The sequence below is a fragment of the Engystomops pustulosus genome, chromosome 1, assembly GCF_040894005.1.
Source record: "Engystomops pustulosus chromosome 1, aEngPut4.maternal, whole genome shotgun sequence".
Classification (NCBI taxonomy): Eukaryota; Metazoa; Chordata; class Amphibia; order Anura; family Leptodactylidae; genus Engystomops; species Engystomops pustulosus.
The window spans coordinates 271,523,813-271,642,275 of record NC_092411.1 but is presented as its reverse complement, the minus strand read 5'-3'; the positions used below and the strand labels follow the sequence as shown (position 1 = coordinate 271,642,275).

At 44.9% G+C, this 118,463-nt stretch overlaps 1 protein-coding gene across 3 annotated transcripts; it reads left to right on the top strand.

Moving 5' to 3' along the window:
• Positions 1-11,492: 11,492 nt before the first annotated feature.
• On the top strand, positions 11,493-66,345 carry FAM193A (family with sequence similarity 193 member A). Of its 3 annotated transcripts, XM_072126191.1 has the most exons (23): positions 11,493-11,956; positions 34,661-34,726; positions 38,310-38,555; positions 40,723-40,892; positions 41,908-42,075; positions 42,668-42,890; positions 43,012-43,136; positions 45,542-45,689; positions 47,042-47,119; positions 48,068-48,180; positions 51,306-51,548; positions 52,820-52,976; positions 53,055-53,234; positions 53,414-53,662; positions 55,373-55,571; positions 55,882-56,154; positions 57,494-57,776; positions 58,075-58,261; positions 58,786-59,019; positions 59,333-59,479; positions 60,971-61,775; positions 64,409-64,490; positions 65,543-66,345. In XM_072126191.1, the coding sequence occupies exons 1-23, from the start codon at positions 11,723-11,725 to the stop codon at positions 65,634-65,636; spliced, it is 4,704 nt and encodes a 1,567-aa protein (XP_071982292.1). In that variant the 5' UTR covers positions 11,493-11,722; the 3' UTR covers positions 65,637-66,345. The 3 variants fall into 3 exon arrangements, with proteins under 3 accessions (XP_071982292.1, XP_071982294.1, XP_071982293.1); XM_072126193.1 differs by lacking the exon at positions 38,310-38,555; XM_072126192.1 differs by lacking the exon at positions 47,042-47,119.
• Positions 66,346-118,463: the final 52,118 nt, after the last annotated feature.

The following is a 118,463-nucleotide window of genomic DNA, read 5'->3' as shown; positions in this document are numbered from 1 at the left end:
ACGTCTTCTATACCTGTGCATGCCATGTAATCCCCAAAAAAGGTGCCCAGTCCGACTAAAGTGCACACCGTAAGCCTTCGTAATTGAGCCCCATTAAACTACAAATACTCACCTCTATTCCGCTTGATGTTGATCTTGGCGCTGCCTTCTGTAAGCTTGACGGGATTTATGTACTGGGAAGCTGGAAAAAAAACAAACAAAAGAACGCGTTTGCCCACAATCCTATTGTTTCATATGACTGTTGTTACTCTGTAATGTCTTATTTTATTTGTATATGTTCCCCAGAATCTGTAAAGTGCTACAGAATTTGGGGCTATATAAATAAAGATTATTATTATCATTGCACCAGGGGCGTAGCAGCTATATTAGCTGCTATGGGGCCCACAGTGTATATGCTGTATGTCTATGTATGGTTTGGTATTGTATATACACTCACCGGCCACTTTATTAGGTACACCTGTCCAACTGCTTGTTAACACTTAATTTTTAATCAGCCAATCACATGGCGGCAGCTCAGTGCATTTCATAGTTTCTACATTTAGGCATCTAGACATCGTCAAGACAATCTCCTGCAGTTCAAACCGAACATCAGTATGGGGAAGAAAGGTGATTTGTGGCCTTTGAACGTGGCATGGTTGTTGGTGCCAGAAGGGCTGGTCTGAGTATTTCAGAAACTGCTGATCTACTGGGATTTTCGCGCACAACCATCTCTAGGGTTTACAGAAAATGGTCTGAAAAAGAAAAAACATCCAGTGACAGGCAACAGTGACTCAAATCGCCACCCGTTACAACCAAGGTAGGCAGAAGAGCATCTCTGAACGCACAGTACGTCAAACTTTGAGGCAGATGGGCTACAGCAGCAGAAGACCACACCGGTTGCCACTCCTTTCAGCTAAGAACAGGAAACTGAGGCTACAATTTGCACGAGCTCATCGAAATTGGACAGTAGAAGATTGGAAAAACGTTGCCTGGTCTGATGAGTCTCGATTTCTGCTGCGACATTCGGATGGTAGGGTCAGAATTTGCCGTCAACAACATGAAAGCATGGATCCATCCTGCCTTGTATCAACGGTTCAGGCTGGTGGTGGTGGTGTCATGGTGTGGGGAATATTTTCTTGGCACTCTTTGGGCCTTTGGTACCGATTGAGCATCGTTGCAACACCACAGCCTACCTGAGTATTGTTGCTGACCATGTCCATCCCTTTATGAGCACAATGTACCCTGTAACATCTGATGGCTACTTTCAGCAGGATAATGCGCCATGTCATAAAGCTGGAATCATCTCAGACTGGTTTCTTGAACATGACAATGAGGTCACTGGACTCAAATGGCCTCCACAGTCACCAGATCTCAATCCAATAGAGCATCTTTGGGATGTGGTGGAACGGGAGATTCGCATCATGGATGTGCAGCCGACAAATCTGCGGCAACTGTGTGATGCCATCATGTTAATATGGACCAAAATCTCTGAGGAGCTTCCAGCACCTTGTTGAATCTATGCCACGAAGAATTGAGGCAGTTCTGAAGGCAAAAGGGGGTCCAACCCGTTACTAGCATGGTGGACCTAATAAAGTGGCCAGTGAGTGTATGTGATGTGTATATTCTTTTTATCTTGGTATATGCTACATTTGTGTATATGGTACTGTATTTATGTATACAGGCGGTCCCCTATTTATGGACACCCGACTTAGACGGATCTCTCTGACCTCTGGTGAAGCTCTCTGGAAGTTACTTTAAAGCTGATCATATCAACCTGGGGCTAAAGTGTCTGTAATGAAGCTTTATTGATAATCCTTGTTCTTTCTACAGCAAAAAACTTTGAAAATCCAGGGATTTAATCGTTCAACACCCACAATCCAGCGCTGATCGCAGTTGCTATCAGTAGGTGCCTAAGTTTGCACACGTGACAACTTAAAGGGATTTTTCAGTTTTTGAAAAATATTGATAACCTAGATATAGAATAGGTCATTAATAAGATATTGGTTGGGTACAACGCCCAATTACCCCCACAGTTGTTCTTGGCTGTAGATGTCTATGTATTTGTTGTAACAGGCGAGTAGTGATGTTTGTGTGCACGCTGTGTATTGATATAGACCACCCTTATGGCAGATGTGACCTTACCATCTCCTAAATAAGGTGTAATCCTCAGCATATGGCGCTCAAGCTGTTGTACAACTACAACCCCCAACATGCTCTGAAAGCCTGCAGCACTGGGACTAATAGTATAGTTACAGTAGTATACATAACTGATGGATTGTTGCAGAACATAATTCAGGAGCGATTAACCCTATATTTAATTTAAACTAACACCCATTGTGGTATTTTTAAGACACAGGGATTCCCTCCAATGTGGTGCAGATCCTTATATATTGCTTCCAAGTGAATCGCAGAAAACGGCGGAGCAGATGGCACAGAACCTCCACGCCTCTCATATTTATCTATCACTTCCTATTGAGTGTTAGTAGTGCCGGGGAGTTGTTGGATCAATAGCTTTGACTCTATCCAGCTAGTCTAGAACACACAGCTCGGGAATAATCCATGATCACGTCGCTCTGCTATGGAGGCACGCAGGGCCATTGTATGCTATGGAATTATCCAAAAAGTTTCCACTCAAGTAATTGCTGACGGCCAAAGTAAGGTTCAACCCCATCTGCAAGCCATAGGCTGCACTCATGGTAGCCTGCCAATGGGTTGGAACAGATATTCAAAGCCACTTTGACCTTAACCCCTTCGCGTCGCAGCTTTTTTTTCATTCAATTTTCGCTCCCCGCCTTAAAAAATGTATAAACTTTTTAATTTTTCAGTGTACAGAGCTGTGTGGGGACTTATTCACTGCGTAACACATTTTTACTTCTCAGTGACGTTATTCCATGCCATGTACTGGGAAGCTAGAAAGAAATTCCAAATGTGGTGAAAGTGGCGAAAAAATGCATTTGCCTTCCACTTACTTGTGAGCTCAGTTTTTACTACTTTCACTCTGCGCTCCAAATGATACGTCTACTTTATTCTTGTGCATGGTGATACCACATTTATCTAGGCTTTATTGTGTTACATTTTCAGTGTGGCTTGAAAAGCAGCAAAGGATGATTTATTTAGCTGAAAAATGTTTTGATCCATAGGCCACGTTTCCAATCATAACGCACAACTCCTCCTGCGAATACCTATTGAAGTGATTCCATTTGCATCCCAATGCAATCTTCAGTAGGTGTTAGCAGGAGGAGTCTATGAACGCCACCTATGAACGCGCCCTTTGGATTTGGATCAAAAAGTTTGGATACCCCTTTTCCAATCCTCACAGCATTGCGCTGAAGTGGCGCGATGCATAACGGAGAAGAGCCGGCACCACCACTGGTAATACTCGCCCGCTGGTGGTTATTCTGAACTCTGTAGTGGTTATGCAGAATTCCTGGATAACGGCGTCTTGTATTGATTAAATGCAAGACACTAGGTGCTGGTTACTGATTCCACAGAAACCACGATGGGGCCGTGGCACGCCCCTGCACGCTTTGATTCCACTTATAAATGTAATTAAAGTGGTACGTGGGACTGCACACTCTCTCTCGGAAGTCTGCAGAGTCGCAGCTCTCCAGCTCCGGTGGACAATGCTAGCTCTGTCCTCTGAATATTATTAGGGTACGCTCACACACTGCATTGCGACTCCAGCTAAAATAATGCAATTGTTTACTGATCGCATGCATTTCACTGAAAATGCGTCTGGGCAAAGGCATGCCCCATCGCATTAGCACTACGCTGGTAAATGCAGCGCTAGCGCAGCGTGTGCCTGCAGCCTAATGCCCGCGCCACATGCAGGGTTTTTGGGAATGTTTTTGTCAGTTTTTTCCCAATTACCATAATTATAATTGGGGAAAAATGGACAAAAACGCTTTTAAACGGACTGCTTAAAATTGGGATCAAAACGCCATGTGTGCCACTGGCCTTACAGTGGCCATTGCTGCTGCTCCTTGGCTGCCTGCTCAGCCAATTCTCCAACTGCTGCACACGTTTGTGGAGCTCGGAAATGGTCCTACGGACAGAAATATTATCTGCTAAGAGGCACAAAATTAAATATATACTTCATTGCCGACACCTAGTCGGAAACCAAACCTGCTGAAGTAACCACACTTTATGCAAATATCCCCTCACTGTGTTTTTAGGAGCAAAAAGACAATTATTCTTTGGGAAATGGGGTATTAAAGGATATTACAATAACCAGTTGTTTTGTTTGTATACTTTCAGGATGAATAATGCAGAAATAGCACCCCAAATATTTATATATTCCTCTGGAATCCATTTTTATTATTTTAATGGATGACTTTACATTGTATTTTATAGTAACATAGACGGTAAGGAGACGGTAGTGATCCGTGCTGTGGTAGACATACTATAATAACGTAGGGGGAAGGGCAATGGTTCCCAGTGGAGCAATTTACCTAAATCTCCTCATTACAGGATTTAGTGACTTGTAGATACCCCCTGGCTCTGGCAGAGTTAATGGGATAATTACTACACCTGTCGCTTACCTATAATAATACACCCCCTAGGACCCGTGCGGACCTTTGCTGGGCTTTGCTGCAGATGTTCAATATCAGACCATTATATCTAGGCTGCTGGTGACATAGCCGCAAACTCCAGCACGATAGAAAAATATCAAGCTTTTGCTTCCTACATAAAAGAACTATGACCCAGCTATCCTCGAGTCCTGAACTAACAAACTTTTAAGCTTAGGTTGTGCAGTAAAGAAAAAAAAAAAACTTTGATTTGTGTTTGTTATGAATTATTGTAAGGGTACATTCACACGCGGTATGCCCGCCGTCAGGGCCAGATTAAGGTTGGTGGGGGCCCCTGGGCGCAAAATCTGGTGGAGGCCCCCACTGAGTGTAGTGTACATACACGTCCCCCTGCTTCCTTTCCACAATCCCAGCAGTAACACAGCTACATACAGCCGCCTCGTTCCCAGTAACACAGCTACATACAGCTGCCTCACCCCTAGTAACACCGCTACATACAGCCACCTCACCCCCAGTAACACAGCTACATACAGCCGCCTCACCCCCAGTAACACAGCTACATACAGCCGCCTCACCCCTAGTAACACAGCTACATACAGCAGCCTCACCCCCAGTAACACAGCTACATACAGCCGCCTCGTTCCCAGTAACACAGCTACATACAGCCGCCTGGCCCCCAGTAACACAGCTACATACAGCCACCTTATCCCCAGTAACACAGCTACATACAGCCGCCTCATCCCCCAGTAACACAGCTACACACAGTCGCCTCGCCCCCAGTAACACAGCTACATACACCCGCCTCATCCCCAGTAACACAGCTACATACAGCCGCCTCACCCCCAGTAACACAGCTACATACAGCCGCCTCGGCCCCAGTAACACAGCTACATACAGCCGCCTCGTTCCCAGTAACACAGCTACATACAGCCGCCTCGTCCCCAGTAACACAGCTACATACAGCCGCCCCGCTCCCAGTAACACAGCTACATACAGCCGCCCCGCTCCCAGTAACACAGCTACATACAGCCGCCTCGTCCCCAGTAACACAGCTACATACAGCCCCTCACCCCCAGTAACACAGCTACATACAGCCCCTCACCCCCAGTAACACAGCTACATGTTAACGTGTGCCCGCCAAGCTAGAGCGTGGCAAGCACATGTCTGGCGTGCTGGAGAGGAAGAGAGGTGATCGCAGCTCACCCCTCCCCTCTCCATAGAGAATAGAACCGGCTCTCTCTCTTTTGCGGCCATGGCTCGAAACAGTGAGTACTCATTGTGCTCACCGTATCAAGCCCAGGCTATAGACTCCTATGAGGGAAGTATATCCAGCAGCCAGATAAACGTCCCTCATACGTTCTTATGAAAGTACCCTTACACAGACATGTTTATACAATTACACACATTTATACACTGATATATACACACCTTTATATACTTATATACACAGATAAAGTTCTAAACTCTTATACTTGCACCCATATATACACACACAAGTATACACTTATACACACACATTTATGCACTCATATACATTTATACACTAATACACAGAGTATATACAAACTCATAAAGTATATACACACATACAGCAAATACACACACACATTCAGTATATAGAGCATATACATACATACCATATACCCAGCATAATATATAAAATTTAAATGTACACGCATATATAAATATGCATCTTATGCATCTATACACAGTAGAGAGTGGGGGCGGGAGATCGAGCAGGCTTTCTTTTTCAGGCGGGCCACCGGGGGGTTGGTTGCTCAGCCATGCATGGCTGGGGATAGGCGGGCCGGGAGGCGGTAACCTGTTGCGGGAGGGGGGGGGGTGGTCCGTGAGTTGGAGGCGGTGTCACCTGTGCGAAGTGGGCAGCCTGGTAGGTGGAGGCGGTGTCACCTGTGACGGGGCGTCTCTGTCATGCGGGGAGGCGGTCACCCGTTTCTAGCGGCGGTGGGCATCTCAGGCGGGGGAACGTTGGTTGCGATCTGGTGGGGGCCCCTAGGGGGGGGGGGCAAGATGGGGGAGCCCCGCCTATAATCCGGCCCTGCCCGCCGTGCGAGCATACCGCCGTGTGCTGGAGAGGAGGAGGAGGAGGTGACCCTTCCTCCCTCCATAGAGAATAGCGGGACACGGCCGCACACACACCGAAAGATAGAGCATGATTTATTTTTTGCGGTGTGCGGTCCGGATCGGGGCCACACATGTGTGGCACCGTATCTGCGCCCTGCCACTATTGCCGTCTATGGGGACGAACATGCGGCCGCATGTACGGCCCGCAGACGGCAGTGTGAATGAGCCCTAATAATGTGTTTCAAAACCAGAAGGAACAGGGCATCGCACATGAGTTTTCTACACAAAATGCAAACAAAACGTGTGAATGCAGCCTCAGAATCGCAGGTTGAAACCAGGACTGTGAATTTGGAGTTGTGGTAAAATGGTTGACTCTGATTACACACATATGATAAACATTTAGAAATTTCCTTTAAATGTCGGTTCTATTTCTGATCTAAGGATTTAGGTCAGAAGGAAACAACATTTATAGGTCCGAGAGCTGCAGTGTCATACAGTCACACGCTGGAGGGAAGAGGGGTGCGCACCGTTTTACCCCTGCCCTCTCCATAGCGAGGCATGGTGATAGCAAAGATAGGCCGGGTACAATAGGCTATGGAGACGTATATTCCAGGGGCATATCCTCCCTGCTGACCCATTTTACCCCCTTCCCCCAACAGTGCAGCAGGCGCCGGCCTTACGACTCCCAGGCTTCCGGCCTTACGATTGTCAGCTTCCAATTCTCTCTCCGTAAGCCTCCTTGCGTCGTCCGGTCACCCTCCCCACAACTCCTATTTTCCTGATGCTACCTTGCTCACGCTGGATGTTGTTGAGACACCAGTGCCCACTGCAGACCGCAGAGACCGAGGCCAAAGGTCCCCTACCTATTCTCAGCGTCAATCCCGTAGAATGGACTCCCATTGGCCACACCGCAGTCAGACTGCCAATACTGCCTCCGAACTTCTCTTCCGCAGGTCGCAGTCATCAGCACCAACATTGAAGTCACCATAGCCGCTACTTCAGACCGCTCTCGTCTGGCTTGAGTGGCCACGAGGCAGGCACTTTTCCAAGGAAGCAGGAAGCAAGCCTTCTTGAGGACGTTTTTTATTTTGGTTTTCACATTCACCATCAACCACTCGGTCACGTTAAGATGCAAGAACCTCATTTCAGTTAGGGAGAATCCCTTGTTAACGCTTGAAAAGTTAATAAAGAAATTTAATTAGGTAGGATGACCGGCCCCTTTGCAGAACCCACCTTTCCTAAGCTCCGTATTTCCCCTCTTGGTCTAATTCCCAAGAAAGAGCCCGGTAAGTTTAGATTAATCCACCATCTGTCATTTCTGAAGGGTTGCTCCGTTAATGACTCCATCTCAAAGGAAGATGCAGCGGTTTCATATGTTTCCTTTCAATAGGACCATTAACTTAGTGAGGCAAGTGGGGCTGGGAGTGTTGCTAGCTAACTTGGATATCGAATTTGACTTTAGATTGCTCCCTGTCCACCCAAATTGCTTCCATCTTCTAGGCTGTTGTGGTCCGAGTGGATTTGCTCAAATAACAATTATAAAATTCAGGACCTTAGGAAAGCAGACTGGCTGCTGTACAAACACATTACTCAGAGCTTCCTGAACTGTCCAGACAGGACTAATCAACTGGAGCTGGATGACTCATTCACAGCAGCTAGGGGATGCTGCAGCGATTGATTACTTCAGCCTGTCAGGGACAACACAGTGAAAACAGCTTTCTTTGAAGCAGTGCATAATAAGGGTAAGAGGAGAGCTCGGGGCAGCCACAGAAACGACAGAGCCTCATTATCATTATTTTGTAATTATTTTTTTGCAAAACCACTCAGCACAGGGATTAAACAAGATATATGCCTGCATCAGCATAGCTACAGTATCCTCAAGGTATGTTTGGTTCATAATGCATGAAAGCAAATGGTAGATTCCTTTTAAGACATACATCCTCCCTGATCTTAACCCTTTGTTTTAGCACTTCACAATTATTTTTCTAGTTTTTTTCCCCCCTTCCTCTGACCTCCGTAGTTTTGCCTGTTAATCTTTCAGGGCCTCTCACACATGTGTGGATTGTCGGACAATCTTTTGTCCAATGGCTGAGTGGAGAGCGGCAGTCTCCGGGGATGGCCTGAGCGCACGTACACTGGGATGGTGTACGTGGAATGTTTTTGGATTCGGGTCCTGTCCTAAAAAGTAAAGATCAGCCTAAGGGTGAAGACACATGTGGCGTTTTTAGGCCGTTGTTGAGCCGTGTTTAGTAAGTGCGTTTTCAGATCTTAAAAAAACGCATCCTTTTTTTGAAAACGCATGCGTTTTTGTCCGTTTTTAATTGCGCTAATTCAGAAAAACTGACAAAAATGTTTTTTAACGCATGCGTTTTTTTGCGATCTGAAAACGCACTTACTAAAAAATTGCCCAAAAACGGCCTAAAAACGCCACGTGTGTCTTCACCCTTAGGCTGATCTTTACTTTTTAGGACAGGACCTGAATCCAAAAACATTCCATGTACACCATCCCAGTGTACGTGTGCTCAGGCCATCCCTGGAGACTAAAAACGGCCTAAAAATGCCACGTGTGTCTTCACCCTAAGTTTTCAGGATTGAGTAATAATTATCGTCTATTTCAGGCTGTGGTCACACGTTCTGCTAGGCATCCGTTCATAACGCGACGCTAGCGCACAGGGGGCGGTCCTCGGCCCGGACGCACATGCATTGCAAGGGAAACGCATGCGATTGATGAGCCGATCTCATGCGGTTCCCTGGAAACGCATGTGCGTTTGGGTTGAGGAACACCCCCTGTGCGCAAGCGTCGCGTTATGAACGGATGCCTAGCGGAACGTGTGACCGCAGTCTTATGAGCCAAGATTTTTCCAGGTTTCCACCTTTTTCAATTCAGTTTCCCTTGTGTGGTCTGAAATTATTCCCCACTATCATTGGAGAAATGCTAGGGACCATCATGCCATCGAAAGAGCATGCAAAATCCTGAATATCAGGAGATCCAAACATGTCACTTCACTGGGCGTAGTGGTGTTTCACCATGTAGATTTGGAAGGAGACAAGCGCATCTTTTCATTGGGGACGGAATGTATCTGAACCCCAAAGGGTTAGATATTTTTCTTCCCAGGTTGCAGGAGCTGGCCATCGCCTTGGGCAGTGTGTGTGTGGGCAAATCAAAGCCGGCGTTAACGCATGAAGAAGTACTCAAATGGCCATGATTGTTTTACAACTTGTTTGCACTTTTCTACACTTTTTTATTATTTTATGTTTCTTATAAATAAAACGCTGAAGTCTCCCCACATCACCCAAAACAATTCATATTTCATTGTCTTTTAATGAGAGGTTTTGGATAAAGGTCCAGGGTCAAGGGCCAATTTCTTGGCTTAGTTTGGATTTACTCTCATTTATGGAGACACCATAGTGCTGGCATAGAATTGACATGACATGAAGCATAGAATTATAGATGTCCCTCAAGATCAGGAGAAAGTCAGCGAATAACGCCGCACGCTCCTCTACACTTCCATACCTGAACCCCTGAGCGTTTATACACTGTGTTTTGGTTGCGTTTACATTGCATTTTGTAAACACAAATGTTAATGACGATGATGTAATTAGGCAATTTACTTCTCCTCAGCTGTTCACAAAACAAACGCAACGTGTAAACGCACCCTGAATAGTATCCTAGGCCCTTATGGGTGATGCCACACATGGCGTTTTGAAACCATTTTTGGTCCGTTTTTAAGCAATCCGTTAAACGCATGCGGTTTTTAAAAACATGTGGTTTTTGAAAACGCATCAGTTTTTGACAGGTTTTCCGAATTTGCGCATTAAAAAATGGACAAAAACGGATATATTTTCAAAAAAACGCATGCGTTTTTAAAAAAACGGATGCGGTTTTTTAACAAATATAGTTTTTTAACAGACTGCTTAAAAACATACCAAAAACGGTTTCAAAATGCCCTGTGTGGCATCACCCTAAGGCTCAATCGCCAGCATGAAAAGAAATGGCGACAGCAGGCAACCCCGCCTCGTTCCCCTCCTAAAAGCGTAGGAGTCGGTCAGATGACATTCATCCAGATCCGCGTATGTGAGGTTGCAGTGGCGTAGGAGCTGATGGGCCCCAGTGCAAAGTCTGTGCCAGGCCCCCTGACTATAATGTATGGTTTATAATACTAGGCTTCTCATATGGGAAAGTGACACCTCATGGGCCCCTAAACCTCTTGGGCCCGGTTGCAGTCGTACCCTCTGCACCCCCTCAAGTTACGCCCCTGCGAGGTTGTTATTTGAATGGGCTGCATGACCAACGCATGACGAAGTTTCTAGTCAGAAACATTTTTCACGCATCCCTCATAAACTGTAGTTTGTGAGCGTCTGTATAGAATGGATGCAAGATAAAAATCAGCCATGAAAAATAAAAACTGAAGAAAACTTTCACACCTAAATATTGGCCCATGTCTACATTTATAAAGGCGCTGGTCTGATAAAGTTGTGACCGCTCTGATACACAGTGCACATCTTATGACTCCCTACTCTGTCTCTCTATGGTCTTCTAGATGACAGTAGTACACTGAGCCAATGTGTTTAAAAAAACGCAATGTGTGAAAGCAGCCTAAAACTGTGTGAAGACAAGAAACGGGTATACACTTCTGTGGGGCTCATGTCTTTATTATTCTATTACTCTTATTAAGACGCTTCTAAAACCTTCTAATCCTTTTTTTTTACTGACACATCCCTGTAGCTTTGGAACTACAATTCCCGTCATGCCCAGGGGCGCCACGCCCCCACTGCGTCGCAGTCCTCTCTAGGTGTAGCTCCGGCGCGCGGCATTGTGGGACAGGTAGTTCGCCGAGGCGTGTACTGCGGCTTTTTTTCTATATCCCTGTAGGGGGCAGCAGAGAGCTCTCCCACAGCCTCAGCAGCAGCACGTTGACGTGGGTTTACGCGGTGACGTGTGGTGCGTGAGACGGGAATAGCTTTCCTCCTTGTAGTCCGCCATATTGGAGTCTAGCTCGGCTCCGCTGTGGTCGGTTGTTGGCTTTCTCCGCCGCCCGGTGCGCTGTAGTTGCGGATATATCCGCCTTTCCTCCCGCGTAGCTCCGGTGTGCGGCTCTCGGTAGAGCAGACGGTGATATAACGCAGATATGAGCCCGGCCGACGCCAAGAGAGGGGCGAAGCGGAGGAAGAACAAGCGGGGCGGAGGCAGCAGCGGCAGCAGTAGCGGCAGTAACAGCAGTGCGGCCGGGGACGTGAAGGCGGCGGCGGCGGCTCTGCGGGCACAGCACGGGGCGGCAGGCGGAGGAGGAGGAGGCAGCGGCGCGGGCAGCACGGCAGGAGCAGGCCTCATCCCCGGCTCTGCCACCCCGCCCGGCACGGAGGTGAGTGCCCGCACCATCAGGGGGCACCAGTGGTTATCCTGCAGGGGGCAGTGCACACAGGTGCCATGGCTGGGGATTAGTGTGTGGCATGTGACAGCCTGGCAGGGACTACTGGCACCTGAGGATGATGATGCTGTAGTTATTGCAACCTGTGCTGGCAGAGGATGTGACCAGGCACAGAGAAGACCCCTCTGGTCACTGGTGATTTGGGATTGCCCCTGCTGCAGAGTGGGCATCAGATTAACAAAACCAAGTGTGGCAGAAGCAGCGCCACACCTGTTCTCAGGTCAGCGTGGGTAGTGCATCACAGCCTTGCGCTCAGTTTTCACACTACCGTTTCCAAAAAAAAAAATTATATATATGGAGGTTTTAATGTATCAATTAAAACTCTCATGTCAATCTTATGTCACCCGTTAGGTTCCGTTAAGGCAGATATCCGTTATCCGTGTGTTTTCTGGACTAAAAAAATAACGGTGGACGCAGGACGTTCCTACGTTTGGGAAAAAAAATAAGGCATGAATAACGGATATCTGCCTAAACGGAACTTAACAGGTGACCTAAAATTGACATTGATATCAGTGTCATTTTTAACCGATACGTTAAACATTGGTTCTTTACCTTTTTTTAATGGAGGTTAGGAGTGTAGTGTGAACTGAGCCTTATTCACACTGAGACGCAATGTCAGGCGCGACCTGTTTGTGGAAGAAAACGTGCTCTGTCGAATTCTGGATAATCCTTTTAGATATGTTTGACAACATGTCTGCTCAGAATAGGAATATGTTCCGGATTGATTTGTCTTCAGCAGCAACGCTCCACAGAGTTGATCCGCAGTACCAGAGACCGGTGTATCAGATCAATGTAATACCAAACCCATCCTGTGGATAAGAGCGGCGCTATTTCAAGGCGAACGTGGTCGTAGCTAATGCTGGTTCTCCCTTTAGCTGTCAGTGATTAGAAGTGTTCATTGTTTACACTGGATCCAGTGTTCTTTATACAGCTGAGGGTTTGTTACAGTGTAGCCCAGAACAGAAGAGATGAATGTTTATATATCAGAGCACTGGATGCTTTGTAACAGCCACTTTCACCAGGTGGCTCATAGAAGATAAAACCTACCACAGTAAAGTGATATCTGCGCCAAAGACCCCCTTCTATTCTGGCTGCAGGTGGAATGACTGTGAAAGGGGGTTGTCTGGAGTCAATTATTTCTTGAACAGTGGAAGTGGCTGGTATAACAAAACCAAAGAACCTACCTCTGTCCTGACATCTGGTCGGCGCCCCCCTCTGTTAGTCTACGCAGGCTGCATTGATGCCTTGCACCCAGTGCTGTACATCAGTGGGTGTGCGATGTGGACCTATAGTCACTGTATACCAATGTAAACCAGAGGTTTTATTTTGTCAAAGTAGCCTCTGCCAGTTCTTAAAAGATTATTCATCCTCTCTAAGTTCTGACAAAATGACAGCTGCCAGCATGTTTCTGTTCACTGACGGCAAGCAGAGTGGTGAATACATCGGCAATTTGTTAAACCATCAAAACCCATCCTGATAAACTAGTCACGGTGCCTGGATCTATGAGTAATCTTCTTATATTTGTTGTCCATGGCCTCCTTCCTTTTAAAATCAACTTAAAAATTATGCTAATGAGACATAATGGCTCTGTGCTGTAGCTTTACTGGCTGTTACACTGTTTCCCTTTCCTCAGCGCTTCTGTCTGCTGTAACCTCATACAGTGGGAGGGGATAAGTGTTCCTGCGTAGTGTAACAGCAAGGAAGGGCTATGGTATTGCCCCTAGAGACTTTCTGGCTTCTCGGCATAATGTTAAAGGTTGACTTTAGAAGGAAGGAGTTCATGGATAACAAATATAATGACATGTCCCTGGTTTATTATGATGGATTTTGATGGTAGATTTCCTTTAAGTGTGCAGACAACCTCTTTAAGGGTATGTACCATGGCTGCCTGTATCTTGTGATGTGCAGTGTTGACATGGAGACGCTGTAGATCCCTTTAGGCCCTTCCTGTATAGGGACAGTTGTGAGCTATACAAAGTTACTGTAAGACGTAGCCTCAGGCTTTAGCAGTGCAGCCTTAGGATTGAGGCCTGTACATTCATGTAGTTATTTCTGGGCACTGAAGTATTATAGTTTATAGGTTGAAAAAAGACATATGTCCATTAAGTTCAACCAAGGAAGGGAAGAGATTGGATTTGGAAGGGATTTATGGGAAACAATTCTATATAACATAACCATCAATGTTATTTTGGTGTAAACAGTTAGAGTAAATCATCTCTTAAATGGTTTTTCACATTTTTTTGCTTTACACTGAACAGTCTTTTATTAATAGAGACGTGCAGAATTAGGCAGCGCACCAAAACACCCAAATCTTAAACTTTCCTATCTTTCATGCTGATGTTTCCATGGTTATAGACTATAAACAATCTCTAAGCCTTGTCTGACCCTGCAGAGGAAGTGACAGATTAGAGGGAGGTAAAACTGTAACATTTGTTTGCAACCTGTAACTATTGAGACACATGGGTCAGCAATTGAGCTGGATACTCTGACTATGTTTTGTCTGCTTGTACCCCAATGAAAACCTTAACATTTTACAGTCAGTTCCTTGGATTAGTTTTTGGTTTTCACATGTTATTCCCCCTTAGCATGTACAGTCTTGATTCCTTTTCAGTGTGTGATCCCGGGGCCGGGTGCTCTGGGTTACAGGTGTTTCAAGTCTCTTTCCATTCATGCTCTGTCACTAGGTCGGTGACACACTCGTAGCCTGACTAAAGGGCCGGGGGATCGGTTCCTGCAACGATAACAGTTCTTAAGGAGGACCTGTCAGGGCGATTTGGGACACTAAACCCCCCTTCCTTATGGACAGATGGTTTAGTATCTCAAATCGCCCTTTAGCAAGTTCCTATGTGTGCGATGTTATATTTGTTCCCGTGCTTCCCATGGGAAAATAAACCATTGGGTCCATAAGGACCTGTGAGTGGTCTCATTTTCCAAATCGCCAGGATGGGAAGCTATCAAAATCCATTGTGATAAACCTAAACCAGGGACACTTGCTCATAGATCCAGGCTCCATGACTGTGGTATTTGTTATCCATGGCCTCTTTCCTTATAGAAAGAACATTTTAAATCATTAACAGAAGGGCTCTTGGTGGTGTTATCAGAGCTCATCTGTGCTGTAGCTTTACAGGCGATCGCATAGTCCCCCCCCCCCCTCCCCTGCTCCCTCAGCATTCTCCTCGGCACTCCCCCCTCCCTCTGCCTACAGTGTTAGAGCCTGTGAAGATAAATCATTTATGGGCTTTGGTATTGCCCCTTAGTGCCCTTCTGGCCCCTCTTTGCATCATTTTAAAAGATGATTTGTAGAAGGAGGGGGGGGGGCATATATAAGAAGATTATCAGTGTCAGAATCTGAGGAATTGTCCCTGGTTTATGATAAATACTGATGGTAGATTTCCTTTCAGAATGGCATTCTAGTAAATCTTTTTTGCGCTACTTTCCGCAAAGGTTTCTCATGTTGCACTAGTTTTCTGGCATAAATGATGGACGATGCGCCTATTTTAGGTTGAACTTTGAGCCTAGTCATAAGCATGAGCATAATTCTGCTGTAGATGTTGGATAGCAAGTAGACCTGGTGCAGGTCCTAATGCTGTGTTCTTATGTACAACAAATGTGCCCTGGCTCCAAGACTGAATTCAGGTGCTGTGGATTTGCAGTGGAATCATGTGCAGGTTACTGTACAGTCCATACACTTGAGGTTTTGAAGACCGTGCCCAAACTTGTGTAGTATAAGGCCTCGTGCCCATGAGCGAGTTTGATGCATCCTTTTGATTGGGGGTATATTGTAGTGATATGCCTCCAATGTATGTACTGATGCGCCTGTCACCAGATTATACCCCATTGAGGCCCCAGCAGGTACAGGATGAAATGTCCTTTCTAAAATTCCCACATTTATGTGAAATCATGATCTGAGTCATGTGCCTGGGAGTCAAGTTTCGGGGTTATAGGAGTAGTGTTACTTCAGACACCCCTATCTCTGATTCTATAGCAGTTAGATACATGCTGCTGCTGTCATATTAACGATAAGGATCTCATCTTTCAGAACAAATCTGGTGGTTCTTGGAGGTACAGGACCACATATACAGACAGTTAAAGGCATAGATATAAGGTTGTGTTCACATCATGTTTTTTTTGTACACACTATTCGTCGGGAATGCTTAGTGACAGATGGAAGTCATAGTTGTTGCCTCCGTCTGACCACTAGCTGTTCTGTCTGCCAAAAAAAAGTAAAAGCATGTTGGGAGGACATGTTGGGATCCTCCTGACGTGTCATTACAACGTATGACACAAAACGTGATGTGAACCCAACCTAAATGTGAGATGCAGATTAAAAAAAATCCTTTTCAAACTATTTTTTTTAACATATTTACTGCCCCTATCTCTGGTTTTGTTGCTCACAGATTTGATCTGAAAGATGAGATTTTTACTTTAATGATACTGAAGACTGAACTTCTTGTGTTTCCACCATCTACTGACAGTCTATCCTGACCTCTCCATCTCGATCTGTGGGATCAATATAACCCTGAGGCAGCAGACCCGCTTTCTTGGGGTTGTTATGGACTCTCCCCCTTTGCACAGTATATTCTATCTCCTGCTGCACGCATCTCAGAAACATTTCTGGAATCCTTTCATTTCTTTCAGTTGAAACCTCTAAAAATATAACTTAATTTGCTCTCAACTAGACTACTTTAACTTCCTATTAATCAGTCTTCTACTCACTAAACTCTCTCCAAACTATTCTTAATGCAGCAGCCATTCTTGGTTTTTCTGTCTAAATGCTACACGGATGCCTCCAGCCTGTGCCGATTACTGCACTGTGTGCCAGTCTCCTTCTGAAAACCGTTTAATATAATCACCCTCATACAACATGTGATATTAGATTAATATCCTCCTTAATCCGTACCTCTCATTCATGTCTCCACTACTTCTCCCGAGCTGCACCAATTCTCTAGAATGCCCTACCCAGTCTATCAGACTAATACCCAACCTACAATGCTTCAAACATGCTCTTAAAATATCTCTTTAGGCAGCCTATCACACTCGCTAACTGCATGAAATGTCATCTCTTTATTAACCCGTCCTCGGTCCTCCTTCTGTCTGTTGCAGACCATTGACTGCAGATGGGACTGCAGTCCCATTTTAATCTGTTCCCTTCTAAAGAATGTCTGGACCATTATTCCAGCTCTTATACCTCTTTTGTGTCACCTCCTCATCCTCATAGACTGTAAGCTCTTGTGTCACCCTCTCATCCTCATAGACTGTAAGCTGTTGTGTCACCCCCTCATCCTCATAGACTGTAAGCTCTTGTGTCACCCCCTCATCCTCATAGACTGTAAGCTCTTGTGTCACCCCCTGATCCTCATAGACTGTAAGCTCTTGTGTCATCCCCTGATCCTCATAGACTGTAAGCTCTTGTGTCACCCTCTCATCCTCCTAGACTGTAAGCTCTTGTGTCACCCCTCTCATCCTCATAGACTGTAAGCTCTTGTGTCACCCTCTCATCCTCCTAGACTGTAAGCTCTTGTGTCACCCCTCTCATCCTCATAGACTGTAAGCTCTTGTGTCATCCCTCTCATTCTCATAGACTGTAAGCTCTTGTGTCATCCCCTGATCCTCATAGACTGTAAGCTCTTGTGTCATCCCCTGATCCTCATAGACTGTAAGCTCTTGTGTCATCCCCTGATCCTCATAGACTGTAAGCTCTTGTGTCACCCTCTCATCCTCCTAGACTGTAAGCTCTTGTGTCACCCCCTCATCCTCATAGACTGTAAGCTCTTGTGTCACCCCCTCATCCTCATAGACTGTAAGCTCTTGTGTCACCCCTCATCCTCCTAGACTGTAAGCTCTTGTGTCACCCCTCATCCTCCTAGACTGTAAGCTCTTGTGTCACCCCCTCATCCTCCTAGACTGTAAGCTCTTGTGTCACCACCTCATCCTCATAGACTGTAAGCTCTTGTGTCACCCCCTCATCCTCATAGACTGTAAGCTCTTGTGTCACCCCTCATCCTCCTAGACTGTAAGCTCTTGTGTCACCCCTCATCCTCCTAGACTGTAAGCTCTTGTGTCACCCCTCATCCTCCTAGACTGTAAGCTCTTGTGTCACCCCCTCATCCTCCTAGACTGTAAGCTCTTGTGTCACCACCTCATCCTCATAGACTGTAAGCTCTTGTGTCACCCCCTCATCCTCATAGACTGTAAGCTCTTGTGTCACCCCCTCATCCTCATAGACTGTAAGCTCTTATATAGAGTATAATTAATCCTTTCCTGCTCCTTGATATAACAGTATATTACACTGAACAAGTAATCAAATAATCACTTATTCATGCCCTGCCCTGGGTCAAAATAAAACAAAAGTACAAGTTAAAAAAAAAAAATGAAGGTCCCCTAATGCGCCCATCTTACAGTATGTATAAAAACACACAAACATATGTGAAAACCACCACAAAACACTAGACATTGGGTGCCACCACTCCCATAACAATCGGTACAGTTAAATCAAATTGTTACTGAATCTGCATGGTGACCGCTGTAAAAAAAAAAAAAAAAAAGGAAAAAGTTACAAAAAAAATTTTTTTTTCACATCCAACCTCATCAAAACAGGATAGAAAGTCATTGAAAAGTAACATCATACCTCGGCATAATACAAATAAAAAGTACAGCTTGTCCAGGAACAAAAAAAAAAACCAAACCCTAAAACAAGCCTTTGTAAACACACAAATAAAAATGTTATGCGCATTTATAGATGGTGATGCAAAAACAAGCAATATCTTCACCAAATGAGTTCTGTATTTTGGAAAATGAATCAACTTTCAAATGCTACATAAGTGACCCATAGAATAAAGAACCAGAATTAATGATTTTCCTAACTTGCCCCAAAAGGTGTTAATAAAATCTTGTTAGCTATGGACTCTGCCTTCTTAATGATGCACCTGAAAAGTGGATCTCATCCCACAAAAAAAGAAGCCCCAATATGTTCTCATTACAAATTAATAAACATTTTATAGCCTGTCAAATGTTGCAAAGCGAATCTGCTCTGAATGCCGCTCCCTTCCATCCTTCATACGGCCGCGTGCCCCTATTGGAGTTTACCACCACATTTCGGATGTCGCTGTACTCTAGGGAAATTGGGTATCAAGCGTTGTGAAGTGAAAACCTCTGTTTTGCTTTAACCCATGTGAAACGCCTTAAGGGTTAACAAACTTTAAAGGGGTTGTCCGAGTTTTAAAAAAAAAAAAATATGTGGCCGGTGCCCTCCGGTATCCAGCGCTGCTGTTGCTCCGGTCCGGGCGCCATGTAAACAAGCATGCAGCTTCCGGCCGGACCCGACAACCTTCCGGCCCCCATACACAATGCTGTGTATAGGGACGGGTAGGTGTACCTGGCCACGGCCGGCCAGAAGCTGAGTCCAGCGCTGCTCCAGCAGCCATGTTTGTTTACATGGCGCCCGGACCGGAGCAACAGCAGCGCTGGATACCGGAGGGCACCGGAGGTAAGTACAGCTTTATTATTTTAGGCAGCCAGCTCCTGGCCACATATATTTTATATTTTTTTTAAACTCTGACAACCCCTTTAAAGTTTTTTTTTTTTTTTTTTTTTCATACGTTGAGGAAAATTTATGGGGTCTTGCTATTATTTAGGCTTCACAGTCACTTGAAAGCTGAGCGGGTCCTTATAAATACAGGTTTTGGCAATTTTGTTCATGAAAAACAAAATTCCAAGCTTCATAGCATCCTAGAAAAATGAGGCATAAAAAAAACCTTGTTAATGTAAAGCAGACATTTGGGAAAGTGTGTGTGTACACAGTACAGGCAGTCCCCTACTTAAGGACACCTGACTTGCAGATGACCCCTAGTTACAGACGGAGCCCTCTGCCCCCTCTGACCTCTGGTGACCTCTCTAGATGTTACTATAGTCCCAGATTGCAATGATCAGCTGTAAGGTGTCTGTAATGAAGCTTTATTGATAATCCTTGGTCCATTACAGCAAAAAATTTTGAAACTTCAATTGTCACTGGGGAAAAAAATTTTTTTTTTTTTGTCTGGATCTAAAATGATAAAACATACAGTTTCGACTTGCATACAAATTCAACTTCAGAACAAACCTATGGAACCGATCTTGTATGTAACCCGGGGACCGCCTGGTAGTCGTCTTTTGCTGAGGTTGTGTTACTACATTTGGGTTTGTATGAGAGGGAGGTAAAGCATAAAGGACGGATGTTACTACTCTATGCAAAGACCTGACTGTCCATATGTATGCAGAGGAACCATATATATAAGAATCTTATGTAAATCGCTTTGTGTCTTGGGGCCTTGTCTCCAAGCAACTCCTGATGTCTCCTCCGCTACAGTGCAGGGACTTCATCAGGACCCGGCTGACAGGCTGCTCGGCTCCGCTTTCATGCAAATTGCTGTTTTGCTAATTACTGTGAAATGTGATGTGTATGTAACGTATGTGTGTTTGTGTGTGTGTGGAGAGGTGTATGAGATGGATATTGATATTCTAAGGATGGCGATTCCCCTTCCGTCTCCCTCTTATGTAACGTCCATGTAAATAAAGCTGGAGTTGTGAATGCTCAGCTGTTCCCCTGCTCTGGATCTGGAGCGACCGATAACAAAAAAAAAAAGTTAGGATTTCAGTTTCACGGCAGTGGATTTAATATTTTATCCGTTAGTGTGTTTTTGTGGTATCACTAGAGTAGATCACCTCGTTCCTGACGTTGGGTTTAGTCTTGGGGTTTTTAAGCAAATTCACTTTGCAGAACTTTTACATATTTTGTTGTTTGTGTAAATGTTTGTCAGTGTATTTTTGCACCTGTCAGTAGGAGGTGCGACTAGTTTGTTTCTTTAGTATTCAACAAAGGTGGGGGTGGGGGTGTCCAAAGATGACAATCTGATCAGTGCCCGGGACACACAGGATTGATGTAGTGATGGGTCGGGCATCTTTACTGCTGCTCCGGCGTTTGGATATCTCCAGAAAGCATGGACAGCTATTTCTGACACTCCCATGGAGACTGAAGCGGCAGGACACAAGCTCGACCTGCCGCTCCTCCCATCAGCGAGAACCGGACCCTATTCTTTGGATCGCTGGGCATCCCTAGCAGTGAGACTTCTATGATCTGATTGTTCTCCCCTAACTTTTTTTTGGATTAGACATAACAAATAAAATTGGAACAACCCCTTCAATATTCTCCACAGGAAAGGGAGTATCGTGCTGAACAATGGGGATCTTAAGTGGGGTGCGTTGCCTCAAATGAATGGGGTGGCAGGTTCTGTAGTTCATTATAATTTAGGGGGCTCAGGCAGGAGATCTGGCACCCGTGACCACCCAAACCACCCACCAAATGTTATACTCACCCATGAAGTCCTCATACATCTGTTCCTGCTGTAATACACGTGTATTTTTGTGTTGGGGGGGGGGGGGTCCTGCCGGTGACAGTCACACAGCAGGGAGTTTTCTTACTTTCAGTGGAAAGGAGGTAAAAAATAATGTAATATATAATAACAATATTAATGTCATAACTATAATATCTTGGAACAACCCCTTTAACTGGTAATGTGTCTATTGCTCTACTTTGCAAACCTTTTGAGTCTCCAGGGTTACAGACTACAAACATACACTTTGTAGTCTGATGCCGCAGTCCTATTTTATTCCCCATTCTTAGCAATAGAACTTCGGAACAATATCAGAGTTCTTATAGTTGGCCATTGTCCTCACATCTGCTTCAGTCTATTGTTGTAGAATGGATTCTCTTGTCCTTGTCCTTGCTGTTCGGGTCAAACTGATGGTGCGCTCAGATGCAGTTTTCAATGTCAAAACCAGGAGTGGACTGAAAGAGAGAAGGAGCAGCACCTTTCCGTGATGTATTCTCACCAATTATGATCCACAATTATGATGGGTTTGAAACCTGCATCTGGAAAACTGATAATGTGAACGCACCCTCAAGGGGTTCTCCAGTCACAGGCCCTATCTACAGGAATACTTGCTAAACGTTAGGGGATCTCGGTGATGAGACCGCGATGGATCTCGTGAACAGTGGTCTGTTCTATCCCTTATCAGCTTAAAATGAATAGCGCATGCGCCAGCTGCTTTGGTCATCTCTATGGCGCAGATTAATATTGCTGAGTACGGTGCTCAGCTATCTCCATTAGTGCCATAGAGATGAAAAGGGCGGCCGGCGCATGCGTGCATGACTGGCTGCTGCTGTCATCTCGGATGCAACAGGGGTACAACAGACCCCGTTCTCAAGATCATAAACTTACTATGAATGAGGTAAACCCTTTAAGGTCCTTTTCAATGACCCGTTATATAGTTGGGCTGTGAAGTGTGAGGGTAAAATAACTTTATCAGCATCACAATCGCACTACAAATAATAATCTGCTTAAAAAAACCCGCACAAAATCATATTTGCAGATTTTCTGCATTACTACCTGCATGTGTACCCTAATGTACCCAGTGTATAGTATTTACTTAATACAAGCGGTTCCCCTACTTAAGAACACCCGACTTACAGACGATTTATGTTAATGAGCCAAAAGGGCTCTGAGGGGCATAATCAGAACTCCTCAGTGTTGCACAGTGTAACAGTCTGTGAAACTACAAGAGTACTCCTCCCCTCCCACTGTTTGAGATTGCATAAGGCTGGAAGTATAGAAGGTTTGCCGATGTATACCGCAGGGTTATACACAGAACGAGCCGTCTAATTGTATATTCCCAGCCTGTGGAAATCTTCAGATGGATGGAAGTTTAGCAATGCTATTACTTAAGTAAATGCAGTTTTATTATATTGGTCCTAAGGCCCCATAATGTCATAACGCCCATCATCCGGAGCTATAAAACCTCATAAAGTGTCACATAAACAAAAGGCTATGGCCTCAGGAGGGGAACGCTACAGCACAGTACAAGGACTAGTCTTCTACTGGGAGTCTTCTATATATGTAGTATGGTGCAGAGGATGAAACTTGTCTCCTTTTTGGAGGGTGTACATTTTGGCTGAGGTTTGCGATCTTTGTAGCAGGTTAGTTTGTGCGCTGGGTTAGGTCACAGCACGTGGATGAAGTTGGTTTATATCCTATTATGTTTATTTTTATAGATTTTTCTGGAAGCCAACCAATAGCCGGGGCGGCCATGTGATTTGGCCCTTGAGTGCTGTTAAAAAACAGATTGCTGCAGATTTTGTGTAATGTTCATCTGGTCAGCAACTTCTGGAGATGCCCCTTGGGGTCTGTTCAGACATGGTGGGTTTTCTGCTACATGAGACAACTGTTACAAGTCCGCAATATGTGCTCTGGTATCTGAGTGCAACCTCATTGATTTTCTGTGTTGCATTAGTGATCTGAGTGTCTCACACTACTGGTGGCTCAATCCTAAAAATTTAAGCATAATTCAGATTGATGGCGTTTTGTAGAAAGTCAATGTTCTTGGGGGTCTTTGTTTTCTGCAGACCTATGTGTCCCCAAGGCAACAGACTACAAACCCTTCTCCCTCTGCATTGTTTTATGCTGACGTATACAGTACTTAAAGGAATTGTCCACTTTCCGCAAATAATTGATGTGGTTTGTGTAAGGAAAAGTTGTACAATTTTCCAATATACTTTCTGTATCAATTCCTCAGTATTTTCTAGATCTCTGCTTGCTGTCCTGCTATAGAAGCTTGTATGTTTACTGTAGTGGATAGAAATCTGTCTATGGTCACACAGGTGCACAGCTCGTTATAACACAGGGAGTAATCAGAGCTGTGTGATATAACGAGTGGTGCACCTGTGTGACCATGGACAGATTTCTATCCACTGGAAGTAAACATAGAAGATTTCTATAGCAGGACAGCAAGCAGAGATCTAGAAAACACTGAGGAATTGATACAGAAAGTATTTTGTATAATTGAACAACTTTTCCTTAAACAATAACAATTATAGTTACACTGAATGTGGACAACCCCTTTAAGTTACTAAGAATTAAAGAGAACCTGCCATGCATATTAACCCACAAGGAATAAATGCAACATTAAAAACTATCATAATAAAGCATTGCCCTGACCCCTAGATGGTTTCATTCCTTGGCTGAAATGTAAAAAAGTTTGTAAACTTATTTGCAACTCTCCTGATGTGAGCCCAATGTCACTATGTGAGTCCACTGAAGCCCTACATATACATGAGGTACTTGAATTTCCCTGCCTTCTTGTTCCTGACCTGACAGGCGTCACTGCTAGGACATGCTGCTGTGTGAAACATTGAGAGAGGGCTCTGTTACACCATTGGCCACTTCATGTCATGTGACCAGTGTGATGTCATCTATTGCATTTGCATCTGATCACATGTAATCACAGCAGCCTCTATGGAGAAAGGGGGAGGAGTCTAAGTCCACAGAGGCTGCTGTAATTTCATGTGATCAGATACATACATGGGGCAGACATTGTAAACTGGGTAATGGACTTTAGATGACATCACCCTGGTCACATGACATTCGGAAGAGAGACATGGGGATGAGTAGATGGGCTGGCTGAGCTGAACACGTCCCCTCTGATGCCAGATAATGTAACATAAAGTTGATTTATGTGGATGTGAGGGAACCTATTTTTTTGCAAATAGAAGGGAGTCAGTCAGTTTATAGGGCCCTATGGGAACCTGTCACTAACTGTATTTGTGAAAATGCGGTGGCCGGTACCCTTTAAATGACTGTAGTAACAGTATAGTAACGCTGTAGTAGTAACACAGGACCAGACTACACAGTGTTCTGTTGCCATTGACCTTCATAGGTTTGAGCTGTATAAACAAAATTATAATGTTCTGTCATTTTACATTTCATTTTTAGATGCATATGCTTAAAGGGATTGTCCAAGTTTGCAGCCAATCATTATATACCCGTTGGCAGTGTGGTGTAGAGAAATGCCTTGTGATTTCAATTATGCCTCCACTTCTGTAACTTGATGCCCTTTCTGAGGAACTTTCATTGTAATCCATATGCTAATTAGAACGTTGGTGTATTCTGGGTCACTCCCCTCTCCATCATATAAGCGAGAGGTTTGTCTTGGGTGACGTTGGGAGGAGAGGGAAGTGATTTAGGCAGAATTAGAAGTGCTCTGGGTGCACCAACTGCCTCATTAGCATACGGTTTAAACTGGTAGTATCTTGAAGAAGGCCTAATGCACAGAGATAATAGAGGTGAGTCACGGTGCATTTCTCTCCAACCAGCTGCCAGCAGATTACATTACATGGTGGAGGTGAAAGACCTACAAGAAGTAAAGGTGATAGAAGTGAGCAGTGATGTCACATTCCTTCTACTACCCCTTTGAAAGCTATAGAAAAAGTTTTACACGTCATTGCACCAATTGAGGTCATAGAGGGCATCATCATGGCTTGTACTAGACAAGTTCTCTCAAGTATCAGCCGGGCAGTTTACAAGTTCAGATGAGAGCGTCGCCAGTCGTGTTGTGTCCTCTTCCAGCAACATCTTCAGAAAGCTGCAGGGCAATACATGGGCCCTTTATCACACTCATTATTGGGTGATCGCATTTTTATGCAACAACTAAAAATCCCCTACGTAAATATAGCCAGCGGTCATGGAGACCAAGTCATCCCTGGAGAAGAATGACAGAGGAACACTCGCATCCATAGACATGATAGATCTTGTTTAGTCCACATCTCAGTCCACCGCTATCCTTGGCAGGTGGAATTCCTATGTCTTTGCCTAGAGCTTCACTAGAGTGTCACATGCCCAGATCCTGCCGTGCTGGATATCTTGTGAGAAGTAGCATTTATAGTTTATATATTCCTGCCAATTCTGAGCTTCAGAGTGTTATGTGTATCTACTATATGTAGTCTGCTGTCAGTCAAGTAGGATTCTCAAAGATCTACTGCTCTATAACATGCTGAGTGTAGATGGGACACTCTGCAATCTGCTCTAGTGATGGGTGGTTCATGATTGAGCCGGCTCTCTGAAGGGAATAAGATGAGTTGGCTCTGCCCTGATGGCTTAATTAGCACCGCCCTATGCAGTGACCATGCCCCCTTTTTTAACCTAAAAATGTCTGGTTAAAATTGGAGATGGAAAAGTGGGGATGGTTGGCTGGCTGCTTGAAAACAATTCCCTATGTATAGAGCCTAAAGAGCCTGCTCTTCATGTGAAGTGGAGCCTAACGATCAAGTTCACTATTAAGACTTCCCACTACTGATCTGCTCAGCTCCTCTTGCCCTATAACAGTGATGGCGAACCTTTTAGAGACAGAGTGCCCAAACTACCACAAAGACCCACTTATTTATCGCAAAGTGCCAACACAGAAATTTAATGTGTGATTTATACTCCCTTCTCTGTCACAGTTCTCATTGATACCAGCACCTGAGGACACCAATAAAGCAGAAAATAGTCCCAGGTAGTGCTGTCACTTTAAAATAGCTCTGTGCACAGCAAGTCCTGGGCTGTATGGGACTGCAGGAAGATACCTGGAGTCATCTCTGGTGATGGTCTGAGTGCCCACAGAAAGGGCTCTGAGTGCCACCTCTGGCACCAGTGCCATAGGTTAGCCATCACTGCTCTATAACATGCTGCATGCGTTATATATAGTGTTTTTTAGAATAAGAAAGCAACCATGCGGTTCAGTGTTTCGTGGTGGTGCCTGGCAAGAGCTTTTTTGATCCAAAGATTTTTTTTGTTTGTATGTATAATATATCCACTATTTTATCTGGTATTCTGCTTTTCTGTGTGCATCTGATTCCCCCCCTGTATGGCAGAGTGGTTCATTCTCATCTTACCACTGTACAGGTGAATGAAGTGTATACTACAATGACTTAAAGAAAATAAAAAGTGTGCGTTTGCAGGTCCTGGGCAGCGGTCCTACCAGGAGCGCGTGTGAGCTGTCACCGGCTGTCAGCGTCTGGATGTGGGACACGCTGCTTGTGTCAGCAGATTATATGAGCGGCCACCATGTGCTGCACTGTGTAAGGTTATAGCCCCCCCCCTCATGACTGGTTAAAAGAAACTATTGTGTTCATTGCAGGGGTATATGAAAAACCTGAAAAATCTCTGGGCGGAGGGGGGTCGTGTCCTAGTGACCTGGAAGTGCATGTGACCACTGAGGCCGGGGGTTATGCACAGCTGATTACTGCTCAGTACGGCCGTCGCCCCCTTGCTTTTACCTATGCATGGGCTATCCTGAGGAGGGGCCCTCATTGATGGTATTTCCTAGCCAGTTCCCTTAATGTAAAGGTTTAGTATATATCAGAATATTCTAAAATCTCCTTCCATGCATGGAGTTTTCATGGAAAACCTTGTTAAGTTTTGCATATTTAGATTTGGGCTTCCGCTGGGCATCATAGAGGGTCTGTCCAATGTCTGGATGCTGGTGAAGTGCCTTAGATTGTCTAACCCCTCTCTGTATCCCGGGACCTGTCATTAGGTTTATGTGTTACTGATGTATATGATGTTTCCCTGTGGATTTTGTGTTCCTCTTTGGATCCTCTCCTTTAGAAGGTGATAAGGAAATTCAGCTTTTCTGGTGTAAAACGAGGACGACTGCGCGCTCGGTGCGTCTCCCTGCGCTCTGCATGTGACACCCGTGTAGTGTCCCTTTCCCGGCTCTTTTGTAGATGTGCAGCAGGAAGCTGGATTGTGTACAGGGATGGGGAGGAGGACGCCCCGTCTGCTCATTTACATCATAATGCACAGCCGGCCCTGGCCTCATTGTCATTTAATAGGCTGTCGCCACCGCCCTGATGGGGTAGGGGTCACTTCACACTGTGTAGAAGGGATATGTACAGTGGCTCCGGTTGGAGGTCTTTCTTCTATAAACTATATGGGGCTTTGTTTTAGCACTTGCATCCTTGCATATTTTGGGGTACGAACTGTAAGATCACTGTATTGGAAGACATATGGATGATTTGTATTGTGTGTGCCTCCCATTGAAATTAATTTAAGCTGGCAGTGGCATAAAATATGTTGCAGTGTTCTTATGGAGAATATATAGGTGGCATAGCTGCCTATAGCTGGAATAGGGGTGCTTTTAGATTTCGGCCCCTTAACCTCCTAGGCCCCACTGGTAGGGTATTTCTAAAATTTACACTTTCGTTTTAAAATCTCGCTCTTTTTAACGATGTGTTTTTTTTTTTTAAATAAAAATTCAAGTCAAGTAAGATTGAGCAGAGAAAGGTCATATTTTGGCAGAGATGAGTCAAGTTGTTGAAGGTGGATGTAGGAGGAGGAGGGGGGGGGTGTTTCCCGGGCGACTTATGACACGGTATAAGCTTACAATGGAATACGTATATGTGCCATACTTTGTAGGAACATGACTGGATATGCCCGATGTGTCCTACAACTTATTTGAACAAAACGTAATGTGAACCCAGCCCTAGTGGTACTGGTGGTGTCATGTTAAAGATGAAGATCTCTTCTTTTAGATCACATCAGTCTTGTGGTTCCGTGAGCTACGTACCTGGACATAGGTTTAAGTGAGAACTGGATCTTTATCTGCTGCTTATTTGCCTGACTTTGATGTGAAAACCGAATAATTAACTTCTAAGAAATCTTCCCCAAAAGTGGAAATTCTAGAAAGTACATTTTCCTAACAAAAATATTTTGTGTTAGGAAAAGTTATCCAATTTTACAATTTACTTTTTGTCTCCATTCCTCAGTTTTGTAGAAAGTCAACGTTCTTGGGGTCTTTGTTTTCTGCAGACCTATGCGTCTCCAAAGCAACCGACTACAAACCCTTCTCCCTCTGCATTGTTTTGGGCTGACCTATATAGTACTTGAAGGGGTTGTCCACTTTCAGCAAATAATTAATTTGGAAAAGTTATCCAGTTTTCCAATATACTTTCTGTATCAATTCCTCACGACTCTCTAGATCTCTTCTATGTTTACTTCCAGTGGATAGAAATCTGTCCGTGGTCGTGTGATGGACGAGGTGCATGAGCTTGTTAGTATCACAGAAACTAATCCGAGCCGTGCGATAACCGCTCGTGCACCTGTGTGACATCACATGACCATGGACCGATTTCTATAGAAGATTTCTATAGCAGGACAGCAATCAGAGATCTAGAAAACTCTGAGAAATTGATACAGGAAGTACCGTATATTGGAAAATTGCCTACGTTTTCCTTACGTAAACGATATGTATTATTTTTTGAAAGCGAACAACCCCTTTACGGTTGCATTCAGATTCACTTTTTAGTATTTTTTTTTAAAAATGTAGTATTTTTTTTTTCTAGTAGACTACATATTGCGTGCTAAGAAAGCTTGTACCTGCAGTGTCTTGGGAGGGCTCCCTCAGAGGGCGATACTGTTCTCTCCTAGTAACTCGCCATGATACAGTAAGCACTAAGGATTTCCACTGCTTAGTCTGGGCTCATACAGCGCATGGAATATGTTTTGTGTAATCTTGTGTGATAAGGCTGAGTTCACATGAGGCCTCATTTTTCGCCTTTGCTCCATGTCCAGCAGGAAACTTTGGATTAAAAAAAGCAGCAAACTAGATTTGTCCATCCCGTCTGTCGGGATACAACCGGAACGTTGGCAGAAGCCAATCACTGGTTGCTGCTAATGTTGACTCCTCCCGCTTCCAAGGGAAATGGGGGAGGAGCAGGACAACGTATCCCAATGTATGAGCATGCGGCAGGATACCAACTGTACAGTCACTTGAGTGTTAGTTACTTGCCTATGCATCTCCATGGTGACAGACAACAAACAAACCTGTGTAGTCTGACACTCTGTATAAACCAGAGTAACCGGCTTGCCATTGGTGTTTGCTGAAAGGACGTCTTGTTAATCGTTCGCAGCCTAGTGAACACACTTACAATCTTCCTGTCTCATTTTATAAGGGAAGGACCTTTTTGTTTAATTAAATCTAATTACTAAAACCCATTAGTGTTTTGGCACTTGAAATCAGGGTTTTTTTTTCTGTGCATCATGGTAGAAGTGACAGCCACCAAGACCACACATTGTGCGGAGAATTCTGGCTGTCAGCCGGACCTTGCGGTGAGGTGGTGGGTTATAACGTTGGATTATATAACCTGCAACCCCCCCCCCCCCTCCCCACACACCACCAGGACAGCTGGGCTCCTCCGAGACACAATATGGCCATTGCGTGCCGGCTGGTTACCGGCATTGTTCTTCCTCTGCTGATCCGACTGGCTATTTTTAGATCATCGCAGCCTGGTAACAGGATCCAGAATTATTAATATTTGACTTGTGCGTCTGATTTTATACAGAGCTGCTTAGTATTCATATGTGGCAGCACCGAAGGTGCCAGCCCTTATTGTGCCCGCTCGGCCCCGTGCCTCGTCATTGGGGTGCTATGCAATTGTATTGTGCCTGCTCGGCTCCGTGCCGCGTCATTGGGGTGCTATGCAATTGTATTGTGCCTGCTCGGCTCCGTGCCGCGTTATTGGGGTGCTATGCAATTGTATTGTGCCTGCTCGGCTCAGTGCCTCAGCATTAGGGTGCTATGTAATTGTATTGTGCCCGCTCGGCTCCGTGCCTCGTCATTGGGGTGCTATGCAATTGTATTGTGCCCGCTCGGCTCCGTGCCTCGTCATTGGGGTGCTATGCAATTGTATTGTGCCCGCTCGGCTCCGTGCCTCGTTATTGGGGTGCTATGCAATTGTATTGTGCCCGCTCGGCTCCGTGCCTCGTTATTGGGGTGCTATGCAATTGTATTGTGCCCGCTCGGCTCCGTGCCTCGTTATTGGGGTGCTATGCAATTGTATTGTGCCCGCTCGGCTCCGTGCCTCGTCATTGGGGTGCTATGTAATTGTATTGTGCCCGCTCGGCTCCGTGCCTCGTTATTGGGGTGCTATGCAATTGTATTGTGCCCGCTCGGCTCCGTGCCTCGTCATTGGGGTGCTATGTAATTGTATTGTGCCCGCTCGGCTCCGTGCCTCGTCATTGGGGTGCTATGCAATTGTATTGTGCCCGCTCGGCTCCGTGCCTCGTCATTGGGGTGCTATGTAATTGTATTGTGCCCGCTCGGCTCCGTGCCTCGTTATTGGGGTGCTATGCAATTGTATTGTGCCCGCTCGTCTTCGTGCCTCGTTATTGGGGTGCTATGCAATTGTATTGTGCCCGCTCGGCTCCGTGCCTCGTTATTGGGGTGCTATGCAATTGTATTGTGCCCGCTCGGCTCCGTGCCGCGTCATTGGGGTGCTATGCAATTGTATTGTGCCTGCTCGGCTCAGTGCCTCGTCATTGGGGTGCTGTGCAATTGTATTGTGCCTGCTCGGCTCAGTGCCTCGTCATTGGGGTGCTATGCAATTGTATTGTGCCTGCTCGGCTCCGTGCCTCGTTATTGGGGTGCTATGCAATTGTATTGTGCCCGCTCGGCTCCGTGCCTCGTTATTGGGGTGCTATGCAATTGTATTGTGCCCGCTCGGCTCCGTGCCTCGTTATTGGGGTGCTATGCAATTGTATTGTGCCCGCTCGGCTCCGTGCCTCGTTATTGGGGTGCTATGCAATTGTATTGCGCCCGCTTGGCTCCGTGCCTCGTCATTGGGGTGCTATGTAATTGTATTGCGCCCGCTCGGCTCCGTGCCTCGTTATTGGGGTGCTATGCAATTGTATTGTGCCCGCTCGGCTCCGTGCCTCGTCATTGGGGTGCTATGTAATTGTATTGTGCCCGCTCGGCTCCGTGCCTCGTCATTGGGGTGCTATGCAATTGTATTGTGCCCGCTCGGCTCCGTGCCTCGTCATTGGGGTGCTATGCAATTGTATTGTGCCCGCTCGGCTCCGTGCCTCGTCATTGGGGTGCTATGTAATTGTATTGTGCCTGCTCGGCTCAGTGCCTCGTTATTGGGGTGCTATGCAATTGTATTGTGCCCGCTCGGCTCCGTGCCTCGTTATTGGGGTGCTATGCAATTGTATTGTGCCCGCTCGGCTCCGTGCCTCGTTATTGGGGTGCTATGCAATTGTATTGTGCCCGCTCGGCTCCGTGCCGCGTCATTGGGGTGCTATGCAATTGTATTGTGCCTGCTCGGCTCAGTGCCTCGTCATTGGGGTGCTGTGCAATTGTATTGTGCCTGCTCGGCTCAGTGCCTCGTCATTGGGGTGCTATGCAATTGTATTGTGCCTGCTCGGCTCCGTGCCGCGTCATTGGGGTGCTATGCAATTGTATTGTGCCTGCTCGGCTCAGTGCCTCGTCATTGGGGTGCTATGCAATTGTATTGTGCCTGCTCGGCTCAGTGCCTCGTCATTGGGGTGCTATGCAATTGTATTGTGCCTGCTCGGCTCAGTGCCGCGTCATTGGGGTGCTATGCAATTGTATTGTGCCTGCTCGGCTCAGTGCCTCGTCATTGGGGTGCTATGCAATTGTATTGTGCCTGCTCGGCTCAGTGCCGCGTCATTGGGGTGCTATGCAATTGTATTGTGCCTGCTCGGCTCAGTGCCTCGTCATTGGGGTGCTATGCAATTGTATTGTGCCCGGGATGGATACCTGCTATATGTGTAGCGGTTATCGGAGAGGAGTCATTGGACACAGAATTGCTTAGTAAAGTGGTATTATTGACCCCATATGTTATAACAGATCCCACTGTACAACTATACATTACAAACTTTTTCTTCTACATGTGTCAGATGGAGGCTGCAAATATAGTGAGAATAAGGTCTTGTCCGTGCCCTAGGGTAACTCTCATGACCTCTATGAATACATTGGAAAGTAAGCCACGGCTTGGGTTCTGGAGCCTGGGTACATATAGGGTTATATGGGACACTCCGCTTTTTTCCCCTTTGACCATCTCCCATGTTCTATGTGACGCTGCTGTAATATTTCAGCATTAGATTGCAGCCAATATATCCAAAACCTGGCCGACCAGCAGCTGCGGAAGGCAAAAAGTGTCCGGACACGGATGGATTTTGACATTATCTAATGCAATTGGTGCCATTAAACCTTTACATGTCGCAGGCAGTGTATTCCTGTATAGGGGGTCCGAGGAAGACTCTGTGTCACTATGGAAACTTTTCAATTGCTCTACCTGAAACAATTTGTGTATATTGCCTAAGGTTTCTGTATTACAGAACATTTTTTATTTATTTATTTTTTCCAACTAAGCCTCATGAACACAACTGCTTTGGCTGAAAGCGGGCCGTATGTAACCCATGGACAACACCGTGCGTTGGCCCTATTTTGAACTCCCATAGCCTTCTATGCAGAGACCATACCGGGAAAATGTTCTAATTTTTTTACATTGTGTATGGGCAGCAAGTTCATGGTGCAGTGAGAAATACATTAGCCATATTCTATATTCTAGTCAGCGGGGGACGTATTTTTTGGACACAAAAAATCCTTGCGGTGGCCGTTCTTGCGTTTTACAAAAAAACTGGTTATTTTGTATGCAGCCTAAATTTACCATCAAGATGAAGCACGAGACATTTCTTCATAGGTCCAGGCACCATGGCATCCGTTTTTGCACTTTAAGCTTATACGTAGTTTTAAAAAATGTAATTATAAGTACCGTACTTGAGTATAAGCCGAGGTACCTAATTTTAACAGACAAAACTGGAATAACCCATGGGCTCGAGTATAAGCCTAGGGTAGGAAATGCATTGGTCATAGCCTCCAGCCACACACAGCCTGCCCCTGCATCTGTCATGTCCATAGACAAGAATGTGTTTAGATTTTTTTTTTCCCAACATAAAACATGTCCGTCAGCAGCATGCAGAAAACCTGATGTGAAACCAGCTTAAAATTGTGCTAATAAGCCAGAAAGGCTCTGGGTGGGGTTACCAGAGCCCCTCCGTGTCAGGCTGTTCCTCGGTGGAACTTCTTCCTCAACACTCCCACTACCTGCTGTAATCTCACACAGTGCAAAGGGTGGGGTGGGGGTTTATTCTGTACAGTGTAACGGCATATGAAAATGCAGCACAGAGGGGCTCTGTTAACGACCTCTACCGCCAATCTGTCTTATTAGCATAATTTATTTTGAAATGGAGGCCATGGATAGCCAATATAAGAAGATTATGACAGGGTGACTGATCTATGAGTAATGTCCCTGGTTTATCAGGATGGGTTTTGAAAGTAGATTTACTTTCATACAAAAAAGGCTAAAATGTCACAGCCGATTGATCCAGGACGTGGCTGCACGTGGTGGTTTCGCTGTAGGTTTTCAGTCCGTTATTTTGCATGGTTTACAGCACTTGTGGTCACACAGATGGTATGAGCCATTTCCCAAAACGCTGCTGCCGAATGTGGTGCAGAGAGTATGGCAAGGACGTGCCCACCTCTACATACATGCATGCATGCATGCATGCATGCATGCATGCATGCATGCATACCTACCTACCTACCTACATGATCTTTTAAGCATTGCCCATTTCTTAATTTTCTCCAAATTCTACTGTTGTGTAAAGAATCCTTAGGGACCTTTCTATTTGGTCCATTTTGTGGACGTACATGTACAGAGAGGTTGCATAGTGGTTCCACATTCTCCTTCCTGTTCCACGGGTAACATGGTGGTTGCCAGACCTGGGTGTAAATTTCCACCTCAACCTTTTCTGCTGTAAAAATAGCAAGTGTGAATCCAGCCCAATAGATGAGGGCAGGAAGAGTTGGGCCCATCACTTAAGTCTCCAATTATTTTGCTGTTGTGTCAAATGTAAATTATTTAAAAAAAAATATTTTTTTTTTCTTAAAGGTTTATTCACCATTTTTTATATTTGTCCCCTCCAGATTGCATTAAACGGTACCCCCTTCACAGATGGACCACTCAGTACTGATTTCACAGGCGTCTCGCAGGTAAGGAAGAGGTTGCATGGGAAATCTTGCCTTAATTTTGGAAATGTTTGTTTAGGAAATAGATGCTCAGGTTATTCTGTGGTTATTTTGCATTTATATTATCTGCGTATGTTTGCAGTTGCTTCCTCTTGGTGTGAGTTCTGATTTAGGGATAGTCTCCTTTATTCCTTGCTTCTATCTATCTGTGCAACGTTATGCATTATTCCTCCTCCATACTGGCTGTTTGTTGCTGGTAATGCTATTGTAACAGAGGGGTCATCTGCATATCTGTGTCAAACTAACATTGCTGACCGATCCGAAAATGTCTAAATCCAGAGTGACAATGTCTCCAGTTGTTACCCCGTTAAACTACCTGCACCTCAAGTACGATGTGAAATGCCAAGATCAAATCTTGTGGTTCTGGTAGCAACCGAAGTGGTGATACTGGTAGTTAAATTGCAGGAACTGGATTTTCACAGAACCACAAACCCAATGCATTCTAAAAGATTAGATTCTTATCTTGAAAGAACTGTTAAGTATAAAATATTTGACTAGAAGCGACTCTCCCACTGCAGCCTCTAAACTTGACTAATTTCAGTCAAAATCTAAATCTTTAAATCGGCTTATTGTCCCATGACTTTGGTAGAGTTTATATATGTATGATTTCACATAAAAAAGTTAATTCTAAAAAGGACTTGTCATCCCTTACCTGCGGGGCTGGTAGTTTAAAGGGGTTGTCAGTTAAAAAAAAAAATATATATATATATGTGGCCGGGAGCGGGCTGCCTAAAACAATAAAGCTGTACTTACCTTCCGGTGCCCTCTGGTATCCAGCGCTGCTGTTGCTCTGGTCCGGGCGCCATGTAAACAAACATGGCCGCCGGAGCAGCGCTGCATTCAGCTTCCGGCCAGCTGTGGCCGGGTACACCTATCCGTCCCTATACACAGCATTGTGTATGGGGGCCGGAAGGTTGTCGGGTCCGGCCGGAAGCTGAATCCAGCGCTGCTCCAGCGGCCATGTTTGTTTACATGGCGCCCGGACCGGAGCGACAGCAGCGCTGGATACGGGAGGGCACCGGAAGGTAAGTACAGCTTTATTGTTTTAGGCAGCCCGCTCCCGGCCACATATATTTTTTTTAATGGAGTAAAAATCTGGTGATGGGCATGGTGATGTGCGGTACAGATCTTTCTCTCTCCAAGCATTCCATGGATTATACCTTTAGGAAAACCTACAGAATTCTGCGGATTGTCCCGCTGCCTGGAGCATTGAGTCCTGAGTGTTGTAGTCCAGACTGGGCCCCATGTATAGTATTGTATGTGGCTTTTACCAGTTGTATGAGGGTTTTCTCTTGATCAGACGGTCCCCTACTTAAGAACACTCGACTTACAGACGACCCCTAGTTACAAACGGACCTCTGGTTGTTGGTATCTTACTGTACTTTAGCCCCGGGCTACAATAATCAGCTGTAACAGTTATCACAGGCGTCTGCATTTAAGCTTTAGTGTTACTCCTGGTTCTTATGACAATCCAACATTTTTAAAATCCAATTGTCACAGAGACCAAAAAATATTTCACTTTGGTTACAATTATAAAGTATACAGTTCTGACTTGCATACAAATTTAACTTAAGAACAAACCTAGAGAACCGATCTTGTGTGTAACCCGGGGACTGCCTGTATTGTGTGGTGTTGTGACCTTTTCCATGTGTATAATTATTGGGAGTGCCTCCTGGTCCTCTAGGCACACCTCTGTACAATCACAGTCTATTCATAGGAAGCTTATTACAGCCATGATTTTATTACCAGTGATGTGGAGATCAGTCTCTAGTTGTAGACCATGCACTGCCCCCTCGGCCCATGACACAATAAATGGGCTTCTCCTGCAGCCATGTCTCTTATTACAGCCCCATTCACACACACAGGCTGAGGTTCAGCAGTTCCCGTGCTTGTGCTGCAGCCGGCTCATCTCTTATTCCTGTGCGGCTTCTTCTGCTTTTTCCGATTGTATTATACAACGTGTGACTTAGCACCTGCTATAAATCAGCGGCTGCACACGGTCCGAGGAACACTGCAAGGTCACATGTAGCCTGTAGACACCAAGCCGAAACATCCCGGCGGTTGTAGCCTGTTCATTATGTGCATAAACAAGGTTACTGGGGACCCTGCATGGGTTATACTGCACCGTCATGTACTTGCTCGACCACACGTCCAATGGATCATGTGTTACAGCAGGCCAAAGTGTAGGCAGTGCAAGCTGATGCTATGAAGTCACTTAAAGGGTCATTGTCAGGGTATTTTACCCCATTAAGCTACCAGTACCCTCAGGTAGGGGGATATAATGTCCTTTCTATAATTACCTCTACCATGTGATATCTCGCCCATTTACCTATTAAGACTCCACCAAAAGCATGTGATAATGAGCAGAGAAGAGTCCTATTTGCCTGAGATGAGTCAAGTTTTGAAGCTGTGGTTGGAGACACTTCAGACACCCTTGTTCTTGCTCCTAGATCACCTAGGATGATGTGTTTTGGTGTCATATTAAAGAGAATGAATCTTTTAGATCACATCAGGCTTTTGGTTCTTGGAGCTAGAGGGACACAAACGGTTAAAGATGAAATTTAAAATGTGAGTTATTCTTTATTGCCCATATAACCAGTTCTGTACATCACATAACCACAAAGTGATACTATAGAACTGATGGTGGTGGGGGGCATGTAAGTTGCTGCTGCCTCTGCAGCCTCTAAACGTGACTCCTCTCAGGCAAAATATGACTCTGCTCATTTTCACGTAACTTTAGGGAAAAAAAGATGGATTCTAGAAAAGAAATAATCATTTAATGAGGTCAAATCTTGTTACAATCTCTAAAAAAAAATAATAAAAAAAAAAGGATCACTGGAGGTGTGATCTTAAATTCTGCTCTGCATACAACCTGTAAAGGTCAGAGGGGTTGCCAAAAGTTCATTATGTGAAACCCTGGCAGGTGTGTGACATCCAGTTTCTCATTATGTTAATCCTGTGCACAGCCGGCTCGGGCGGTGTTTCCGTGTGCATGTTTTTCCGTGCAGTATTTGAAGCCATAACAAGGTGTGGGTGATGGAGGACAGGTGCTACTCCTGCCTACTTACCTGCAAGTTACCTGTGCCGATCTGTTAAGGGCATTAAATAAGCCCTGAACCTTGTGTTTTAAATTAGAAAAATTTGAAGACAAGTCATATTGCATGTGCCTTAATTGAGGATCTGTTGCACACAACTTACACTGTAGCAGAATGGGGTTTAGGCAACATTTGCATGGCCATTTTCTTGGGGGGTATATCCAGCCCCAAATTTGCACCGCCCATAGGATGCGATGGCGGCCTGGCGGCAGCATGGGCCCGTGTGGCGCTCTTCGCTATGGAGAGGGGTGAAGGATGCCCACCTGGCCGCATACGTCTGTGGGAATGTAGCCTAACTGTGACATTGTTGCAATAGAACACTCCAGACAATTATCAGAGCAATGTTGCGATCTACATGTTCCATTACACACGTGGCTGTCTGTGCACCTTGAAATTTGCTGCTAGCTCTGTAGATTTGGCATACTATTGATCTCCATCTTTTAATGTTACAGGCCCCCTTTACGTTTGGCTTGGGTCAGAGGGCGCCGTACACCACGGGAGAACATTGTCTTCTCTGTCGGAGCGAACGAAAGGACCTTGCGCTCTCCGAGTGTGGCACAAAAAACTCAAGCAAACTAGCACTTTCCACATCTCCAAAAGCCAATGCCAAGATGCACCTTCCCTTGTGGGTATGCTCAGACTGCCGACGGACGGTAGAAAGTGAGGATATCCACCCCACACAAGACCAATCATTAGTTGTAAGTCTTTCTTCAGCTGTTATCCAGGCCTACCCTGGTGGCGGCATTTAGCCTGGCGGCACCTCTTAAGGTGATGCCACAAGTGGTGCTTTTGGCCAGTTTTTAAGCATGCGTTTTCCGTCTGTTTAAAAACGCATCCTTTTTGACAGTTTTTGTCCTTTTTCCCCAAATATCTTAATAGACGAACAGGTTGTAAGCAGCCAAACACATGGTAACCAGTCAAAAACTGTCAAATACGGATGCGATTTCAAAAACGACCGAAAATGCCACGCGTGTCATCACCCTTATTCTCAGAGGAGTTGATTTCCAATTCACTTATATTGATCACTTTGTTATAGTCAATATCTGGTTGGTTGGAAGGTTTTAAACTAATCTGCTTTTGATGCCGGAATGAACCCGGGAGCTGGGGCTACTGCCCCATATTCTGTGGTGTACGGTCCCAAACACATATGGCTCACCTCTCTCCATTGAGATGTACATGAGCCTTCAGTCAAGCGCGCATCACTCAGGCCCATAGACCATAAGCTAAACCGTGGCATCTGTCATCTTACCAATGGGCAGAAGTGAGCTGGATATGTTTGACACCTGGCGGGTTTAGTCCCAGCTACCCCTTTAAGCATATTTCACCCTGCAATACTTTTGTTTGTAGGCAGAGGTTGGAGTCTGAGTTTCTTAAAAGAAATTGTGCAATAATCTTGTCTTTGCTGTTGATTTTTGTTAAAAACTTAAAGGACACCTGTCTTGGGAGACTACAACACTCACCGGTCCTGATCGACCGGTTGTTCAGTCCCAAATTGTCCCTCTGTGCCCCCTATTAACTCCTTTCCACCGAGGCCCCTTTTTTTTTGATTTTGCGGTTTCATTTTTTTTTTACTACCTACATTGAAATATAACTTTTTTTTTTTTTCTTTGGTTCCATGTGTGTTTTCAGTGTAACCAAAAACACATGGCCGCCTCCTTCAGTCCCAGGCCACACAGGACATTGAGCACTATTTTAGAGCAACACATCCTTGGCTGCCTGGGACTCCAGGAGGAGTGAGAAGATGTGGACATGGCTGGATTATAATTTGATCTGCCACGGGCCCTGCATTCTTCTTGTACAGGGGACCCTGGACGGAGGCTACATTAATAATCTGAATTTCTCCTCTTTCTACTGTATTGATGTCCTCAGGACGCCAATACGAAGAAAGCTTTTACAAAGCAGTAAGCAATAAGTTATTACTTAAATTGCCGCGTTGGCACTTTGAAATAAATAAATGGGTTTTTGCTGTCGTTTGGGCACTCGCTCTCTAAATGTTTCGCCATCACTGCCCTGTAGGGTACTTTAACCATAGGTTGTATGATTGAACCTACCATATGCTGCTATGCTACAGTGCAGTATATGGAGATTTGATACATCATCTATTACAATGTGCCACTGTCACATGGTATGTTTTCTGGCCATTTGTTACAATGACCTATGACATCACGGGGATGGATGATCCAAGCTAATTTGGCTGGGCCCCCGGACCGCTGATTTTTGTTTTACCCGCGGTGATTGAAGGGTTTACACCCGCAATCCGTGCTAGCACTGATTGGGGCAGTTACCGATGCAAGGAGGGGGCTCAGCCTGTGCGATCACTCCATACTTCGGCGGCCGAGGTGTGATGTACTAATACAAATCTTTAATAAATTAAAAACCAACCTTCGTACTTCATTGTAGATCTCCTGCGCCTGCACAGTAACACATTGAATCCTGCATTCTACACCCCGACCTCAGCGCTCATGTGCAGCTTCGGCTGCATTGAAATACTGCGCAGGTGCGTGGAAGCACTAGAGATGGGCCTCAGCGGGCCCATCTCTAGGTAAGTGTGAAGATATATATATATTTCTAAATAGGGGGCACAGAGTGACTAGCTAAAGGGCAATTTGAGTTGTTGAAGCATTGGTCCATAACAGCAAGTGGGTGGTTTACTGTCCCAAATCGCTCTGGCAGGTCCTTTTTTTTTTTTTTTTTTTAAGGCACAAGTTGCCAAATGTGCATTCATGGAAGTTGTACTCCTAGGTTATATGTTCTGAGATCCCATGACCTATAGTTATTTATTTTTTTTTACATTAAAAAAACTTTTTTGTTTCTTTATGTACCAAAATCTTTTATTTTAATTTTTTTTTTCTTTTCGCCACCTAGAGTCAAGATTTCCTTTTGCACATGCCGCCAGGCAACAGCGGATCGAAGCAGGAATCTGTGGGCGGAGGACGAATGTTAGTCGGCGCTCAGACTGTTGCACCTACCGTGGCCCTTAATAACTCCGCGCCCGCCGAGATATCGTGTGGTTGTGAAGCGTGTAATGAGCGAAGGTAAGGCACGTGTTTGCTTGATGGCCACCAGCATTGACAATTCCTTCATTGTTGGCGATCTTCTCTAGATTGGTCATTATTCTACAGGGGTACGGACTTCTACTGAGGCCAACGCATGTGCTAGAACTCTCTGGTAGTCTGTTACAGTATCCTACCAAGCACAGCGCTGTACATTGTAAAGTGTCTGTTCACTTTGCTTCAGCTCAGCTCCATTCGCTTCAATAGGACTTGGCCTGATATTGATCGCTTATCCTGTTGTCACTTTTTAGAACCTGGAATACCCCCTTTTAGTTTACATTGTTGCTTTACTGAAACACTAAAATTGAAATGTGTTGTGATGGCCTCTAACATCACAGACTTGTATTTTAGTTTTTTACTTGCCCCTTTACACTTGCTATAATGAAGGGGACATCCTTTTATATTAGGCTCGTTGTTATCATTGGTATGATGCTTGGAAGGGCACTAGGAACCTGTTAATACCAATACTCTAAGATTCACTTGTACTTGTAGTCAAGAGTCCAATACAGTCCTATTGTATTTCAAGAGTGATGTATGGGAGCGTCTCCCCTACTCACTGACAACACAAATTTGCTCAACCACGTCAAGTGTGTGTGGTAGTGTCAGGAGGAATAGATCAGCAGTCAGCAGAACAACAATTTGTGGTCTGCGTTATGACCAGGCTGGATGCTTATTATCTTTTATCTATTTCCCCCCTAAAAGTGAAACATTCCCAAAAGTTCACATGTAGCTTCAGGCAATGATCATACCGTATTGTGGTTTTACACTTGTAAGACATGGTTAATCCTACACACATAGGATGCTACTGATGGCTATGGATTTTAATATGTAGAAGGGAACCAGCAGCCGGCAGTCAAGTCTTGTCAGTATTGAGAACCAAATCATAATTGTCGGCATTCTTAACCTGCTCATACATAGTGACTTTAACCCCTGATTAAGTTTATGCAAAATGGCCACATCCGTTTTAATTTTTTTTTTTTCGCCCCTGTAATTTCAGGGAAATTTCAGCAGAGACTGAACGGGAATCCCAGCAGCTACAAAACTACTGGTCAGACGTACGTTACATGATTCGGTGCATATACCGCCAGGCTGGAACGCCACTAGCGGATGACCAGGACCAGTCGCTGGTGCCAGAGAAGGATGGGATGAAAGACTTGGTGGATAGGTAATTGCTAACTTATTATAATGCGATTACATGTACGGCACAGATGGTTGAGTCTGTTAAGATTAAAGGACTGGTCCACCAAAGTCACATAAAGTGTAAGTGCCTGTGTGCGTGCTCTTTAATGGGGTCCTGTGCAACCCCATAGAAGACACAGGTGTGATGATCATGTGCTTCATTCACTGTAATGGGACAATCCCTTCAATAACTCGCTTTGCTATTAACCTGCTAGACCAACCGCTTCGCACCTTACTTGGCAGACCCATTTTACCAAACTGCTAGGTTTTTGGTGTACGGACAAATGGCTAAAACCCTTTAAGCGCTGGTAAAAATTTTTTAATAACTTTGATAATTGAGCGGTGTTAATGGGGGCAAAAAGTTAACATCTTTGTTGACTTTTGTACACACATCTATAGTAGAAGGGTATCCCACACACACAATTATCCATATTTGTCTGGAAAATACCGTTAGTCGGAGAACAGTACTGAATTTTCACATCCAGTTGGACGCCTCAGAAGGCAATTTTTATTGCAAAGTGTTCACCAGTTTCTTAGAAAACCACTTATACCTCTTGCTGTCTCTTTGCTCCGCACAGGTTATGTGAAAGGGACCCTTACCAGTTGTATCAACGCCTCGAGCAGCAGGCGCGCGAGTACGTCCTGGAGATGAAAGTCCGCCTGCTCAAGCACTTGTCGCTGGGCTTTAAGGTGACCCAAAACAAACCTCCTCAAGCTCACCAGTTAATCTCCCTGCTCCTAGAAGAATACAGCGCCCTCTGTCAGGCGGCGTGCACAATCGGCACCTTCCTCATCACTTTGGTAGGAACAAAATGACTCTCCATGTTGTACATGTTGGACAGAGGGCACATTCGGCGGCAGACAATGTCTTTCGAGAGTTTAATTTGCAGGTTTTCCTGTTTTTCTATTTTCTGAACGGCAGGAAAATGAACATTTGAAGAAATTTCAGGTGACGTGGGAACTGCATAATAAGCATCTCTTTGAAAACTTGGTATTTTCTGAACCATTACTCCAAAACAGCTTGCCGGCACTGGTCTCGCAGCTACGGTACTTACATATTATTTTTTTCTGATTTATAGTTTCTGTGATGTTCTGTGTGACTGGTGCTGGCTTATGGGTCATTTCATTGAGTCTGGTTGTAAAGGACCATAAAAATAAAGAAACCCCACTTATTTGGGGTACAGACACTTTTGGGGTAATGCATCATTATAATTACTCCAGTTTTTCCGGACTTTGTCGCAGAATTGTTGCAATGTCAATTTGATCCTTTTCTGCGACTTGTCTACTTGCCTGCCTATTTTATTCCTACTTATATCAGATGTGCAAGTCAATTTTATGATGTGTGATCCCAAATTTGGGCGCTCATCCGCACCAGCCCCGTCCTTGTTGAGGAACTACTTTTGCCGATACATGAAGTTGTATGAGCACTGTGCTCAGCAATTTCTGAAGTAACTACAGAGAGTACACAAGAGTGGCTGTGCTTGAGCGTTTCCAACACTTCCATAGCAATTTCTATACTATCCCTATAGAGCACAGTGCACTGGAGTGCCAGATATACCTGTGCTTGGCAGGGTCACACACTTCCATAGTATTGAATGGGGAAGCAGGATACATATTTGTCCATCTTCTCCATTTTCGTGATTGGTGGGGTCCCTGCAGTCAGACACCCACACCAATCACCCTATCATATGGATATACCCTCAAAATTGTTACAACCCCATTTTAATCCACTATCTTTTATTCAGGTGTGCACTTATGTGGTGCACACTAGCAGAACAGCTACAACTGAGCACTGTTAAAGAAAATCTACCATTTGTTTTTATGTATTGTGAACCAAACTTACATTGAGAATGCTGAAGCTAACTGATAAAGAATCATATCTTGTTTAATCCTTGTGCTGCGTGGTTTTGCTAAAAAAAAACTATTATAAAATTCAGTACCTTGGGAAAGCTGGGTGCCTACATAAACACATTGCACACGGAGCTTCCTGAACTGTCAGGCAGAACTAATCAACCTCAGCTAGATGACTCTCGCAGAGAAGCTTGGGGATGGTGCAGTGATTGATTACTTCTGCCTGTCAGGGACAACACAGTGATGACGTATTCTCGTCTTATGCTGGGCAGGACAAGGCTGGAACAGTGTATAATTAGGGTAAGAGGAGAAGCGTCATTGGCAGCAGGGAGCGACAGTCTCATCACATTTTATAATTATTTTTTTTCAGCAAAAACACTCGGTACAGGGATTAAACAAGATATGTTTCTGCATCATTGTAGCGTTCTCAAGGTATGTTTGAGACTAATACTACCTCTCTTTGGATTAATTGGACCATCTGATCTTTACCCGTTTTCTACACTAAAGAACTCCCCTCTTCATATCATAGTGTGCAGTTTCTCCACAGGAGAAATGAAAGAACAGTAAAGTTTAATAACATCTGCTTAAATCTGAACGAAGCTAATATTAGCAATTCTCTAAATTTATTCCCATTGGCTATCTGCAGGTGTCTGCTGCTAGCAGGGGTTTTACCTTGTCCTCCAGGCTGCACTCTTTGTTTATAATGGTCGCCATAGGTATCTGTACTCTGAAGGTGGAGGGGTGGATCTTGTGGTGAGGGGCACTAGGAGAGGAGCACACTCCCGATAAGTAACCTGCTAGGTTCAGGAGAATATCAGTGCTCGCTATTGCTGGCAGTATGAAATCTCCCGGACCTTGAGTGACGTCACAAGCATGTGACTGATCACAGGTCATTCAATTCCAAGAAGGTAGTCTCTTTATACTGCCACAGGTAAGTGTTTTATAGTGTAGTATAGACATTTTTTCATTTATATTTTTCTTTGTGGTGTAGTAGATTATGTATTATCATTTCTTACTATGATGCAGAGCTCCAGTGCTCTGTGCTGTCAGCTCAGTCTTCCCTGTCTTACCTTGTACTAGATCTTTGTACAAGCCTTAGCTGATTCTGATTCACGATTGGCTGGGCTGATTGTGCCCTCAATTCTCTGGCCTCACTGCCCTTAGCTGATGTCACAACCAGGAAGTTCCGCCTTCTTCGTGAGAAGATGAGATGATTTTACTGATGGGGCTGATGGATATATGAGGCTATATCTCAGGATAGGAAGAAGCCAGCAGCACGATATAGGGATCATTGGAAAGGCTCCTTATAACTGTGCTAAAGCTAATTTTATTTCGTCAAGCAAGTTTATAGTTACGCTTTATACCTTAGTCTTGTTTACAAATGAGTGGACCTGACATTCTGGTTTGGCTTCCTGACCCTTACATATTGCCGGATTGGGGGCTGAACAGCTAATCTGGCAAATGGACGCCCCTTGAATGCCGAAACCAAAATTCGTTGGGTGATCTCCAGTCTTTTTCCCAATTATATGAATGGACTACTTATGTACTGGGTCTTATTACTACAATAATGACACACTTTTTACACCTGCTTTATCTCCCAGGCTGGGAACTACATCACATGACTCGTACAGCGAGGACATGTATAGTACCTTACTACAAAGGTACCTTCAGCTGGAGCAGGAGATGGGGCAGATCGCTGAGGAGTGGCTGGAGTGTCAAAAAAGAATTGACAACTATGTAGATGAGCAGGTAACCAAAGGCTTTCATTATCTCTGTGCTCACGGGACACCTATACACTTGTGTCATGCATATTCATTGACATCCACAGTTCCGTTGTCTACCTATACGTACAAGTGGAGAGGATACAACTAGTGGGGATACATTACTATAATGTATTACAGATGGTACTATAGTTGTAGGGCCTAGATGCAATTCACACAATGGTATTGTAATATTACATGGCATCAATTCAACATAAGGGATTTGGACCCCCTGACATTTTATTAGGTTCTCTGTTAGTGTTGTATGCTATGGGCCTAACTCCCCCTATATCCAGAACCCAATAATAGACTTCACGATTAAGTCCTTGCCACCACGAAGTATGAAAAGACCTTGACGAGCTCTATCTGCAGTAGTGCCACCTACCTACCTACCTATGGTTTGTAGTAACACTCGACTACTAGTTACCGTATGACGCAAAATGACGTCTGGTCATTCTAATCCATTTAGGTGTTTGATGTAAAACATAATTACTGGCAGGAGCTGCTTAATCATAGACTTATTATATTTACATATTATTTTTAGATTTCTTGAGGTTTTCTATGACTATATTGATATTAAATCTCCTGCAGCCTGCTGTTAAAAATCTTTACTATGTATCACCTAAATGAAATTTATACACAAAATTAAAAAGTACCAAGAGCTTATGATGGATCCTGTTACTTCTGCACTTCTCACCCGCTGATAGTTCTGTTGTCACCTCAAAGGGAACCTTGCACCAGGTTTTTCCGCTTAAAGCTATCAGCCCCCTCAGACATGTACCCCTCAGGGTACGAAATGTCCTTTCTAGAACTCCCTCTTTTATGTGAAATCTCACCTGTTCACCTATAAATAAAATCATTTTTGCTGTATATTCTAAATTGCCATTATAAATGAATAATAATTATTCCTTATATAGCACACACAGTTTACGCAGCGCTGCACAGAGTTTGCCAAATCGGTCCCTGTCCCCAATGGGGTTCACAATCTCTAATCAGTATGTTTTTGGGTGTGGGAGGAAACCGGAGGACCCGGGGGAAACCCACACAAACACAGAGAGGACATACAAACTCTTTGCAGATGTTGACCCTGGGACTTGAACCCAGGACACCAGCGCTGCAAGGCTTTAATGCTAACCACTGAGCCACCGTGCTGCCCTTAATATAAAAACATTCTAGAGCAATAAGGGTTATCCTAGCAATAACAAAGATTGGGTACAATAAACAGGTTCTAGGTGGCATCTGGCTAAGATATCGCCTCATTCAGGGCCTATCCCTCCTCTGAGCACAGGGTAGCCAGATGTTACAGAAAGCATGTTTACTTTGGTCTAAACTTCATTTTAGATGGCTTTGCAGTCCAAACACAGGATGCTAAAAGAAGATTGGGAATACTATAAGCAAAGGATGTTTATTGAAGATCAAGTAAGATGCCACCATTGCTTTCACTTTGCTTTGGATTTGACTTTCGTGAAGCTAAATTGGGGGAAAACTTGAATGTCTGCTAGGGCCGATTCTTTCCTCTGCGCTGTTATCTGCTTGGTTTGCTAAAGGCAATTTTGTCAGACCTTGACCACGTTGCTTGTACGACTTTGCCGGAAATACATGTTACCAAGACAAAGGGAACTAAAAATTAAAAACCGATAATATTAAATTGCTTTGCTGGTGAGACTTGCCATGTGGTAAAGATGTATTTTTTGTCTAAGGGCGTCTTCTGCTATATAGTATTATAAGTGCAGAATGTGACCAGAGATTTTAAGAAACCCTGCTAACTTTCACAGTGATTGACATAGTCCTGATTACCCCGCCCTCTTGTTGGGGTGTGTTCACACATTCAGTTTTTCAGGTAATGCCAAACCGGGAGTGGAGTGAAAAAATAAGAGAAACCGCTTCTCCTGCTTTTGGCTTCAAAAACGGCATCTGAAAAACTGAATGTATGAACGCACCCTCATAGTGAGTCCTGATTACTCCGCCCACACACTGTGATTGTCAGTCCTGATTACTCCACCCAGTTAAACAGTGGTAGTGAGTACTGATTGCCCCGCCCACGCACAGTGACTGACGATGTTACGCCTTTCACACATCAAATTCTTGTTCAATAAGCAGCTTTCAATACTTGTTAGAAATGAATCCCGTTCTAGTGAACAGAAGCTTGGGCACTATATCTAATTTAGGAGCGCAGTCATGGGTGTTGCTATGTAATGAGCCTGTCATTACTCTGCTTGTTATGTGTATTATTCCTCTGTATATCTCCATCGTCACTGTCATGTCCATAAACCAGTCATCATAGAGGACCAAATTGTTTGTTTCTTTTATGACATTTCTATCTTGAGTGTAATACACAATCATTTTCTCAATGTTTTTCTTTCCCAGTTGAACAATAAGAAGGCGTTAACTGGAGAGAACAACTTTGCAGACAAGATGAGGCACATGCTGTCAACGCGGATGTGCATGTCCGACTGTCCGAACTGCAACTACAGGAGGAGGTGAGATCATCCCATGTAATATAGACCGGTGACTATTTACTAATGTTCAGAACATTCACATTACACTCTGTTTACTCTCACTGCTATAAATACACATTAGATAAGGGCCGGATTACCCTGAAGATGCAGAGATCTTCTTCTCCAAAGGTTCTTGATATCTGCTGTCAAAAAAAAAAAGAAATCAGGAATTGACACAGCAAGATCCCAAACTACTTGGACTGTCCATCTCATATAGAGCTGATTTGATTATTTAAAGGGGCTTTCTAGGATATAGATATTGATGGATCAACTTTTTTTGAAAGATCAAAGTGATTGAGGAAGAATTATTTGCTGCTGTGCTCTATTGCAAGAGTGGATCCAAGAGTGGATCCAAGAGGGAATAAGTCATTAGTCATTCTTTGAAATTTCCCTTGGTTGTACCATTCCCAGGAATGGTAAGTATTTTTCCGAATTTGCGCAATTAAAAACGGACAAAAACGGATGCGTTTTTTACGATCTGAAAACGCACTAACTATAACGTCCCAAAAACGGCCTAAAAACGCCACGTGTGTCTTCACCTTAAGTGTCACAGACTGACCATGGATCGTAGTGATATCAGATGCTAGGAGTCCCCTCTTCTGTGAACAGCAGTGCTTGACCCATAAATGGCATTATACAGTCATGGCCATAAGTTTTGAGAATGATACAAATGTTAATTTTTACTAAGTCTCCTGCATCAGGTTTTATAATGGCAATTTGCATATACTCCAGAATGTTATAGAGGGATCAGCTTAACAGCAATTAATTGCAAAGTCAATATTTGCCTAGAAAATGAACTTTTCCCCCCAAAACGCATTGCAACTTCATTGCAGGCCTGCCTTAAAAGGAGCAGCTAACAGTGATTGCTCCATTAACACAGGTGTGGGTGCTAGTGAGGACAGGGCTGGAGATCAATCTGTCATGATTAAGTAAGAATCACACCACTGGACACTATAAAAGGAGACTGGTGCACGGCATCATTGTTTCTCTTCTGTTAACCATGGTTATCTCTAAAGAAACACGTGCAGTCATCATTGCACTGCACAAAACTGGCCTAACAGGGAAGAGTATCGCAGCTAGAAAGATTGCACCTCAGTCACCAATCTATCGCATCATCAAGGAATTCAGGGAGAGAGGTTCCATTGTTGCCAAAAAGGCTCAAAGGCGCCCAAGAAGAAGCAGCAAGCACCAGGACCGTCTCTTAAAAGTGTTTCAGCTTTGGGATTGGGCTACTAGCAGTTCAGAGCTTGTTCAGGAATGGCAGCAGGCAGGTGTGAGTGCATCTGCATGCACTGTGAGACTGCGGAGACTCTTAGAGCACGGCCTGGTGTCAGGAGGGCAGCAAAGAAGCCACTTCTCTCCAGAAAAAAACATCAGGGACAGACTGATATTCTGCAAAAGGTACAGGGAGTGGACGGCTGAGGACTGGGGGAAAGTCATTTTCTCTGAATCCCCTTTCAGATTGTTTGGAACATCTGGAAAACAGCTTGTTGGGAGAAGACAAGGTGAGCGATACCACCAGTCTTGTCTCATGCCAACTGTAAAGCCTCCTGCAACCATTCATGTGTGGGGTTGCTTCTCAGCCAAGGGAATCGGCTCTCTCACAGTCTTGTCTAAAAACACATCCATGAATAAAGAATGGCACCAGAATGTCCTCCAAGAGCAACTTCTCCCAACCGTCCAGGAGCAGTTTGGTGATGAACAATGCCTTTTCCAGCATGATGGAGCACCTTGCCATAAAGCAAAGGTGAAAACTAAATGGCTCAGGGAACAAAACATAGAGATTTTGGGTCCATGGCCTGGAAACTCCCCAGATCTTAATCCCATTAAGAACTCATCAAGAGACCGGTGGACAAACAAAAAGCAACAAATTGTGACAAAATGCAGCATTGATTGTGCAAGAATGGACGGCTATCAGTCAGGATTTGGTCCAGAAGGTGATTGAGAGCTGCCAGGGAGAATTGCAGAGGTCCTGAAGAAGGGTCAACAGTACAAATATTGACTTGCTGCAGTAACTCATTCTAACGGCCAATAAAAGCTTTTGTTAGAGGGCAACAGATCATGTGAAAATAAAATGTGTCATTCTCAAAACTTATGGTCATGACTGTAGTCCAACCCACAGAACAAGGGACCCTGTGCATCATATCACTATAAATTATGTTACGTCCCATCCTACGCGCTGGGTGCCATCTCTGAAATGGGACCATGGTGCATGAGCGTGTTCGTCTGGAACTGCCAAAAATCTAAAATTCAACAAAATTTTTGTCTGTAGCCTGAGTTTTTTTTTAATCCTGCAGAGCCAAATACTAGAATTGGTGACTCTATAAGAGGCATGGCGACATGTCAATACATACCTGTGTGTAAGGTACTGGCATAAGCTGTCTGCAATACACTGCTCCAAAACCCTCCCCTTTTTCGTCCGATTGTGTGGATTTCCTAGTTTACATTCTGGGAAGTATGCAAAAACGTTTTCCAAGGTGTTAAATGGAAAACAATGCATCCTTTTGCTACCTTACTAGTGGAGCATCTATGGCTTTAAGTTTCCACTCGCCTTTAAGGTGACTTTAATTGGCAATCTCTCCATAAGGAGAACACCTACTGTCTGACCCTAGTTTACATTGAGATTGATGCCCAAATGAGTTGAACAGAGAAGCAGTAATATAATCCACCAGGTTTTTAAAGATTTCTTGCCAGTAGAAGACCCAGAAATTTCTCAGAATATATTTCTGGGATACTACAGACTGAATCCTGTGCAGCATTCACCAGTAGATTGAAAGAGGAGAATCCAACCACTTTTTAAAAAAAAATTTTTTGTTGTGCACTTGAGAATTTAAGAAGGCTACATACTGTAAATATTCATGTAGTCCTTTCTGGTCCACTACATTTGTATTTTGCATGATAAATCCTTAGAGTCTCGGAGAACGTGTAGTAAATTTTGTAGCGTGCAATGACTTGTAAATGTCGTCGCCTGCTGGTAATTTGTATGCAGGCAAGTATTAGCGACTTCTCATTATGGAGCGTGTAGTGTCGCTGTTTCTGATTATCGCCTTCTGTCAAAAAAAAGGGATAATTTATTTCTTTGACTGTACTCTGTTCCTCCTTTTCAGATGCACCTGCGACGACTGCAGCCTGTCTCATATCCTCACGTGTGGTATCATGGATACGCCTATTACGGACGATATCCACCTCAACCCGTTGCCACTACAAGTAGACGCTACTCCAGATTATCTGTCGGAGATACATCCGCCCAGTATGTCCTCCGCCAGTTCAGGGTCTGGTCCCAGTTCTCCCATCAATATCCAGCATCATCCCAGGCTGATCCTTGCAGACGGCGGTTCTGCACCCACGTTGTGAGTTCTTATTATTTGTGTGTGCTAAATGCTGTGTATCTTTACCATTCTTTACCCTTCACAATGTTAATTTTTGGAGGCATTTACATTTTTTTATGTAATGGAGGAAAAAAAATATTAAAGGGGTTTTCCCCTAGTGATATTTACACTCAAAAGATAATTTTTAAATAATTCCCTTACTTTACAATTTTACTCAGTGTTTTTGCTGTTTTAGCTCCTATTACTCAGTGATGGTCAGTGTGCGCAGGCACTTTATGATTCCTCTAGTGCAGTGAGATGCCGCGTGCTGACAATGTGCTTAGATTATCAGAGTTTAGCTACACTTTTTATTTAGCTTCTGAACATTCTACTAGTATCTGGAAAATAGAAAAAGGGAGATGAGACAGATCAGAGATGAGTGATAATATCCGTGAGATGTATATAAAACACAATGACCTTATCAGCTCTGCTAACTGACCTCGCACACAGTCAGCTCTGCTATATGCCTCCCTCAGATAAAGACCTTACCTATCTGTAGTTTGTAGACTAAGTCTCTGCACACTGCTGCTTGCCTTCAGGAAGTGCCTGTGTCTGAGCTTGGGGGAGGGGCAGAGAGCACTGCAGTGTGCAGCCAAAAGAAGCAATTCATAGTCAGAAGATTAATGGTTTTCCAGGGATAACCAAAATAATAAAAACCAGGACTCGTAGAATAACAAAACGCATTCTCAAATTCACTGTTATTGCAAAAAAATACAGCATTTCAAGACATAATTACATCCTGAGTATATTTAAGAATCTTGTCTTTGGGAATACCCCTTTAAATATGATAGCATCATTTATGAATGGCCAGCAGGGGGAGCGTCCACTGTCACTGCACACAGAACACCGCTTATAGATAAGTAGGAACAAGACCTGTGGTGACATCATGATGGTGGAGGAGCTTTAGCCAATGCCCTGTCTCATACACAGCTTTTGTCTGTACGGTTACAGGTATCTGCACTGACCTGCAGTAACCAGAACAGTACAGTCTCCAGTTTTTAAAACTTTTTTGTCATCATCAAGGGTCCTACACCTGTTGCAGTACATAGATGATGCACCCTCTATTGACCAACCGTGATAATGTAATATCTATATTCCTAAAATAAAAGACAAAAATGAAGAATGTCATAGAAAGTAATGTAATCTAGAATTTTTTTGGTAAAATTTTGGTTACACATTCCCTTTTAGGGTTTTACTCAAACCTAGCTTGTAGGAGTGAATTTATGGTTGAGCTTTTGTCTTTTCGATTATAGCGGTAGTGATGATGATGAAGATGGCGCACCCTTATCAGCAAAATTCGCTGATATGTACCCCCTGAACAACTACGACGACGCGGATGTTGTGGCCAACATGAACGGTATTCACAGTGAGCTCAATGGCGGCGGTGAAAACATGGCTCTGAAAGACGAGGTACGGGGCTTTCCACAGCTGCTAGGTATCTATCATACCTCTTATAAATAGAGAACCTCACAGCCTCCCTTTTTACAGTCTCCTTCAGTGAGCAGCACAAGCAGCAGCTCCTCGGAGGCGGATGACGAAGAAGCGGACGGCGAGAGCGGCGGCGAGCAGCCAGACTTGTCAAAAGACGACGTTCATGTTGGGAAGAGATCACCTAGAAAGGAAGGCACAAAGATGGACAGTCCCCCTCCATCATACCTCAGCCCACAGGTGACGCTTGTCCTCATTTTTGGCCAGTCAAATGTGTTGAACTGGGGTGCCCCCTTGTGGCTGGGCTGGTGCATTACATTGGTTTTATACAAAGAGTGCAATATGTCTGATTGCAGATGACTAGTTCTGGGGTGGTGTTTGTAATAGTTTTGAAAACCTTGTTTTTTTTTCCCTTTTAGGTGGAACCTATACCAAATACTTGTGAGTGTCATGTATGTAAACAGGAAGCTTCTGGCCTTTCACCATCTGCACTGGTACCCGGACGTCTCCCATCTGGACACCAATTTGTTAATCCTGACAAACCAGCACACCCAGCGCTTCACCTCTACCCCCATATTCATGGACATTTACCCTTACATACTATCCCCCACTTGCCTAGGCCTCTAATCCATCCCACACTCTATACGTCTCCGTTTGCACACAATAAGGTAAGTTCCAAGCTGTTTGGAGACTTTTTTTATTCATGTTTTTTTTAAATAGTCGTTTGGGTTTAGATGCATACCATATTTTTGAGAATATAGGATGCGCCCTATGTTTAGTCATAAAAAAATGAAATGTTTGACACGCATCAAATATTCCTTGGTGGTCACACACAAGAATGGCTCTGCCCCTGCGCTCAGCGCTTCAACTTAATTCAGTAGTGGGTTATCATATAGATGGCCTGGGCAGTGGCCTGGGACCTATGGCCACCCAAAATTCAAAACAAATTTTATATTGAGAAGGACCTTCACCCATGAAATCCTCATCTTTTATGTGCTCAATATACATGTACAGAAGAGCCATTTCAGGACCTTTTGAAGGTCCAAATGGGCACTTTTTTCCCCTACAATATTGTTAGTTCTGTGCTGCTTTGGTCCAGACAAATGACATTCCATTGAGTAAATATTAAGTCATTACAAGGTTTCAGTGATATATTCTTACTTACGCTTGGAAAGTACCAAGGTTTTATTCTAATAACAAAAATAATAGAATATATTATGTTAGGGTGGCTCATAATACACACGTACAATGTGACACAATAAGTGAAGACCTGGCACTGACTTCTGTGGTTCAAATCTAACAAAATTGGTGTAAAATGTTTGTGCTGGTTTGTGCAGCAGAAATTTTTATTTGTGTTGCGATAGTTAATATATTAATACTTTTGCAGAGGTCATCAGAGGCCATGTTGCCCAAATAAAAAAAAAATGGTGCCAATCAACTGTGTTGCATTTGCGCTGCTCAAATCTTTGTTTGTGCTGCTTTTGTTTTGAATATATTAACAAAATTTTAAGGTCAAAAGTTCAACTAGCGCACCCCCCCCTCCACGTTAACCGAATCAAACGAAACTGGTGTCAAACATTAGTGCTACGTTTGTGCTGGTTTGTGCAGCAAACATTTTCGTTTGTGCTGCTATCATTTTTAAGGTATGTTTAGGTTTACATAGGTGTAGGCGTTTTAAAATGAACTTGCGAAAAAAGGAACCTAGTGACACTTCTCTGATTTGATCACCAGGGGGAGCTAGCAAACTTTGGAAGAAATGAACGCTGATGACCTCTGGCAAAATTATGAATGCGTTAAAAATAGCAGCACAAACTAAGTTTTGTTTGATTCAGTTCATGTGGGGGGGGGGGGGGGGGGCTGGTTGACCTGATGACCTTTAAGATTTTGTTTATCTTCAAAACAAAAGCAGCACAAACAAAAATTTTGAACAGCACAAATATAGAGTGATTGATTGGCACCAGTTTTGTTTGATTTGGATATTGTTGGGGGGGCTAAATGACCTCTGATGACCTCTGGAAACCTTTATTAATATCTTAAACGACAGCGGCACCAGCGAAAATTTCTTTTCTGCTGCACAAACCAGATTGGATGTTGGACACCAATTCACTCAGGTGTTCCAGGAACTCTGTGGCTCCTTAAAAATTGAATTGAATCTTCTTTGGTCTGGTGTAGTGGTTCAGTATTTCATGTGTGTTGCTCCTGCAGCCATGCATTTATCAGACATCTTTGCATCCTAATACAACAGGCCGATTTTACATGACTGCTGTACACTTGTTTCACACTTGCAGCCTTTTTGGTGTTGGAACGCTAGCTATGGCGCTGAATATGCTGCTTATACGCTGTGACTCTTAGACATGTATTTTATATTTCCGGCTCAGGCCTTGCCCCCAACAACCGCACAGAATCACACGAATAAGCATCAAGTGTTCAATGCTTCTTTACAAGATCACATATACCCTACATGTTTTGGCAATTCCCCTGAATGGAGCAGGTCCAAATTCATTAGTCTATGGAATTCGGAAATGATGAACGAGAAAAACTGGAATCCGACGTCATTTTTGCCTGACCCCTTGGCTGGTGAGTTACAAACTGTTTTTAAATTTGGAGTGCGCTAAACAAGAAAACAAATTTATTTAATGTAAATCTGTTCTTATTTCTTTGTTGATTAGGGCTTCTGCCACTATATGCACTTCCACCTAATGAGCGAAATATCAATCGAAGCACATGCTCAGTCACTCACCCCGCAGCCAATAGAAATGGCTACAGGGGAGCCAATAGAAATGGCTTGTTGCCCTGCTTGTCAGGATTGGAGCAAAAGTCTTTGCAGTACATGGCGGTAAAAAACAAAAATGATGAAAGATGTAATTTTTCCTTTATCATTTTCTAGGGGGGGACATATTAGGACCGGCACTCCCAGAAATTAGACCAGAAACACTTCCGACCACATCCAGCAACGAGACAACAACGGTACCGGACGTTAAGGAGAAGAAAAACACTGCCAAAAAGAAATGTCTATATAATTTCCAGGATGCCTTTATAGAAGCCAATAAGGTTGTAATGGCAACCTCATCAGCAACCTCGTCCGTGTCCTGCACAGCCACCACTGTACAGTCTAGCAGCAACCAGTTCAAAGTGTCATCCAAGAGGCCTTCTTCTATAGGTGAGAAACACACGGGATAGTTCATTGCCGTACAGAGCCACCCAGCCTTTTATGTTATCAAAATTAGACTGGAGGGAGCGCTCCCCGTCAGCTTCCCAGATTTAGTCTTTTGTTTATAGTTCGGTTCTTTTTCTAGTATATAGGAATAAGCTGCAATACCAAGCACAACCACTGTGTACTCTATCCAAATGATGCACTGTACATAGAAGAGGCTGCCTTGCCCAAACAAGTTAAGTGCCATCTGAGCAATATGTAAAATTCCCTGGTGGACAGGGCAAGAAAAAGTACCAAAAAACACATACTTATCCCACCTAAACTACTCGGTCCCTTGTACCACTGGTTTCTGGACAAATGGATATTCGGCATGATCATGGGACACTTATTGTCCAATGAGTAGCCTCCTCGGACACAGGGCTTCTTATCCACCGTTGTCGTCTGGTCCGAATGAAAGGCACTCTTGATAAAGTGGCTCGCGTACAATAGCGGATTACGATATAAGGCGGTTTGGGTGGTAACCTGAGACCCCAAGCTTTCTAGGGGGTCCATGGTGACCGAAACCACCCACCAAATTTGATACTGGGAAGGACATTCACCCATGAAGTCCTCTTACAGCTGTTCCTCCTCTTAATACACATGTAAAGAGCTATTCATTTCAGGACCTTTTGAAGGTCCTCCATAGGTCCTGAAACCGCTGTTTGAAAGCTGACAGAAGGGATACATCCTCCAATCACCAAGAAGCTTGATTCTAGTACCATATGTATGCAGTGGTTAATACAGCCCAAGGCTCTCTGGTTACAGCCCATGACCTCCAGGAACTCAGGTTGCTGAAGCCGGAAGCTTTGAGGCAAAACGAGGGAAGTATGCGTTTTCCCTCCAAGCAGTTAGGCACTAACTTGCTGATTGCTGGGGGTCTCTGTGATTAGGCCCCCCACAGATCATGAGAATGGGGGGCGTTTGACAGGGTCTGAGGTACCTCTTCCGGACCGCTCGTCCCCCAGATGAATGGAGCAGCCGAGCATCAGCAGTGATGTCCTGTTTGGAAAACTCTTAACATAGACCACATTTGTGTGGAGGTCACCATAAAATTACTGGAGTACTGACATGGAAATGGGTCGGTAGTTTTTTTTTACTCCCCTTCAGATTGCAACTGTAGGTCACGTTTTGCATTGCTTACCCTAATACAGTGACCGAAGTGCTTGCTTTTCTTAAAATGCGGGATACTGGGAGCCATTTTTTAGTAATTTTCTGTGTAACTTTTGCTGGTGGGATACAGCTAGATGATGTGTAACCCTTTCTTCCGTGAAGGCCGTCATTTCAATGTTCCTTTTGCTCATTTCAGGTGATGTATTTCACAACATCAAAGAAGAGCATAGGCATCAGTCTACACCAGTTGCACCGAGAAACAGTCCGACAAGCTTAGCCACTCTTCCCTCCCTGTCTCCTGCTACACACTCGTCAGCCTCCACTCCACACCATCCAAATATTAATCCTCAGCCCTTCCCCAAAACAGCTGCCACTGCTCCAGGTTTTGTGGAGCCTCATCTTGGTTTCTGCCCTTCTACTGCTGCTCCTCCAACATCAGCCACAGATAGCACGCTGAGTGCACCGCCCAGCGTCTGCAGGTGAGCAATTTTACCACTGTTGACCATCCAGCCCAGGTTCTGCAGGTAGTGTATATGTGGTTCTGTGCTGATCTGGTGCTGCAGGTCCGTACAGACCAGTGTATGGGACAATGCATTGACCACAGGAGGACTTCACCGTCACATCGTATTCACTGCTTCAGCATAAGCTTCGGGGTCTGCTCCTGATCCATACCTTTAGCCGAAAGAGACATTATTATTTTATATTTTTTTAATTTTTTTTTTTAGAATGAGAAACTATAAACATGCGTTCTTTAACCAAGGATGACTTGTGTTTCAGTGATCCTGATTGTGAGGGTCATCGCTGCGAAAACAACGCCTCATACGATCACCAACAGTACGACGGGGAGGAGAGTCAGGATGACGACAGCTGCTCCGAACATAGCTCCAGCACATCCACATCCACCAATCAGAAAGAGGGCAAATACTGTGACTGCTGCTACTGCGAGTTCTTCGGACATGGCGGGGTGAGTGCTTTTTATTCTACTTGCGACTACTAATCTTAAGGAATTCTTTTTTTCTTTTTTTTTTTTTTTTTTCTTTGGGGGACAGTCAAAGATAATACTTGTGAGAAAAAACTTGTGGCTCTTCCAATGATTTTGTATGGACCACCTGCAGGGAGGGATGGCCTGAAAACAAATGTTTTCTGCAGAATGCTGCAGTGTTCTTGAGCGACCTTGTCTAGTAAGCAGCACTGAGCGATATGTCCACTTGTAAGAACAGAAACTGGTGGGTGGTCATCTTCCTGAAGGAATGGTGGGAAACCTGAACTAGGTGAGAGCGTAGATTCGGTACCCCAGTCATTGACCTCTTTCCAATTATGTAATATCTTTATGTAGTTGAAAATTGGTTTTGTAACTGCGGACATATGTTTCTTGATACATGATATATCTATGCCAGCCTCCCTTTGAAGCTTTATATTATGATACCGAACTCTCTGGTCTGATTCTTTTAAGTTGGGTTTACGAAAATTTTGCTTTGCATTTTTAAGCCTCCATCAGCGCCAACCAGTAGAAATTACACAGAAATGAGGGAGAAACTCCGTTTACGGCTAACCAAGAGGAAAGAAGAACAGCCCAAAAAACCAGACCAGATCCTGGAAAGGGAGACCGGTGTGGTGGACCATCGAAAGGTAGAAGACCTAGTACAGTTCATCAACAGTTCCGAACCCAAGCCAGTCAGCAGCTCCCGGGCAGCCAAGCGTGCCAGGCACAAGCAGCGGAAGGTGAGCTCACCTTATAGGGTGACACAAGTGCATGCCGTACAATGCTATAGCTATATGCATCACCAGATGTTATATGCACGCCTGTACAGACAGTGTACATTTGTGGTGTCAGCCAGACTTGCCTGTTCTGATGGAACCTGCCCTCCATGATAGCACTGGACCGGAACTCTTCTATCTGGAGGTCAGCCTGTTCCACAGCAAGATTTATGCAATAAGTATAAATTATATACAATATACATAAGTCTGCTACTAACATACTGCATATTATTATTTTATTGATTTTAATATAATTACCCATGTTCAACCCCTATAGGAGTATGGGGCAAGCCCATCTATGAATATCGTTAGCCACGATCTTGGCGCAGAGGGGAGCATGCATGGAACCTGCACCAGCGCGACTGAGGAAAGGACTGACAAAGCAGAAGCTGAACTGGACCGAGAACAACCGGAAAAGCAGCAGGTTAGCATCTTGGCCAGCAGTGTCTGGGAGCATCCATAGGTGCAAGGTACCAAACGGCAGCACTGGTTGCCATAACCCGACCCTGCTGTGCTTTCACTTATCTGTACAGTAGCATATTCTGCCATGTACACACAATCCACCTCTGCCATACCGCAAGCTTTACTCTCCGATTATAGCCAGATATATGTATCTATAAAATCTTTCTCCGGAAGTGGGCGAGACTTTCTGGTTGTGACATCAGCTAAGGGCACTAATTAGTGTACATTGGAAAATAGCTTATTAGCTTAGTGCAGAGTTTTTATACTTTTACAGTTATATTAATAAAGCTTTACCAGAGGAACAGCTGTGCCAGAGGATTTAAATTTTTTTTTTTTTATATATATTTTGGTGAACTATACTTTGATGAGCCTCAGGGTCACCTACTCCGCATCTGCCCAGAGGTTGTGTAGGTGTTTGGACTTGTTCTTGTAGCCTGGAGATACACGAGAATATACTATATAGTTGCACATGTTGCCCCTAAATTTCTATTTTGTTTCATAGCCTTTGCAGGACTAAAATCTACACCTGTGCCCTGTACAATGAAAAACTGTTTGCCTTCCATCATTACCAGTATTACCTGTAACATATGATGAATGAAGCGGTGTGTATAGACTATGGTCCAGGTCACGTCTAATATGCAGGAAGTGTGTAGGAGTGAAGCTCCTCAGCACTGACACTGATGTGAATGCAGCACCATTGCAGTACAGCAAATAACTTGTGTACAGCTGTGGTGCTGCTGTGGGAAAATGCAGTCATATTCTTTTGATCCTAAACAGCCTCTTGCCGTAGACTTTTTTTTACAGAATTTTATTGGAATTAGATGGTGGATCTGACTTGACTATAGAATCAGGTAGATTGTTTTAGCCATACATTATTCACTTTCATGTTGTGACCGTTGTAATGATATCATCATAGCTAGAGAAAGTTATTGTGACGTTCTCTACGTGTGTCTATTGCTGTTTATCTGCACTCTTGCGCACAGCTGCAGTCTATAGGATTGTGTCTTTTAACAAAGCAAAATATAAAAAGTCTTTAATTCATAAAGCATTTGGGTCCACTCGTTGTACACTGATTGAGACTCAGACCTGTTTGTCTCTTTCTATTATAAACGTCTGGAAGTCCTGAGCCATAGAAATACATGAGAGAATGTGCTGTTGGGTTGACACGCAGTCCAAAACTGCAGTCGTGTACTTGGGCTGTAAGGTTGGAAAGGGTTTTAATCTCTAAAGTGACCCAGGGTTACTCTATGCAGACCCTGCAGCCATATTGGCCTTCTGTATTTCTGTGTATTATATGTTAGTATGTATTAAGGGGACTAGAAGGAATGATGTGTGTTTCAGCAGTACAGTCCACTGAATTTGTGGTCTCTCACCATGAAGACACTCAGGCAGGTGTAGAAGCTGTAGAAATGGTGAACTTTCTTAATTTCTCTTACTGTATCCTTTTGCACAGCTGGAAGAAAAAGAACGACACGCTGAAAACAGACAACGGGAAGACTGTCAACTCCTAGAGCAGCAGAGGCAGCGAGAGGCCGAGGAGAGGTTGAAACAGGAATTTCGGCGACACTCTGAGTGCATTGCGCTTAAGAAAAAGAAAAAGGATCGATCTAGTAAAGACGGTCACAAAGCAGAGCGACACATACACCACTCCCTCTCTAGTAAAGATCCCAGCTCAGACGTACTGCCCAATGGGACCCTAGAACAGGAAATGCTGTCCGTTCCATTACCCGCCAGACCGTGTCATAAAGCAGAACCCAGTCCGTTTCTAGAAGCCGTCAATGCGCTGCCCAACCACACAAACGGCAGAGACTTAAAGTCCTACACCGCCAAAGAGGTGAAGGCAAAACAGCAAGAGCAGCTCTCCCTCCTCCTCGACCTGGTCCAGCAGAAAGAAAACCACGTCAAGCAGAAGCCGAAATCACAAGTGGCGAAACTCAGCCCAGAACAGGTCAAAAAGTCTGAGGCGCCCAAAACTTCTGAACTACCAAAATCGAAGATCCAAAACGAAGCCAAAGTCCGAGCGTTGGAAGTCACACCTTTGGTTGAACAGAAGAAGGAAGAGAAAAAGAATGGCAACGGTAACAACAAGAAACAGCTAAATTATATCAAGGAGGAGAAACCACCAGCACCTTGTGAAGCGGCCATCATTGCTGAGCAGCAGAACAACAAGCCCCTGATCACCGCTGAATCTCCCCAGCCAAAGGGGAAGAGCAAGAGGAATAAGAAGAAGAAAGGAGAAAAAGTCAATAATTCCATTGGTAAGAGGTCTACGAAAAGTGGTTATATTCACTCAGTTGCTTGATATTTTGGTGCATTTTCTTTGGAAATTGTTATATAGGTATACATAGGTTAATTGGCTTGGAAATATGGCAACAAAGGGCGATATTTAAGCCAGAGGGGGGAATTGTGTGCTGCAGCCTGGCGTGCCGCAGCCTATTTCTCAGTATAAACTGTGATGGGAGATAAAATTGGATCAGATGAGATTTTTGTGGGAATTGCCGATGTGCAAATCCCACATATTATAGTTGAGAATAAACAGTTACTATACTCTAACTTAATGTACCACACAGTCATATATACCAGCATTTAATATGTAGCTTACATAAATATAGCAGCAATAACTGTACTGTGCAAGGATACATATGGCACAGATCACTTACTGTAGCTGCTGCCTTTTCCCTCTGTGCTGGCCTGGTCCATTCTAGTCCGTATCCTGGTGGGCCCCTCACATGTTAGTTCTCTACAGTTCACAATGACTTAAACTCAGAATTTGCATGCCAGCTGTTTTCAGCTCCTTGCTACACATCTCCAGACTGCTCCCCTAAAAATGAGTTACAGTATAGCAACTCCTGGATAGCTGCAATGCTATTAAATAACACTTATGACTCCATACACGCTGCCTCCTACATACTAAGGCTACATTCACCGTAGTATGGCGGGCGCACAGCGGTGCTGGGTGGAGGAGGGGGTGAGAGCTGCTCACCACCGCCCCTCTCCATAGTGGATGTGTCCTATCTTTTCACGGGTACGGAGCGGTAAGTGTGCTGCACCATAGGGCACCATGCGCCTATTGCAGTCTATGGGGGGGGGGGGGGGGGGGGGGGCTATATAGTATGTATGTATGTATGTATGTTTGTCCCATACGGCGTCATGAATGCAACCGAAATACACTGGGACTCCCTGAATATATCATATTATGCACTATATTACATTATATAAAATTCTCTACATAAATATATTTTACCCAACAAAAAATATTTAGGTGATACTGTATATAATTTATACATAGCACCCACAAATCTCTATACAGAACCAACCCCCACTCACTAATTTATATACTAGCATCCATTATTAATATTTTATAGTGGCATCCCCTCATTTATTTATAATAGTAGCAACCCCTTGTTTATATAACTCATTTATTGCACCTCCTCATGTATATAATTTCGTTCTAGCTCCTCCTCATGTGTATATAATTCTAGCAACCCCTGATAAATAATTCATAGCTACGAATCCCTCTCATTGGTGGCCAGTAAGAAAAAAATAATAAAATAAATACTCGTCTGTCAGCTGCCAGCGGTTCCTCGGCTTCCTCTTCTGCCCGGGCTTGTACAGAGACACAGGCATGCATGATGACTACATCACACACCAACTCTGGGTCATAGTGCGTTTCTTGTCTCTGGGTCATTGTGAGGCCACAAGTAGAGGCATCTCTGCCGATGGACCCTCTGACATTTGCTCTTGATTGAGCGGCTGTGCTGGCACTGGCTCCAGCCCCTCCGCCTCATTGGTGAGGGAACCCACACCAGTCGAGGGTATTAATCCTCTGAATGTCGCTGGCAAGTGGGCGCCACTGTCTTTTGTTTTGATTGTCGCTTCCCGCTACATCATCAGGGATCGTCAATCTTTAGCCATGACAGCCTCGGGTCTTTAAAATACCCAAGGCTCATTTCTGCAGATCTGGAAAATCCACATATACTGTAGTATGACAGTATGTGTAAGGATCAAAGCAGCCTAAGGTGGTCTCAGAAGTAAAATCAAGTAAAACCATAAACTTGTTGGGTATCACCGTGTCCCAAAATGTCAGAATACAAATATAAGAACGATTGTTATTGGCGTTGAACCCCTGTAACAGAAAATAGTTTGAAACGCCACTTTTTACTATTTTGCACCTTACTTTTTTTTTTTTACAAAAAGTGATTACGAACTTTCAAAGTCCTCAAAATTTTAGCAATGAAAACGTCATCTCATCTCGCAAAAAATGACCCCTCACACGGCTCCGTACATCAAAGTATTAAAAGGTTATTGACACAAAGTTCATTTTTTTAATAATATATTAAAACGCAATAAAACCTCTATGCATTAACTTGTCACCATGATCGCACAGACCCCCCAAAAAATAGAGGGGTTATTTGGAGCTGTAAAAACCGGGCCCACAAAAAATTGGGGCAAATGCTGTTTTTCAGAGATGGGAATTTTTTTTCCCCCGCTTCCCAGTACAACAACAAATGGTCACCAAGAACAACAATTTGTAACACAGAAAATAAGCCCTCGCGCAGCTCTCTACATGGAAAAATGAAAAGGTTTGAGATTTTTGAGGGTTCTTATGACAACCCAACATTTTTAAAATACAATTGTCGCAGGGACCCAGAAAATTCGGGCTGGGGTTACAATTAAAAAACATACAGTTCCGACCTACATACAAATTCAACTTAAGAACAAACTTACAGAATCTATGTTGCACGTAACCCAGGGGCTGCCTGTAATGGATGGTAGCAGCTCCAGCCTATGATTTGGGCTTTGTCTTAGTAGATACTGCAGTCGCTCTTCTTGATGTGCTTCGTAGAATGCCCCGATTTTACATATCTCTTTTTTTTTTTTTATCTTCCAGATGACGTTTTTCTTCCAAAAGACATTGACCTGGACAGTGTTGAAATGGATGAGACCGAAAGAGAAGTGGAGTATTTTAAAAGGTGAAAGTTTACTTGTTTACGGGAATACTTCATGTATTGCGTTACAGCAGCTTTGTGTTTACATTGCGCAGTAAGTAAAGTGTGTTCCCCCCCCCCCCCCTTCCCCAGGAATAAGAGGTGGTCTAGAGTTTAAAAACATGGCTGCTTTTTTCCTAAAATTGTGCTACAGCTGACTATGATTATTGCTGACGTCGCAACTCGGCTGCATGGACATGAATGGAGCTGAATTGCAATACTGGCGCAAACAATGGTTCGGTGAGGCGATGTTTTTAGAAGAAAGCTGCCATGTTTTTTCAACCTCCGGACAACCCCTTTAATGTCTATAGCCTATCCTAATGTTAAAGGGGTTGTTCCACTTTCAGCAAATAATTAACGTAATTTGTGTAAGGAAGTTATACCGTTCTCCAATATACTTACTATATTCCGCACAGTTCTCTAGATCTCTGCTTGCTGTCCTGCTACATAAAGCTTTTTATGTTTCCTTCCAGTGGATAGAAATCTTGTGATGGCCGAGTAATAATTATCACACCGCTCTGATTACTCTGTGATAATAATGGCTGGTGCACCTGCCTGTCCATCACATGACCCTGGGCAGATTTCTATCCACTGGAAGTAAAGATTAGACTCTTTCTATAGCAGGACAGCAAGCAGAGATCTAGAACAATGTGAGGAATTGATGCAGAAAGTAAATTGTATAACTTTTGATCAAATTATCGATATGGTTTTGTGTAAGTGGGTGACCCCTTTAAGTCATGGATGTTTTTTTTTTTTTTTTTTTCTATGAAAACCCCTTAAATTATCTAATATCTAAATCCAAGATAATGGTGTTTGTGCTTGCTGCAAGCTGATAATCTCGGTGGTTCCTCTCGTGTATGTAATAGGTGTTAAGTAAAAGGTTAAGTGAGGCATAGTTTACCTACAGGGTGTGTTTGGAGTAATAGCAAAGATTAATTACATTCATTAGGTTAAATTGGCTTGTATCTGCAGTTCCTCTAATCCTTGGGAAAGTTCAGTGAATTTCCAAGCTGAATTTTTTTTTCTCCTTTGTGCAGGTTCTGCTTAGACTCTGCCCGGCAGACAAGACAGAGGTTGTCAATCAACTGGTCCAACTTCAGCCTGAAGAAGACGACCTACGCTGCACACTGACTGTGGAAACGTATATAGTGGGAGGGGGTCGCCCTGCAGGAACCGATGCCACTGGTTTACGCCCTGCTGTTCTGACTGCTTAGCCAGTGCTGCCTTGCCTTGCCCCCCCAGTGCCGTATGGATCTGCACTGAGCCCCCTAAGCCCCTCCGACGATACTTTGCTGATCTGAAAACGAATATGCCACTCTCTACCTGAATTTGTTAGCTTGTGTGCTTGTAGTCTGTGAGTGAGACTTTTTGGTTGTAGCAATACGCTCCCTTCTAAACTGCCTCGGCGTCGGACTTGAGATTTGGAATCCTCGGGTTGAGTTGAGACATTAGCCAGTCGCGTCATCCACGATGGCTCGTGTCACTTCTGCAGTTTTCTCATAAGGACTACTGGCAAAAACACAAAAAGGAATGGACCTCATAGCGCTCATGTAATCATCACTGCTCCGATCTCACCGGGGGGGAAATTCTCCATACACGGACAAACGTTTCTCAGCTCACAAACAATCTACTGTCATACGGAAGTGTACAAGATACGCTTTATTTGTGTTTTTTTAAATTTTTTTTTTTTTCTTTTTTTCGAATCCCCTCCCCAACTCGTAGCCGGCTTGTGTAAGAATACTTGCAGAATGAGGATGTTAACAGGAGAAGAAACAAAAAAAAAGAAAAAAAAAATACTCACACTATCAATCTGTTATAGAGTGTATAATTGTATTAACACTGACGCCCCGAGTGGCTACTTTTTTAACATATTGTTAAGTAATATTAAAATCATATCTTTCTTTTTGAAAGATGGAATACATTAGTATGGCAGAAGGATGGTCTCTTCCTGTGTCCTTTATTTAATGTCACCAGTTTTTCTAGGGGGGGACTATCTGAGATGTGGTAAGTAGTCAGTTTGGTCGGCAACTGTGGGGTTGGCTTGTGTAAGGAGGTCTGGTTGCACAGCTTTGGCAGCCCAGAGAGCTGGCTTGGGGAGTATAGTTGGCAGCCAGAAGAGAGCGAGCTGTTTAGACGGACCAGGGTTAGCAATTGGGAGAGCTGGCTGGATGGACTATGGTTGGCAGCCGAGAGAGAGCGCCGTCTGTCTGGACAGACCAGGGTTGGCAGCCAAGAGAGAGAGCGCCATCTGTCTGGACAGACGAGGGTTGGCAGCCAAGAGAGAGTGCTTTCTGGGTAGACCAAGGTTTGAAGCCAAGAGAGAGCGCAGTCTGTCTGGACAGACCAGGGTTGGCAGCCAAGAGAGTGCGCGGTCTGTCTGGACAGACTCTACTTGGCAGCCGGGAGGGTTACATTCAAAGGAACACTCATGTATGTGCTTCCTGAAACAGTTCCCTTTTATTCTTTTGGCTTCTATTAGCTTAGTTTTTGAGAGTACCATTTGATTAAATTATGCAAATGAGCCTCAGGGGCTTCTGAATACATCTAAGAATCTCCTTCTGGCTATCTCATCTACTAATTATTCATGCCTCCATTCAGCATTTCTACCTGCCTCCTTCCTCCCCAACCAGAAAGCGGAGTAGAGGTGTGAATAATTAGTAGACGATGGAGCCAATAGGAGCCCCTGTGAGGCTGATTTGCATAATTTTAAAAGCAGTTTTGTAAAAAATTAAGTTTTTCAAAGCAAAATGAAAAACTGATCCTGTTTTAGCAGGCGCATACCAACGTGGGTGTACTTGGTTTAGAAGCGCTGCATCTATGCTGCAGATTAAGGTTTTTGTGTAACAATAGTATTAGGAGGGTGAGGTGAGAAGAATAAATATGCTACTGTCATCTCACATTCCTATAGGTAAAACATTTATTAACTTTTCCAGTTCTTTCTAAACTTTAGGATTCCTTCGACCTGCCAGACTATCATTGAATCGTGGAGACATTCTGCTGTGTAAAATGATTTTACATTTGCTATTTGAGAAATGTGGTAAGTGAGACAATGCTGTCCTGTAAATCAAATTGATTGTATTGGTTCTATTCACCCCCCCCCCCTCCATTCTTACAAAGATTTGCACCCAAATCGGCAACTTGTCCATTTGCTTTTTCAAAGTGTTGCGTCTGTTGTGTCTTTAGAATTCAGATGTGGACAGATAAAGTTGCAATTTTTGCAAAAGTGTGCTAAAAAGTGGGAAGGGGTTGCAGAAGAATTTTTGCGATTTTTGTTAATCTCATTAGGTGTTCATGGAAGCCGGGTGCTCGGCTATCTCCTGCAATTTCATTGAGTAGCCACTTAGCTATTTCCTGTGCTTGGATAAAGTCATGGAGTAGCAAGACCCATGCTTGACTGCTGCTTTAACAAAACCCCCTTCTCTGGAATAGTGGGGGACCCAGTAGTTGGCGCCCTATCAATAGGTCAGTCAAATCTGGAAAATTCTTTGACTGTCGCTTTGCTTCATGTTACATAATGTCTGATGTAATATCTGTATTCCACCAAAGGCTTTACAGTACAAGGTGACTATCGCTTATGAGAGAGACAAGCTAATAACTACGGACTTATTCCGTTTATTACCCCAGGGTGGCAGTATTATCTCATTACAGACTTCCCTGGCCTGTATTATGCATCCCTTGGGGGGAGATCTTTAAACTTGGACATGTGCTGCCCTCTTCAGGTCCTGTCTGGAAGTGCTGAAGATAGAACTTTTTTATTTTCTTTTAGAAAACGGGATACTGTTAACTTTTTTTTTTTTCAGTGATTGCTATCCTTGGAAGAACTTTTGAAAGCTGAGTTCTAGAGTACACCACCAAATATGGAGCCCTGCAAGGTTACAGGAAGATCTGTGATCATCTTTCCTCATGCATTAACATTACTTTCACATTTGCAGCAATTGGCTCTTTTATTCAAGTGATCTGCCTTCTCTCAATGAAAGGTCAACTCGGCAATCTGGTGTTTTAGATGTCATTTTTCAATTTTATGGGAAAGAAGATGGCTAAGATGTTCCATGCATCTAAAGTTTCTAAGACATGTACACAAATCCAGCAGAGAAGGTGGAGCAGAACTGTGCCAAAAAAGAGCTCTTAAACTCTTAATAGTCACTGTTAAAATAGAAAGGGACAGCCTGGCATTCTGATACAGATTGATATACAGTATATCCTTGTCTACAGAGACTTGGGTGCCATGCGTGTCCCTTCCTACCAAAAGTGAAGCAGACATGGGCAACTCCAAAAGACGTGATACAAGGATGCATCTGAGCCTCAGCTCCTCCAGCACACATTGCGAAGCGAAGGGTAAATTCTCAGTTGTGCAGAACCAATTTATCAAAATTTTCAGTTTTCTCCATATATAATGCAAATAGAAGTATTACAAGTCCTAGCCAATATAATCTGCCATTGTTTTTCCCAATCAGGATTCCCACTGGTTCATATAAGAATGGGTGATATTTGTTTTGTTGTTGAGCAAAGAGTAGAGGTTGGAGGTCAGGCACTCGGGAGAGGGGCCCTGAGTGCATAAGAGTTCAAAGGGGGTAGGTTTAGGAGCAGGGCTGCAACCGAAAAGAGGCTATGAAATGCTTAATCTGACAAGTGAATTCAGATCCAGCAAGGGAGCAGTTTACGTGGTAAAGGGTCCAGCAGGCCCTTAACCGGAAAAATAACCACCTGGGAACTGAGAGACTGTCTGCGAGATAAAATGTGAGTAATATTTAAGTGACCGTGGGGGGGGGGGGGGGTGAATTGGAATATAATTCTGCATTTGAGCCAGATCTCTTGGATGTACTGCATGGGGCTCGGTAAAAATGTAGGGGGATGATCAGACGGGGGACCCCAAATTAAAGGAAATGTACCACTTTGGAAAAGTTAAAAACACCTAAAAATATTCACCTCTGCTCCTCTTCATCTTAATCCCAACATTGTCCTACACTAAGTCTTGACATGCCGGGATCACCTAGAAAAAAGGCAAGATGTCTGGCAGTGCTCTAGGCTGCTAATTATGCACGCTCTTGCCACCTCCCTCTCCCATGCTGCACTGTGGCAAATCGGCCATATGTTATCCCCTACCTGCCTGTATTTTATTAAATCAACTTAAACTTTATGGATTAATTGCGGTAAATAGTCCCCAAGTCTATTAGCCAATATTCTAGTGATGATCTTCAGGTCAGAGTTAAATTGGTATTCCCCGAGGGCAAAATTCTTAAATATACTCAGGATAACAAAATAACACATTCTCTAATTCACTGTTATTAACAAATATACAGCATTTCACATATATAATTCCAACCTCTTAGTCCTGCTGTTTTTACATTTTAGTTGTCCCTGGATACGACCATGAACTACTGACTATGGTCGGGTAGGTTCCTCTGGCATGAAGAGCCAGAGAGGCAGAGAGCACTACAGACAGCAGCAGAGGAGATTGCAGCAACTCTACAGACCAGATAAGCTCTGAAGCCGAGGGGAGGGAGCATATAGTGCTGAATGTGTCTCTTATATTTGAGGTAGCAGAGCTGAGTGTGTAATTTTGTCCTCTATCCATCCCATGACTTTGATCTGTCTCATCCCTCTGTTCCATGTGCCAAATACTAGTAGAATTTACAGAAGCTAAATGAAAGTGTAGATAAACCCTGGACCCTGAAAATCTAAGCACATTGTCAGCACATATCACTTCATGATCCCTTTAGTGCTATGAGATGAGCTAAAACGCCAATAAAACTGTGTCAAATTTCAAACGAAGGGGTCAAAAATTGTTTATCGTGCAAACATCACTAGGGGATTCAAATTTGATAACTTTCTTTCATGGGCAAACACATTTAAGAGACCGATTGGGGTGTAACTGATACTGTTTCTTTCTAAGGACTTGGGCTCCTTTTCACAATGTAGGTATGGTGCTCTGACTTTTTTTTTAATTTTGTATTTGCTTCTCACAGTATTGAAAAAGAATGAGCTGAGTTTTCTGCAAAATATCGAAGGAGGGAATCAAGCAATTCATTCATCTTGATGTTGTAGGATAGGAGAGTCTTGTTCAGTCTCCAATGAATCGGGCTATGTGGGGAATAGAGGGCAATAGGGAGAATCCTATATTAACTGCATCATGATCAGGCCAAGAAATCAAAGGAGTTAGAACGGGCTGTAGGATTGTCCACTCTCTATAAATTCTTAAAAAATCAATTGTTTAGAGCCTAAAGACAACATGCGCACCAGTGGAGATGGGACCGAGAGGTGGTCTCGGCCTTTGGAGAAGGCCACTTTAAAAAGCTTTTTGCCAACCTGATAGCAGATTTTAATGTCCGCTGTGTGGTCATTCGCACTTCTGCAGAGTCATTGCAGCTGTTAGCATGTAACGCCTCTATAATTTCCATTTACTATTTACTTTCTGGTAATCCTGGATTGTTATGTAGCAGATGTTATCTTTACGGAACATATCTTAAGCAATCTGACCCGGATATCCATGATTCATCTCGCTACAGGAAGAGACCTTTGAAATTCCCTGCTGAATGTGTATTCTGATACATCATCTTTTATATATAAAACGTGTAGCCTAGGAGACTAGCTGCTATGCCGTCTCCCGTACACTGCGTATAGAAAGTAGAAGGGAACCTTCTCCCTCGGGGTTATATAGGAGACTATAGAGGGAGCAGTGACTTGTGCTGGGAATGTCATGTGAATAAAGCACTTGGGGTGAGCTAGAAACCTGTTATCTAGCTCCAGCAGCCTCTCTCTGTTCCAGATAATTTCTCTAACGTCCTTTCTTCATAAATATCCATGCAACCTAATTCTGCTGCTGCGCATCTTTCTGTAGCAAGACAGACAGACTGACCTTCTCTAGAAATTCTTAATCAATTGCTCCATTATCCTGACTACATGTTTTCATTTTAAGCCATAATCACGAGTGGAACCCAAAAACACAAAAAAGAAACATTTGTGGGTTGTGGATTTTCATCTTCTGTAGAGAATACTGATCAGAATACAGCCAAAATGTAAGGGGTTGGCCTCTTAACCTTTTGTTTTTGTAATGTGTGTGTGTGCGTGTAGGGGGCAGTACACCCCTTTTAATATGTAAAGTGAAGCCTCCTGTCTTTTGCCTCATCAGCCGAACATTCCTGTCCATAAAATGGCCGCAGATGGAGGGTCATGTGATCTCTAACTGTCCATGAACAATCCCCCTGCCTGGACTTTCTTGTATTCATGACTACTATCATAAGGTCCTGGCAGGGCGATTGCTCATGGACAGATAGAACTCGCATGACTCTGCATCTGCGGACATGAAGTAAAATGACCATCCCCTTAAATCTTGCCTGGAATGAGGAATACAGGAGATTTTACTCCATTTCCAACTGTACTGTAATCACTATAGGGACCGACCATATACAGAGCTTTGCTCCTGTTGTCTTTTAGATTTGATAAGGAAAACTTGTAAAGTTATGGAAGCCCTAACAATGTGCATGTTAATAAGTAAAAGGTAAAAATTTAATTATTCAGTACTCAATACAAGTGCCATGTAGAGATATATAGGCACTTATAGTCCTTATCTATGGTTCTCTGTGAAATGTTCATGGGCACGGTCAGGATCGACTCCAGGGTTCATTAGGCCCCAGGGCTAGAGTCTCAGTGGGCCCTTTTGCAGTGAACTCGTGTGGCGGGATTAAAAATTCAGAAACTTAACCAAAATATTCCCTAGTTTATCATTCCCATCAGTCCTGTCATGGTTTTCTGATATATAAAGCTGAGTGTGTATGTATGTCTGCTAAAGGGATCTGTACCGTCACGTTTATCATCATCAAATTTTGCACTTTCGCTCTCTGACTCGGGGAAACATCATGGACCAAGTTTTGAGCCAAAATTTTTCCTCCACGCTTTCCAAAATCCACTTATTTTTACACCATATACAGGAGCTGCTGTCTGCTACTGTGGCAGTTAGAAGCTGAGCCGTGCTTGGCTGCTATTTTGCTACAGGTCATTAATATGAGCTCTGAGCTTTGATTGGTTACCATAGGCAATAAGTATAAGACGCACATACAAAGATGGGGCAGATTTCTGAGAAATGTCTCAGGTAAAACTCTTCCAGTTGCCCATGGAACCAATCAGAGACCAGCTGTAATTTTATTAACCGCTGTGGAAAACTTAAATGCAAGCTCTGATCGGTTGCCATGTGCAACTAGAACAGTTCTTTTCTCCCATAGACAAAGTGACCGTATCGGAGGCAGACTGTCGGAGATTGAGACGGAGAAAACCAGAGACAGTCAGACAGACAAAGACACTCAGAGACAGTCGGGGAGACGGAGACGTCTATACAAAATATTAGTTGTTAACCCATTCTATTTTGTTATAGCTGAGAGCAGTTATTTATTATCCTGGGCAATGCCGGGAGCTACGACTAGACTTGTATATAGACCCTCAAAGTTTAACTATATATAGCCCTGTCATGTTTCTATTATATACAGCTCCCATGGATTCATTATATGCAGCGTACTTGTTATGAAGGTTAGATGGGTCTGGACCCCACACCATAGTCCTCGGAGTAGGACTGCAGTGATTTCATGGCATTGTGCACCAGGACAGATTGACCCCCCCGGTGACCCATCTCTAGAAGAGGATAGACCTCCACCAACCCCTTGCTCTAAATAGTCATTGGAGCGTTGGCAGTGGGTCACTGGGACACCGGTCACTGATCTGGCTCATATGGGTCGTGCAAACTCCTTCTAATGGTTTGACGCCCTAGACTTGGTATGTAATGTCCGTTTTCACTTACAGAATGGATCAATGTGGGCCGTTTTTGCACATTCCATTTTATGCAGAGATCCACCTCTGTACGACTTGAAGTTGTTCTCCCAGCCACTAGGGGACACAACATTGAAGAACCCAGATATTTTGGCCTGTGTAGGAAAAAAAAACCCCTTGGTGCGGAAAAACCAAGTTCTCTCAAATAGTGATACCTGCCACGATAATGAAGAGGAGGCATTGCCCTATTATACCACAAGACCTAATCTGATTTTTGAGGTTTCATATCGCTAAAAACATTTGCTTTCGGTTTGCCCCTCCCATATGTCACAGATTGCAGCTAGTTGCTTAAAAATTTGCTGATTTTGGCAACACCTTCAACTTCATCTAAATGTTTAACGAGGCACAAAACACGTGTCGCTCTTTACTCAACAGTAGTTTTGGGGAGTCATTTGGAAAGGCAATCCAATTGCATTGTGTGAATGCGGCCTATGACTTGTATTTCTTAGTGTTGCAATTTCAATATGTTTGGCAGATAAGTGGGAATAACCCTAGCAATGGTCCAAATTTACCAGCGGAACTAATGCAACAGGGGCTGTAAGTCTTGAGCCACCTTCTGTAGGTGCTGCTTTTGGGGAACTAATCATATAAACTGTGCCTTTCACATTGTGCAGACACTATCCAAATGCATAAAAGTGTAACCTACTTTAATGCATTTTTCGTCTTCTTGTCACCCATACAAGGAATGCATTAGGTTTTGCAATAAGATTCAAATTCTACAACCCTTTGCCATCACCCCATCCTTGTTAGGAGGCGTGGAGTGGAATTCCCACTTGGAGTCCAGGGTCTGACTCAGTCTTGACGTTGGTTTACATAACCTTAAAATGAGCTGTTATAATATATGCCGCTCATTATAAGAACAGAGAATGAGATGATTAAAGGGAGCACAGCTATCCCAGCATGCAACGTCTCCTCTACGTCATGCAGGAAACCTGAGGAACAGAACAATGTAGAGTTTTAAGTAAATATTCTACATAATTCCAGACAGAAGGATATATTGAATCTTGATCCTTTGACGACTTTACATCCTAGTGCTACTCAATTAATTAGAATATCAGCAAAAAGATATAATATATATATATTATTATAATATTCCCAGTAATTCAAGTCCAAAAGTGAAACTAAATTATTATAGTTATTACAAACGGTGAACATTTTCAAGTGTGTGTTTATGTTGACGATGCCGAGGTGTCATGGAGCCACAGGTTGGGCTATTGGCAGTCTTCAGCTTGTCTGCATTGTTGGGTCTGGTGTCTCTCTAGACTTTCTCTGGCGTTAAAGGTTTATTCCCAATTAACTATATGCCTTTTAATTGCTAAACTGTTGACATAAATTTCTTCAATTGGTTGTAATTTTTTTTTTTAAAAAGTACCTATAGGGTGATTATTTACCGTAAATGGGGCTTATATACCTTTGTTACAGCCTCCAGTTGTCCTTAGATAATGCCTCCGCTATACACCAGCAGAGGTGGCCGCGCAGACGCACACACTGAAGCTGCTGGCATTATGTGAACAAGCCTAACTAACGCATGCACCGTTCACATTGTCCCGACATTCACGCTTTTGCTTGGTCACTAGATAAGAGAGGCTGTGGAGGGGTGCGCTGTAGCTTTGTGGCTGTACTGATAGCGTCTAAGCAGGACTGCTGCATTGTGATTTGGATAGCTGTAGCTAGTTGCTGGCAGAGACTGTGCTATGTTACTATGGTACAGCAGCGATCAGGTTGGCTAGGAAGTGAAGTGAACAGCGGTCTCTGCCGAACAAGACAGCTGAGAACCTAAAGCAAAACCGCACTAACCCCCTCAGCCTCTCATCTAGTGACCAAGCAGAAGCGAGGATGTCGGGACAATGTGAATGGTGCAAAGTGTGTACACATAATTCCGGCCCGTGAAAGTCAGAAAACCCACCCTGTGCACCTGGTGTGTGGCAGAGGCATTATCCAAAGACAACTGGAGGCTGTAACTAAGGTATAGCTGGGCAGGCTGTATACTATAGGGAGCTGGCTATATACTACTGAGGGCTGGCTGGCTATATACTGGGGTGGGGGTGGGGGGTTAGTCTGTAACAAATGCATTTCCCACCCTTGGCTTATACTCGAGTCAATTGGTTTTTACCCAGATTTTGGTGGTAAAATTAGGGGTCACTGCTTATACTCGGGTCGGCTTATACTCTAGTATATACGGTAGTGAGTTGAGAATACCCCTTTAAGGTCAGGTGAATTTTCTGGCCAATCAAGCACAGTGATACTGTGCCAAAAATGCCAATACCTGGTGTAATAACCAGTGTGGGCAGGTGCCAAGGCCTGCTAGAAAATGAAAATTCCATCTCCAAAAAGCTTGTGAGCAGAGGGAAGCATGAAGTGCTCTAAAAGTAAACGGCTACATTGGCTTTTGGTGTTGATAAAACACAGTGGACCTACACCAGCAGACAACATGGCTCCCCAAACATCACTGATTGTGGAAACTTCACACTAGACCTCATGCCGCCTGGATTGGGCCACTTCTCTTCCTTCAGACTCTGGGAACTTTCATTCCAAATGCAATGCAAAATGTACTTTCATCTGAAAACACCTTGGACCTCTGGGCAACAGTCCATTTCTTTTTCTCCTTGGCCCAGGTAAGTCTATGTCTAGTGATGTCTATGAAGCGTGACACTTGTATCCCTCACTCCAGCACTGGTCCACTCTTTGTAAATATCCCTCAAATTTCTGAATGGTGTTTTTATAACAATCTTATCAAGGCTGCTGTTACCACGTTTTTTTGTGCAACTTTTTCTACAACACTTTTTCCTTCCACTCAACTTTCCATTAATCTGCTTTGATGCAGCGCTCTGTGACATCCAGCATCTTTTGTGGCTTGCCTTCCTTGGCGAGTGTCAGTGACATCTGTCAAGTCAGCAGTCCTCCCTCTGATTGTTTCTTCTACTGAACCAGACTAAGGACGGGGGCACACGTGGCATTTTGAACCCGTTTTTGTGCCGTTTTTTTAAGCAGTGCATTAAAAACGCACTTTTTTTTAACCTGTTTTAATTGGTAAAACCGGTCAAAACGGAAGCTTTTTCAAAAAACGCATGCGTTTTTAACCGGACTGCTTAAAAACGGCCCAAAAACGTGTTCAAAACGCCATATGTGCCGCCGGCCTAAGGGACTTTTTAAAATGCTTGAGAAGCTTTTGCAGGTTAATCATTCTAATTTTCTGAGATAATGGCCCACTTTTATGTGTTTGCACGTTCTTTTCAGTGCAAAGTCAGACAGAAAACTGGTGCAAACTGCTTGTACACGTTTTATAAAGTGTCGGCGCCAGTTTTGTCACAGCTGCTCTCTGTCCGACAAGTCAGAAAAAGGGGGGGGGGGGGTGTTACTGTTAAGTCAGACTGTGCACCAAAATTCTGTAGCATGAACGAACTGCACCAAAACAAGGTGCCAGATTTATGAATCTGACGAACACTGCACAGGAAAAATGCACATTGGGGCTTATTTACGAAGGGTCGCGGATCGCACTTTTGTCACGCTATTCGCGGTTTTCGGGATTGACAGGTATTTAACGGGTTTGCGCTGGGATTGTGTTGCACGCGATCGGATTTTGGCGCAGCTGCGCTGGCTTCAATGCAACTCAAATTGAGGGGGGGCCTCAGACAATCCAACTGATTTGGACTGAGCGCGGGATTTAACTTTCAAATTGTGTCGCAAGACAAGCACTTACATGCACCAGGACGAAGGTGGTGAACTCCGGCGGACCTGATCGGGGAAGCGACACATGCAGGATATTGTGCGCACTCTCTTATTGAATCACACCACAGTGCATTATCGTCGGAACAATGTACTTTCTGTGAGCTCCAAGAAAGGTTAAGTAAATAGGGGCTCATTTACTAAGGGTCCATGGAGCGCATTTTAGTCGGGTTTCCCGATGATTTCTGTTTTGTGACGAATTGCCCTGGGATTTTGGCGCACACGATCGGATTTTGCCGCATCAGCGGGGGCGGGCCGTTGGACAACCTGATGGATTTGGACAGCGCACGGGATTTAACATTTAGAAATGTGTCGTAAGACACGCACTTACAAGCACTGGGAAGAAGCAGGTGAACTCCGGCGGAACTCTGTGCAGAAGCGACAGATGCAGGAACTCGGGCGCATGAGCTACGTGAATCGCGGCAGACCCGAATCCTCGTCCCACAACGCACCATGGGATCACGACAGGACCGGGTAAGTAAATCTGCCCCATAATATTGACATAAACACTTGAAAAAGTTTTGAATTCCAGAAAAAAAAAAACTTTTTGCTGATATTCTTATTTATTGAGAAGCTGTCGTGTGTCTCCCCTTGACGTTCTAAAGTTAACTTATACATATAATATGATAAGTTCTGTACCAACAATAACATTTTCGCTAATTTCCAGCTTTTTGGTCTGAATCACAAATTTCCAAAGAAGGGAACTCTACGACTGTAGAGGGAAAAAATACGATGAACTGAACTGCATGGTAGAGAAAGGGAAGTAGGAGAGTGAGAGTTCATCATAGACTGATGATGACCTTACGTCTGGTATCAGACCTGGAATGATGCCTTAGGACCCTGCAATGGGACATTACTGTAGACGGAGAGTCCATACAAGAGGAACTGTCTAGTGGTCACAGAAACCAAGGATGTGCTGAGACTTTCCCTAAAAATAAGTGTCTATTGTCTACATACACAACCACTTGTACAGTGTTTTATTATACAAAGCTTACAAAAAGGGTAGGGATATTTTGGCTTTTCAGTGAAATTTAAGGAAAATGCTAAAAGTTCATGATACAGTGATGTATTATGAAAAGAGGACATTAAAGTGGAAACTGCAATGGTGGTCTCATCTCAAACTATTCATTGAAACACAAACCAGCACTGGGTGAACCTCCACAAACATGGCAGTCTCTTCCCTTTGTCATGTGTCCAGCATCGACTGGCCCACTGGAGGATACTCCTGTGTGACCCAACGCTGGTGTTGTGATCACTTTGCCCTTAGTTGAAGGTGACAGAGTCGGGCCCCTGCCCTGACTGAACTATGTTCCGGCATTGGCAGACGCTATATAGTCACAGCATCTGCCCATTTATAATATATATAATATAACAGGCTTGTGTAGGGTCTCCATAAATATTAGATGGTAGGTGTAGAAATGATCTGAATGTGGAGACTGATTAGACACCAGAAGTTGGGTCTGGAAGGTTATTAGAGCATAATAGCAGGGATGAGGCCATGGAATAGGACGGGAGGGAATAGGACCACCAGGAGAGAACAAGACCTCATTTGGTGTAAAATTCTTAATATTTCTGCAGTATGCCATAATCTTTTGTGGAGTCTTTTTACACTTTTATGATTTTGGAATTGCACCGATAAGCAAAATGAAACGTGATAGAAGTTGTGTCTGACATTGCTAGGGATATATGCATATTAGGGCACCATCACAAAAATAACGGAGCATGAGTTCTTTCACATAGTTTGGCCTACAGAGTCATTCAATCATGAATTCATAGATGAGGATTGTGGCTTATCCAAATGCACTGGGGGCGTGCCTTAAACTGCTTTGAAGTCCCTCCCCCTGCTCTGAGTGACTGCTGAGGGTCTGCATGAAAAAAGTGAAGCATCTACTGCTGGGTCCATGTCCTTGCAGACCCATCTATAGTTTTCGTAAAGCCAAAATTAGATCGATAATAAGTTTACAGTAAGTTGCTAATTTCCAGTTTTATATGATTCACAGATTTCTTAAGAAGGAACGGCTATAAATGTATTAAGCATCTGTTCAGATCATTTCAAAATAAAAAAAAAAAAAGAAATTAGATGAACTGAACTGGGGAAGTGCATTCTAGATAAAGGGAAGTCAGAGGTTATCATACCCCAGATTGGATAATCTGACCTGTGACCACTGTACATATGTTTGGGTTTTATTTTTTCTCTTTCATTGAGAACCTGTCACCTATAAAAAATGGCACCAGGAGCTGCTTACTAAAGAGGCAGGTGCGTAACTAGGAGAGGAAGGGCCCCATATCACAATTCTGAATGGGGCTGCCCAACTCTGTTAGAAAATATTATATTTGTATACTCACACACTTATACACTCATACACACACTGTTGTCCTGCTGTCCCCTCCCTCTCCCTGATATTACTTATCTGAGTACCTGGATCAGCTGTGTACTATGCAAGATACCCACTGTTATATACATATTATGCAGCACACTGTGCAATGTGCTGCATAATATATAATAGTGCACATCCTCCATCCTTTTGTGTTTCAGGTCGGATGACTGGGCCCCCCCTGACACTGCGGGCCCTATAGCAGCTGTTATGGTTGCTAGCGCTGTAGTTACGCCCCTAAAAAGAGGAGTTCGCAGGTCTCCAACCAATCTAAGGCAGGTTAAAAATAGCACCTTTGTTATTGCACATTTTCCACAACATGGTGACTACTTAAAAGTTTCTGGTTGGTTGTTCTATGTATTTCTACAAATTCACAGAAAGGTGTGTAACCATTAAATAGTCTTGTGGTGAGAAGACGGCGGTCCTGCGACAGGGAAGTTCTGGTATTGAGTAACGTGCGTCCTTCTGTGGGCGCTTTTAACTATTGTTTGAGCTTGTTGTTATAATTATTAGAACTTGATGAACTTAATGAAGGTCATTACATGGAACTAATGAGGTCAAAATTGTGTCAATTCAATGGAAAGTTAATACGATGAAGGGGCCGCGTCTTGTGTGGTGCATGAAGATTTCCCTATAACGTCACTGGGAGTGTTATGACTGCAAACTCAAAGAATCAAAGCAAAAGTCTGTTCTTTATATTATATTTTTTATTCTGTATATTATCAAGCTGGAGAGTTGTTGATGTACAGTCACTGGGGGTAATTTATCATGAGGCGGTTCCTCTGACAGTTCTAGGTCTGTCTTTGGATCTCCACTGCCATCAGATTCATTAAAGTGGCTTTGGCCCTTGATAAATCTGCTGGTGGTGTCTTATGCTCTGGGCGGTTGTTTGTGATCGTTGCATAAAAAGTCACAAAATACTATCCAAATTTGCAGCACATAGACCAGGGTGGGGACTAGAGTCAATGGGGTTGATTTATCCGAAGTGTTTGAGGTAAAATTGTACCAGTTGCCCGTTGAAACCAATCAGAGCTCAGCTTAAATTTTATTAACGTCTTTGGGAAAATGAAAGCTGAGCTCTGATTGGTTGCCATGAGCAACTAGTACAGTTTTACCTCAGACACTTAAGATAAATCTCCCGCAATGTGCCAAAACTTGTCTAAACAGAAAGTCCTACAAACAAACACTGCCACACACAGACATAAAAATAATCAACCCATTGCCTTGCAGTTTTGAACACTACAACTGCCAGCATCTAATGGCAGTCTGCAGCTAGAAGAATTTGATAGGAGTTGTAGTTGAGTCTCACAGGTGCTAAAATCTAATTGGTTTCCATCAACTAGTCCCAAATTAGTAATGATCTATCCATAGGCTGAAGTGTGACATGCAGGTACACTTGGTTCAGACCAAATTGTATTGTCTACTTGTATATCTAACCTTAATGGGAACCTGTCACGGGGTGCTTGTTTTTAGTCTCCCTAATGCCCCTCCATAGCCAATGCTTAGCACATTACCAAACTTTTTAAAATCAATCAGGGCTTTTTAGATTAAAGTTTACTTGTATCTCAGTCGTCCTGTGTCCCGCATCCAAGGGGGGCATGGGGGGAGACTAAAAACGAGCCCCAAGTGAGAGGTTCCCTTTAAAGGGGTTGTCCAGTGACAATTTAGCCCCCCGCGTTAAATTAATGCAAAACACCGGCGGCCCGTTCCCGATCGCAGGCGTTTCCATAGAAACCCCGATGCGATCGGGCCGAGGCCCGCCCCGGTGGGCGCGACTTTGTTTGCGTTTGCAAGCGCAGACAAAGCGCTTCATGTGGCGCCGGCCTAAGGGCTAGCTCTGTGATTGGTGGGTGTCTCAGTGATGGGACCCACAAGGATCTCTTGACTAGGGCTGTGTTGTACCCCCATTTCCTAATGGATTAATTAAGCTCTATTCTTGAGCAATTATGTTGGATGGGGTTAGTACTGCAAAATTGGGGACAGTTGACAATCGTTTACCTGGTGTATGGCTATATTTAGACATCAATAACACACTGTAAAGCGCCATGTGTGAGCACCCCCTCAAACACAATGTAACGCCCTGGGGTAAGTCCTCAGCCTGATCGCATATGCTCTTCCATGGAAATGCGATCAGCCCGTGGCCTGCCCCCGGGCGCTTGTTTTGTATTTGTAAATGCAATGCTAGTGCACCCGTGTGTGCCAACATCCAGCCTGCATGAAGTCATGCCATAGCTACTAAATTCCCGTTTTTTTTTAACCAGTGCATGGGTCATTCTAGAGAAGTTCTTACCTATACTAATGTGAATAAAGCACTTGGAGTAAAATAAAACGTACTTTTTAGCTCCAGCAGCTTCTGCAAGGCTCTGTATCACTCCTCTCTCCCTCAACTTCTCCCCTCTGAATAGACTTTTGTGTAATCAGATCCTTCTACAGGCGCAAATCCATCTTGCTTGATCAAGATGGATTCAGCAGAGGTTTCAAAGAAGTGAGAATTTAGAAAGTTATAGAAGTAAAAGGAAAAGAGCTGCTGTAGTTTTTTTTCAGAGGCCAAATAGAGCATGGGGAATAACAAATCAAAATGATTAGGGTTCTTAATGAAGGACTTTGCCAACTTTCGTAGCGGTGGGACAAAAGATGTGACTCGCTATGTGCACTGTAAATTCCCCCCTCCAAATGACATATTTTGCTCCACCCCTACACAGGTTAATCTCCCCCTTAGTGCCCAATATCACCCCCTCACGTTGTGTCCTCCCAGCTCCCTGTCACACTGTGGCCCCCTGAACTTGTGCCCCCAGCTCCCCCTTATATTAAAGCCTCCGCTCAGTGTGCCCACAGTTTCCCCAGCACCTTTCCCTTTTATTGTGCCCCCACAGTAAGTACATACATATACGCACCTTTCAGCTCCCTGTCACAATGTTGCCCCTCTGGTTTTGTGCCCCACAGCTCCCTCTCATATTAAAGCCTACTCTCATTGTAACATAAACAGTTACCCTTCTTATTTTGCCCCCGAGCACCACCTCTTCTTAGTTTGCCCCCCCCAGCATCTTTCCGTATTAGTCCCCCCCCCCCCTTATTGTGCCTCCATAGTAAAATAATACATATATATATTCACCTTTTACTGTTCCCCTGCAGCAGCTCCTTTCTCCTCTGCTTCTGCTGCATGTAGCAGGCAGATGACATAATCACATGGTGCCTTATCCCTCTGCAAGGCACAGGGATAATGCAGGGAGCTGCTGCCTTTCTGCAATATCACTTAAATCTGCTTTGTCAGGGTCCAGAGGATGCCGATACCGCTAGATAAGAGCCTTGAACCTGAACCATAAACCCTGGACCTGAGCCTGTGTATAATACTACAGTAATGGTGCTTGTGCTGCACCACGTACAATCTAGTATAGGAAGTGCAGTATTCGGGTGACGTCTGTGTGTAGAAGGGGGAGTAGCCATGGTTTCCATGGTAATACCATATATGCAGGAAACTCCCTCTTCGTACGCAAGGCCCGAGCTCGTGCGTCAGGAAGTTGAACGGTTTTGTAAACACTTCACATAGCCGGATGCGTTACACTTCATGTTTGTTCAGAGTGGAAGCTCCGAAGCTCTGTCTGCCGGGTAACCCTTACCCCATCCAGGACCATCATGTATAACATTCAGGGACATTGCATCACTGAAGGAACATAAATTTCTCAGCAATTATTTTTTTAATATTGTTTTAAAGTAAAAAAAAAAAATTCTAAAAATACAAGGGGTTAAGAAGCACTCATTCCTAGTATTTCTAGTTTCTACTAGTTTCAGATATTAGTAATATGTGTCTTCTAAATTCTCTATTATTCCTGGACGAGTTTGAGGAGAAGTCGGAGTTGACTTTTGGAGCAGCCGCCAATCGGCACAAAATAGGGATCACTTTAAGGAACTCTCCAGTCAAAGCTGTCATTGAACAATACATGGGGCAGGGCCTGAAGGGAGGAGCAGGACTTATTTGCATCATATTCCTAGAACCTGGAGTCCTGCTCCTCCCTTTAGGTACTTACTTCCCGCGGGTTTGTGCCCTATGTAAACAAACGGAGGCATGAAAGCAGCGCAGGATGCCGGGAGGTAAGTACTTGGTTATTTTATTATGCAGCCCCCTCCCGGCCACCTTTGTTTTTTTTTTTGTTTTTAAAGTCTCGGACTACCCCTTTAATAGCTCTGACTAGTGTGTTCCTTTAAATTCACATAATACCCAAAAGCTTATCCTTACAATAGTTCATAACTGTGGATTCACAGGAAACGTGTCAAATGCAAAGGTGTACGTTTAAGAAAAAGTTGACTAAATTTTCAAATAAATTTTGTAACTCATTTTGTAATTACTGCATGATTACTTTGTTGCTCAGGATTAGTACAAGATAAGTAATGTCATGTATGTACACAGTGACTGCACCAGCAGCAGAATAGTGAGTGCAGCTCTGGAGTATAATACAGGATGTAACTCAGGATCAGTACAGGATAAGTAATGTCATGTATGTACACAGTGACTGCACCAGCAGCAGAATAGTGAGTGCAGCTCTGGAGTATAATACAGGATGTAACTCAGGATCAGTACAGGATAAGTAATGTCATGTATGTACACAGTGACTGCACCAGCAGCAGAATAGTGAGTGCAGCTCTGGGGTACAATACAGGATGTAACTCAGGATTAGTACAGGATAAGTAATGTCATGTATGTACACAGTGACTGCACCAGCAGCAGAATAGTGAGTGCAGCTCTGGAGTATAATACAGGATGTAACTCAGGATCAGTACAGGATAAGTAATGTCATGTATGTACACAGTGACTGCACCAGCAGCAGAATAGTGAGTGCAGCTCTGGGGTACAAAACAGGATGTAACTCAGGATTAGTACAGGATAAGTAATGTCATGTATGTACACAGTGACTGCACCAGCAGCAGAATAGTGAGTGCAGCTCTGGAGTATAATACAGGATGTAACTCAGGATCAGTACAGGATAAGTAATGTCATGTATGTACACAGTGACTGCACCAGCAGCAGAATAGTGAGTGCAGCTCTGGGGTATAATACAGGATGTAACTCAGGATCAGTACAGGATAAGTAATGTCATGTATGTACACAGTGGTATAACCAGCAGAATAGTGAGTGCAGCTCTGGGGTATAATACAGGATGTAACTCCGGATCAGTACAGGATAAGTAATGTCATGTATGTACACAGTGACTGCACCAGCAGCAGAATAGTGAGTGCAGCTCTGGGGTATAATACTGGATGTAACTCAGGATCAGTACAGGATAAGTAATGTCATGTATGTACACAGTGACTGCACCAGCAGCAGAATAGTGAGTGCAGCTCTGGGGTATAATACAGGATGTAACTCAGGATCAGTACAGGATAAGTAATGTCATGTATGTACACAGTGACTGCACCAGCAGCAGAATAGTGAGTGCAGCTCTGGGGTATAATACAGGATGTAGCTCAGGATCAGTACAGGATAAGTAATGTCATGTATGTACACAGTGACTGCACCAGCAGCAGAATAGTGAGTGCAGCTCTGGGGTATAATACAGGATGTAATTCAGGATCAGTACAGGATAAGTAATGTCATGTATGTACACAGTGGTATAACCAGCAGAATAGTGAGTGCAGCTCTGGGGTATAATACAGGATGTAACCCAGGATTAGTACAGGGAGTCCCCAATACGATTTTTTGAACGACCCCTAGATACGCTTGCGCTGCCGAGGACCCGTTTGTATATAGGGCTGGCCTGTTATTAGGATTGCAGGTGCTGCTCTTCTGTGCCCTGAGTATAGTAAGGATACACTGCCTGTTTGCCTCGTGCTGTGTGCCGCTGGTATCAGGCGACCGCCTTTTTAGTGATACCGGTGGATGGTGGCGGTAACTAAGGACGCAGTGTCTTGTTTTTTATGCGCATGACCACGTCCTTAGTGATACCAGCAGAGGTATCAGCAGAGTTACTGTACATTTATAAAATATACCAGATCCAACTTACATGCAAATTCTACGTAAAGGGAACCTGTCACCAGATTTGCACATATACAGCTAGTGACAGGTTCCCACAGAACCCTATTAACTGACTTCTTTTAGCTAAAAATTGTTTCCTTCACCTCCCCATAAATCCATTTTATCTTGTATTACCTGGAATCAGAGGGGGTCTGGCTTGCTTGGCAGGTCCCTCCCATCTACACCTTCCCACTATTCAGCTCTTCATGTCATGTGACCAGGATGATGTCATCAAAAGTCTTGCACCCTTTACATTTGCAAATTGTACCCCATGTATCTTATGACATGAAATCGAAGCAGCCTCCATGAACTTCTACTCCTCTCCATCCTACATGGAGGCTGCTGTGATTTCATGCAATCACATACATGGTGTACAGTTTGGCATTGTTAGAAGGCTAAAGGACCTGCGATGATGTCACTCTGGTCACATGACAAGAATGTAAAGCAAGACATAGCTGTCAGTCAAAATAAGGGGACGTGGTTTACAGGCAGCCCAGGAGAGAGAAGAGTCAAAGCCAGAAGACATCAGTCAGAAAAGCTTATTTGCATATCAGAAAAATGACTGTAATTAAGGTACAGTGCTTCACTGGCATCTAATTTTAAGTGATATGGAGAGGACTTGTAACCCTTTATTAGCAGGCATTGTTACTCAGGGTGGTAAAATTCTGGTGACGAGTCCCCTTTAAGTGCAACCCTACAAGTCCCTATCTTGTACATAGCCTGAGGACTGCCTGTACAAGGTAAAGTTTTCTCCTATTAGAACTTTTATACCTAATTGATAAAGTTCTCAAATGATGTCCAACTAGATTCATAGAAAGGTTTTGCAGCAGTTCTATTTGTATAAGCCTCTTCTGTAGAGGGTAATTTTTGGCCACCTAGTCGCTCATGCAGCAGCGGGCACATGATTAGGGAGAGTACCTGGGTAATACCGCGTCCTGTCATATCAGCACTGTAGCAGTACCAGAAGCGCTGTGCTTCTACCACAACCTGAGGAACCGTGTCAGAGGTTTTATTATCTCTCTAGATATAGACTATATGTCTTACAGCAGCCACTACCAAACCAATATAATTTTTGACATCAGAATGACGCGTCATAGCAGTAGTGCCAACATATTCCAAAACATTGGGAAAGCACCCACCTCACCCTCTGTGCTTCCTAGGCTCACCCTCTAAATATAATACTTTGCCTTTACAGCATAGGGCAGTATTTTTACCTACTGCTTTAGGGGGCACAAAGACCCCTCTATTGAAAGGCAGATGTATCTGGCACATGGTAGGTTACAAATAGTAATTATGTATATATATGGCTTCACAACTGGATCTGGATCTGGTAGCCAAAAGTCAGTTACTGCCCCCCCCCCCCACCCCCCGGGTAGCCAAAAGTCACAGTGCCTGCAAAGGGGTTATCAGAGTTTAGTAAATATGTAATAATGTATTATATGTATTATATATAAATAGTAATAAACGTGTACAGTACTTACCACCTCCGGTATATACATATACTGTCTATGAAGATAAAAGGGACAAGACAGGAGGTATAAGACATTGTATTATGGTCACAAGAGCTTACAGTCTATGAGGATGAGGGGGTGACACAAGAGCTAACAGTCTATGAGGATGAGGGGGTGACACAAGAGCTTACAGTCTATGGGGATGAGGGGATGACACACGAGCTTCCAGTCTATGAGGATGAGGGGGTGACACAAGAGCTAACAGTCTATGAGGATGAGGGGGTGACACAAGAGCTTACAGTCTATGAGGATGAGTGGGTGACACAAGAGCTTACAGTCTATGAGGATGAGGGGGTGACACAAGAGCTTACAGTCTATGAAGATGAGTGGGTGACACAAGAGCTTGCAGTCTATGAGGATGAGGGGGTGACACAAGAGCTTACAGTCTATGAGGATGAGGGGGTGACACAAGAGCTTACAGTCTATGAGGATGAGGGGGTGACACAAGAGCTTACAGTCTATGAGGGGGTGACACAAGAGCTTACAGTCTGAGGATGAGGGGGTGACACAAGAGCTTACAGTCTATGAGGATGAGGGGGTGACACAAGAGCTTACAGTCTATGAGGGGGTGACACAAGAGCTTACAGTCTATGAGGATGAGTGGGTGACACAAGAGCTTACAGTCTATGAGGATGAGGGGGTGACACAAGAGCTTACAGTCTATGAGGATGAGGGGGTGACACAAGAGCTTACAGTCTATGAGGGGGTGACACAAAAGCTTACAGTCTATGAGGATGAGTGGGTGACACAAGAGCTTACAGTCTATGAGGATGAGGGGGTGACACAAGAGCTTACAGTCTGAGGGGGTGACACAAGAGCTTACAGTCTATGAGGATGAGGGGGTGACACAAGAGCTTACAGTCTCTATGAGGATGAGGGGGATGACACAAGAGCTTACAGTCTCTATGAGGATGAGGGGATGACACAAGAGCTTACAGTCTATGAGGATGAGGGGGTGACACAAGAGCTTACAGTCTATGAGGATGAGGGGGTGACACAAGAGCTTACAGTCTATGAGGATGAGGGGGTGACACAAGAGCTTACAGTCTATGAGGATGAGGGGGTGACACAAGAGCTTACAGTCTCTATGAGGATGAGGGGGATGACACAAGAGCTTACAGTCTATGAGGATGAGGGGGTGACACAAGAGCTTACAGTCTCTATGAGGATGAGGGGGATGACACAAGAGCTTACAGTCTCTATGAGGATGAGGGGGATGACACAAGAGCTTACAGTCTCTATGAGGATGAGGGGGATGACACAAGAGCTTACAGTCTCTATGAGGATGAGGGGGATGACACAAGAGCTTACAGTCTCTATGAGGATGAGGGGGATGACACAAGAGCTTACAGTCTCTATGAGGATGAGGGGGTGACACAAGAGCTTACAGTCTCTATGAGGATGAGGGGGTGACACTAGAGCTTACAGTCTCTGAGGATGAGGGGGTGACACTAGAGCTTACAGTCTATGAGGATGAGGGGGTGACACTAGAGCTAACAGTCTATGAGGATGAGGGGGTGATACAAGAGCTTACAGTCTATGAGGATGAGTGGGTGACACAAGAGCTTACAGTCTATGAGGATGAGGGGGTGACACAAGAGCTTACAGTCTATGAGGATGAGGGGGTGACACAAGAGCTTACAGTCTATGAGGATGAGGGGGATGACACAAGAGCTTACAGTCTATGAGGATGAGGGGGTGACACAAGAGCTTACAGTCTATGAGGATGAGGGGGTGACACAAGAGCTTACAGTCTATGAGGGGGTGACACAAGAGCTTACAGTCTATGAGGATGAGGGGGTGACACGAGCTTACAGTCTATGAGGGGGTGACACAAGAGCTTACAGTCTATGAGGATGAGGGGGTGACACAAGAGCTTACAGTCTATGAGGATGAGGGGGTGACACAAGAGCTTACAGTCTATGAGGGGGTGACACAAGAGCTTACAGTCTATGAGGATGAGTGGGTGACACAAGAGCTTACAGTCTATGAGGGGGTGACACAAGAGCTTACAGTCTATGAGGGGGTGACACAAGAGCTTACAGTCTATGAGGATGAGGGGGATGACACAAGAGCTTACAGTCTCTATGAGGATGAGAGGGATGACACAAGAGCTTACAGTCTATGAGGATGAGGGGGTGACACAAGAGCTTACAGTCTCTATGAGGATGAGGGGGATGACACAAGAGCTTACAGTCTATGAGGATGAGGGGGTGACACAAGAGCTTACAGTCTATGAGGGGGTGACACAAGAGCTTACAGTCTGAGGATGAGGGGGTGACACAAGAGCTTACAGTCTATGAGGATGAGGGGGTGACACAAGAGCTTACAGTCTATGAGGGGGTGACACAAGAGCTTACAGTCTATGAGGGGGTGACACAAGAGCTTACAGTCTATGTAAGCTCTTGTGTCACCCCCTCATCCTCATAGACTGTAAGCTCTTGTGTTACCCCCTCATAGACTGTAAGCTGTTGTGTCACCCCCTCATCCTCATAGAGACTGTAAGCTCTTGTGTCACCCCCTCATCCTCAGACTGTAAGCTCTTGTGTCACCCCCTCATAGACTGTAAGCTCTTGTGTCACCCCCTCATCCTCATAGACTGTAAGCTATTGTGTCACCCCCTCATCCTCAGACTGTAAGCTCTTTTGTCACCCCCTCATAGACTGTAAGCTCTTGTGTCACCCCCTCATCCTCAGTCTATGAGGGGGTGACACAAGAGCTTACAGTCTATGAGGATGAGGGGGTGACACAAGAGCTTACAGTCTATGAGGATGAGAGGGTGACACAAGAGCTTACAGTCTATGAGGGGGTGACACAAGAGCTTACAGTCTATGAGGATGAGGGGGTGACACAAGAGCTTACAGTCTATGAGGATGAGAGGGTGACACAAGAGCTTACAGTCTATGAGGATGAGGGGGTGACACAAGAGCTTACAGTCTATGAGGGGGTGACACAAGAGCTTACAGTCTATGAGGATGAGGGGGTGACACAAGAGCTTACAGTCTATGAGGGGGTGACACAAGAGCTTACAGTCTATGAGGGGGTGACACAAGAGCTTACAGTCTATGAGGATGAGGGGGATGACACAAGAGCTTACAGTCTCTATGAGGATGAGGGGGATGACACAAGAGCTTACAGTCTATGAGGATGAGGGGGTGACACAAGAGCTTACAGTCTATGAGGATGAGGGGGTGACACAAGAGCTTACAGTCTATGAGGATGAGGGGGTGACACAAGAGCTTACAGTCTATGAGGATGAGGGGGTGACACAAGAGCTTACAGTCTATGAGGATGAGGGGGTGACACAAGAGCTTACAGTCTATGAGGGGGTGACACAAGAGCTTACAGTCTGAGGATGAGGGGGTGACACAAGAGCTTACAGTCTATGAGGATGAGGGGGTGACACAAGAGCTTACAGTCTATGAGGGGGTGACACAAGAGCTTACAGTCTATGAGGATGAGTGGGTGACACAAGAGCTTACAGTCTATGAGGATGAGGGGGTGACACAAGAGCTTACAGTCTATGAGGATGAGGGGGTGACACAAGAGCTTACAGTCTGAGGATGAGGGGGTGACACAAGAGCTTACAGTCTATGAGGGGGTGACACAAAAGCTTACAGTCTATGAGGATGAGTGGGTGACACAAGAGCTTACAGTCTATGAGGATGAGGGGGTGACACAAGAGCTTACAGTCTGAGGGGGTGACACAAGAGCTTACAGTCTATGAGGATGAGGGGGTGACACAAGAGCTTACAGTCTCTATGAGGATGAGGGGGATGACACAAGAGCTTACAGTCTCTATGAGGATGAGGGGATGACACAAGAGCTTACAGTCTCTATGAGGATGAGGGGGTGACACTAGAGCTTACAGTCTCTATGAGGATGAGGGGGTGACACTAGAGCTTACAGTCTATGAGGATGAGGGGGTGACACTAGAGCTAACAGTCTATGAGGATGAGGGGGTGATACAAGAGCTTACAGTCTATGAGGATGAGTGGGTGACACAAGAGCTTACAGTCTATGAGGATGAGGGGGTGACACAAGAGCTTACAGTCTATGAGGATGAGGGGGTGACACAAGAGCTTACAGTCTATGAGGATGAGGGGGATGACACAAGAGCTTACAGTCTATGAGGATGAGGGGGTGACACAAGAGCTTACAGTCTATGAGGATGAGGGGGTGACACAAGAGCTTACAGTCTATGAGGGGGTGACACAAGAGCTTACAGTCTATGAGGATGAGGGGGTGACACAAGAGCTTACAGTCTATGAGGGGGTGACACAAGAGCTTACAGTCTATGAGGATGAGGGGGTGACACAAGAGCTTACAGTCTATGAGGATGAGGGGGTGACACAAGAGCTTACAGTCTATGAGGGGGTGACACAAGAGCTTACAGTCTATGAGGATGAGTGGGTGACACAAGAGCTTACAGTCTATGAGGGGGTGACACAAGAGCTTACAGTCTATGAGGGGGTGACACAAGAGCTTACAGTCTATGAGGATGAGGGGGATGACACAAGAGCTTACAGTCTCTATGAGGATGAGAGGGATGACACAAGAGCTTACAGTCTATGAGGATGAGGGGGTGACACAAGAGCTTACAGTCTCTATGAGGATGAGGGGGATGACACAAGAGCTTACAGTCTATGAGGATGAGGGGGTGACACAAGAGCTTACAGTCTATGAGGGGGTGACACAAGAGCTTACAGTCTGAGGATGAGGGGGTGACACAAGAGCTTACAGTCTATGAGGATGAGGGGGTGACACAAGAGCTTACAGTCTATGAGGGGGTGACACAAGAGCTTACAGTCTATGAGGGGGTGACACAAGAGCTTACAGTCTATGTAAGCTCTTGTGTCACCCCCTCATCCTCATAGACTGTAAGCTCTTGTGTTACCCCCTCATAGACTGTAAGCTGTTGTGTCACCCCCTCATCCTCATAGAGACTGTAAGCTCTTGTGTCACCCCCTCATCCTCATAGACTGTAAGCTCTTGTGTTACCCCCTCATAGACTGTAAGCTGTTGTGTCACCCCCTCATCCTCATAGAGACTGTAAGCTCTTGTGTCACCCCCTCATCCTCAGACTGTAAGCTCTTGTGTCACCCCCTCATAGACTGTAAGCTCTTGTGTCACCCCCTCATCCTCATAGACTGTAAGCTATTGTGTCACCCCCTCATCCTCAGACTGTAAGCTCTTTTGTCACCCCCTCATAGACTGTAAGCTCTTGTGTCACCCCCTCATCCTCAGTCTATGAGGGGGTGACACAAGAGCTTACAGTCTATGAGGATGAGGGGGTGACACAAGAGCTTACAGTCTATGAGGATGAGGGGGTGACACAAGAGCTTACAGTCTATGAGGATGAGGGGGTGACACAAGAGCTTACAGTCTATGAGGGGGTGACACAAGAGCTTACAGTCTATGAGGATGAGGGGGTGACACAAGAGCTTACAGTCTATGAGGGGGTGACACAAGAGCTTACAGTCTATGAGGGGGTGACACAAGAGCTTACAGTCTATGAGGATGAGGGGGATGACACAAGAGCTTACAGTCTCTATGAGGATGAGGGGGATGACACAAGAGCTTACAGTCTATGAGGATGAGGGGGTGACACAAGAGCTTACAGTCTATGAGGATGAGGGGGTGACACAAGAGCTTACAGTCTATGAGGATGAGGGGGTGACACAAGAGCTTACAGTCTATGAGGATGAGGGGGTGACACAAGAGCTTACAGTCTATGAGGATGAGGGGGATGACACAAGAGCTTACAGTCTATGAGGATGAGGGGGATGACACAAGAGCTTACAGTCTATGAGGATGAGGGGATGACACAAGAGCTTACAGTCTATGAGGATGAGGGGGTGACACAAGAGCTTACAGTCGATGAGGGGGTGACACAAGAGCTTACAGTCTATGAGGATGAGGGGATGACACAAGAGCTTACAGTCTATGAGGATGAGGGGGTGACACAAGAGCTTACAGTCTATGAGGATGAGGGGGTGACACTAGAGCTTGCAGTCTATGAGGATGAGGGGGTGACACAAGAGCTTGCAGTCTATGAGGATGAGGGGGTGACACAAGAGCTTACAGTCTATGAGGATGAGGGGGATGACACAAGAGCTTACAGTCTCTATGAGGATGAGGGGGATGACACAAGAGCTTACAGTCTATGAGGATGAGGGGATGACACAAGAGCTTACAGTCTATGAGGATGAGGGGGTGACACAAGAGCTTACAGTCGATGAGGGGGTGACACAAGAGCTTACAGTCTATGAGGATGAGGGGGTGACACAAGAGCTTACAGTCTATGAGGATGAGGGGGTGACACAAGAGCTTACAGTCTATGAGGATGAGGGGGATGACACAAGAGCTTACAGTCTCTATGAGGATGAGGGGGATGACACAAGAGCTTACAGTCTCTATGAGGATGAGGGGGATGACACAAGAGCTTACAGTCTATGAGGATGAGGGGATGACACAAGAGCTTACAGTCTATGAGGATGAGGGGGTGACACTAGAGCTTGCAGTCTATGAGGATGAGGGGGTGACACAAGAGCTTACAGTCTATGAGGATGAGGGGGATGACACAAGAGCTTACAGTCTCTATGAGGATGAGGGGGATGACACAAGAGCTTACAGTCTATGAGGATGAGGGGATGACACAAGAGCTTACAGTCTATGAGGATGAGGGGGTGACACAAGAGCTTACAGTCTCTATGAGGATGAGGGGGATGACACAAGAGCTTACAGTCTCTATGAGGATGAGGGGGTGACACAAGAGCTTACAGTCGATGAGGGGGTGACACAAGAGCTTACAGTCTCTATGAGGATGAGGGGGATGACACAAGAGCTTACAGTCTCTATGAGGATGAGGGGGATGACACAAGAGCTTACAGTCTCTATGAGGATGAGGGGGATGACACAAGAGCTTACAGTCTCTATGAGGATGAGGGGATGACACAAGAGCTTACAGTCTCTATGAGGATGAGGGGGTGACACAAGAGCTTACAGTCTCTGAGGATGAGGGGGTGACACAAGAGCTTACAGTCGATGAGGGGGTGACACAAGAGCTTACAGTCGATGAGGGGGTGACACAAGAGCTTACAGTCGATGAGGGGGTGACACAAGAGCTTACAGTCGATGAGGGGGTGACACAAGAGCTTACAGTCTATGAGGGGGTGACACAAGAGCTTACAGTCTATGAGGATGAGGGGGTGACACAAGAGCTTACAGTCTATGAGGATGAGGGGGATGACACAAGAGCTTACAGTCTCTATGAGGATGAGGGGGATGACACAAGAGCTTACAGTCTCTATGAGGATGAGGGGATGACACAAGAGCTTACAGTCTCTATGAGGATGAGGGGGTGACACTAGAGCTTACAGTCTCTATGAGGATGAGGGGGTGACACTAGAGCTTACAGTCTATGAGGATGAGGGGGTGACACTAGAGCTTACAGTCTATGAGGATGAGGGGGTGACACAAGAGCTTACAGTCGATGAGGGGGTGACACAAGAGCTTACAGTCTATGAGGGGGTGACACAAGAGCTTACAGTCTATGAGGGGGTGACACAAGAGCTTACAGTCTATGAGGATGAGGGGGTGACACAAGAGCTTACAGTCTATGAGGATGAGGGGGTGACACAAGAGCTTACAGTCTATGAGGATGAGGGGGTGACACAAGAGCTTACAATCTATGAGGATGAGGGGGGACACGAGCTTGTATAATGTAGCATCACTTCTCTTCATGAGTTGTGTTGGATATTGATAATCTCCTCTAGGACAGAGATGCAGTACCACATACAACCTCTAGATGGGTTGAAAGCCTCTATGGCTTCGGCTCCTACACAAACCATTGAATCGTTAGTGTGTTGAGTCATTGCATGTGAAACTAATTACAATAGATTTATAAAGCTTTGATGTAACCACTTTCTTTTTATAGCCGGAGTCAGGATGGAGCGCGGTGCCACCTCTGACCTCCATCTTCAGTAGGTGAAAGTGAACCCTGAATGATGAGAAGCTGTGAAGTCCCTGCTTGCGCAACACTCTTGACCTTTCCTCCATTGTCTTTGGTATCATTATTTATCAGACATTAAACTTTTTACCTACATCAAATTCTTTACGACTCATCACAACCTGGAAGAAGAACGAAAGCAAAATGTCACAAGGGATAAGCTGTGCACCTTGTGACTGAAATCAAGTCAAAGTCGCATGAGGTTCTGAGTCAGCTCTTCATAGATGAGCTCTAGGACTCCACCCCCCTTCCTCTTTGTCTCCCACTATTTTACACTTGGCCTACACAACTCACTGCCCAAAATATCCTGTGCTCGCTACTATCATGCAAGACCTCACAGGAATTACAAAGCTTTTTTAGAACTTCCTACTGAAATGTCAGTTGAAAATTTCCCTCGGTTAAAGTAGCACGCCGGTTGTTCACCCGGTGTCAGAGTCTATGGTGTCTATTCTAGGTAAAGGCTAAACAAGGTTGATGTTGTGGTTGATAAAAATCCCACAGCCCCCATTGTCTGCAATCTGCCAATCTATTGTGTCTTATTTTAGGCAGAACGTTATACCCCTCGTATATTGATATAACCGCAAATGTTTTAAAGCATTTATAGTATGGTGGGGGACCAAAGATTGGGGGATCTACTCCTTGGTAAAACCACCTTTTGATGGCTTTTTATTAAATGTGTGTGTGTGGCAGAAAGATGCAAAAGTGGAAATTGGATACAGGCAGTCCCCGGGTTACATACAAGATAGGATCCGGAGGTTTGTTCTTAAGTTGAATTTGTATGTAAGTCAAAACTGTATATTTTATAATTCAAGTTCTAGACAAATTTTTTTCTTTTGCCGCAGTGACAATTGGACTTTCAAAATTTCTTTGCTGTAATTGGACCAAGGATTATCAATAAAGCTTCATTACAGACACCTTACAGCTGATCATTGCAGTCTATAGTAACATCCAGAGTCTTCACCAGAGATCACAGTGGGCAGAGGGGGTCTGTCTTTAACTAGGGGTCGTCTGTAAGTCAGGTGTCCTTAAGTAGGGGACCGCCTGTATTTTGATTTTCTTCTGCTACTGCGTTAAATGATTGGGAATTTTGGAATGGTTATAATTATGGGTTTTTTTTATATTTCTGTTCTAGGAAAATTGGGGAGGATTGGAAGTTCTATATTTTTGGAATTTTTTTTTTTTTAAATAAATTTTTTACATGTTTTTCATGCCGCCTAGTGCTACTTAAATGGAACCTGTCATCAGAAATTGTCCTAATAAACCACTACCGGTATGTTGTCAAGCAACTGAGTAGCTTCCAAATGACAGTAGCGCTTTCACGGTCCAGTGAGGTGGCATCAGCCAGGAAATCAACTTTGAAGTGAGATGTTACTTGGTTTTATGAAGTCAAGGGGGCGGAGAGTTCAACCCTGAAGTCAAGCTTTCCCTGCCTTAAAATGCCTTCCTCACTGTAAATGATGGTCCTTCTTCCGAGAACTTGAAATAGATATGCAGTGGTTAGCACAGCCTAATGGCCACTGCAATCACAAGTACATAACCCAACCAACCAAAAAGAAATGCACCACAAGGCTCCTCAAAGTCAGTAGAAAATATAAGTTATCTTTATTGAAGACCGACAACAAACAATGACACACGTTTAAAAACATTTAAAAAACGTACTACAGGCAGTCCCCGGGTTAGGTTCTGTTAGGTTAAATTGAATTTGTATGTAAGTCGGAACTGTATATTTTATAATTGCAGCTCCAGACAAATTTTTTTTTGGTCTCTGTGACAATTGGATTTTAAAAATGTTGGATTGTCATAAGAACCAGGATTAACAATAAATCTTCATTACAGACACCTGTGATAACTGTTACAGCTTATTATTGTAGCCTAGGACTAAAGTACAGTAACTAAAGTTTATAACTAGGGGTCGTCTGTAAGTCAGGTGTTCTTAAGAAGGGGACCCCCTGTATACATACAGTACACACAGAGACCAAGGTTTAGGTCAACCATGAAAAACCTATTGTGCAATCACTTGATAATGATTGTAAACCCTCCTATAGATGTATGCCTAGAATGAGAAGTTCCATGTGAACAATTTACAAGAATTCGAGAACAGTGTCCTTTGGATAGTTGAGGCCAGGGTAGAGATGTTTGGCAATGTTCCCACCATGATTACCCATCCCATGGATATAGGTACATAGTTTTTATAGTTAAAGTATGCGGATTGGTGAAGTATGTTTGCCCTGTAATAACCCTGATAAGAACATATGGTGATTCTCAATAGCATCTTCTATAGAAGCTGTGCTGCACTTTAGTCTTATATATTGACAGGTGCTCTGCTTACGGTCCAAATCCCATGTATATTACTCCAATTATTGGTCTCAATATAGAGTTTTATTGATGCAAGTGGCAAACAAAGAAATAAATTGCTGGACCTTTTGGTCAGAATACTGACCATCATCAGACACAGTTTGCCAAAGAGTATGTGAATGGACTATGGAGACTGCTCCCTGATTGTGGGGCCGGCGCCAGAAGTGGGCATACCTGGGCAAGTGCCAGGGCCCAGAGCTGCTGGGGGGCCCACATAAGGCTGTATATAAGGAATCCATGGAGGTCAGGGGGCTGTTTCTAATAAATCCATAAGGTGTCTGGGGGGGGGGGGGGGGCTTATATAAAATAATCATAAGGAGGCTGTTTTAGTTTCAGAATTTTGAATGCTGCCACGTGAGATCACTGCAAAGGGGTCCATTAAGATTCTGTCGCCAAGTGGCCTAATAAAACCTGGAGCCAACCCTGCCTGAGTGATATGTCAGTACTAATGTTCTGAAGGAATGGCTTTCGCTTGTACAAAGCAGGACTGTGCAGTGGGAACTACCTCTGATGAAGGTCAATGTGTTGAATGAAACGTCACACAGTTAGTTTATTTGTTACTTTGCCACATCAATAAAACTCTATATTGAGAACAACAGCAGCGTGTCTGGATCTTGGAATAACGATTCTCAATAGCAGCTTCATCTATCCACTAACCATCTCGCTGGAGGAATATCTGAGAACACCAGAAATGTGGAGAGATTGCAGAAAACCCACGAGCTACATCTCGATTCTATAGGCCTCAGTAGGTTAAATGTCCAAGTTCATGACTCCACAACTTGGAAAAGGCAGAATAAGTAAGGAAGGATTGCCAGGAGAAAGCCCCTTCTTTGTTGTAAGAACATGACAGCATGGCCCAAAGTTTCATGTGAACAAACCACAAGACTTCTGGAACGCTGTTCTTTGAACCGTTGAGATCGGAGTAGAGATGTTTGACTAAATGTTTGACATAATCGCTTATCTTGTGGCTAGATAGTGTTCTGTATGTTTGCCATTGAATAACTCTGATAAGAACACATCATCCTTGTATCTCAATCTACTAACCATCTAGCGTGAAGAATGTGTGAGATCTCCAGTGACTCACCTGAGAAGGATTTGTTACTTAAGGTGAAGTAGAAAAGTCCTTGTCAAGTAGTTACTACTATGTGATTGTCTTGTGTGCAGGTAAGGGCAGAGCCACAGGAAAGCCTATATAAAGTAAGGGGCGTCCTCCCAGGAAGGTGAAACCAGTTCATGTGAGATTGCCGTGTAGTCTGCCATTCCAGAGCGGCTACGTCAGGGCCGTGAGTGTCTGTCCTGTCACAGTTTCTACCATGATGTCTCCTGCTGATGTCATAGTCATGTGTTCTTGACTCCAGGACGAATACTGCAATTATCACATCACATGACGATGGATCGGTGCCCTGAGGAAGGATTTTATTCTTCGCTTATAGTCTCAGGTTTCATTTATAAAATGTTTTAGGGAGGAGGTAAACTGGGACCATGTCCCAACAACCTGCAACCAATTCATATCCTGAGAATATAAGGAGCCTTAAATGGGTGAGGGGCGGACCGTGGACATATACGGCACATTTACTTACCCATCCGAAAGTACGCTGTCCGACGATAATGCACTGTGCGGCGATTCACTAAAATCGTGAACCCGATATCCTGCATGTGTCGCTTCCCCGCTCTAGTCTGACGGAGTTCACCTTCTTCTTCTTGGTGCATGTAAGTGCATTGTCTTGTGACCCATTGTGAAAGTTAAATCCCGCGCTCAGTCCGTATGAGTCGAATCGTCCGACCATAATCCAGAACCATCCCGCACGTAATTCTTCAGAATACAAATATATCATATATACACTCCAGAGACACACATCTATATACACACACATAACACATGTATATAAACACAGCACCATACAAACACCTATATTCCACATGCACTGTATAAATGCTACACATACAAATACACACACACACACACATAACATATATAAGAAACACTTAAATACACATGCACATAAATATATATCCCCACAAACCTGTACAATGTGAATAAAAAAGCAGTAATGAGTAATCCACATACATAAATATATACCAGCTGGGAATACACTTCACAAAACTGCATTCCAGGGCTGCCATAAGGAAGATACAGTGTGGGGAGGAAAAAGTATTTAGTCAGCCACAAATTGTGCAAGTTCTCCCACTTAAAACGATGATAGAAGCCTAAAATTTATATCATAGATAGAACCTCAGCTATGGTGAAAGGTAAGTATTTGGTCACCTAAGAACAAGAAAGATTTCTGGCTCTCACAGACCTGTAACATCTTCTTTAAGCGACTCCTGTGTCCTCCCCTCATTACCTGTAGTAATGCTTCCTCTGTCCTCCTCTCATTACCTGTAGTAATGGCTCCTCTGTCCTCCTCTCATTACCTGTAGTAATGGCTCCTCTGTCCTCCTCTCATTACCTGTAGTAATGGCTCCTCTGTCCTCCTCTCATTACCTGTAGTAATGGCTCCTCTGTCCTCCTCTCATTACCTGTAGTAATGGCTCCTGTGTCCTCCTCTCATTACCTGTAGTAATGGCTCTTCTGTCCTCCTCTCATTACCTGTAGTAATGGCTCCTCTGTCCTCCTCTCATTACCTGTAGTAATGGCTCCTCTGTCCTCCACTCATTACCTGTAGTAATGCTTCCTCTGTCCTCCTCTCATTACCTGTAGTAATGGCTCCTCTGTCCTCCTCTCATTACCTGTAGTAATGGCTCCTGTGTCCTCCACTCATTACCTGTAGAAATGGCTCCTGTGTCCTCCCCTCATTACCTGTAGTAATGGCTCCTCTGTCCTCCTCTCATTACCTGTAGTAATGGCTCCTGTGTCCTCCCCTCATTACCTGTAGAAATGGCTCCTGTGTCCTCCCCTCATTACCTGTAGTAATGGCTCTTCTGTCCTCCTCTCATTACCTGTAGTAATGGCTCCTCTGTCCTCCTCTCATTACCTGTAGTAATGGCTCCTCTGTCCTCCTCTCATTACCTGTAGTAATGGCTCCTCTGTCCTCCTCTCATTACCTGTAGTAATGGCTCCTCTGTCCTCCCCTCATCACCTGTAGTAATGGCTCCTCTGTCCTCCTCTCATTACCTGTAGTAATGGCTCCTGTGTCCTCCTCTCATTACCTGTAGTAATGGCTCCTGTGTCCTCCTCTCATTACCTGTAGTAATGGCTCCTGTGTCCTCCTCTCATTACCTGTAGTAATGGCTCCTCTGTCCTCCTCTCATTACCTGTAGTAATGGCTCTTCTGTCCTCCTCTCATTACCTGTAGTAATGGCTCCTCTGTCCTCCCCTCATCACCTGTAGTAATGGCTCCTCTGTCCTCCTCTCATTACCTGTAGTAATGGCTCCTCTGTCCTCCTCTCATTACCTGTAGTAATGGCTCCTCTGTCCTCCTCTCATTACCTGTAGTAATGGCTCCTCTGTCCTCCACTCATTACCTGTAGTAATGGCTCCTCTGTCCTCCTCTCATTACCTGTAGTAATGGCTCCTCTGTCCTCCACTCATTACCTGTAGTAATGCTTCCTCTGTCCTCCCCTCATTACCTGTAGTAATGGCTCCTCTGTCCTCCTCTCATTACCTGTAGTAATGGCTCCTCTGTCCTCCTCTCATTACCTGTAGTAATGGCTCCTGTGCCCTCCTCTCATTACCTGTAGTAATGCTTCCTCTGTCCTCCGCTCATTACCTGTAGTAACGGCTCCTCTGTCCTCCTCTCATTACCTGTAGTAATGGCTCCTGTGTCCTCCTCTCATTACCTGTAGTAATGGCTCCTCTGTCCTCCCCTCATTACCTGTAGTAACGGCTCCTCTGTCCTCCTCTCATTACCTGTAGTAATGGCTCCTGTGTCCTCCTCTCATTACCTGTAGTAATGGCTCCTGTGTCCTCCTCTCATTACCTGTAGTAATGGCTCCGGTGTCCTCCTCTCATTACCTGTAGTAATGGCTCCTGTGTCCTCCTCTCATTACCTGTAGTAATGGCTCCTCTGTCCTCCTCTCATTACCTGTAGTAATGGCTCCTCTGTCCTCCTCCTCTCATTACCTGTAGTAATGGCTCCTCTGTCCTCCTCTCATTACCTGTAGTAATGGCTCCTCTGTCCTCCCCTCATTACCTGTAGTAATGGCTCCTGTGTCCTCCTCTCATTACCTGTAGTAATGGCTCCTCTGTCCTCCTCTCATTACCTGTAGTAATGGCTCCTGTGTCCTCCTCTCATTACCTGTAGTAATGGCTCCTCTGTCCTCCTCTCATTACCTGTAGTAATGGCTCCTCTGTCCTCCACTCATTACCTGTAGTAATGGCTCCTCTGTCCTCCTCTCATTACCTGTAGTAATGGCTCCTCTGTCCTCCTCTCATTACCTGTAGTAATGGCTCCTGTGTCCTCCTCTCATTACCTGTAGTAATGGCTCCTGTGTCCTCCCCTCATTACCTGTAGTAATGGCTCCTCTGTCCTCCTCTCATTACCTGTAGTAATGGCTCCTCTGTCCTCCTCTCATTACCTGTAGTAATGGCTCCTGTGTCCTCCTCTCATTACCTGTAGTAATGGCTCCTGTGTCCTCCTCTCATTACCTGTAGTAATGGCTCCTGTGTCCTCCCCTCATTACCTGTAGTAATGGCTCCTCTGTCTTCCTCTCATTACCTGTAGTAATGGCTCCTCTGTCCTCCTCTCATTACCTGTAGTAATGGCTCCTGTGTCCTCCCCTCATTACCTGTAGTAATGGCTCCTCTGTCCTCCTCTCATTACCTGTAGTAATGGCTCCTCTGTCCTCCTCTCATTACCTGTAGTAATGGCTCCTGTGTCCTCCTCTCATTACCTGTAGTAATGGCTCCTGTGTCCTCCCCTCATTACCTGTAGTAATGGCTCCTCTGTCCTCCTCTCATTACCTGTAGTAATGGCTCCTCTGTCCTCCTCTCATTACCTGTAGTAATGGCTCCTCTGTCCTCCTCTCATTACCTGTAGTAATGGCTCCTGTGTCCTCCCCTCATTACCTGTAGTAATGGCTCCTGTGTCCTCCCCTCATTACCTGTAGTAATGGCTCCTCTGTCCTCCTCTCATTACCTGTAGTAATGGCTCCTCTGTCCTCCTCTCATTACCTGTAGTAATGGCTCCTGTGTCCTCCTCTCATTACCTGTAGTAATGGCTCCTGTGTCCTCCCCTCATTACCTGTAGTAATGGCTCCTCTGTCCTCCTCTCATTACCTGTAGTAATGGCTCCTCTGTCCTCCTCTCATTACCTGTAGTAATGGCTCCTGTGTCCTCCTCTCATTACCTGTAGTAATGGCTCCTGTGTCCTCCCCTCATTACCTGTAGTAATGGCTCCTCTGTCCTCCTCTCATTACCTGTAGTAATGGCTCCTCTGTCCTCCTCTCATTACCTGTAGTAATGGCTCCTGTGTCCTCCTCTCATTACCTGTAGTAATGGCTCCTGTGTCCTCCCCTCATTACCTGTAGTAATGGCTCCTCTGTCCTCCTCTCATTACCTGTAGTAATGGCTCCTCTGTCCTCCTCTCATTACCTGTAGTAATGGCTCCTCTGTCCTCCTCTCATTACCTGTAGTAATGGCTCCTGTGTCCTCCTCTCATTACCTGTAGTAATGGCTCCTGTGTCCTCCTCTCATTACCTGTAGTAATGGCTCCTGTGTCCTCCTCTCATTACCTGTAGTAATGGCTCCTCTGTCCTCCTCTCATTACCTGTAGTAATGGCTCCTGTGTCCTCCTCTCATTACCTGTAGTAATGGCTCCTGTGTCCTCCTCTCATTACCTGTAGTAATGGCTCCTGTGTCCTCCTCTCATTACCTGTAGTAATGGCTCCTGTGTCCTCCTCTCATTACCTGTAGTAATATCTCCTGTGTCCTCCTCTCATTACCTGTAGTAATGGCTCCTCTGTCCTCCTCTCATTACCTGTAGTAATGGCTCCTCTGTCCTCCACTCATTACCTGTAGTAATGGCTCCTCTGTCCTCCTCTCATTACCTGTAGTAATGGCTCCTCTGTCCTCCTCTCATTACCTGTAGTAATGGCTCCTGTGTCCTCCCCTCATTACCTGTAGTAATGGCTCCTCTGTCCTCCTCTCATTACCTGTAGTAATGGCTCCTCTGTCCTCCTCTCATTACCTGTAGTAATGGCTCCTGTGCCCTCCTCTCATTACCTGTAGTAATGGCTCCTCTGTCCTCCTCTCATTACCTGTAGTAATGTCTCCTGTATCCTCCCCTCGTTACCTGTAGTAATGGCTCCTCTGTCCTCCTCTCATTACCTGTAGTAATGGCTCCTCTGTCCTCCTCTCATTACCTGTAGTAATTGCTCCTCTGTCCTCCTCTCATTACCTGTAGTAATGGCTCCTGTGTCCTCCCCTCATTACCTGTAGTAATGGCTCCTCTGTCCTCCGCTCATTACCTGTAGTAACGGCTCCTCTGTCCTCCTCTCATTACCTGTAGTAATGGCTCCTCTGTCCTCCTCCTCTCATTACCTGTAGTAATGGCTCCTCTGTCCTCCTCTCATTACCTGTAGTAATGGCTCCTCTGTCCTCCTCTCATTACCTGTAGTAATGGCTCCTCTGTCCTCCTCTCATTACCTGTAGTAATGGCTCCTCTGTCCTCCTCTCATTACCTGTAGTAATGGCTCCTGTGTCCTCCTCTCATTACCTGTAGTAATGGCTCGTCTGTCCTCCTCTCATTACCTGTAGTAATGGCTCCTCTGTCCTCTTCTCATTACCTGTAGTAATGGCTCGTCTGTCCTCCCCTCATTACCTGTAGTAATGGCTCCTCTGTCCTCCTCTCATTACCCGTAGTAATGGCTCCTCTGTCCTCCCCTCATTACCTGTAGTAATGGCTCCTCTGTCCTCCTCTCATTACCTGTAGTAATGGCTCCTGTGTCCTCCCCTCATTACCTGTAGTAATGGCTCCTCTGTCCTCCTCTCATTACCTGTAGTAATGGCTCCTCTGTCCTCCTCGCATTACCTGTAGTAATGGCTCCTCTGTCCTCCACTCATTACCTGTAGTAATGGCTCCTCTGTCCTCCTCTCATTCCCTGTAGTAATGGCTCCTGTGCCCTCCTCTCATTACCTGTAGTAATGGCTCCTCTGTCCTCCTCTCATTACCTGTAGTAATGGCTCCTCTGTCCTCTCATTACCTGTAGTAATGGCTCCTCTGTCCTCCCCTCATTACCTGTAGTAATGGCTCCTGTGTCCTCCCCTCATTACCTGTAGTAATGGCTCCTCTGTCCTCCCCTCATTACCTGTAGTAATGGCTCCTGTGTCCTCCCCTCATTACTTGTAGTAAAGGCTCCTCTGTCCTCTTCTCATTACCTGTAGTAATGGCTCCTGTGTCCTCCCCTCATTACTTGTAGTAATGGCTCCTCTGTCCTCTTCTCATTACCTGTAGTAATGGCTTCTTTGTCCTCCCCTCATTACCTGTAGTAATGGCTCCTCTGTCCTCTTCTCATTACCTGTAGTAATGGCTCCTCTGTCCTCCTCTCATTACCTGTAGTAATGGCTCCTCTGTCCTCCTCTCATTACCTGTAGTAATGGCTCCTCTGTCCTCCTCTCATTACCTGTAGTAATGGCTCCTCTGTCCTCCTCTCATTACCTGTAGTAATGGCTCCTCTGTCCTCCCCTCATTACCTGTAGTAATGGCTCCTCTGTCCTCCTCTCATTACCTGTAGTAATGGCTCCTCTGTCCTCCTCTCATTACCTGTAGTAATGGCTCCTCTGTCCTCCTCTCATTACCTGTAGTAATGGCTCCTGTGTCCTCCTCTCATTACCTGTAGTAATGGCTTCTCTGCCCTCCTCTCATTACCTGTAGTAATGGCTCCTCTGTCCTCCTCTCATTACCTGTAGTAATGGCTCCTCTGTCCTCTTCTCATTACCTGTAGTAATGGCTCCTCTGTCCTCCTCTCATTACCTGTAGTAATGGCTCCTCTGCCCTCCTCTCATTACCTGTAGTAATGGCTCCTCTGTCCTCCTCTCATTACCTGTAGTAATGGCTCCTCTGTCCTCCTCTCATTACCTGTAGTAATGGCTCCTCTGTCCTCCCCTCATTACCTGTAGTAATGGCTCCTCTGTCCTCCTCTCATTACCTGTAGTAATGGCTCCTCTGTCCTCCTCTCATTACCTGTAGTAATGGCTCCTCTGTCCTCCTCTCATTACCTGTAGTAATGGCTCCTGTGTCCTCCTCTCATTACCTGTAGTAATGGCTTCTCTGCCCTCCTCTCATTACCTGTAGTAATGGCTCCTCTGTCCTCCTCTCATTACCTGTAGTAATGGCTCCTCTGTCCTCCCCTCATTACCTGTAGTAATGGCTCCTCTGTCCTCCTCTCATTACCTGTAGTAATGGCTCCTGTGTCCTCCTATCATTACCTGTAGTAATGGCTCCTGTGTCCTCCTCTCATTACCTGTAGTAATGGCTCCTGTGTCCTCCCCTCATTACCTGTAGTAATGGCTCCTCTGTCCTCCTCTCATTACCTGTAGTAATGGCTCCTCTGTCCTCCTCTCATTACCTGTAGTAATGGCTCCTCTGTCCTCCTCTCATTACCTGTAGTAATGGCTCCTCTGTCCTCCTCTCATTACCTGTAGTAATGGCTCCTCTGTCCTCCTCTCATTACCTGTAGTAATGGCTCCTCTGTCCTCCTCTCATTACCTGTAGTAATATCTCCTGTGTCCTCCTCTCATTACCTGTAGTAATGGCTCCTCTGTCCTCCTCTCATTACCTGTAGTAATGGCTCCTCTGTCCTCCTCTCATTACCTGTAGTAATGGCTCCTCTGTCCTCCTCTCATTACCTGTAGTAATGGCTCCTGTGTACTCCTCTTATTACCTGTAGTAATGGCTCCTGTGTCCTCCCCTCATTACCTGTAGTAATGGCTCCTCTGTCCTCCCCTCATTACCTGTAGTAATGGCTCCTCTGTCCTCCTCTCATTACCTGTAGTAATGGCTCCTGTGTCCTCCTCTCATTACCTGTAATAATGGCTCCTCTGTCCTCCTCTCATTACCTGTAGTAATGGCTCCTCTGTCCTCTTCTCATTACCTGTAGTAATGCTTCCTCTGTCCTCTTCTCATTACCCGTAGTAATGGCTCCTGTGTCCTCCTCTCATTACCCGTAGTAATGGCTCCTCTGTCCTCCTCTCATTACCCGTAGTAATGGCTCCTCTGTCCTCCTCTCATTACCTGTAGTAATGGCTCCTCTGTCCTCTTCTCATTACCTGTAGTAATGGCTCCTCTGTCCTCCTCTCATTACCTGTAGTAATGGCTCCTCTGTCCTCCTCTCATTACCTGTAGTAATGGCTCCTCTGTCCTCCTCGCATTACCTGTAGTAATGGCTCCTCTGTCCTCCACTCATTACCTGTAGTAATGGCTCCTCTGTCCTCCTCTCATTCCCTGTAGTAATGGCTCCTGTGCCCTCCTCACATTACCTGTAGTAATGGCTCCTCTGTCCTCCTCTCATTACCTGTAGTAATGGCTCCTCTGTCCTCTCATTACCTGTAGTAATGGCTCCTCTGTCCTCCCCTCATTACCTGTAGTAATGGCTCCTGTGTCCTCCCCTCATTACCTGTAGTAATGGCTCCTCTGTCCTCCCCTCATTACCTGTAGTAATGGCTCCTGTGTCCTCCCCTCATTACTTGTAGTAAAGGCTCCTCTGTCCTCTTCTCATTACCTGTAGTAATGGCTCCTGTGTCCTCCCCTCATTACTTGTAGTAATGGCTCCTCTGTCCTCTTCTCATTACCTGTAGTAATGGCTTCTTTGTCCTCCCCTCATTACCTGTAGTAATGGCTCCTCTGTCCTCTTCTCATTACCTGTAGTAATGGCTCCTCTGTCCTCCTCTCATTACCTGTAGTAATGGCTCCTGTGTCCTCCCCTCATTACCTGTAGTAATGGCTCCTGTGTCCTCCCCTCATTACCTGTAGTAATGGCTCCTGTATCCTCCCCTCATTACCTGTAGTAATGGCTCCTCTGTCCTCCTCTCATTACCTGTAGTAATGGCTCCTCTGTCCTCCTCTCATTACCTGTAGTAATGGCTCCTCTGTCCTCCTCTCATTACCTGTAGTAATGGCTCCTCTGTCCTCCTCTCATTACCTGTAGTAATGGCTCCTCTGTCCTCCCCTCATTACCTGTAGTAATGGCTCCTCTGTCCTCCTCTCATTACCTGTAGTAATGGCTCCTCTGTCCTCCTCTCATTACCTGTAGTAATGGCTCCTCTGTCCTCCTCTCATTACCTGTAGTAATGGCTCATGTGTCCTCCTCTCATTACCTGTAGTAATGGCTTCTCTGCCCTACTCTCATTACCTGTAGTAATGGCTCCTCTGTCCTCCTCTCATTACCTGTAGTAATGGCTCCTCTGTCCTCCCCTCATTACCTGTAGTAATGGCTCCTCTGTCCTCCTCTCATTACCTGTAGTAATGGCTCCTGTGTCCTCCTCTCATTACCTGTAGTAATGGCTCCTGTGTCCTCCTCTCATTACCTGTAGTAATGGCTCCTGTGTCCTCCCCTCATTACCTGTAGTAATGGCTCCTCTGTCCTCCTCTCATTACCTGTAGTAATGGCTCCTCTGTCCTCCTCTCATTACCTGTAGTAATGGCTCCTCTGTCCTCCTCTCATTACCTGTAGTAATGGCTCCTCTGTCCTCCTCTCATTACCTGTAGTAATGGCTCCTCTGTCCTCCTCTCATTACCTGTAGTAATGGCTCCTCTGTCCTCCTCTCATTACCTGTAGTAATATCTCCTGTGTCCTCCTCTCATTACCTGTAGTAATGGCTCCTCTGTCCTCCTCTCATTACCTGTAGTAATGGCTCCTGTGTCCTCCTCTCATTACCGGTAGTAATGGCTCCTGTGTCCTCCTCTCATTACCTGTAGTAATGGCTCCTCTGTCCTCCTCTCATTACCTGTAGTAATGGCTCCTCTGTCCTCCTCTCATTACCTGTAGTAATGGCTCCTCTGTCCTCCTCTCATTACCTGTAGTAATGGCTCCTGTGTCCTCCTCTTATTACCTGTAGTAATGGCTCCTGTGTCCTCCCCTCATTACCTGTAGTAATGGCTCCTCTGTCCTCCTCTCATTACCTGTAGTAATGGCTCCTCTGTCCTCCTCTCATTACCTGTAGTAATGGCTCCTGTGTCCTCCTCTCATTACCTGTAGTAATGGCTCCTGTGTCCTCCCCTCATTACCTGTAGTAATGGCTCCTCTGTCCTCCTCTCATTACCTGTAGTAATGGCTCCTCTGTCCTCCTCTCATTACCTGTAGTAATGGCTCCTCTGTCCTCCTCTCATTACCTGTAGTAATGGCTCCTCTGTCCTCCTCTCATTACCTGTAGTAATGGCTCCTCTGTCCTCCTCTCATTATCTGTAGTAATGGCTCCTGTTTCCTCCCCTCATTACCTGTAGTAATGGCTCCTCTGTCCTCCCCTCATTACCTGTAGTAATGGCTCCTGTGTCCTCCTCTCATTACCTGTAATAATGGCTCCTCTGTCCTCCCCTCATTACCTGTAGTAATGGCTCCTCTGTCCTCCTCTCATTACCTGTAGTAATGGCTCCTCTGTCCTCCTCTCATTATCTGTAGTAATGGCTCCTGTTTCCTCCCCTCATTACCTGTAGTAATGGCTCCTGTGTCCTCCTCTCATTACCTGTAGTAATGGCTCCTGTGTCCTCCTCTCATTACCTGTAGTAATGGCTCCTGTGTCCTCCTCTCATTACCTGTAGTAATGGCTCCTCTGTCCTCCTCTCATTACCTGTAGTAATGGCTCCTCTGTCCTCTTCTCATTACCTGTAGTAATGCTTCCTCTGTCCTCTTCTCATTACCCGTAGTAATGGCTCCTGTGTCCTCCTCTCATTACCCGTAGTAATGGCTCCTCTGTCCTCCTCTCATTACCCGTAGTAATGGCTCCTCTGTCCTCCTCTCATTACCTGTAGTAATGGCTCCTCTGTCCTCTTCTCATTACCTGTAGTAATGGCTCCTCTGTCCTCTTCTCATTACCTGTAGTAATGGCTCCTCTGTCCTCCTCTCATTACCTGTAGTAATGGCTCCTCTGTCCTCCCCTCATTACCTGTAGTAATGGCTCCTCTGTCCTCCCCTCATTACCTGTAGTAATGGCTCCTCTGTCCTCCTCTCATTACCTGTAGTAATGGCTCCTCTGTCCTCCTCTCATTACCTGTAGTAATGGCTCCTGTGTCCTCCTCTCATTACCTGTAGTAATGGCTTCTCTGCCCTCCTCTCATTACCTGTAGTAATGGCTCCTCTGTCCTCCTCTCATTACCTGTAGTAATGGCTCCTCTGTCCTCCCCTCATTACCTGTAGTAATGGCTCCTCTGTCCTCCTCTCATTACCTGTAGTAATGGCTCCTGTGTCCTCCTATCATTACCTGTAGTAATGGCTCCTGTGTCCTCCTCTCATTACCTGTAGTAATGGCTCCTGTGTCCTCCCCTCATTACCTGTAGTAATGGCTCCTCTGTCCTCCTCTCATTACCTGTAGTAATGGCTCCTCTGTCCTCCTCTCATTACCTGTAGTAATGGCTCCTCTGTCCTCCTCTCATTACCTGTAGTAATGGCTCCTCTGTCCTCCTCTCATTACCTGTAGTAATGGCTCCTCTGTCCTCCTCTCATTACCTGTAGTAATGGCTCCTCTGTCCTCCTCTCATTACCTGTAGTAATATCTCCTGTGTCCTCCTCTCATTACCTGTAGTAATGGCTCCTCTGTCCTCCTCTCATTACCTGTAGTAATGGCTCCTCTGTCCTCCTCTCATTACCTGTAGTAATGGCTCCTCTGTCCTCCTCTCATTACCTGTAGTAATGGCTCCTGTGTACTCCTCTTATTACCTGTAGTAATGGCTCCTGTGTCCTCCCCTCATTACCTGTAGTAATGGCTCCTCTGTCCTCCCCTCATTACCTGTAGTAATGGCTCCTCTGTCCTCCTCTCATTACCTATAGTAATGGCTCCTGTGTCCTCCTCTCATTACCTGTAATAATGGCTCCTCTGTCCTCCTCTCATTACCTGTAGTAATGGCTCCTCTGTCCTCTTCTCATTACCTGTAGTAATGCTTCCTCTGTCCTCTTCTCATTACCCGTAGTAATGGCTCCTGTGTCCTCCTCTCATTACCCGTAGTAATGGCTCCTCTGTCCTCCTCTCATTACCCGTAGTAATGGCTCCTCTGTCCTCCTCTCATTACCTGTAGTAATGGCTCCTCTGTCCTCTTCTCATTACCTGTAGTAATGGCTCCTCTGTCCTCCTCTCATTACCTGTAGTAATGGCTCCTCTGTCCTCCTCTCATTACCTGTAGTAATGGCTCCTCTGTCCTCCTCGCATTACCTGTAGTAATGGCTCCTCTGTCCTCCACTCATTACCTGTAGTAATGGCTCCTCTGTCCTCCTCTCATTCCCTGTAGTAATGGCTCCTGTGCCCTCCTCACATTACCTGTAGTAATGGCTCCTCTGTCCTCCTCTCATTACCTGTAGTAATGGCTCCTCTGTCCTCTCATTACCTGTAGTAATGGCTCCTCTGTCCTCCCCTCATTACCTGTAGTAATGGCTCCTGTGTCCTCCCCTCATTACCTGTAGTAATGGCTCCTCTGTCCTCCCCTCATTACCTGTAGTAATGGCTCCTGTGTCCTCCCCTCATTACTTGTAGTAAAGGCTCCTCTGTCCTCTTCTCATTACCTGTAGTAATGGCTCCTGTGTCCTCCCCTCATTACTTGTAGTAATGGCTCCTCTGTCCTCTTCTCATTACCTGTAGTAATGGCTTCTTTGTCCTCCCCTCATTACCTGTAGTAATGGCTCCTCTGTCCTCTTCTCATTACCTGTAGTAATGGCTCCTCTGTCCTCCTCTCATTACCTGTAGTAATGGCTCCTGTGTCCTCCCCTCATTACCTGTAGTAATGGCTCCTGTGTCCTCCCCTCATTACCTGTAGTAATGGCTCCTGTATCCTCCCCTCATTACCTGTAGTAATGGCTCCTCTGTCCTCCTCTCATTACCTGTAGTAATGGCTCCTCTGTCCTCCTCTCATTACCTGTAGTAATGGCTCCTCTGTCCTCCTCTCATTACCTGTAGTAATGGCTCCTCTGTCCTCCTCTCATTACCTGTAGTAATGGCTCCTCTGTCCTCCCCTCATTACCTGTAGTAATGGCTCCTCTGTCCTCCTCTCATTACCTGTAGTAATGGCTCCTCTGTCCTCCTCTCATTACCTGTAGTAATGGCTCCTCTGTCCTCCTCTCATTACCTGTAGTAATGGCTCATGTGTCCTCCTCTCATTACCTGTAGTAATGGCTTCTCTGCCCTACTCTCATTACCTGTAGTAATGGCTCCTCTGTCCTCCTCTCATTACCTGTAGTAATGGCTCCTCTGTCCTCCCCTCATTACCTGTAGTAATGGCTCCTCTGTCCTCCTCTCATTACCTGTAGTAATGGCTCCTGTGTCCTCCTCTCATTACCTGTAGTAATGGCTCCTGTGTCCTCCTCTCATTACCTGTAGTAATGGCTCCTGTGTCCTCCCCTCATTACCTGTAGTAATGGCTCCTCTGTCCTCCTCTCATTACCTGTAGTAATGGCTCCTCTGTCCTCCTCTCATTACCTGTAGTAATGGCTCCTCTGTCCTCCTCTCATTACCTGTAGTAATGGCTCCTCTGTCCTCCTCTCATTACCTGTAGTAATGGCTCCTCTGTCCTCCTCTCATTACCTGTAGTAATGGCTCCTCTGTCCTCCTCTCATTACCTGTAGTAATATCTCCTGTGTCCTCCTCTCATTACCTGTAGTAATGGCTCCTCTGTCCTCCTCTCATTACCTGTAGTAATGGCTCCTCTGTCCTCCTCTCATTACCTGTAGTAATGGCTCCTCTGTCCTCCTCTCATTACCTGTAGTAATGGCTCCTGTGTCCTCCTCTTATTACCTGTAGTAATGGCTCCTGTGTCCTCCCCTCATTACCTGTAGTAATGGCTCCTCTGTCCTCCTCTCATTACCTGTAGTAATGGCTCCTCTGTCCTCCTCTCATTACCTGTAGTAATGGCTCCTGTGTCCTCCTCTCATTACCTGTAGTAATGGCTCCTGTGTCCTCCCCTCATTACCTGTAGTAATGGCTCCTCTGTCCTCCTCTCATTACCTGTAGTAATGGCTCCTCTGTCCTCCTCTCATTACCTGTAGTAATGGCTCCTCTGTCCTCCTCTCATTACCTGTAGTAATGGCTCCTCTGTCCTCCTCTCATTACCTGTAGTAATGGCTCCTCTGTCCTCCTCTCATTATCTGTAGTAATGGCTCCTGTTTCCTCCCCTCATTACCTGTAGTAATGGCTCCTCTGTCCTCCCCTCATTACCTGTAGTAATGGCTCCTGTGTCCTCCTCTCATTACCTGTAATAATGGCTCCTCTGTCCTCCCCTCATTACCTGTAGTAATGGCTCCTCTGTCCTCCTCTCATTACCTGTAGTAATGGCTCCTCTGTCCTCCTCTCATTATCTGTAGTAATGGCTCCTGTTTCCTCCCCTCATTACCTGTAGTAATGGCTCCTGTGTCCTCCTCTCATTACCTGTAGTAATGGCTCCTGTGTCCTCCTCTCATTACCTGTAGTAATGGCTCCTGTGTCCTCCTCTCATTACCTGTAGTAATGGCTCCTCTGTCCTCCTCTCATTACCTGTAGTAATGGCTCCTCTGTCCTCTTCTCATTACCTGTAGTAATGCTTCCTCTGTCCTCTTCTCATTACCCGTAGTAATGGCTCCTGTGTCCTCCTCTCATTACCCGTAGTAATGGCTCCTCTGTCCTCCTCTCATTACCCGTAGTAATGGCTCCTCTGTCCTCCTCTCATTACCTGTAGTAATGGCTCCTCTGTCCTCTTCTCATTACCTGTAGTAATGGCTCCTCTGTCCTCTTCTCATTACCTGTAGTAATGGCTCCTCTGTCCTCCTCTCATTACCTGTAGTAATGGCTCCTCTGTCCTCCCCTCATTACCTGTAGTAATGGCTCCTCTGTCCTCCCCTCATTACCTGTAGTAATGGCTCCTCTGTCCTCCTCTCATTACCTGTAGTAATGGCTCCTCTGTCCTCCTCTCATTACCTGTAGTAATGGCTCCTCTGTCCTCCTCTCATTACCTGTAGTAATGGCTCCTCTGTCCTCCTCTCATTACCTGTAGTAATGGCTCCTCTGTCCTCCTCTCATTACCCGTAGTAATGGCTCCTGTGTCCTCTTCTCATTACCTGTAGTAATGGCTCCTCTGTCCTCTTCTCATTACCTGTAGTAATGGCTCCTCTGTCCTCTTCTCATTACCTGTAGTAATGGCTCCTTTGTCCTCTTACGCACTTATGCACTTACATGCACCAGGAAGAAGAAGGTGAACTCCGGCGGACCTGAGCGGGGAAGCGGCAGATGTAGGATATCGGACGCCCGATCTTTGTAAATTACGGCAGATGCGCATTCCGGTCTGACAATGCACTTTCAGGGATCGGGCTGGATGGTTAAGTAAATGTGCCCCGATGTTTTGAGGAAGTCCATGCAGCCGAAAGATATGCTAGAAAAACAAACTGACAAAACCTGGAGCAGGGGGAAGGCCAGGAAGGGGAACAAAATGGGTCACAGCCATTTGAGACCATGGGCGACTGGGTATAGGCAATGAAAGCAACAGGCCAGCCGGTTTCAGTCGATAAGGCTTATTAGGGGCACAGGAGGTGCAGGATCCCACAAAATCCCGAACATCTTTGACCAGGTCAAGCCACCATTAGTAGCGGGAGATCAGGGCCACAGAGCGTTGCACCCCAGGGTGCCCAGCCAGACGTGAAGAATGTCCCCAATACAGGATTTTCTTACGTAGTGCAGATCAGACATACGTCTTGCCAGGAGGAAGCTGCCGGAAATCCACTGGGGCGGCAACCAGTTGTTCAGGAGAGATGATATGCCGAGGGACCGGCTTTTCTCCAATGACCTCAGAGGCATGGGAAAGAGTTTCCGCCTTGACACTCTTCTCCGCAGGATAGAATGGATCAACAGGTTCAAGCGAGAAAAGAAAAGTGACCAACGGGCATGCCTGGGATTAAGGCGCTGGGCTGTCTGGAGATGCAGGGGGTTCTTATGGTCTGTGTATACACAAACCGGATGGTGAGCTCCTTCCAGTAGATATCGCCATTCCTCTAGAGCAAGTTTGATGGCTAACAGTAATTCCTCTATGCCTTTGGGATCTTTCTGGGTGAGCACTACGGAGGATGCGTCAAGCTCTAGATGAAAGGGTTTCTTAGTGTTGGGCCTGGAGAGAACTGGAGCTGAGGCAAAGGCGGACTTCAACCTAGAGAAGGCTTTTTCAGCCGCCAAGGGCCAGGCACGGGGATTGGCTCCCTTTTTGGTGAGCGCCTCGATGGGGGACACCAGAGTGGAAAAATGTAAAATAAACTGACGATAATAGTTCGCAAAACCCAGGAACCTCTGTATTAGCTTTTAGACCTTCTGGGCGTAGCCACTGTAGAACTGCAGATAGTTTAGCATAATCCATATGGAGACCTCTGTTGGAGATTATATAGCCTAGGAAAGGAAGGCTCAGTTAGTGAAACTGACATTTCTCCAGCTTGGTGTAAAGACAAATAGCCCAAAGGCGGACAATATTTTGCCGTATGTGGGACTGATGGGTCTTGAGGTCTGGGGAGAACACCAAGATGTCATCTAGGAAGACCACAACACACCTATACAGCAGATTTCTGAAGATGCCATTCACAAATTCCAGGAAGACAGCTGGAGCATTACATAGTCCAAATGGCATCGCAAGGTACTCGAAATGTCCATCACGATTGTTAAACGCTGTCTTCCACTCGTCACCATTGCGGATCAGGATGAGATTATAAGCCCGACAAAGCTCCAAGAACACCTTGGAACTGTGCAGATGGTCAAAGAGCTCCGGGATCAACGGCAGGGGTAGCGGTTCTTAACCATGACCTTGTTAAGCCCATGATATTCTATACAAGGATGTAGGGAGCCGTCTTTCTTGGACACAAAAAAGAAGCCTGCACCAGCCGGAGAGGAGGATTTCATATAAAGCCTCTCTGCAGGTTCTCTTTAATATACTCTGACATAGCAGCAGTCTCTGGAACTGAAAGAGGGTAAACACGACCTCTGGGAGGAGAGGCACCTGGAAGGAGATCCACAGGACAATCATAGGGACGGTGTGGGGGCAAAGTGCTTAGGACTAGCACAGCACAGGCAAAGATTTTCCTGACATTCCTGGAAGGAGAGTCTGGCTCTGTCCACCTGCATAGGCTCTTCGGCTGATAGTATGACCGGAGGGTGGAGCGGCTTTTGGAAGGCAGGAGCCAAGCGAGGTAGACATCAAGGATGGACTTGGGGATGCTCGTGACGTAACTCTTCAACACGCTCCATAAACTGCACATCGATCCAAGTGACGGCAGGTCACGAGCTGCCAATGCGTCCTTAACTTGAGAAGAGTGCTTTCTTAAAGATCGCTGACAAAGCTACATCGTTCCAGGAGAGTTCAGAAGCCAGTGCGGAACTGAACTGCATACTCTCCATCAGACAAGCCCCCTTGGCACAAGTTCGGCAGCACAGTCTCAGCAGAGGAATTCTAAGTGTGTAGCCATGACCGGGCCAGTCCCAAAGAGGGGTAGCCTAGGCCAGGGCCTTCCGGAGAGGAGACTGTCAGTCAACGCCACCTTGGATCGCTCAGTGACAAACTGAGACGGCATGAGTTCTATGTGCAAGGAGCACTGGGTAATAAAGTCCCTGCATAACTTGGGGTCCCCATTATACTTGTCAGGCATAGACAGTCTTAGCCTTGGAAGACGAGCCGGGGTAGCAGGAGGAGTGGCAGGAGTAATCGCAGGAGTGGCTGCAGGAATCTGACGCTGAGTGACAAGCAACTGTTGCAGCATAGCAGTGACTTGTCCTAACTGTTCTCCTTGTGAGGCAATCTGCTGGGACTGCTGGACCACAACTGTGGTAAGATCAGCCAGTTTTGGAAGCGGCACCTTGGCCGGGTCCATGTCTGGATCTTACTGTCAGGACTCAAGGTCAGTGAACCCCCTGAACCACCGCGGACGATGACACTAGCCGACACCTGGGACCAGATTCTAAGTGGCACTTGGTCTTCAACAGAGCCCGCCGCTAAGCAGAATGGTCGTGGAGCCACCAGGTCGTTCCACAGGTGCGACTAGCACAAGGGGGCAGCCAAAGTCGAGGTACAGAAATGTAAGGCAATCTCGTGGTCATTATCAGGCAGATGTTCAAGACAGGCGGCAGAGGTGCAGAGTGAGGTCCGAGGTCACAACGGGATGGAGGCAGGAGCGAGGAGAGGTAAGCAAGGGCCGGGGAGGGCGCCACCACAGAGTGAGGCACGAGTGTGCCAGCGATCCGAGACGTGGATCGCAGGGACACAGTGACATTATCATCAGTATAAAAAACACCTGTCCACAACCTCAAACAGTCACACATGCCTACAGAGAATAAACTAGGGCCAAGGGGAATGGAAAAGTGACCATAACAAATCAACACAAATGGTTTGTAAAAGAAGACTTGAAATACGGAAGTTAGATACTGCAATAGAAGGATATGGAAAATATAGAAACACAGTCAGAAATATAGATCAATTAATAAGTAGCAGTCAGTTGCTGCTAATGAAATTCCCTTTATTGTTGATCATCAGCTAGTGTGACCTCCTCTACAAAAGCAGAAGCCATTATTGCTAATGCCATTTCCCTACAGAAGAAAGATTATTCCCAAGTGGAGAATTTAAGACCGCTGTCAATCCTCCCAGGAGTGGACATATTCACACCAAGATTAGACAGAGCAATGCTCAGAGAGATTGCAAAAGGTCCCATAGCTACAATCCAGACTGTACATGGCTCAGCTAGCACGTTACATGTTCAAGCTCATGATTGTACAATTAGGAAAAGACTGAATACGTGTGGTGTGTATGGAAGGATTGCCAGGAGAAAGCCCCTTCACTCTAATAAGGACATGGCAGCATGGCTTAGTTTTGCAGTTTAATGTGAACAAACCTCAACACTTCGGTGGACAGTAGAGAGCAGATTAGAGATGTTTTGCCATAAGCCACAGCACTATGAATCAATCATGGCGAGCTGTCGCGTCTCCTCATGCCGCGGTGTGTACAGAAGTAAAAGGAAGTGGGTTACAGTACTGGGGCTTTTGGCCAATTTTTTTCTTGAAGACACACACTCTTTTTTTCCATCCTCTGTTCCCACCCTACAGCTACATGTGGTTTGACTTCTATGAATGACTTTTAAAAAATCCCGTACTGCTCATATGGTTTATTCTAGACGGAAATAGCCGTAATTCTGCAATAGTTTAAATTTGAGTGGTGTGAATATATATTTATAATCTATACATCCATGTCATAATCATACAGTAAAATCTCATATAAGAAAAATATAGGAAGATCTGCTCTTTAGACCTAGAAGATCTCTTAGAGACTTATGTCACATACACTATAGACACTTCCCTATGTTCATACGTCTTTATGTACATATATCCTGTGTTATATGATTTGCTGATTTCCTTAGTTCCTCTTATCTTGTGTGAGTTGTTTATATTGTAGCATAACATGCCCGTAGTTGTGTGGGTGACTGCAACATCTCCAAAACTGTTTTTTTATTATCTGACATGTTTCACTATAAGTGGCTATAACTTTGGATCGCTTTTACATATTCAGGTGATTTTTAGGTTGTTTTTATCGTGACACATTGGGCTTTGTGTAAGATGAAAAATTTGGGTGACATGTTTTACATTTATTTTTTTTAAAAAATGGCAACATATTCACGTCTGGAGACCGGCTGGGCCACTCCAGCTGCTCCTTAGTTGTCCTGGCTGTGTGGTTCGGGTCATCGTCATGCTGGAAGATCCAGTCACAACCCATCATCACTGCTGTTACTGAGGGAAGCTGATTGGTCCCATCCATCCTCCCTGCAGTACAGTGCGGTCATCCTGTCCCCTTTGCAGAAAAGCATCAAACTTTCCCCCTAACACCACCTCCATGCCGATTGGACGTGGAGGGGCATTGAGTTGGGTGTTTACGCGAGGGTCCAATAGCTATAGCCTGTGCCGTATCTGGCACTGGTTACAGCTGGTGATGAGCAGACCCGACATTCCCGTTCATCTGCTAGCCATTGCTATGGTTGGCCAGAGGAACTCCCCAATTTTAGCAACAGCTAGTTGTTGGGGCAATACCTCCTTGG

Bases quoted from the DNA above. Each gene is read 5' to 3' on its own strand.
- FAM193A (XM_072126191.1), top strand. From the start codon at position 11,723: ATGAGCCCGGCCGACGCCAAGAGAGGGGCGAAGCGGAGGAAGAACAAG. The intron at 51,549-52,819 runs GTGAGTTCTTAT...TTTCGATTATAG, and splicing joins GGCGGTTCTGCACCCACGTT to CGGTAGTGATGATGATGAAG. The intron at 56,155-57,493 runs GTGAGAAACACA...TGCTCATTTCAG, and splicing joins CAAGAGGCCTTCTTCTATAG to GTGATGTATTTCACAACATC.